General features: G+C 40.5%; 1 protein-coding gene across 7 annotated transcripts; it reads left to right on the top strand.

Annotated features, from left to right (window-relative positions):
• The first annotated feature begins 27985 nt into the window (after nucleotides 1-27985).
• Nucleotides 27986-126702, top strand: SVIL (supervillin). Of its 7 annotated transcripts, XM_057374156.1 has the most exons (38): nucleotides 27995-28074; nucleotides 62873-62939; nucleotides 67982-68073; nucleotides 72632-72689; nucleotides 72813-72964; nucleotides 73382-74051; nucleotides 78718-78801; nucleotides 80763-81629; nucleotides 81963-82133; nucleotides 82761-82795; nucleotides 83892-83953; nucleotides 84322-84461; nucleotides 85204-85299; nucleotides 86581-86833; nucleotides 89368-89839; nucleotides 91395-91614; nucleotides 96948-97077; nucleotides 107213-107363; nucleotides 110034-110117; nucleotides 110200-110286; nucleotides 111307-111484; nucleotides 111715-111887; nucleotides 113128-113283; nucleotides 114050-114186; nucleotides 114695-114842; nucleotides 114965-115110; nucleotides 115933-116108; nucleotides 116209-116353; nucleotides 116803-117079; nucleotides 118784-118935; nucleotides 120116-120221; nucleotides 121009-121216; nucleotides 122007-122140; nucleotides 122801-122956; nucleotides 123358-123501; nucleotides 124188-124309; nucleotides 125128-125283; nucleotides 125410-126702. In XM_057374156.1, the coding sequence occupies exons 1-38, from the start codon at nucleotides 28011-28013 to the stop codon at nucleotides 125494-125496; spliced, it is 6756 nt and encodes a 2251-aa protein (XP_057230139.1). In that variant the 5' UTR covers nucleotides 27995-28010; the 3' UTR covers nucleotides 125497-126702. The 7 variants fall into 7 exon arrangements, with proteins under 7 accessions (XP_057230133.1, XP_057230134.1, XP_057230135.1 ...); XM_057374150.1 differs by lacking the exon at nucleotides 85204-85299 and having other exon boundaries at nucleotides 27986-28074; nucleotides 89368-89923; XM_057374151.1 differs by lacking the exon at nucleotides 85204-85299 and having other exon boundaries at nucleotides 27987-28074.
• Nucleotides 126703-144179: the final 17477 nt, after the last annotated feature.

Raw genomic sequence — 144179 nt, 5'->3', positions numbered from 1 at the left:
ATTCCCCAGCTGTTCTGCAACTTTTCCATCTCTGAGCTTGCCAGCTGCTTAATACAGGCAACTGTAGCTGCATTTGTTTCTCTGGTGTTAAGTATTAGTGGAGATAAAATTGACTTGTTAAATGTTAGGTGCTGTGAGCTCCTCTCCTGCTTGGAAAGAACTTAAAACCAAAGTAGACTGTTTCTACTATATCAAAGTTRTWTGAAGTTTTCTTTGTCACTAGTTGRATAGATTGCATAAAAATCTTTGTTTTGTAGATTTGAAACCAATATGAAATACACTTGTGTTTWCRTATASGTATATACATRTCTATWTACACATCCACAGATTGAAGTAGTAACTAATCCGAAAGAACTGGGTTACAAAAAGGTGTGYCTTAAAGCTATGCCAGCGGCTCATTTGTTTAACCACTTCTCTGAACAATKTTCTGTTTAACAGGGCATCCTGTGCTCTCTTGTCAGCCAACCCTTTTGTTTAGTGGATCTGGGAACCTTTGTTTCAGAGGCAGCACTGCTCACACTGGATGTCAAGGAAAGAACAGGGGCTCTGCAATATCTTGTGCCTGCAGTGAGTKCTCAGTCCCGGTGAGGAGCCACAGGCTGAGACCTGCCTTCTTCCAGCCTGCTGGCCCTGCCCTGGAAGTGATAGGAAATGGCTGGAAAATGTTCTGTGTGGCTGAACTCCTCTTTCCTGCAGCTTTGAATCCATAGCTACTTGCCTGGAGATACAGAAGTTAAAAGTCAGAGTAAATTCAAGCGCATTTGGRAAAATGAGATTATTCTGTTAATGACTAAAGTTACTGTTCTAACCACTTAACCTGTTCTGCAATGTCAGTTTAAAACTTTGGGTGAAGGGGAGTGTATCCTTTGTTGCTGCAAGAGATTGCTAAAKATAGTGATAAAGCAAAGTTTTTAGAGGCTTGAACTGGTTCCATTAATCCATTATTCTATACTCCTGTACAAGGGGATAAATCAGGTGTTTGCTTGAAATGATATCTAATGCAGTTTGTATTTGAAGAATGTAAATTTGATTTTTCATGGTTTTGCTGTTCATTTCATGGGGAAGGAGATGGAAGGGAATGACTTGTGCATTCTTGCTTCTCATAGCAGAAAAGGCTGCCTCTGCCCCAGGGTCCAAGTTACCCAYTGTAACTGGCCTGAATACCCTATTATTCAGAGAGGAAATTTCCAGGTGGTTGTAAACACATTTCTTTTTTCCTTCCCCTTCCTCCCTCCACCCCCTCTTTCACCAGGCCTGCTTTATCCCTGCCGGTTGTAGCTTTCATGCTGATGTTAAGCATCAGCATTACCTAAATTATGCTAGGATTACTCTGGCTTCATAATAGAACCTTGACCAGTAAAAACAAAAGCAAAACCATTAAAAAGTCTYTTGGTTTAAGGTAGCATGTTTCAGGATCTGTTTTTCATATCTCCAAATAGMTGTGAGTTTGAACTTTTCCATTCTAATGCTAGTGCCTTAAAAGAAGTTGGAACAGTGTTTGGCTAGATGCTTGCACTTGTCTTCTGGAAAGCTAATTTTTTAAGTCAGTGTTGGAGCACTAAATTATTATTTGTCTGAAATCATAGGAGAAATATAGGCTTATAGTTTGAAGTGATCCTGCTAGATACATAGTTATGTTGGCTGAGCAGAGCCATGGATATTAGACTAAAATGTGTAGTTAACAGAGAAAATCTAGAAATGAATGTGTGTTCTGGATTTAATAACTGCATATATGAACAGTCCTTTAGAAAAGAGGTAACAGGGGTTCTCTTTCAGAACAGCAGACTGACCAGRCTTCAAAAATTGAGGAAGACAACTGAGGGCATGGGGAATGGAGGAGAAACTTCTGTCCTACAGAAGGTTAGGGAGAGCACCTTAGTATTTTTTTTTTTAAGTGCAGCTGATTAATTCATAAATCCCTTTGGAATGAGTTGAGGGAATGGACATAGAAAAGATTGGGAGAAGTAGATTTTGAGAAGTAAGAAAGTAAAGAAGTGTTGGTTTGTCCTCAGYTGAACAGAGAAGGAAAATCATATCTGATTAATAAGCAGTGTTCAATTATTGAGGGCCTTGGGATAAATATTTCTTTCACATAGAAGGTGATGAGAAATGAAGTGAATAGATTGCAAATGGCCCTAAATTGCTTAAATATGTTTAAAATAATAGAGGGGAAGAAAGAAGGGGTTTCCCTCTCACCCACCTTCAAAGAYTTTTTAATGAAGTTGGTGGAATTCTTGGGAAAACATAAAAATAGATAATTTGAGAAAGCTTTTTRTTAGGTATTTTTCTTTCTTTCTTTCTTTCAAATGAAAGCTTCTGCCAGTGTTTTTAACTTGGCTTAAATTTGCTCCATCCTCTACAGGGGAAAATATTTATTTTAAAGTTTCCTCTAAACTTAAATTGGCTTCCTAGCCAATTTAAAGACAYGTCTGTCTATGTAATACCTTCCAACTCCAGGAAAGCTGACAACTGTAAGGCTCAGTGGAGGAGGAGACTTTGCTGATTGCAGAGCAGAGCAGCATTTCCAGCAGCAGAAAAATGGCTGTTCTGAAAATGTAGCTTGAATTAATCCCTTCCACCTTTGTTTTCCTTTCGCTGTTGTTAATGATTTCCTCTGCACAGCCAGTGGTAAGTGCTGTTGTGCCTCCCTCACTCCWCTGATTCTTGCAATCCTCTGGGACTAAAAATTACACCATGTGTCAATTTAAAGATAGAGCAGTGGCAGATAAAGCTTCTTCACTAAGCTGCAAGTTTATGAGAGTTATGATCTTTAACTTTGGCACTTGAAGTTATTTCTCTCCAGGGGGGTCACTGCAGCTCGGAATGTGGGATGTCCTGCACAGTGGTGAKTTTGGGTGCCTCTTATCTCACAGGTGTGTGGCTCAAACCTCTGCCCTATGTGTAACTTACCAACCACCTGCACGGCTCCCCACAGAGCACTTACACAACATTGTCACTATCACTGGAAAGATTCAAGGCTTTGCTTAAATATGAACCTTGCTTAAGCAAAAGCTTCAATAATGCCCGCAATTATGAGAAGAAAACAATGTATTTACTGAGGTAACAATGTATGTCAGTAAGGACCTTAGGCTCTGTAGTTAGGGCTGCCTGGTACAGCTGTTGTGTTCGGGTTGCTTTGCCTTGTTTGTGTGTTGCACCTGAGGCTGTGCTCTCCTCTGTACTCAGCATTTAGGTGCTAACTGCTAAAAAACACCAGTATTCCTGCTTCTCCCACCTTAGTCCACAAAACTTAGCTTAGCTGAGGTATTCCTGTTTAGATCACAGCCTAAAGCTGTTTGCTTTGGGCTTAAACTGCTTTAGTCAGACTATCCTGTCATTTGTGGTTTAAAGTATCTGCTGTGACAAATATTACTTCAAAGGAGTTTGTACAAAACTTGACCCTTGCAAAGCTCAGAGAGTAAAGACTCTCCAGAACTCWATAAACACCCTGACCGTGGGATTGCACCAAACCTCTACTGGATGCTCTCCCTTGTGCCTGYCCTCTTCCTTCCTGTTGTATKGYAGAGTGCCAGTAGTTGACAGGCAAKGGATTTGTTTTTCCTGAAATACACTTGTTTGTCTTGTTCCATAATATTTGTTGCATGCCTGACTTTACAACTTGCATGCAAATGCCTATTTTTGTRCTGTTTTTGTGGGTTGGCAACAAAGTAATTGTGGCTTCCTRCTGGGAGCAAAAGCTTGGTGTATGGGACTGGGTTGTTTATATGGGTTCCTGGTATGGAATGCAAGTTTAATTATTTTAGCTTGAAATTAACTTGTGTTGCATAAAATGAAGTTCGAATTCAAGTGGCACTGAACCCAGGTAAACAATTTTCTAGGGCTTACATTAATAAAAGCAAACTGTAGCACGGCTAACTGCTGCTAGGGATGCATTTCAGGTTCTTAAAAATTGTGGTTGAAGAGGGGAATGCTCAGCTWATGCTTCAGTAATGAACTTCATGCCTGAAATGCAGTGTGTGGTGTACCCTGCTGCAGTGGTGCAGTCACAGATAACTTGAAGGGATTTGTGTGGGCAGRGAGAAGGCTGATGAAACATTCCAGGTGAGAGATAAATTACCATGGCCTGGCTTGGGAACCTAACCTGCCTTACAGTACAGAGATAGAGAGCTGTGAAAAAGAAGTTACCAGTGATTGTGTTTCATCTGACCTACTGTTAGAGAACCTAGTAGCCTTTTAAAAGAAATCTTTAATGTTTGGTTAAACATGCTCTTTCTGGACTCACAGGAGGTGTTTGCCAGCAAGGAGCTGCTGACATCAAAAGCAAAACCCCAAAAGGCCCATATATTTGTGTGAAGTAAGGAAGCTGGGAGCCAGTTTTTTGCTGAACTTCAGCTGAAAGATCTTTCCAAAGGCAATAAAGAAAGGGAGCACCTTCATTMCTGCCTTCAAAAATTATGACGACTTGTGAGATTCCTAGAGTAACTAACATACGAATGAAAACAGTGTCCTTCCAATGAAACAAATGTTGCTTCATTGCTGTTTCTTATGCAAAGACCAACGTGAAAACTTGTAATCATGCCAGTCACCTCCTAAACAAAGCAAGTAATCTTGGTGTTACAGACGCTTGTTTCTTAAGGAAGCMCTGAAAAAAACTTTTTCCATGAACACGTTGGTATGAATTGGCATTCTTCCTTGCACAGGAAACCGCAAATTCTTACTGCAGAAAACTTCYAACTCTTGTAAAACAGTCATTAGTTTTGTGTATTAAACGTTCAGAATGTTCTAGGGTTTTTTTTTTTTTTTCATGTGGCCTCTAGAGAGCTGCTCTAAGAAATGCTTCTCCTTTGATAAACACAAGATCACTTGCTCAAATGTTTCCAGTCACTTGTAGTCACTGTGCACGCTCCTGGGGCTTGGATGCCTCTCAAATGCCTGCAAGCCTCAGACCGACCTTATTGCTCCATTATTTTTACCCCCTCGAGTCTGACAGTTGCAGCAATGAACGCGATTCCTGCGTTAAACACAGTGATGTGTTCTGGTGGGGGCTGTGAAACTGCAGCCCTGGAAATGGCCCTGGGTGTGGGCACAGACAGACACACAGACACGGACACACAGACACAGACAAACATACAGACACACACAAACACACAGACAGACACACTGTGCTTGTGTGCACTCCTTGTGTGCAATGTCAACTTGTACACCTCTATAGGTGTGCAATGTCAACTTGTACAACTCTGTAGTATGTGCTATATACTACAGGCTGAGATCTTCAGCTTCAGGTGACTGGAAAAATTCTGTGACTACTGCGCATCCCTCTTTTTCTTTATGCTAGTAATTTTCAGTCTTTGTTTATGATCTGGTCTTATCAGCCTCTTTTTTTCTTTCTTTTTTTTTTATTTTTTTTTAAATCCCTATTCTTTATTTGGTATGCCAGCTATGATCAAACTGCATGTGAAGTAAAACCCTTTCTTAACTAAGAACTGCATCCTTAGGTTTTGTTCCTTTTAAATACACTATCAGAAGTAGAACTCAAATCACACAGCACATTCTTTTTTTTAATCACAGAAGAAAGGACAATGACTAGGGATGTAGCAAATCACATGAGCTAGCTGTGATAGAAGTATTTTTTTTTTTATTTTTTTCTTTGCTTTGCAGGCTACTTGTTTGATTTATCATATCTTCATCAATGTTTTATAGTTCTACTATTTTGGAATGTTAGCTGGGTTCTCAAGTGCTGGAACGTTACTGCTGCTATTTAAGGCAGGACATCTGTCATGATGTGTCTAGAGTCTGATTTCCCCAAGCCTGAACAATTCTTGCCTTTAGGTTCTACCTATGTAGCCACGGCTCTTTCTACACCCTAAAAATAACAGAGGTTGAACAACTCATTTAAAGTCTGTGATTTCTGAGAGCAGCAACTTGCCAGTAGCTTGTCTTGTGTTGTCTGGGCAATGCTTTGACAGAGTTTTAAGAATCTGGTAAACTAAGCCAAATTAACTTTCCCTTTTGGTCAGGTATAACTTTCTGTACTGGAAGGATGTGCACAAAAGAAATGCACACATCTCACAAACAGTGTTAACACTGTCTCGTGCTGCACACACCAACATTCCTGGGACCCAGCTCTAGCAGCATCCTCCTTGTGTCCTACCCTCGGCTCCTCCCTTGTGTTCTGGAAATTGTGGCTTACATATCGACTTCCTTGTGCTTTGGGACYTTTCCCTTGCAGTAGCCTCAGTGTTAGCTGCCCTCTCAACTGTGGTTTATGTCCCAACAGCTGTTCAGTTTGCAGACTTGTATTATAAATGCTATTTACAGGATTATGACAGTATTATTAAGTATTCTATGCACAGGATAATGAGGTTACTCTGTGGAGCCTGAGAACTCTTCTGTAGAACGGGCAGACTCCTAATCTAGATAAATTATTCCCCTTCTCCCACTGAAACCCCACTCTGAAAACTTTGTTCTAGAGACAGTTTAAATGAGCTTTGAAACCTGTATCACAATTTTCAGAATAACTCCTTTATGTCTGAGGCCTTGCAATAATGCCATTTTTGGGGATGAAATTTTATGACTCCAACAACACTCTACTCCTCCCATTTCCCWCTTTCCTTCCTGCTCCCAGCTGAGTGCATGTGCTGATTATTCTGGGATGGCTCTAGTCCACTCCCTCAACTTTGTAMGTGGCTTTGTCTTGGGTTGCTGCTCAGCACATCAGTGTCTGCTGTTMGTGAACCAAGGAAGGTCTCAGACCCCCAATGCATGTGAGAGCTGGTGCAGYAGAGACAGCATCAGGCTGGAGAAAAAATACCTTCTCTGCACAGTTCCCTTTGCCCAACATGGATCCATGCACAAACATGAGGTTTCTGATTGGTTCTGATTTGACAAATTAAAAGCTTTAAAATGGAACACTGAAGCAGTGTTTATTTGAGGCTTAAAATGCTGGGATTGGATTTTTTTCTTCTGTGTTTGTAGCTCCTATACCACACTATGTTTTTACAAGTTGTTTGTTTAAAGGAAGCTTTACACTTCCCAGGGAAGGTYGTAGCTGGGAAAGGCCTGAAACGATTGCAGTTGCTTGGCTCTGCTGGATTGTAACTGTGTATGACTTACTAATCTAAAATTGCAGATGCTTTACTGTTCATCAGATGGTAACAATGCTATGAGAGCATCTGGCATGTTTTGCAGACAGCGTGGCTTACTGCATTTTGGAGTTAGAATAGCCATGGTGACAGCATGTCTCCTGTAGTGGAGGAGAAAATTCTAGAGGATGGAGAAGAAATGCTAAGGAATAAGGAGGTTTGAAATAGCTCTACATGGGTCAATGCAAACAACACAGGAAGTTTTGGGAAGCTTTGTTAAACTCAGGCTGGGTAYTTAAAGGTTTACTAGAGAGTAATACATGCTATTGAACCTGATGGCTGTGGCTTGTGATCATCAGTGAAAGCCTGCTTTTCCACCTGGTTTTGCAATTGGGGATTTACTTTGGCACTAGGAAGATAAGTTTCTTATCTGAGTTAGCAGAATGCAAGTGCCTGGTTGGAAACATTCCCAGCAATGCTCTGATTCCGAGCCTTTTCTGTAGCTGCTCAATAGTGCCACCAATGCATATTTGGCCRCAGAATGGTTATGACAACTTGCATAAACTCCAGCAWTTTTTAATGTCTCAAGAGCACTTTAACGTGGGGTAAAAGCTGGTCATTTATAAACACTGGCTTGAAACAAAGTGATTGGATTTAACAGAACAGCTCAGTGGATGGTCAGCTCCAAGGGCCCTGGCTCCCTAGGAAGTGCCRGCTGAGTTTATTGGAACTATCACTTCTGCCTGCTGACTTCATGGCATCCCTGGTGCAGCCTGGTAAACTGAGTGCCAACCACTGCTCCTGCACACCCACCTCRCAGCACAGGAGTCTTGTGTCCCAAGACATCATCTCCCACACCAAGATCTCCAGATTATTGCTGGGCTCTGTTTGGAAAGGACACCTGAGCTGGCTCYGTTGCTTGCTGCAGGTGTTGAATTCCTCCAGGGTTTCAGAAGGGGCCGTGCCGTACTATCAGTACATTCTCCAGCCTAATTCAAATGCACATTTTTGACCAAAACAAAAGAAAACCTTATCTTCTTTTGCATCTTGACAAAACTTTGGCTCATTATAAAGKATTGAAGTATTTGAGTTAAAGAAAGAAAACCCCAAAGAACAAACCACCAAAGCAATACGATCTGATTTCTCATTTCATTCTGGCAGTAGATGCACAGCCGGTGTGTGAAGTGGACTCATGACTGTGTTAAGCTCCAGATGTGAGAGGGTGTTCTGCATTAYAGGTAGATGAAATAAATTTCAGAGCCATCTGGCAATGAGCAGAGTGCAACTGTTTGACTGCCTTGAGCTTCACTTGTATAAATGAACCTCTTCACAGGTCTTTTGAGGAGTGTCTCAAAAAGATTCTCATTACATTTATTTTTTAAATTTTTTTTTACATTATTGTCTGGTGATCTTATTATCCAAAATACTGCATAATTCAGATCTGGGATTTAGATTCAAAGTTAATATATCTCCATAGCAAAGTCCATGTTGGTCAGAGATTTTGCCATGTTAATTGTTAACAGAGGTGCTCTCACTGCTCAGATGAGCTGCAGGGTTTGTTAGCTGAGCCCTGCTTACAGCACTCTGCTGTTTAAGGGCTATTTTTACTGTCTCACAGCACTGACACGTTTAACTTAATAGATGTGACACTGAAGAGCCTTATCCTGAAATATGCTTCTGGAATTCAGTTGGAACTGTTCAGATTACACTCAAAAAATACTACTTTATATTTTTTCCAGGGTYAACTGCACCATCTATTTGATTCATTCTATTTAAATAATTTAATTTAAATAATATACTKACTTTGATCTTTGAGCACAAGATCTGATTTTATTTGGTTGTTCATAGCACCCTTAGTATTGTGTTTTATGGGGTTTTTTTTTGGTTTAGTTTTTTAAAAATCCTCTTAATAGCTTCTATATTGAGTGCTGTTGTTTAGAGCAAGGATTTATTTGTGTGTGCACCTGATTTACAGGAATCACTGTTATGTTCCAGGTGTCTTGAGAGTCTTGCTTTATCTTTCTGCTGCCTTTGCTTTGTTTCTTTCTTGTGTGGTACCATCTATTTCCAACACCTTGGAACTACAGCTCTCACTCTCATTTATAGGCAAGCCTTCAGTCTTGTTCCATAATTGCTCAGTGAAGAGATCTCAGTTGTTGTTAAGGACATTTGAGATGCTTTGAGGTGCTGCAGATCAGAAGACCATTATAGTTCTGTAAGAGTTTCCCTGTTCTCCAGTGTGGTCACTAACAGAACATTTTTGAAAATTCACATGGGTGAGCAGAAGTGCAATGGGCTACATGAATCCAAAATGTTCCTCATTATGTTATTTTAGGAATGCTTACATTTATTGAATTTATTTTTAATGAAATGGATTTCATTAATAATGGAGTTRTTTTTGGTCATGCTGTCACAAGATGCTTGAGTCCAGGAGATAAATCTGAACATGGGGGATGTCAAATACATGGTAAAAAGATKATCTGGATGGACCAGTGCATGACCTGCTGGGTAAGGATCATGCATCATTAATCACRTCTTTCTGCCTTGTCCAATGAGCCAAATGTTTGATATTCCTTCCATTTCTRAATCTGRACTTTCTAGAGACTGTAGTCAGCAGTGACTGTTGTCTGTGGTAGGATATTCAACTGTTTGTATTTTGGATTCTATGGTCTTGTTTCTGTCATTAGTGGATTCTTGAGTACTTGGGGAGTAGCTTTGGGGTGTGTTCCTCCTTAACTTGCTCCAAAGACTTCATTGCTAGACACAGGCCACATCCAAAGATCCAAACAGTCCCAACAGCTGGGATAACKTGTTTGATGTGGGAGTTGGATGATGTGCTTGTGCATTTTAGGATGATGCATAATAATCTGACCAGGAGAGAGTGCCTGTGGAAAAAAGAAGAGGAAAACAAAATTCCTAATTATGTGACCTCTTATTAGCTTTAGGGAAAGGACTGATGGAAAGCAGGTATTTATTTTAAGAGAGTACATTTTTATTACGAGTCTGCACAGMTTAAATTCTAATTTAACTCTTTAGCCTTTGCCTGACCTCCACCRAATCTTCTCCTTTAGCTGTATTTGCAGTATCTTTSTTTTTTGACMAAAAAAAMCCCAAAAMCATGCACATTTCAATATGCCATTGTTTTGTTTGTGAACCACTCAGTAATTTTGYCAGAGTGGGGAAGTAATGTGAGGTTTGGAAGGAGAGCATGGGTTATGTGAATGATAGTGTCTTAACAAATTTTGTAGGTAAAGRCCAAATGAGGGTAAAAAAAAAATCMAAACTTTTGCAGACTAATTTGAAAYACTTGCTTTTCAAAATTGTTCAACTATTACATGTAGAACTGTCTTTTTAAAGATTTTTCYGCCTTGATTCTTGAACTGCAGAAATAGACAGACACCTGCCTCTGGTTGGATAAGTGCTGGCAAGTTCAAAAGTGTAAGTGGCTTTTGTGATGAACTGGAATTTTGGAGGTGACACTGCTATCAGCTCTGTCTCTGTCCTTGAATGCAGCCAGTCCATTCCTCTTGGTTCCACATTAAACACTTGAGATCACTCCATTTCCTGGCATGTTAGAAGTTCAGCATCTTTACAGCAATGAATACTTKATGCTCCTAATGGCTTTGGCCTAAGTAATTTAAATGGAAACTGAGCAGTCCCTCACTTAAAATGTGCTCCRGATCTTGTTTGTGAATATCACAAATGTTCACAAAGAGATCAACTGATGCATCTGATGCAGTGATGCATCTGATTTTCAATATCTCTCTTAAGGGAGACARTAAAGTATTAAAATTGATGGAACCAAGTGAAAGCTGAAGGGTTTTGAGAAAGAGAACACTCTGGTTTGAAGGACCTTAGAGCTTGGTATTACCATGGAAACTTACAYACCAGGAATGCCATAGACATAAATTACAATAAGGAGATAGCATGGAAAACAAAGAGTTGGAGAAGTGAGAGAATCYAAGAAAATCAACTTTGCAATAATGAATTCTTGAATATATGGAGTTTTTTGAAGAAGTGGTTAAAAACTGTAATCTGCATAATGGAATGTGTGTACTGGAGGAAAAAAGTCCTATTATTGTGAAGTCAGAGCATGCAAAWGTCTCTAAGTCTGAAGAAATAGTTCAAAAATTCATTTTGAGAACTTGGAAGACAATCTAATAAGTGTTTGTGGAAATGTGCTCCATAGTACTGTTAGGCTGTCAGAAGATATTGGTTTACATGCTAATAAAATACCTCTTTCAGAAGTGTTGCTACTCAACAAGAGTAAGAACATTTTACTTTGGTTTTGCAAGGCCCTTTTGGAAGATGTCCGACACAACTGATGCCCCTGCCAAAGGAGATAAGAGACACATTGTAATGGAACCATCTCTGATGTCACATTTTAGTTGTTAAGGAACTATTGAATAATGAAACCTTTAAATCTAAGGCCATATTTCATTTTGGCTGAAATTGGATTTATTTAATTACAGTTGTGCTCCATTTCTAGGGGGTTTATGGGACAATTTTGACAGTTGTAATTGTTCTTGCTCAGATAAGCAGTTGAGTGGGCTATTGAATGCAAGTTTCATTAGACATTGGTGTTTGCCTGTGTTAGGATATGATTTCAGGATGGATGACTGTGACTTGAATAATGGCAGCTGGTTCACAAATATTAAAGGTATCTTCTCTTTGCCAGATGTATCAGAATCAGCTTTGCTGGAATTATTTGAATGTAGAGTCAGTGAAACCTGTGTACAAGGATCTGAGCAAAATTTAGATTATTTGTCTCTGATATCCACACTCACATTGTCTACAACATGCAGCAATTGCAGCACTTTTTAAAATTTGAATTTGAGGGATGAGCTGGTTCATGCAGCTAGTGCTTGGCTTTTATTCTKGTATATCTAATTGATATGTGGAAGGAATTCAAGCTGCAGATTGAGGAGTGAGTGTGCCTGTGAGAGCTCAAGCAGTGTGATTTGCCCTCTGAACTCATGACTGAAGCTCTAACTATAGTCTGTGTTTCTGGCCACTGTTTCTGTCCCGGGGCATTCCGTCAGGAGAGATTCCTGCTGCTGTTCCTCGCACCCTGGCCCATGGCAGAGGTGACTCTCTCAGCAGGACTGCGCATTGCAAAAAGCACAGCCCCAATTTCTAACCATGGCCTGGCTGAGCAGAGCTGTGCAAGTGCAGGTCAGAAGTCACTGAGATAACCCAGCACACTTGGCCTGCGAGTGCTGATAGATGAAGTGGGTGTTTTACAGCACATACGCTCTAGACTGCAAGGAAGATGCTGAAGACAATAGTTGATTCTTAGAATTGCTGTAAACCCTGAAGTTTTCATCTGTTTGTGTTGTGAGGCTTGGTTCGGGGTTTCTTTTCCTTCTCTTTTTTCACCTGTAAATAGGAAAATTCATTTGAACTTAGATGAATTTCAGCAATGATGCAAATAGTTGCTTTTTGCGTTAGCACAGTATCTTCCCTGGCTGAGAGAGAATTGCCTTTCTACATCATTTCTAGCTTTTCAGTGGCTTATTATCATCCTTAAAAAAAAACCCACCTCACTCATTTTAAGTGAAACATGGTTGTTTAAAACTCAATTAAAAAGAGAAATAAAATGCACCCATTGGGTATATTTCAGAAAATGCACTTGCCTGCTGCTGGCTGTCTGGCAAACAGCATCTGCCCTAGACAGATTGGGAATTTCCATGGAGCTGGGCAAGAGCGAGAGGACAGCCCGTGTGCAGGGCAGGATGGGGCGATGTCTGTGCAGTTTCTCAGGCGCTCGGAGCAGGAGGGGCTGTCCCTGTTGCGATGCTTTCCCAGCTGTGCCGTGGGGGAGAGCAGAGCTGGCTCATTCTGCCAGCAGTGATAAGTCCTCCAGGTGGGGATCCCAGTAAACATGCTGTGGGAATCACAGCYCTGCTTTCCTGGGAGTTACACGAGGCAGAGATGTTCTTCTGGCACTTGTTCTGCTGGAAGCTTCTTGTCGCTAACAGCTAAATATGCAAAGCAATCAAACTGTGGTTCTTCCAGCCCTCCTGGTGTTCTGACTTATGGTACCTTCTTCTGTTTTCAGAACTGAATTTGTCAGCACAGACAGACTACTTCACTCTGAAAATGTAAAATCTTACCATAAGTGCTGCTTGTGCTGTAATAAACATAGATTCCTTCACAGGATCTGCATATCATGCTTGCTTTTTCTCCCCGCTGTTCATTCACTATCCTGCCAACAGCACAGATACCTTCTGAACAGGTTTGTGCAAATTGAGTGGTGGTGTAATTGCTTCCAGTAAATTCAGACTGTTGTATTCTACATCCAGTATTCACAGCTCCATTACTGACTAACAAGACTGTTCTTGGCCACAATGACGTGCACCTCAAAATTGCTCTGACCTAAGGCTTGAGTTATAATTTGAGACAGTTACCTTAAACCAAAATAACCGAAGTCCATAAATAAACTATTAAGCAAAGTAAACTTATTAATGGCAGAGACAGCAAGGAACTGTGCAAACCCCAAAGGCCAAGATTATCTCTACCATAATTATGTAGTCTACTAAGTAAGGAAAATTTCCAGAGCTTTGCATTTGTGATGTACTTCATAAAGCAAACAAAAAGACTAAAGGCTCCAGAGGCTTTTTGAGTTTTTGCAGAGGGTTAAATGTTAATATTTAATTGTTTTAAAGTATTTGCTAGGTGATATATGGCAAAGTTGTACCAGGTATGCCTTAAGAAATAAACTTATTTGTGCTGAATTTTGTGACCAATATAGCTGTATTTCCAACAGTAATCTGTTCAAAATAGCCTTTAAATGTTCAGTCAGGTTTTTGTTACTCACTCTGCTAGATGATATATATTGCTAAATGCTTTCTCTCTTCTCTATTCTAATTGTGGTAATGAAGTGAACATTGCTGTGACCTTTCTGTTTCTGCTTTGACACTATTAACACATCCCTGTTCTCATCCCATATATCCTCTCTAATTCTCCCACCTAAGACAGCTGTACCAACACAAGTACTAGGAAGAATACAACAATTGGCACTAGAAAAAAGTGCTGCCCAGAACATGGGTGTTGGAGGAGAGAGACAGCTGAGGTGTTCAGCCATTGAGCTGATGGACTTCATCCTAATGGATTGTCCTGTCTGGTCTTTGAGGTAGCCAGCCCCAAACAGTGACAGAGATCCATCCAGCCCTCTGGAGATCATAGGAAGCTGTAGCTTCCTTTTGGGGTSCTTTAAGAATGGATTGTGTCTCCAGCTTTTGAGAGAGGAGAAATGTGTCTCATYTTTTGGGGACACCTTATCTAGGGAACATCCTGAAGACTGTCTTGCCTTTTTTTGGTTGGGTGTTTTTTTTGTTTGGTTGTTTTGTTTTTTTTTTCTTAGATGTTGTCCAATTGAGATAAAGTGCCATGCATACCTCTGATACAGGAATGTGTACTTGTTCAGATAAATCTGTGTGATGCTCCACACCCAAATACAGAAGGAATCATGGAAAGAAACACCAGCACATGGTGATCTTGTAGAGGCCCCTTCTGTGCCTCTTCCCTTTTACATCCCTTCTACTGGTGCTTCCTGCAAAACAGAGACCTGTCCTAAGTGTCTGCATCAGCACAGATCCCTCTGTAAGCTCTATTTTACCTCACTAAGTCTCTGACTCAAAGTCCCTACAGAATTTGGAAATCTGAGTGATGGAAGCCAAAGACTTAGACTAAAATGGGTGTTCTGTAGAAAAAAAAATTCCCTTCCTTAGACAAATAATCTAAAAAATTGCTCCAGTGAGTTAATATGAATCTCAGTGCTTTTTTAACCTTTTGTTATTTATGTTCACCAGACCCCTGTGAAATTGAAGAGCTCCCTTTATCTCAAATGATGGACTGAGGGCTGGGTTATGGGGCTGCCTGCCATGTTTTCACCCACATGTACCAGCTTCCCCCTTTGCCCCGCTCTGCTCTCCTGACCCCGCACTGAGTCATCTGTGTTTAATATGGACAAGAGCAATTGAATTATTTTTATGGTGGCTGGTCTGAAACGAGTCAGGGTCAAACGTTGTGGAGCAGGGAAGGGAGAGGAGTGGGAATCTGGCAGCCAGCAGCTGAGATTGCCACGGAGCCACAGACCAAGCCCGGTGCCTTTGCCAAGGTCACACAAGCTTCTGTCAGCAAGAAACTGAAACCTCTCCTGTGTTACACAGGGTGCTGACCACAGCTCTGTCAAATRCAGTAACTGGTAGGAAGTGGCTTTAGATTTTTTCTGCTTGAGTTTATTGTTTGTTTGCAAATACTGATGTATGAATTAATAGATCCTTTCTAGTGTATGCTTTCTATTAATAGATGCTTTCTGGTTTATGCCAAAATCCAAATCCACTTCAAAAKGTACTGAACTGGTCATAACTGTAGATCTTCAGGTGTGAGCTGGGTGCATTCCATGAGGCATTCATAATTAACTYGAGTTAACTTGCCCTTAGAAATGGGAATTTTGGTTAGACAGTGTTCTATCAACTACAGTCCTTATGTATAAGGACTACTGGCCTTCAAAAAAGATAGCTCAGGAGTTAGTGCCTGAAATRAATCATTACATGGTATTGTATTGCATATTTGACAAAAAAATCAGTTGGTCTAAACTCTAATACAGATTTTAGAATGGAGCATTTCACCAGGACATGCAAATTGCTGGATGCACACAAATTTCTGGATGCACAGAATTCTGATCTATGTACATTATGAAAGCTATGCTGAAAGTAAGGGTCTGAGGGCTTAGGTCATATATTCTGGCATCWATTGCCATGCTCGATTTTTTTGTTGGAATTCATTTGGGAGGAAAGGAACTAGGAAACATTTTTGAGTGAAGATTWCGGAGCTCTGTGCTGGTTATGAAGCTGTGTGTGTCATTTCACTATTTTTAAAGTTTCTTTAGAAAGAGGGCTAGCCAAAAAATATTCTGGACATGACTGCAACATATGTACATTTTCTTTACCCAATACACTACAGTTAATTCAATTTGAAGTGTTTTCTCCTAGCTCTGACAAATTTTATTGAGCTACTAATTGCCAATTTCTGTGTCTGGTTGGGTTTTTTTTTGCTTTGTTTTGTTTTTGTTTTTTTTTTTTTTAACTTCTTGAAGTCGAAGGAAGCTTGTTGCAGGTGGGGTTTTTGTTTTTTTTTATTTTTTTAAACAAGGATAGTATTGGAGAAACCTGTCTCCAGCAATCTAATATATTGTCTGATGTTCTTCTAGGAACAAATATATCATGTGGATTTTTATGTAGGAGGCTTTTTAAACTTTTAAAGGTTGGGTGTTAGCCACACGGTTCATGTGACATGACAAATGTGGAACATCTGTGTACTGGTGCACATCACTGTTCTAAAAGTCATTCCCCTCACCACATGTGTTGAATTAAAGACAAGAATTTAGAGAAAAAAGTAGTTGGAAGGACACATTCTGTCAAATACAATGGGAAGGATCTGTTGTGCAAGCTGTTGGAGCTCACTCACACACTTCTGCAGTCATTTATTCAGAGGTCTGGTGTGCTCTGTGCCTCGACTATTCCTCCCTGGGAGCCAGGAGAGCGGTATTGTGCTTTCCTAGCTGGTGGCAAACTGTTTTCTGGATGGAAATTAGGAGTTTAGCAGAAGGCTAAACTCTTAAGGAATTTCTAATAAACTAAAGGGATTTCTCAGTGTAGTTTCTTGTTTGAGTGATGTTTGGGCTGTGGGTGGCTGAGCTGGCTTCCTTGTGCTGGAAATAAAGTGTGGCCCAGTGGCTTAAACCAGGATCTCTCATATTAAAACATGAATCTTATTCATAATTCTGCCTGAAAGGATCTTGCTTGGTGACCAATATCCTTGTAAATCCTGAGTGCTGCTGTTTGTCTCCACACTGCAGCTGCAGTAAGARTTCTTGGCTATAAAACAACTGTGATACAGAAAAGCAAACAAAAGCAATTCTTATGGGTAAGATTTGACCTGAAGCATTCTRGGCCAGAAGCTCCAAGTCCTCGTTCTTCTGGAGGGATTCCCAAACTGCAGGAAGGGTGCTGTACTTCATTACAGCCTGTGCACGTGGGGCTGTCACCTTGGTCCAACAGGAGGRGCTGCCAGTGTTGGATTGCAGGGTACAGTAGATCCAAAAATCAGAGTTGAGTGCAGGTCACAACTTAGGCTGAGGTGAAACTCAAGTGCTGGGCTGGTAAAAAGCTCACAGCTGTGCARAAGGCAAGCAGCAGATATTAATGGACAGTTGTCTTCCTAGTGACTTGGAAGTATTTGAGAAGCGGTCTGAAACTGTGTGGGTTTGAACACATCATTAAGTAGTGGTTTTTTAAGTAATTTAAAGCTCTCATTCAGATATTGCCATTACAGTTAAACATTTGTTGAGTTCTGGTACTCACTTTGGTAGCAATCAGTATTAAAAACTCACTGCTCACTTTCTAGTTTATCTTCATAGACTCAAATCTGGGACTGCAAATATAAGGCTCTTTTAGTTGATCTGAACTTAGTTTCAAACATCTGCCTCTGACCTGATTTCTGAATACTTTTTTCAAACCTTTTAGCTGTTTTCATGCTGTGCTTAACTCTTTCTGAATTTGATATTTCTGAGGCTTTTAAAACCTTTTCAAAAGGTAGTTTATAGGAGCTTCTACTCTAGAGTGGATGCAAAAAGCTCTTGTTCCAACCTAGCCATGTATGCCTGCTTTTCAGAGCTGGGAAAGATTTCTCACATTGAAAATATCATTTCACTTGGAAACAGCTTCTGAATATTCCCTGTTTTTAGAGGAGGTGTGAGAAATGGTCTGAAGCAAAGGGAGCATCTTCTGGGATTTGTTGTGCAAAGGCAGGTGAATAGGGAGTGGACAGARGTGGCAGAGAAGACCTAAATAATTTGGGCATCCATTTCAATTGTTCTGTTCTGTTGGAATTTGCTGTGCTCTAAGTAAGTAATTCTTACAATAAAACTCCAGTTAGCCCATAACAAAAGGTAGATTCTTTAACATTAAAAGCTGTGGGGAAACCACTTTTGTGTGAATTCTAAGGTGACAGTTTTTGAAGCTAACTTAATTTTTTTTGTTTGTGTTTTTTGGTTGAGGGGTTGGTTGCTTGGTTGGGTTTTTACCCTTTCTGAAAGCTGCTAATCCAAACTGAGCAGCCCAGTCCTCTGTGAGCCCTGTGTCTCCAGGGAGTGAGGACTTGTGCAAAGTTTTCTATTGCATTTCCAGCAAACTTTGTGTCCTCAGTGGCTACAGGAAGTACATCTGAGTCACCAGCTCTGTCCAGAGGCACTTTGAAAGTCTGATGCAGAATCTGGGGTGATCTTATTGTAATTTGTCTGGTACAGGATTTGCCCGAGCCCAGTGTTTCTATTTTGAATGTTTTTTAATTTAGCATTGTAAAACTGTAGTTAGGAAACAAATCTGTCCATTCAGAATGTGTGGGTGTTGAATTCAGCTCGTTTCAAAGTAGTTAAATGTGGCTTTGATGTAAATTACTTTATGTAAACACAGCAGTAACTTCACATCCTTAGAACAATTGAAGTTCTGTAGCTTCTTTAACCCATGCTCCAGTTTTGTTAAACAATTGAGAGTAATCCTGAGAGGCCCTTCTGACTTCAGTCTGTTTCATTGCATGAAAATCTTCTTCAGAGTGCTGGGAAAAAAAAAAAAAACTGATAATTTTTCTAAGTCTTCGAAGCGACTTCTGATGTTTTGAGTCTTTGTTACACTAGAGGTCAGTGTATGATGGGAGCTTCTGTGCTGTGGTGTAGAGTTTCTTGCAGAATCCTATTTCATCAACTTTGAAACCAGATTCTAAGAGAAACTGTAGCCTGTTACTATGGAAAAAAACTTAACATTAAAGTGTCTTGTGACTTTCTTGGCTGAAGGACTTTTTTGAGCTTCCTATTATTAATTCTCCTTGCCTAATGAATATTAGGCAAGTGTCAGTGAGAGTTCTTTGATGTGGTAAGTATGAAAGTGCACAGTCAATTGCTCCAGCGTGCACCTCAAACRTTTATCTTTCACTGCAATACCATCATTTTTTTGTTTAAATATATTTCTTTATCTCAGTGTATTTACTGGAGTCGTCCTTAGCTTGTGCACGGTASCTGTTAAGGGCATGGTGGGAGAATTGCACATGCATCTATTATTTTTAGAGTAGGTGTCTGCTTCCTGAGCACTGAGCTGGTGACTTCCAGGTGGGTGTTGAGGGAAGCACAGTCAGGATTCTCTCCTGATACTTGCAGAGATTCTTTCCTCAGCGGGTCTTCTTCAACTCTCTGGAAAAGGAGTTTCTTTAAACATCTGGAATGGGCGAAAGCAGATTGTTCCTGCAGCCATCATTGAGCAGGGGCACTAGAGGAGCTGGTAAAACTGCAGCAGGGTGATGGGAGGTGAAATGGGAGAGAAATGCACGGAGGGAGAGTCCTGCTGACTGGGACAGATTACATCACTAATGACAATTCAAGTAAGATGGTGAAAAAAAACAACCTGGTAGGGTGGATTAGAGCTCTCGAATGTTTTCTGACGACAAACAAGAGTGCCTGAATCCTGTTACTGTTGTGTAGAGTTCTTCTGAAATGCCTCAGAAAAATGAAAGAACATGGGATGTTAAGAGTTTACAGTCTTGCACCAACACCGAGGGTAAGGGCAGGCATAAAGCTGAATTTTGCTGTTCTGAGTGTTCAAGAGACCTGAACTTGTACAGATTAACATCTTTGTGGCCTTTCTTTTGGGTGAAGTGGGAGTGGGAGGTGACATAGTGGAAGGAAAAGCTGCAGTCAGAAAATCTCCTTTGCACTTGGCTGCTGCCCAGGATGTTTTGTTACATGCCTCTGGAGCATTAGGAAGGGTAACACTTCAGCTGAGATAGTGTGAAGGAGCTGCTAGRCTGGTTTAATTGAACTCTCTGTGAGGGTTCCTGGCTTCGCAGGAAAGACACTGCATTCCTCTGCATCTTCCCTAGGTTTTGCCAGGCTTTTTTTTTTTTTTTTTCCTCCTGTAAAAAAATGAGAAGGTACCAAGGCTTTGCAGAATGGGGCTTTATCAAAACATCTCTGTGGTGTTAGGCTTCCTTTGGTTAGGCAAGAGCTTGAGAAGGTGAGGGCTTTGCAAATCTGATGTGATGTAAGTCATTAGGCAACAAATAAAACATCTCAAAAATTTCRTTCCTTTTCCTGTCCTTTTYTGACTGGAGTGACACAACCTTAAYTTGYTTCAGTGAAACTCTTCAAAATCTGTTCTGYATGTAAGAGCTCAGGAACTAGGAGGTTTGTCTTGAAATAAAGAAGGCAGTGTACATGTCCTGTAGTGAACAGCCTGATGGATCACTGCAGATCCTTGCAGAGCAGCTGAATGTCTGTGCACGTAGTGACAGTCTTTCTTGGATCAGCTGTCAAGTGGATCAGTCCAAATGTTGATGGTATCTGCACCTAGAAGAATATTTGTCTAGAAGAAATGTAAGTTTGATTATTCTCCTGGATGAAAAATGGTGGATCTTTGTGGCTAAGCAGAGATTGTTACTCACTCACCCTCTTTCTAGTTRATCATATCAAGTATCTAAATGATATTTTCGTGTCTGTCTTTCCTTCATGATATACTGACTAATTCCAGAATCTGTCGGTTGTGTAATAAAGCAGAGTCCATCAAAAGGGCAAAAATTAGTATTTGGAGTGCCTCTTCCTGCTTTTGTTCTAAACTCTCAAAATGCAGGGGTTATCGACATGCAGTTCAAGTGGCTTGCCAGGCATTTGTCAGATGAACTGTAGAGAGAGCACAGAAAGTTGCAGCCAAGGTCAGTCTTGAAAAGATTAGAATTCAATTGCCAGCCCTCACATTTTGATTTCAATCTCAGTGTTTCCTGGTAGGTACTCTGTGTTTCTTAGGTCGTACACTGTCAAAGATCTGTAGAATATAGTGGCATAGGCAAATATATATATATATGTAAAATTTAAAAAAACAAACCCTCTGTCAAGATATTTCAACTTATACCAGTTATTCAGGTTCCTTTGAAAGGGTAGGCTTTGACAGGCTTCARAGCTGCAGGCCTTCAAAACTGCAGCACCCCAGTCTTCTCTCTCTTGTACCAATACACAAATGTAGCATTTGCCTAAAAAAGGAAGAMTTAATAAAATGTACTAGTGAGACAGTGGCAGTGTGCACCAGGTTTAACGTGTTTTGTGCATTTTAAATGTCCCCTCTTCTCACTTCACAATTGCTTCCAAGAAATCTGTGAAGTAGTTGACCAAAACTGTAGMTGGATTTCAAATCCTTTCTTTTCTGTTTTTTTAAAAAATACTGATCCATAAATAGGAAGAAAATAAGAACAGCAGAAGTAATCAAGCCACCCTACAGTTGAGTAGAAAGAAGGAAATTAGAACCAAGAACTATGTGATGGTGGAGTAATCAGTTTATCTTYCTTCCAGCTATCCATTGTTGACCATCATTTTTCTTCACCTTTCCTACCAGACTTAAGTGAATGCCCACTCATTTACTCTTCTAAAGTGCAGGAATTCTCATTTGAGGGGAATGGAGTTGGAATGTGAAAACAATGGTACGTGGTTTACCATACTCGTGGAACTTTAGGCCAGTTTCCTCCCTGAAATACAAAGATAAATGTGGGTAGATTTAAAAAACTGGCTTAGTTCAGTTGTAGTGAGCAGCTACACAACATTAGGGAGAAGATTGGTTTGCTGCCTTACTTCATGACTACCTAAGGTGATCTGTGTTTGGAGGTCTGCTTGTCTTTCAAAATCAGAATCTTTCCCAAATCAGGAAAATTTTCTGTCTTATCTGTCTTTTCAATGAATTATTTTTGTTTTGACCTCTTCTCTAGATGCTGTTATTAGAGTCTGACGCGTTCAGCAGCTGCAGGAAGCAGAGCAGTGACCTGACTGCTCTTGAAAGTTGTTGCTCTGGTCACATAGGGTATCATGACTTCATTTTGTACCTTGTAATAGATTAAAAAAAAACCCAAGTTGAATAAAGCAGTTGTGGAAGTGAAAGCAATATATTTGGCACCTAAAGATACACAGGCGAGCTGAGCCTGACCTGAGCAGGAGTAAAAAATGTTATTTCACTTACCAGCTGTAAGGGGAAGGAGACAATAATCTGCAGTAGCACAGACTGCTTCAGGTAGTTCAGATCTGCCCTGGAGAGCTCTTCACTGCTCTGTGGAAAGGAACAACTGCCTAAGGTGCAGAATAGACTAAGAAGCCTGGARAAGTTGGTTATTTTAAGTTTTTATGAGTTCAGGGAATTGACATCTCTAAGGACAGTGTGGTGCAGGGATAATTCAGCTAGTTTGAACAATCTAACATGGACACTTGATTAACATGAGCATTCATGTGGGCTCAATCACCCTGCAAATAATGTTACAGGTACAGCTAGAGGTGTTTTGTATTAGCCAAAGAAGAAAATAAAACCAGTTGTGGTTCAAGGTGTGGGGATCCGAATTCAGGCCATGTGCCAGTGGTGTTTGCAGAACTGCTGGATAGGTCAAGTACTCTACACTAGGAGAAGTCTTGGGTCTGTCTCCTGATTGCTGTGGTTCTAGAAAGAGAATTGGCTTCTTTGGTTGCATCCAGTGGTGCTTTAAATTAAAGATTTTGAGGGTAATAGTATTTTGCTAGATGCTGCTGGTTTCATTATTGTCTCTGGTGCTGCTCGACCTTATTGGAAAACTGATACAGACTTCCTGTGGGGTGACTAAGAAAAAGCTGAGAGTTTCTAGAGAAACTGGTAGYTCAAGAATGTCTCCTGTTGAAGGGTCAGACTAGTAACTGTGGAGGGTCAAGTTCCTTGGGGTTCCCAGAAACCTGCAAGCACTCCCTTTCTCTGAGTGTGGCTGCAGTGCCATAGCTGAGCTCTGAAGAGGGCTGTTGCTTGTGCAGATAAGCTTGGGCAAGGTAGCAATAAGCTCTAAACTGTTTCATCCCCTGCAGTCATCCAGTTCATCCCCTCAGTGCATCTGCCTGCTGGTTCTGAAATGGTTGTCACACCCTGGCATGCMCTGTGGATCTCACCCTTTCCCTGCTGTGTTTGTTTCTTGTAGGAGGAGGAGGACTGCCTTTGGATTGTGAGCTGCTTGGACAAGGTGATGCAGATGTACCTGGAGGGTCAGGCCTGGAGGGCTGGGATTTAAGGTAAGCCTTTGCTGAAAAAGAGATGCAGATGTGAACCRAGAATTGTGGATTGTTGTTTTTCTTCCCTTTTTTTTTTCCCTGGAGTTGTTTGTATCAAACGTGTAAAGGAGCCATGTGTGCTTCCTAGTGCATATGTACTTTAATAAAATGCAGTGGTATAATATTTAAGATACTAGAGTAGCCCTTAGGACCTTCAGAAAATCTAATTGGCATTTAAATACCTAGGAGAGGCTAATGCTACCTTAAGAAGAAATGTTATTCAATAATAAAGTTAYAGTAGGACTTCTTGAAACTTCATCTCAGTATTCACTGAGAGGCAACAGGCAGCTAAGATGGACCTCCTGTTCCAGCCTTTCTATTATTTGTTCTTCTAAATATTGTGTAATAAAACACTTTCAACCGTTCAATTSCTTCAAATGTAACATTTTAAATAATTACAGGTTTGTACTTTCTTTCATGTTACTCACTGTACATGTTGCAGACTTTTGATTAAATCTTTGCAGTTTCGGTTTGATTCAGGTTTTTCTCAGTTCTTGGCTGTGGAAAAGCATTTCCCTATGTGAACACAAACCAAGAACAAAAGGGACCTTTTTGTGTGTGTAAGTGCACAGCAAGTTCTGWTGGTCCCACAAAGGCAGAGCTTGCATAATTTCTGTAATGCATGGGACTAATCTTGCTCTTGGACAATTGTGTCATTTTTGTTACTGGAAAGATGTGATTTTAGGATGTGATCAGGAATGTCTCATGGTTTACATCAGCAAAATTATTATATAGATGATCTATATTTTTACCTTCCTAAAAGAGAATTGATGTCTAATATGCCAGGCAAGGGCTGTCCTCCTATGAGTTCTCTTGCCACCTGTAGTCTGTGTTTTCTCTCAGAGATGTGGAAGGCACCATTTCAGTTGTTACTCCAGAACTRTGTGAGAGCTGTTTTCCTTGCAGCTTATCATAGCTTCTGAAGTTTGGGAGAACTAGGTGTAAAGAGTGGAAGCTTGAATTAATTCTTCTGCTGGTTTTAAAATGTTACTTAAAAAGAAGAAAAGCGAGGGACTACCCTTACATGCTCTAGAAAGATTGAGAAGTTGAAAGGCTTGGCAGTAGAAAAGCAAAACCTAACCTTGATTCCTSAAGACTGAGCTTGGAGCATGATCATGGAAAACATGAACTGAATCTTGACAGCWCAGGATTAAAGCATATGAATAAAGTCTCCCCCAAAAATGTTAGAGCAGGCACATCACATCACAGTTCTTAGCTGCATACTTTCTGTGCAGTGAATAATTTAATGAAGGTGAGCAGAAGTGGCGTGTTCTTGCAAGACTAATACAGGTGCTGAAAATTATGTGAACAGTCATGGGAATTTAGTTTTTTAAGGGTAATGTGTACTTAACTTCTTTCAACAAAAACTCAAGTAAGTCAAGCCTTCAGAGAATTTCTTGCTGAACTTGTTTCTTAGTATATACTATCATAAAATGGTTGTAACCTTCAGAAGATGATGCTATTAGACCATGAGTATCCTGATGTATTTTAAAAAGTCAGCAACTAAAATAATGTTTGTTTTAGTAGGGAATTTACATAACTGGAGTTTGCTAACAGTATGCAATTTACACACTTGATGTGACAAATCTGGCCATTGATAACTGAGCCTCGGGCTATTTGGATATACAGTGTTCAGGTGAACATGTTCAAGTGTTTCAYAGCATCTTGCAATACTATGCAGTATTTACTGTACCTGTTACTGCCTTATAATATCATACATTAGGCAACTACTGGACTTCAGATTATCAGACTGAAAAATAAGGGAAAAGCATTGGTGATTTCTGGAGGCCATGACCCAGCTTTCTGCTTTGTTGCTGGAGTTGCATCTGARTAAGACCAACCAGTTAACTTTAGAGGCTGGGAAATGTGCAGGGCACAGTCAGATGAGTCACACTCTCTTTTCATATCATTACAGTCGAGACAGTTTATGGACAGGTATTTTGTTTTTTTAATTTATAGTGTGTTAGCTTTGCTAGCAGCATATAATTTATCATAACTTCCACAAAGTCAACAAAGCCAAGGCTTCATGTGCAAATTCGTGTTCTGTCTTGCTGGACACTTTAGCAGTCTTGCTGATATGTGAAGAAACATACAGTGTTCCTTCTGATACTGGGGTATTTTTAATTACATACATTTCAGCCAATTCTTGCTGGCTAGTGTAGTTTGAAAAACAGTGAACTGTTTCTGCCAGCTGGTATAGAACTGGAACATTTGGGATGCCCAGTTTTTATAAATCTCATGTCTGTGAGGCATTCTCCTTCASGTTAATGTTCTTGCTAGCCTAGCTGAAAACATCATCCTCTCTCTTCTGAGGATAAAGGCAAATAGATGTATTTCCTATTTATTTCCTCAGATATGTGAGATTTTTCCTCTCTACTAGGGTTTCAATTCAGCTGCTTTTCCAAATATCTGTAAGCTGAATTATTAATGCTTGCACCATTTTAAAAAATAATGCATGCAGTACCTCACCATCCCCTGGTCAGGTCCCCCTGACCCAGCAGCTGGGGTTATTTTTTCGCTGTTTTGAGAACAGTTTGCTTGAACTTCCGCATTTTACTGTTCCAGGACAGTGGTACTTGCATAAGACAAGCTTAAAGGAAATGTCATCCCGTCAAAAAAATGTCGAAAGTAGTTTGCTCTTACACAGCTATGACAATGCTTTTCTTAAAATGTGTTTGTTTGGCATAGTATGTGTTGTCCCTGTGTTCTCTGGTAGCGTTTCTCACACTCAGTTTACCTGAGGATGGGARTGTTAATGTTGGATTAGCCTGGTGTCTTGTGCATAGAGTCAAGGTCTTCAGTTGTGTTTAAAATTCTCCAGCTCTTCCCCTTCTACCTTGTTGGTAAACACGAGTGTTGTGCTGTTTTCTCTMTAAGGTTTCCCCCAGGTTTTGGGATTGCCTTCCTTGATTTTTATTGTCATGAATTTAGTTTAGAGCATTGGAAATTTTTAATGAAGATGTCAAGTGAAAAAGAGTGGAATAAGACAAGTGCAAAAGCTTCTTTCTTACTGCTGCATTTTTCTTCAGATTAATAATTGTTGATAAGAAAGAAGCTATGCCTGATAATAATTCCTGAAGTTTGACATGTATCTCTGCACATGGGCTGTTGCCAAATGTCCTTAGCTATTTATTATGGTCAAAACAGTGTCCTGACTCTTTGAAAATTGTGAGCTTTGGATGAAACCACAAATCCATTCAGCTCTGACACTGTACTTTCTGTAGTATTGCGTTTGAGAAGCAGCTGTCCACCTGGGTCATTTTTCCCAAATTTCCATCCACTGAAAAATTTCAGTTTTGTTTCTAGGATCTAAATTACTCATGCCTCCTCCCAAAACCTTTATTGCAGTCCCCCCCTGAAAACATAAGAAATTTTCAACTTTAGGAATATGTTTCCCCTCAAATTGTAGTGACCCAGGTGTGTTGTTGTAAAGCCCACTGCAAAGGGAGAGAGGGTCAAGAAATCTGAGAAGCAATCATTCAATTGTGCTGCTTTTGCTAATTTCTCAGAATTGTGGATTCTGACTTTATTAGTGGCTTCCACAAACCTTGGTGTTAGYGACTTGCAACTGATACCTTTTCTAAAAACAGAAGGAGGGAGAAGAGGGAGTACTCTGTTTATTTCAACAACCACAAGCAACACTTCCAAAATACACTTGTGGTTGTATCGCAGAGTTATGAATCTTAGGTTATCTAGTGGTGAGTAATGTGGTGAGGCAGTAGCCTAATATGTCCATGCTTTATTTAGAAAAGGTAGTTCTTATCAGAGGCAAGGAGCACCGGTGTTTCATTCTCTGTGCTCGCCGGATCCCTAAGCACAGATACCGAGTCTGTTGACAGTTCATGGTGCCAAGATACAKCAGCTCCCTTTCAGGGTCTGACTGCAATACAGAAAGGATCTTGCAATACAGAAAGAAACAAAATCCCTTCCCCTCCAGCTGCTCACCCAAATGCACTTTTTAGGCTGTCTTGTGGTTTGGTCAAAGTAAACAATGGGTTGTGATATCTCTTGACCAGATAGATTTTTAATTTTTTTTAAACACTATTATCTCACCAGAGAGGAGGCTCACAAATAGATTGTAATAGCTTCCAAATTCATCAGGCAGAGCCTATATGATACCAATTATTACACTTAGAGAATCCTGGAGGTTAAGAAAAAAACAGAGTTAAGCCTATAGAGTCTGTGKGTGTGTCTTCAGTAAGACAGCAATCTTTTACTGTTCTGCCTATTTAAAAATAAAATGGGGGAGGAAATCCTCCCAGGCAAGCCAGGGAATCCTCAGTTTTGGGATTATATACAGTTTGCATTGAAGATAAGCTGGGTTGGAGGGCATAGGCTTTGACACAAAACATGTGGCTTTATTCCCATGGACAGACAATGCAACTGAGCACTGTGGGACTGTCCTCCCTGACTCGCCACCTTCTCCTCGATTCAGAGCRCAGGGAATTGTTTATCCCTGTAGCAATAACATCACTGTACTATGTGTCTGATAAAGAAAGAATGAATCATTTCTTCTCTCAGAAAGACAGAAAGTGTTTGTGTTGGGGTTTGGGGATTTTTTTAATGTTGTTGGTGTTTAGTGTTTTGTTTTTTTTGTTTTTTTTGTAAGAAAATAAAAAATCTTCTGTGAGTCATTTTAGGCTGTTACAGAAACTTGAATGTGCTAAATGAGTAGGTTCCCCTAGCTGAGCCAATAGGAATGGYCAGGCACAGGCAACACTTTTATCCCACAAAAGGGAGGAGGGGTGAATGAGCCAGAAGATATAAGCTGAAACAAAGCCATGCTGTCCTTCTGAGTCATTCGCATACACTGGATGGGTAAGGCTTCCTGCTTCCTGGGACACAGAAGTGGGGTCATGATTCTAACAATGGATGCTGGTAAGCCGCTTTTTATTAAATTTGTCTGGGGTTYTGGKTTTTTTTCTGGGAAGTCTCTCCTTCCCCTCCCCTCCCTAGCTGAAAAGAAGATATCTGTAAACTGGGAAGCTGAATTGTTAAATGAGAGAATGCTTTAATCCAGACTGTGTGCACTTCACTGTGTGTTACCCTGGTGTTATTTCTTGACTGTTACTCATTGAAGTTCAAATCCTGTCTTGCAAAGCAAGACCTTGGTATCAGAARCATATTTGTTAATTTGCACTTCTGTCTTCATTGGGACAGAGCCTGTGGCCTGAGAAGTCTTACTCTCTTTTTGATGACAGAGTTGATAGTGTCTGGAAGATACATTCTAGATCTTAGGTTTGTTGTAAAGGGATAGTGGTTAACTAATGTATTGTCTGTGGCTTCCTCTACTCCCTGTTTACAGAAGTTTTGTATTGGGGAGAAAGAGGAAGAAACTGCTGTATTTCTGTGGTAGGCAGCTCTGCTTTTTGTGCTTATGGTCAAGGAAGCTTATGTTCTGTGAAAAAGCACATGCGGGATTTGTATTTTTTTTTTTAGATTAGGTACAAACATGAAATCTTAAACATAGTTTCTTGTGTGATATGGAGAATGAATGTAGAGTGGTTTCTATAAAAGAAACAAGCAATCCCTGTCTTGCTTCTAGAGAGGGGGTGTGTTTCCATGTCATAACTTGCATCCTTCAAATTCCACAGTAATAAAAGACCTTGGATTTTAATGGTTATGGATAGGGCATAAAGCACCAGTGGCTGTGCTGTGGCAGAGTGCTCTCTCTCTATACCAGCTGCAAGCATGCCTGCTGCATTTTTAAGAGCTCTGTTGAACTTTTGTCAGCAGTTGGTTCAGCTACTTTTTTTTTCAACCACAATGCAGAAGCATAATGTGACATGTTGTACAAGCTCTATTCAAAGTGATAAACTTACTCAGGCAGATCTTGCTGGTCTGTTTAATCTACTTGTCACATGCTGAGTTTACTCCACGCTAATGAAAAGCTCACTGTCCCCCATCTATCTGAATTGATTCAGTTGGGCATTTGCTAGGTTTTAAAGAGAAAACTGTCTGTGCCTTCTCACAGCTCTTTGACTTTACTGAGATTTTTGGAAGGTGACCCAGCTGGGTTCACCATGAACAATTTACAGGAGACAGCAAAYCAGTACATTTCACCCACCCACACTTAATTGAAGTTATTTTGTTATTGTCTTTCTAGGCAATTAGTGACTCTTTTTGTGTTCAAGGTACATTACATGCTTTACAAATCAGTTAAAACCCAGGCCCTTTAACTGAGATGATAAAATTTAACACAAGCATGAAAACGAGTAAGGTGGTGTATGGCTGACAGTTTTCTATTAAGTGGAAGATTATGATTTTTATTTTATTTTGGCCATTCCATTAGAGTTGCTTTTAGAAGCTCTTAAAGGAGTTTGCATACCAGGAATTGGCAATCCTTTTCTACCCTTGCTTGAATAAGGATTGATGGATGCCTAGATGTAGATGTCCTGCCCAATACTTCAGGAGGATGCCCTGGCAATGTTCAGAATTTATGTGCTTGTGGGAGACACAGATACAGACCTTGCCCACAAGACACTTCTTCCCCTTTGACGTGCCTGCATTACCGAGGTCTTTTGCTGCACTGGAGTAATTGATGTTTTGGGATGTATTGTTTTGGAAAGACTGGTGGGATGTTAATAATATATGGTTGGAAAAATACCTATTATTTGCATACAGTTACATACTTGAATTGTGCACTGTTTCTTTGCACTGTGAGGTGAACATGAAGATAATGCTCATCTGTGTTTCCTTGGATTCAAACCTGATTTTGTTTTCAGAACAATGCCACTGCACTGGTTTCTCAGTAATTACTATGCTCTTGTATTCCTWGTGGTAATTTTCAGCTATACCAACTTATATGGTTAGTAAACATGTATTTTGGAAGCTTTTAATTCTGTAAGAATTCTTAAATTATAGTTCTCAACTTCATTGTGGGAAAATGATTCTAAGTACCTGAAAGGAAACATTGTAATTCAAGGATTTCTAACAGGGTATTCTAGTACTTCTCAAGTGTATTTAGGTTACAGAAAAAAATATGCAAGCAATTCAGTGCCTTATGCCTTAACCTGAAACATGGATAGTGCTCCGTGAAGTTTATCTGCTTAGTATCACCCACCTTTTAAAGCTGTGCTTCTGCTCTTGGAACTGTTTGCTTATTTCAAATTATGTGTTTGCATTATAAGTCAGGGCTGATAATTTCTTTTTTTACGGGCATCAAGTACTTAAGCTGTTTTTTAAGAGAATAAAACTTGTCTTCCTTAAGGTGATTGTAAGAACACTTGTGCATTTGTTTCAAATTTTTGTTTAATGGGCTTGAGTCTGCTGTGTTTGCCATAGCAGCTGATTTCTGGCAGGAGGAGAACTAAAAATGTTTTGGACAGGGGAAATAAAAAGGAGAGCAGCAAGACAGAGTTGACAGTATAATTGGATTTGAAGCAGCTACAGGCTGGGACTGTTGCAACAGCTGATTTGATCCTTCTGAGTTTCAAGAGCTATTTATGGTAGATTAGCTGTATCAAAGCTCTACTGTTCCAACCATAAAAGGCTGGTCCTATGTGAAGTTGCCACACTGCATTTGGCTTAGTCCTCYGAGGTTGGAGAGCCTATAGCTTTTTATGTGGATAAATCCAGTGATGGATGGAAATACTAAAGGCAGATCAAGGAATAACACTGTTGAGGACTTCAGATGGCAGCGAACTCTTAAAAGGAGATTTTCACTAATAAATTTTTTGCTCTGATGTTTGGAATCAGCACTTGGATATAGCTCCTGCATATTTACTGCATTTGGTGAACGCATGCTTTTAGGAAAGCGCTGTTCTAAATTTATCTGACTTATCTGAATCATCTTGACTGCACATGTTCTTGCCAGCCATGCATGTTGATATTTGGTAACTTTTGTGAAGTCACTTTTCTGTTTTCTAAGCGGGTGAGTGTTAGTTCCTTGGGAAAAGAATCCTAGCTGACGCGAGAAACTTCTTTAAAACAAGAATTATGAAGTACTTGGCCAAAGAGAGCTTCAGGCGTTATCAGTAACTATTTTGAGAAGACTTTGACCCCTTTTGCTGCATCTCTACCTTCTTTCTGTCCTCTTTGTGTAAAGGCAGACAAGAGGATTTTTTACAGGATTCTGAAGTAAGTAGCACCTCACTCGGGGAGCTTGCACGCAGTTGCTCGAGCCAGTTGTTTGAGAATATTCACAGCATTGTCAGGTTGAAATGCGAGTGTGTTTATTCCAGCCTGTGCATGCCAGTCCTTCAGCCTTCCTTAAGGCATTTTGTGTTTTTATTCTCGTGGTTTTGCTTAGAAGATGAGTTAATTYTGCTATGAATGGAAAGTCCTGTCGCTGGTTGGTTTGTGTGATGTGTTTTTCAGTTTTATTGTGTTAACCTCAGCCACAATACCAGAAACACTGTAAGAACAGTTCTGTAATAACAAAGTTTTTCAGTGGTAATTTTCTCTTGTACTAAAGTTCTATAAATACATGTGAGTACTGCTGCATTGGATTGCTGTGCTGTATTTTAAGACTTGGAGCGTTCTGAGGAAAACTTCCTCCAACTTTCCATTCTCTTACGTTTAAATGTTACCAGGACAGTGCAGGTGGAAGTTRCTGGCACCGTTTTACCCTCCTCTCCTGCAGCAATATCTTTGCACACAGTTGCTYGAGCCATTTGTTTGAGAAAATCTGCAGGGTTGTCAGGCTGAAATGTGAGTGKGTTTATTCCAGCCTGTTAAAAGGGAGAAGCATGAGGGACAGGGGGATTGAAAGGGGAGTTTCCTTGCTTCAAGGATATTCCAGGTGCTGTATTTTAATCACCAGAAACACAAGAATAGTGTCCTTGACAAAAAAAAAAAAAAATCCTGCTTCTCAATTTCCCTTTCAGGAACTTGCAATTTAAGGCCACCTTCCATTTTCTTTGGATTATRGATCCAGAGGCAAATGGATCTGGAATTTTTATTCTGAATTATATAAACCTTTGTTTTAGCCCTGGAAATACCAGAAGACAGAACATGTCTGGAGCATTACTGTTTTAAACCACTTTATGAGTTTAGGGATAGGAATATTGTATTGGAATAAACTCCCTCGGATAGTGATTCCTTCTCACATGGACTATGTTAAATATRTATTTAAATAATCACCTCTATCTGTATATTTTATGTGAGATTGAATCCTTCTACCTACAGAAGCAGTGAGGGTTAGGAAGAAACTGCCTGATCAATGTACACCTTCAGACAGCTTCTTAATTTTTGAATTGTATAACAGATGTGTACTTCAGTCTGATACCTGACTTTTAAATTGCTTAATTGATTTTCCATTGCTTCCAATAAAATTAGTGTTTTTAATAAGCATCCTTTTTTATATGATCTGATTTTCTTTTCCCTTGACAATTATATTTTTAAAAGCAAATTGCTATAAATTGTTCCACCATTTTAACATGCCTGTTGTGTTCCTGTCAACCTGCTAGAAGGTGTCAATGCCTTAAAGCCTTAAAACAGACCACGGAGACATCAGATATGAAAGTTAGATATCCCAGAGCGTGCAGAAGCTCTTAACTTGAATTTCAGACTCAARTGTACTAATGGTGCAATGCAGGAARCATKTTRATTGATGGAAAGTAACAATATCAGCTCCTCTTGGTGCAGCAGATGTTAAAACTTTTTAGAACAGTTAAATTTTCTTCCTCATCTCAATTTAAGAGTTAATTCTACCTCTCCCATGTTGTTTTGTCTTGATTGCATTGCTAAATGATGCTTGCCAAAAATTTCCAGTAGGAAGGAGGATTTCAGATTTCTCTGAGCTTTATTCATCAGGACTGTAGCTTTGCATTTGGCATTTCTTTGCTAAGTTTGTTGTATTTTATAGTTTATATGGGATAAAGGTAGTGGGGACATWAAGCAGTTTTAATGTCTTTAAACTATGCCATGTTTACTTTTTATACAGAGAAGAGAGATTATAATTATACACAAAAACCCCCAAAACTATCTAGTAGAGGAAGAGTAAAATGTTGGTTCACATTTCGCCTTCACAGTGAGTCCAAGTAGACTTGGAGATGGTGGAGTTGAGCCATTTGTCACCAAGACATTCAGACAGGTTGTTGGAGACTTTTGCAAATTTTCTCTTCGGAAAATGTCTGTCTTATGAGCCAAGGTTTCTCTTGTCTAGGCTTATGTTGATGAAGTGGTTTGAAAGCTGTTTAGTACATTTGTTTATGCAAAAGGTGATTAAGAATGTGTGGAATTTGTGGTTTGTGGTTTTGGGGTTTTTTAAGTGCAGCACTGTCATTTTACTTTCTTAGAACACAATCACAAGATCAGCTCTTGTCTGTGAAACCTTTRATATAATGAACAGAGGAGAAAATTGCACAAGCTTTTTTAGTTTAAATTGCCATTGTTTGAGTTCATGTTTCTTCCCCAATGTGTTGGCTGTTGTGGATGGAAATTCCACTGTAATTTTCAGGAGGCAAAAGCTGTGGAATAGTTTGCAGTGACAGGGTGGCTGAGATTRCTCACTTTGCAGAGGCCTTGCAGTCCACAGTGTGTTTTTCTTGCTGAATGCAAAAGCTTCTGGCTTCTCTTTTTCCATGGAGAAGCCTCCATTTGGCTACTGGAGGAGAATGGTGGGCTTGCAATGGAATTAATGTGCACAATGGTCCCACCTTATTAACTCCCTGGTTTTGCTGTATTCCCAAGTAGACACTCTGGAGTTAATGGACACATTGGAAGGTCATGATTTTTAATGAGCAAAACATGTCCTACTTGGAGTCTGCCTTAAGCAGATAAGAATGCATTGGGTAACTTGTGATAAAAATGCTTCTGATGTCACTGATTCACGTGGTGGTGTGTTGAAGGGAGTCTTTCAGTAGAGAGGGTACAGCAATTATGCATTAACTCTTTGTTGATTTATTTGGATTTAGTTGATTAAATGGTCTCTGTTCTATTATGCCAGTTTCCACAATATTAAAATAAAAATCTGTAAAGTCAATTTTCAAAGACCCAGATGAAAATAATTTRGCTTTCCAGGCATGTCTCCATGTAWACAAAAAAGCATCACGAGGAACTTGGACATCAAGCATCCTGTGTCATAATATTTAAGGCCAGATGCATTTTTAAAGCAACTTGAGGCTCCATTATGAAGGATGTGTGCAATTTCCTGACAGAACTGAGCTGTTCAACACCAAAACTGTTACCAGTGTCTGTTACAAAGGGACTGCATTCAGGTGTTTGCCCAGAGATTGTGTGCCAAAGTACTGTGAGAAGTAAATAATATTTCCRTGGAGTTAACGACTGCCAAATGTGCTCCTTGTGGCTTATACCTGTAAAACTCYTGGCAGTCAGCAAAGATGTGCAGGATTTCATTCTTGCTCTGTTATATCAGCCATAGATTTAGACAGAATTACTGTCCATTCCCTAAAATAAAACAAAGGTAGCACTGTCTCCTGTTAGCTCTCTGCGGAAGGATAAAGGAGTGTGGATTAATGTTTCAAAACAGTTGCAGCAAATGATCTACAGAACATGCAAGTCATATGTGCTTCACATGTGACTTTTTCAATCTTGCCCTTTCTGATGAGAAACCCAGTTAAGCCTCAGAGACAGCTAGAATAACCCTTTAACTCTGAGAAAATAATTGCCCCAGCTGTTTATATTASAGTGAAAAATGGACGGTATTTCAATGTCATTTTCCATTAAGTGGCAAGTGGCCCTGAAAACAAGGTGAAATCCTACTGAAAGCCCCATTTCAGGCAGCTGCTGGCATTCCAGCGGTGTCTAGGGCTTGSTAAGGCTAACCCTGCAGCCACAAGTTAGGTCTGGGACTTGAGACCTGAGTTCACTTGGCTTTGGTGTCAGTCACTGCAACACCTGCCGGCCTTCAGTTCCAATAAAAAAAAATTGCCAGATGTTTTAGCACAGACAACAGAAGCTGAACAGTGGACACAGTTGTTGCACGAGTAGCATGGATTTCACTTTTTTACYTCTTCATTGTGAGGAGAAGTAACTATTTTTGCAGTGAGTAAAGCTAACCTTGAATGATATATTTCTTATTGTAGTCAAACATCCAGAGTATAAAATTCATTTGAAAAGCAGACTCAAAGCTTCAGTGTTGGTAATTCTAAGCAACCTGAAGCTGGGGCAATAAAGCCTACTGCATCCCTTAGAGTTAGTTTTTACTAAYCTGTTTCAAACAAAAAACATATGCTAACTCCCTGAGTTGCASTCAGCAAAAGCTGTGTGAATTGTACACAGTTGTACACTTTGAAAAYAGCTCAATTCCCACCCTTTCATTCTGAGAGGATAGTGAGGGTTGGCTTGGCTGGTAAGGAAACTGCATTTATAGATGGAGGTTGAGTTTTAGAATGGGAAACTTCATATGTGTAAAATTAACTCAGGTCTTTAAAGGCTGCATTACAGATTTAAATGCCAGATTCTCAGGTTGAAATTTCCCATCTTTTCTTACTTCCATTCTTGTAACTATACTTCAAAAAAATAGCATGGAATGTTTTGGTTATAGGGCTCTACATACTGAAATACTCTGTATATACTCTGTATATACACAGATATATAAAGGTATGCTACAAATGTAATTGTGACAGATGTGGTTTCACTGTTGTCAAAATGCATAGTCACTTTATATGTGGGATTACCAAAACTGTAGCTCTGCAACAAATCAACATTGCTCTTTCCGTCAACCAACTGTACTGAAAATGAAGAAAACCACTTGAAGTTTTCTTGTGGTCAGTTCTGCTTATGTAGCAATCATCTAGAATTGTGTTTCAACTGACTAGAGCGGTTTTGTACCCAAAACATTAATCAGTCAGAACACTTGTGGAAGAAACATCTTTTTACCAAAGCAGTTTGATTTTGATGTGTGGACAACTTTGATTTTTTTTTTCCTGCCCTTGTTGACAGGATAAGGRTCTTTTGGCTTATTCAGAGCAATAAGGACTAACTGAACTAACCACAYAGGCTGACAAAGGTAAATTTTATGAAATACCATGTAAATCTACYCCTGACATCTCCCGAGGATTTTGGAAGATTTGGAGGCAGGTAGATATGTGTGTGTACACGTGTCTGTGAAGAGCAGACACTCACACAAACTCCAAGTTGCCACTTGAAGCAGCTGTGAGTCGTGCAGTGGGGGGCCAGGCAGGCTCAGTGCTGGTGCCAKCAGGGTTGGAATGTAGGAATTCATACCAAGCCTTCATCAGGGCTCCCGATTGCTGTGGGTACCTGAAGAGTGGCCTGTCCAGATGGAGATCTTGCAGAGGTGGGAATGGCATGTTTAAGCCGTAGAAAACCTGGCTAGGTTAAGTTCTTTGAACAAGCAGCAAAGAASTGGTTGTCTTGAAGTACATCAGAGCTCAGATGGACAGATTGGATGTTTGCATGCTCATTTACAGTGTAGTGTGCCAGATAAGAGATAAGTGTTTGGATCAGAGGAACTCTGAAAGGAACTGGAAGAGTTATGAAGTTAAAAAAAAGCTCCTGTATTTGCAAATGGTTGGCATTTCTCTTCTGATCAGAGGCTGGAAGCCTTTGCTGTTCGTTCATTAGATGAAGTCACAACCCTCCATGTGTAAGAGCTATGTTTAGGTGGGCAACGAAAAATGATCCATCCTGGCACTTGCTCAGAGTGAGTCATAGAGGCTTACATTTTCTGGTATTAATTGTGTTTCTGGYTATTTGGATTATGAGTATTTGCTGGCTATAAGGATTTGTAAGGGTTAAGTCTAAGGAGAAAACATCGTGTGGACACCTCTGTCCAATATTCTGTTCTCTGAGCAAGTAATGTGTTCCAGACATATTAGCTGGGATTCATAGCAATTACTAAGTGCTGAAAAAAAAACCCCATAAAATCATGGATGAGACTTTGTGCTCTTCGTAGCTGCCCTACTTTAAACAAGAGGGTCCAAGAGCAGCTTTGCTATTCATTTGCTTGTGTTTGGGGCTGTCTTGGAGTGGATTCAGGCTTCAGGGCGTTAAGTTTCAAAATAAGATCTCCTCATTTTTTTGTTACTAACAGTGAATTGGATACAGTCTGGCGAGGCCAGTCCCATCCTTTCCTACTATTGTCAGGAATGATGGTTGCTGTCCACCTCTGTTAGACACTCCARAACACCTATGGATTGTGTTCCTGGAAATGTTTAAGGACAGGGTTACCAGGCTTCTACTTGTGACTGCTTTAGGCAGCTGATGGTTTGGATTGGCAGATAGGAATAGTGCAAGTGGCAACTCCTGCTTTAAAATACCACTTAAAAGCACTTGAGGACTCACAGAATATGCTGAGTTCAAGGGATCTGCAAGGATCATTGAGTTCAGCTCCTGACCCTGCACAGCACAACCCCAAGAGTCACAAAAGAAGCTCTCTCATGTTTTTGTTTCTATTGTCTTGGTTGGATAAATGAGCTGGTTTAAAGAGGATCTTCAGTCAGCTCTGCTGGGAGCAGACAGGGCTGATATGCTGGGGTAATAGTCTCAGATTTAATCTGAGTATTACATCATGGAATTGCAGCCTAGGAGGCGTCAATGGCTCATTCTCAACATGACTTCACTTACATGACCTGTACCCTGACAATGCCTCATCCATACCTGGGGCTGTTTTACTTGTTCATATCCTTGACTGAGTCTGTGAAACACAACCTGCTGCCCAACTTCAGAGTCTAATGAAGAGTTTGAGTTGGAATGAGCTCCAGGCTGATTAACACTTCTGAATTGCTTCTCTCTTGTGACATGTAACAATTATTTGAATTGCCATGAAGTTTTCTGGTGTCTGTGTTGCTTCCACAAACACAGATTTTTGTGTGAAACACTTCCACTGTTAGCAGGGGAGCAAAGCAGCAGTGTGGCCCCTGCATTTTGCTAAACTGGTGAGTGAAACCCAACCATGAGAGCTGAGATGTGCCCTTCTGCCTGCAAAAGGATGCCTGACTGCAGCTCCCGCTGGGCAGACATGTGTGGATCTTCCTCCACAGAGGAATAATTTTGTCAGTTCACTGGAGGTTAAGTGTATTCARTACAGTTCAGTAAAAAACAATGTCGTTGGTGGTACTGTTCCCATGGCCATCAAGCTGTACTCCCTGTGGGTGGTCCAGCAAGGCAGACAGGCTCAAAATGTTTGGAAATATTTACATAATTCAGGACCTTGAAGCTGGCCAACATGGCTATATATTCTACAAGAGTATTGGGTGCCAAAAAAAATTGGGCATTCAGCTTTATCCAGCATATCACGTTTTTCTTTGTAGCTAAAATTCTTTCTTAAAACTACCTGCCAAGTGTTGTAGCTGTTTAGCTTTAAGAGTTGACAGCTTCCCAAACCTGGTTTTGTTTTAGGCTAGAGATTTAACTGGCAAGCCACTAAAATTAAATAAATAAAGGGAGGTGRTGGTGGTAGTTTTGCTGGCCATACTCAGTTTGGATTTTTTCTACCTACTTTTGGAGCTCTTAGCAAAGCACCAATCAAGCTTTTGGCTCAGAAGTTCTTGAAGTAAATTATTTTAAACTTCTGTTGCTTWAAAAAATAATCACAATAATTAAGAAAACCACATTCTGCCTCTAAAGGAGATCCCATACAAGTGAAAGGTTCCCCTTCCSCCTCTGCCACAAAGGGTCTTTCCCAGTTAGGGCAAACAGGCAGCTTGTGACTGTGACAATAGCTCTTTGTGTTCTGAAGACATGGCATAAATTATTCCCTTCCCAAAGAAGGCTAGGAAGCTAAAAAACAAGGCCAAATAAGCTGGTTTCTCTGCAGAAGCAAACAGAAAACTGTAATTCAACCACAGTGATGTGTGCTTGCTGTACCCTGAGCAGTATCCAGGGTTGCCTGTAGTGCAAAGCTTTTGCCCAGGTTTTGGTAAGAATTTGCAACAGTCTTCCCAAACACCAGTCTCTGGCCAGAGCTATTACCTGGGAGCTAGAGGAAGCATCAAGTGAAAAATTGCAAGTGATGATGTTCTGTAAAGCCATTTTATTTGTGGTACTTCAGACTTTCTGGATTGGCCCATAGGCCATTGTATCAGTTGCAATTTYAGCCTTTCCCTTTTTAAAATGGGATCATGATTGCATCCTTCAGGACTTCTGACCTTTTTTCTTCACTGTTTGAGTTGCTGATCTCTAATTTCTCCTCCTTTCCCTTCAAGGATTTTATYCTTTTTTAATTACTTGTAATTCTTTATTTACATTTCTCTTTCCTTTTCTCCTGCTGAGTAGTCTGCAGGTTCTCTTTGGAGATGCCTTTGAATAYTGCATTTGCCAAATGGTGCTGCTGGAAATTACTCTTCCAAACTGAGAGCTTTTCATTGTTCTGTAAATATTTGGAGCAGAAACAGAAACCAGAAGCTTGGAATGCTCATTTATGACAGATCAAACCTCTTACTTTATTTGTTCTGAACCAGTGGTGGTGGGGGGAAAATCACGTAATTGAGTCAATTGTTCTAAGATAAGGTTTGACAATAACTTCAGAAAGTTCTAACTAAATTAATTTTGCCAGGAAATGACAAAAGTAGTTCTGAGCTTTGTTGAGCTGCCTCTCTGCTGACAAAGGAGAAACACAGCTAAGGCATATGTAGGAGAAATTTTATGTTATTTGGCTTTCTAGTTTTGTTTTACAGTTTGCATTATTATTAGGAGGAAGCTTCTGGCCTAATAYACACCTGGCTTAATCCATTAAATGTAGCCTTGAATTTCACATTGCTTACAAGCTGTKCTCTAAATATTTGTTGCCCTGTTAAATTCATAAGAGCTTTTGTACTGCCTGCATTATGAACTTTTATTGAGCTCTCCTTTGAGAACTGGAGATGCTTCACCTCTGGGGTGGTGGGGTCACGTGTCTGTGACATACAGCAATGTCCAAAACTTCAGCACTGTCACAATTTGGAAAACATGAGAAACTGTCAAGCAAATGATCCATGTTGATACAGAAGAGCTGTTTATGTCTCTTGGTAATGGCCCAAAGTGTCACAAAGTTTATTTAGCTGCTGCAGTGTGCTGGTTCCATCTGCCTTGTTGCACTTGCTGCAACAAGCTGACTGTGGGGAATAATTGCCTGTACACATCTGATAAACTCTGTTGTTTGGGAAACTGCTCTCTTGCACAGGAGCAGCCTTTGAAGGGCTGGCTGTTGTGTGCTTGGCTTGTAATTGCAGTGGCATTTGGGAGAAAAACAGGAGGAGATAAGGGAGAAGCAGGTTTTATAGCCTAGAACCGATGGGGCCTGTGAAGAAGCATCACRTCCACCGGAGGGATTAATGGGCACCCAGAGCAGCAGCACTTGGTGTCTGCTGTGCCAGTTAATGTCTGTAAAACGACCCAGATGGTTGGACCAACTGCAGGCTTGATGCACTTCCTGACTTGTAATAAATGYGCTAAGGAAGAAGCAGAAATAATAGAACCTCTTTGAGCACTGACATGCCATTGGGTTTTCATAAATCTCTGGAAGTATAATGCTGGCAAATAAATATTCATAAACCAGGCTATTAAAATTTTAAGAGAACCTTGAGGGGATGATGATGTCAGATTCCAGAGTTAATTATAGAGGTGKTAAAGTTTTTGGCTAACGAGGCTGAATGTACTCTCACAACAGTTTTGACACAATACAACAATCAGAGGGAGCCACAGTGTTGGAGGTAGGTTCTYAATCTCTTAATATATTCCTTGAACTGGAAGTCTAGCAGTGCAGGGAAGAGGAAGTGTTTACATCGAGCTACTGTGGAAATAAATCAGCTTCTAGTAGCTGAGTTGCTGTTCATGTCTTTTGAGCTTATTTTTGTYACTGAATTGATTACAGTTTCTGGCTCACTCATCACAAAGTGCCCTGCAGGGCTGGGCTGCCCTGCTGTGGTGGCTCTCTTGAAAATTGCCAATTGTTAAATGCAATCTGTGGTGTTCACTAGCCTTATTACAGGGCATACTAATACTTCACTAACGTCACTTATTCAAGGTAGCAATCAGTTGCTGTTGCATTTTTTGACAGCACTGATTAAAACTTTAGGAGAAATGCCAGTGCCAATCCCTCATATTTATTAGCTCAGGTGGTGAGAGCATGGTACTAAAACACCAAGGCTGTGGGTTCATACCCCATCTGGGCCATTCACTTTAGGAGATGSACTCAGTGATACYTGTGGGTCCCTTCCAACCCAGAATATTCTGTGATTCTTCCTATGTTCTTGCAATAGTGCAATGGGCAAAACTACKGCACATGATTATAGCTACCCTGAAATCAGGGCGTTAAAGTTCTAAATTGCAGGATCTTACTGAAATTGCTGTTACTGTTCCACTTCTAATAATACTTCCTTTCCTAAATAGAAAGGGTGAAAAGGAAGAATACATTATTGTGTTCCTCAAAATTTGATTAATGATTTGATTCAAAATTTGTTAATGGCACAAACCATAGGAGGAAGAGGARCAAAATAATATTTGAAATGTTTTTTTAGATATTAGATAAGTTAAAAATCTAAACCAAACTAGTTATTTTCTTGGTCAAGAAACAGTGGAAAGAAACACTGTTAACATAGATKAAGCAGTTCTTAAATCCAAGCAAAAGACCTGAAAATAACTGTGAATCTCTAAACATGTTACATAGTTTCTGAACGTTTAGAATTATTCAGGTAATCATTCCAACTTGCTTTGAAATGGAAATCTTTCTTCCTAAAGGGCAACTCTTCAGCAGCCAGTCAGTCTAACAGAGATGCTTTGYGACCACGAATATGCAAAAAGTCTTAAACTTTGAAATACACTTTATCAGAAATAAGAGCTCTCATCAGTTCAGGGAGTGCAASAGGGAAATGGTAATGTCTAGAGAGATGTGATGCAATTTTGAGAGAAGGAAAATCCTTTATTAACCTCAGCTTTCAGCTGCCCATGTTGTAGGGTGGCCAAAGAGGCAGTGSCTGCTTTTGGGTGTAAAACACAGTCTTTTTGACAGAGGCCTTCAGACCTTGAGAGAGGAAAGCATATTTATCACTTGCCTAATCCTGCAGTTTGCATAATTAAGTAAGCATGAGTTGTTCCACACTGCTCAGCCTTGAGCCCTTTTCCTACAAGAGGGATTTGTGCCACAGAAGCTCTTTCTCCTCCCCACCTTCTCCCACTTATTAAAGATGCTTTAACAGGCTGGCATCTATACATGATATCAGGCAGAAAAATAAAAATATTCATCTTCAAGRTGTATTTCATGATGGAAAACAAAGTTCAAGACTGTTGTGGATGAGAGGATTTTGAATGTCACGTGCAGGCAGCCGAAGTTGGGCTGATGCATCCATGCAGGAGACAGCAAAGTTAYTTGCCACAGAGGAAGAACTGAACACATGCCAAACCTTCATCACAAATCTGTCCCCTGGAAAGAAAAATCTTGTTAGTTGGAAATCTAGGCTTTTCCTTAGCAAAATAATACTTTAATAAGTATTTCCCCTTCTTTCTCATATCAACCGTCCATCAGAGGWTTGGTATGAAGGGTTCCTATCACAGAAGCCAGGTTTTTTCTATGCACACTGTGGTCTAGAAAGGTTACAAGTGAGAGCCTGGCTTAGTGGTGGTGGTCCACCCAGTACCAGTGGATCAGCAGTGGAGTGGGTTTTTTTTTCTCAGTTCAACAGCACTGAGCCAATGCTTCAGGAGCATAGGGAATATCACTAGGCTAAAGATTGTGCAGAATGTGAACTTTAACTTCTGGAACAAAAAGGYTTTTTTTCTGAAGAGGATGAAAGTACCTTTAAATAGATACCTCTTGTTTCTGTTTTGCTTTCATGCCTTTTTGTATGGTTCCTGTATCTGACCTTGGCAATACTAAAGAGGAAGAAGGTAGGGAAGCAAACCTGAATGGAAGAGACTTCATGGAGTCTCTTTTTCCAAAAGAAAAAGGAAAAATTTCTGAAGATCTGTCAGCTTTTCTAGCTGAGAGTGTTTCTTGGTGTGAGAGAAAGCACGTTAGGGAAAGAAAATGCAGGCAGATCCTGATCTTTCACTTGAGGTCAGGTTATTATTTCAAATTCTCAGGGTCTGCTCTTCTCACTTGGTCTCCTCTGCTGCTGTGTTCCCAAAGCCCCTGGCAGACAGAACTATCAGGAGGATGACTGGCCTCAAGTTTTACTTCCATTTATTTTTGTCAAAGTGGTCAGCGGCTGTGTAAAAATAGTCTCTTCCCCATGTCTGTGGGAAGAAGGGGGATGTGATCCCAAGGAGCCATCTTGCAGGAATCGTTGGCAACAGCCGTGCACTAATGCCAGTGTGGGAGCTGTGCCCAATTCCCATGTTTTGGTGCATTAATGGTGTGCGGTTTGAGTTTTACATGGAGTTTTACATTTCATTTGTCAGCTCCTGTTCATGGCCAGTGCTGCCTGTGCCTTGCAGGTGGCAGTGCCCTTTCCTGGAGCTGGTGCTCGCAGAGCAGTCCTGCAGACAGCCAGTGTGTCCCARAGAGTGCAGCTGTGTGAGCCTCAAGCTTTGCAGGATTTGTTTGGAGCCCTGCTTTTCGCTCTTCCCTTCAATGATTAACAAGCAATTACAAAGGGTTTTTTGTTTGTTTGCTTTTTTGAGCCATAAACTCCACACTTGTTTTTTTTGTCATTCAAGGAGCATATGGCTGTATTGATTGYGCAGAGCTGCCACTCATTTTGCCAAGTTGTTGTGAGCTTGCATGTGGCCAGGCAGCATCTATGAAAAAGCCCTGCCCTGCCCTGCCTKCTCCCGCATTGTTTCCAAATAAAGGCATGTCTGGAAGGGGAGCTAAGCCTCCAACTGCTGGACCTTAAAGAAAGGACCTTTCAGCCATGGATTGAAAAGAAGTGATTTTTCTGCAACAAACTGCTCCTTCTGCACCCCCTTCCCTTTCTCAAATTAGGTGGAAAAGTTGCTTTAAAATTTAAATCACGCAAACTGCGTGTTTTACACTCATGGTCTCAAGCAGACAGTTTGGGGCCATCGGGCCTGGAGTGACTTCAAACTTTCAAACTTATTAAATTGTSCAGTCGATATATTTTATTATACCTTGAGAGCAGGTTAAACAGAAAATGCTCATGTGCCTGACAGCTGTTTAAAAAGTGATATTTTCTTCGCATATAAACCCTCATTTATGTGATGCGTGGGGAAGGTGAATGGCCACCTGTAATGCAAGGTAGTAGTTTGGGTGACTTTGGTTTTTTTATTATTTCTGAAGCCAGCAGCACTCTTTATCACGTTTTAATACAAGTCTGAAGGGGCATAATAGTGTTGAGCTGTGTATGATCTAAGGACATAGCTAACATGAGGTTGTTAGGAAGAGGTAATTTATTAGACCAGCTGGTATGGGGGGAAAAAATGAGCCAAGCTTGCAGGCACACCAGAGCTTCATCAGGTCTGAAATAGAAGCAGCAGATTTCAAGGTTAAACAGAAGTTATGAAAAACTGCTCTGTTTAATCAGACATGCGTTGAACTGCCAAAGAGGAGCTTGCTGGTTTGATATTCATTCAGTGGAGGGGGGAGGGTGAGAAGATGATGGTTATACTGGGGAAAGAAATACGGACTACACAGCCTGCTAAAAACAGGGCGAGGCTAGAAAACCAGTACCTGATGAGCTCCTGGCTGTTCTCAGTATATTGGGGATAGGAAATATTAGTTCTTTGTCCTCTCCTTGTAAGGTTTTGGTTGTGTAGGATTTTTGAGTATCATGATTGCTTCCTCAGTAATTTGTAGATAAATAGTTGATTTTATCTAAGGAACTTTACCAAATGTAGTTTCAGGCATTCTTTGTCCATTGGTTGCCATCCTTAACCTACACTTCTAACTTAAGAAGTTACTTAACATCCAGTTAATATTTGTAAAGATAATGACAAAAAGGAAAAAAAAAAATCAAACCCTAAACCTCTATTGTTTCTTGGTTTTTTTAAGCACAAAGTACTTACTTCTAAAATCTGATCAAATCTATTCTCACAAGAAGTTCTGAATGTGAGTGGGATTTATTTAAATCTATTATTTTTCTCAAGCAGAAGCCAAAATCAGAGTTGAAATATTTTTTAAAAAAAAGTTTCAAGGCTGTGTAGAATAACAGATGTTTTACTTGTGCTGCTGTCAGAGTTGGCAATGTGCTGTATTTAAGATTTGAATTAGGTTGTGTTTTCAATGTGATTTCAATGCAGATCTGATGATGCACTCRCTATCTGTATATATTGGACTGTACCCTGTGGAGAGCAGAGAACTATAAGATACTCTTTAGAAAAAGCTTTTCAGTATTTTTCTGTAGTGCTGTATCCTAAATTGTTAAATATTATATTTAAAGCAATGTTAGATTAAACATATTAAAGTAGAAGTCACAATCTTCTCGCTTGCTCATCTGACTCCTGTTTGATGGGCTGTCTGTACAAATGCCCTCTAAATTAACCTCTSTGTGTGTTTTAAAGTTATGCTATCTGCCTTTATCATGCAAGACTGCCTTYCAGTATCAGTTATAATGGTCAAAGCGATTGATGTTGTTGGAGTGGTGTCAGCAGTCCCAGGAACCAGCCTGTTCATTTTCCGATCCCACTGCTGTGTGTTAGGAGGGCAGAGCTGTTTACTCAGCTGTGTCCCGTTAGTACAGCAGGGGCTGGATAGGTAACCCTGGAATTTAACCCCAGCCCTGGGTCGGTGGAKGAGGTCAGAAAAGCCTAATCTAATTCAGATAAATTACTTGCCAGGAAGGGGTGTAGCTGTGCTAGCATTTGTCTTTCTCTGCCAGAAGACAGCTTCCTCCAACCTGCTGAAACAACAATTTGAAAAATGTTGTCAGGTATTGGGAGCAGTTACACAGCAAGTGGGATGTACTGAGGGAGAGACTGCAGCATCTTCTGTGATCCTTGATCTTGTAGGATATGGCATAGCTGTGTCTTGGCTTACTTGAAGGTAGTTCTATAGAAACTTTTAAAGTGTGTTAAAATATCCCTTCCATGGGGTACTTGAGTAATGGAAGTCTTCCATCTCATGGCTAACATTGAAGCTTAGGTTTTTGTGGTTTGCTCTCAAATTTGTCAAGAATTTACCTGTAATTAGTTGYGAATGCCCTCCACTACTACCACTTKAGCAGCRTTACCTTTAGTAAYCTGTCTTATGAGTCCCAGGAAACATCCTGAAAACCTAAGCTGGACACCAGACCACCCTAAGACTGGTCTCAAGAGATCAGCAGCATTGACTATGGCCTCTCTGTAGCAAGTTCATAGGCAAGGTAATRTCAGAGGCTAAAACCTATGTGTTGTTTTAATACTTGACCAAAAAGAAGAAGCAGTATTAGACTGTTATGTGGTTACAAGTTATGTGGGCTGTTATGTGGGAACAAGTTACAAACTGATCTAATTGGAGCTTGATGGAGTGTGATGGTTCGGTTCTAACAGGTAAGGGCTTTGTACATTGGCTGCACGTTGTGTAAGTAACTTTTATTTATGGCAGAGGTAGCCAACATGCTTTATAAAGTTGAAATAAGAGTATTTATAGGACACCTATACTATAGGATTAATTAGTAATAGGATACTAAACTATAGGATTAATTAATAATACCAGTGCTTGGGAAGAGAGAGAATTAACTGGTGTAACACTTGATGAGATTGAAAATGGGAAAGGGGAAAAAAGTTATTTGTAGTAATTTCAGTAGATGGAAATGGGTTAACTATATACTCTTCCAACAAAATTGGACCCCAAATCTGTTCTGAGTTCTTCTTTTCCAACCCGTCTCTTAGTAAGGGAAACTCAAAGGAAGCAAAAGGCCTTTTGCAGTCTTCAAACTTAAAAACTGAAAAATTCTGTATTGAACCCACATGTTTTATTTTTCTGACAATATAAGRTATTAAAGGGGAAAAAAGAATCTATGAACAGAAGCAGTTAAGCCCTGTAGATAAAGAAATAGAAACAAAATGTTAGTTTAATCTTTCTGTATTGAGGGATAAATTTGTTACAGTATTTAACAGTGTTTGTTATTGGATTTTCCGTTATTTTCCATGAAGTGGAACACYCTCAGTGGTTTGTCTCAGCCTCCCCCATTTAAAAAAGAAACACAACTAACAGTATGACTTCCACAGAGAAACGTTTGAAACAAAACAAGAGAGCAGTCCACACTAAATGTAGATTTCTGGCATTCCTAGAGTTGATTCACCTTGGCTTCCCTCAGTTGACTCCTTTGTCTCCTCCCTGCCTTTCTGTTTTTGGAATTTTTCAAGATYACTCAACAAGTTGCCTGACTTCTGCTTTTCTCTGTGTCGTGATTGCAAGACAAAAAGAYAGGATAAGTGAGTTGTGTGGTTATTCTGACATAAAATTTTGTTACAGTGAGTAGATGGAAAAAAAATCTAAAAAACCCCATCTGAACCAACAAAACATTTCTTCCTGTAAAACCCAGTTTCTCTGCAGGTGTGTTTTACACACCCACAGACCCTTGAAATACTAGAAACTGGATGCTCTCACACTGTACCTCATAATGACTTGTAAGAAATTATGACAATACTTCGCAAAAAAAAGCTCTCAAAAAGGAAACTATTTGAGAGCTTACACATGCCMAATTGTTTAATAGGATACTTTCACAAATATGCACACATAGTCTTGAGGGAAAAAGGTGAGAATTCGACTGTAAAAATTAAATTATGCTTTCCATGTAAAATCCCTACATAGTGTCCTCACTAGAGCAGTCCTCTRGTTTTATTCAGCCTTCATTAAATAGCTTTCTAGTGCTCTGGATCTCCTTGGAKAGGATTTTGTTCTTTTCCTGCATACTGTGAACTAATGCAACTCCTGGACTCACTCCAGTCTGTGCTGACTTTACATGTAGACTTTGGGTATAAGCTGCTGCTTATGGTTTCAAACTTCTCAGGAAACAAAAATAAAGAGCTCGAGAAAATGCTGCAGCWTTTCACAGTGATCTCATGCATGGCCACATGCTGTCAGGAATTTAAAGTTTCTTGTTCTGGGTTTCAATGCAGGCATACTTTCCATGGCAGTCTSAAATACTGCTGCAGTCTGACTTACAGCCACTGGCAAACAGCATATTTACAAGATAGTCCGAGTGTCCTAAAATGTAGCCTTCACTGAGCCTTTTTTTTCTGTTTGCTTGACTATTTATGAACTTGATTTTTTTAAGTCAAAGCAATCTATGTATATGCTCAACTGCAATACAAATTGTTAAATCATTTAGAGAATCTACTGCATTACTTAACTCCTCTACTGCTGTATTTTATTCAGTTTTTCCATTAACACTTAAAAATYAGGCCAGGTATAGAAAAGCAACGAGGAAAACAAGCATCTTGCTTGGACTTTAAAAGCCTTTGGAATGTAGATATAGAACTTAAAAGTAAATATGCCAGTAGTGCTGGTGGGCTGAAATGAAGTCCCCAAGTGGGTCCCAGAGGCTCTCTGCTGTGGGAAGGAGGACTGTCTTCATGCCATAAGAATACTTTTCTGTAGACTCTGTGGGCAGGACACTGTGCTGACAATAAACTTGGTGCATGAATTTCCTTGTGTGTCTGTCAAGCTCATGCTCTGTCAAGGTGCTGAAGCTCATGAACAGCTGCCTTTCATTGCTTGAATCACAAATGGGGCTCCAGCCTTTATGGTGCCTGTGAGGATGATGGGGCATTTAAYAATGAAAYTTCTTAGCATCTCTGTACCCCAAAATTCCCCAAGGCTCRMAACATCWCATTTCTCCTGAGAACTGCAAGGTCCTGGGTTTRGRGACARTGTGGTRTGGGTGGCASAGAGAATACTTGCTGCAGAACTTCCCCCATTTCCCTGCTGGGTTTTGCAGCCCCTCCTGAGCTCTGTGCTGCTGTGGCAGCTGAGCATCAGCTGAGCACTGGGCTGTCTTCACACGTGACAGGGCCCTGGGGACTGAGCATTCTGCAGCATCACCTGGCCCAGGGCTGTGTGTCACTGTGCTAGGAAGCACTGTACTGTGCATATGTGTGATTTTGATGGTTATCCACTGTTCCTCAGCATTGGTTTTGCCTCAATTTTAGACAAACACCTTGCAAGGCAAGGTATTTTCCTTTTGCCTTGCAAGGACCTAGTCCAGCACCCTTTCTGTGACTGGYTGCTGGTGTATTACTGTAATAACCAATGGCCATCCAGACATCGAGGGAGTCCATTCTTTCCARCTCTTAATTTGTTCAAGCTGCCTGTCTTTTCTCTCTTTTAAGGGATGTCTCTTTCCATTACACATGCTTAGTGCCTTTTCTTCAAACAGCCCAGCATTCCTTTGATGCTATTCATGGGACAAACAAGTTGACTGATGAAGGGAATTCACCTGCAAGAAAAAAAAAATGCCCAAGAGTATCAGCATGCTTACACTATGACCTTCTGGTTGTTGGCCCGCCCCATAGTGTGCTGCTGAAGTTAAACTTTGCGCACTGAGTTGGCTCAGCTCCCACTAATAGACCCCCTTAGTTTCCCATGATCAGTTTTCTCCTAATAAAGTGTGTTAGATTGGACAGATCTTTACTGAAATCTCCTGAAGAAGGAAAAAAAAAAACCACCCTTCTCAGAAAGGTGGCCAGATTTGTGGAGAGATGGAGTGAAATGGGTTAAGAGAGCCAGTGAGGAGACTGGTTCTCTAATGGGAGAAACTGCAGTTGGAGCTGMAGAAGAGTCAGGGGAGAAGTGGAAATACATTTGGAAACAGAAGAATAGAATAGAAATGCAGCGGGATTACTCATAGGATGGGATACGGGAGTAGGGTGGAAATACCCAAAAGGCAGCAGAAATAAAATCAGAARTGAGGGCTTGGCAAGGATGAGAGCTGGGGGACTAGAAGGAGTAGAGCTGGGAATGGTRGTTCTGGTCTTGGGAAGATGAATTTTGGGACAAACACAGCTGAGCTCCTCCATGTGTCAGTAAAAGCTGTGGTGTGGCTGAGTGCTCCTTCCCAGCTGTCAAATGGGCATCAATACTGCACCAGCCTTGGGGGCTGTTCTCTCTGTGTTCATCAGGTGTCTCTGGGAAGCTGGACTATAACAAACCTCTTAGCTCCTCAAGCAATTACCCTTGTTCTTTCATTTGCTGGCTGTTTTCTCTGCTCCCTTCATTTCATTTCAACAAAGTCTTGATGCTTTACTTTTGAGCTTGACCTGACCATCTGTATGGTGAGAGGGAACAACTCCCGGTTACCTCACTGAAACCCCATCTGTGCTCTCAGTGAGTGTGTGCCTGCAGCACATAGCTGGTGATTACATGGTGGATGTGTTTCCTCTCTTGTGACTGAAGGCTGGGGTGGCAGTTGATTCCTGTAAGGTCACTGGAGGAGGTGCCCTGCTTGGGGGATTGAGTGTGGAAAATATTCTTCAGCCTTGATTTAAGCAGAGGTCTTATGTGAGCCATTATTCTGTTCCTTCAGCATCACCTTTGATATGCATAGATTTTGCTGAAATTGCTTTTCTAACCTGTTYTTGAAGAATTCAATGAGAACTTTACTCTCGAGCTCTGTACCAGTCAGGTTTAACTGAGTACAGTAACTGTGCTTTGTCCTGAGCAGGCTTCTTCAGGAGGGCGACTTTCCTACCACTTAGGTGTCCTTTTGCATTTAAAATATTCAGAATACAGGTTTTTTAAAAATAATAATTCTACTTTCCCCCCATCTTTAGCATGGGGAAGGAGTTACTGCTGTATTTCCAAAATTCCTTCCTGAAGCCTGTCTTGGAATTCATGAYGTCTGTGAGCAAAGATGGAAAATGGGAGTTTTAAAATGGAGAAAAGTCAGCTGTAACATTATATCCCATTTAAAATTAAAACTGTGAAAGCATAAAAGCATTTGAAAGCCTTTGCTCGTGTGCAGTTACACAAACAGTCCTGAATTAACTGGTGTCAAATAAGCAGTCACCTGTGAGGGTGTCAGACTGCTCTCCTCCGGATGTGCCTAAGTTTATTGAGATTCTCCTTTTTAGCCAAGAGAAGTAGTGTTCCCCTGGGTYTGGATTTGTCAGTGTGTATTCTGAGAGACTTGAAACAAACAAGTAAACCCATTTCCTCTAGCAAGTAGTGCAAGTCCAATAGCTTTTTCTTTTGTCCCAGTCTATGAAATGTCTGTGAAGTGTGACTGACTTTCATAGTTCAGGGCTATCTTGATTTATTCCTAAAAGGAACAGGTCTAATGCACACACAGCAGTTCTCCTCATTCCGTGTGTGTTGTTTTGTTTCCTCCAGCATTCATTATTGATATTCATGAGAGCATCCTGTGCTGCTGATCTAAGCAAATTGGACACAAAGTGAGTTAGCTTATTTTGGGACTTACCTTTGTGTAATCACGTCTGACTGGCCTTCTTTGTGTAAGTGAAGCATATTTTGGGTGAGAATAGACTTTGAGCAGAAAGTCAGCAATTTGGAGTCAGGATCTGTGTGAGCATCTGGGCACAGCTTCAGCCCAAAATGATAATGGCTAAGCTCAAAAAGTGTCAGCTGCTTTTTAACATGCACTATTTTACGAGTGAATGGGCCATATATTCTCTTTTAATTATACTAGTGTGAAGCTCAGGTTCATAGCAGGAGCAGGACGTAATTGTGGTAGTTTGGTTACTTCAGTGGGGTGATAATCATAGCTTAGTTACTCCCTGTGCTCGAGTTTTCCAGCTGGATCGTGTGATAAATGCATCATTAGATCTGGTAGTATTAGGTGGTATTAAACCTTACAAGGTGGTTTTGATGAAGGATGGAAATGCACTGTCTGGACTGACCTGAAGGGACAAGCCACTGTGAGTGGCCCCTCGCTGGAGTGTGGTGGCAGTGCTGTGGCAGGAGGTGACCCGTGTGCTCTCCTCTGCCAGCTTTAACTGCACAGCGGGCTCCTGGCTTTCCTCACAGACTGCTGGGAATGAGAATAGGACAGTATCCAAATTCAGCGTCTTGAAGTTGCCTTAGGAGAGCTGTAAAGGAGAAAATAGACTGAATCACAAGGGAAGCAGCATAGAAGAAGCATTTTTTAATTTGGCCAGATAACTATTTTTGGGGAGGGTAAATCATTACTTTTGAAGCCATCTGTCTGAATTGCAGTGAATCTCGCCGTAACTGATCAAGAGCAATAAATAATTAAATAGTAGTGCTCAAATGAGTATCTCTAGCTTGCTTTCATCTAGTTCCCTTGGTTCAGGTGTTTGACAAGTACCTGTCTGCTGCCTTGGAGCTGCGCAGGTGGCTGTTCGTACCCACACCGCTGCCCTACTTTCGAGCAATCCACGCTGTGAGAAACCTGATTATTTTCTCAGTCTAGTGGTCCCACAATGTGCCGCGGCGGCACCTGTACCTGAACTCCGGCATTTTGGCGCTGCCCGTGGTGAAAGCAAAGCGTGTCCCTGAGCTGTGAGCGGCTGTAAGCCGCGCTCTGAGCCGGGAGCGGGGCTGGAGCGGAGCGGAGCGGAGGAGGGCCGGGAGCTGCGGCTGCTGCCGGCCGCAAGGTAAACACGGGCTGACCTATGAGCCAGCCAGTCAACTCACACGTGGCCTTATTAGGCAAGCTGTGCGGCCGTGCTGGGGAYGGAACATGCTGCGGGAGCCGCGCAGCACAGAACGGATCCAGCGCACACCCCGGGAGATGCGACCCAGCACAGCGGCGCTGGGAGCGGCTGCGGCTGCTGAGGCGGCTCACACACCGCGCCCTGCCTGGCGAACAGCACGGGTATGCCAGAGATGGCTTTAAAAAGGGAAATCCTTTTGTCTTCATGTTAGTACTCTTTTGATGTGCTGGGTTATAACCTTARGGCGCCAGTTCACGCTGTCAGTCCATATAGTGAAACACTTTCTGGGGGCCTTTGCTGGGAAATGTTTTCACTCCTTGTGCTGCCTGCTTTCAGAGAAATACCACAGAGTAAGACGAACTAATTTTTTTTTTTTTTTTTTTACTTTGGGGCTTGTTTCTCCTCTCTTACTATGCAGTTTTATGCCCTTTATTGGAAAACTGATTTTTACCAGCTAAAGCAATTCTCTTCCTCCCAGAAGAAGGGGAATATTGGCACCCACTGGTTGTATACGGACCAAGACTAAGCTAGGTTGCTTCATACCCACCTCATAAAAACTGACTTTCACATGGAAGAAGCCKTAAAAAAAGTATTTATGTTTTTCCTTTAGTATAATCTCCATAGATTTAGACAAGAAGATGCTATGCAAACTTTCCTAGGCAGCTCTGAGATGGCTCTTCAGATCTGATTTGTGATTAACTTCCTATTAGTAAGTGGTACCCCTTTAGCATTAGGAACATTGGTCATTTTTGCAGGGGCCTTGGGAGGGAATGAGGGCAGTAAAGAGAAAAAAAAAAACAAACATAGCTGCCATGAATTTAAACCTGCTCTCTAGAGAACAGACTCCAGAACTGCAGCATCACTGGGTCAGAYTTTCTTTCCTCATTAATTTTTGCTTAGCCATGCTGGTTGCAAATTAAGCCTGGTACACGTGCTTTTTTCATAGTGACACTATTTTCAGTGACAATACTTGTAGTTGAGCTGTCCTACCTTGACCATCAGCTCTTGAATAAAGCACACATTTTTTCTTTATTTCTTTTAATAAATATTTAATATTCTGAGAAAGTGCTGCAACATGCCATAAACTGGACGAGAGCTGTTCCATGGGGTCATGGATTTCTTGTCTGCAAGGTTGCTGTGTGCCTGAGGCTTGAAAAGTTTTATTTCAGGTAAGTATGCAGGGATAGGATGTGGCCTGTTAAATGTCACTTCACAGTGGTAAACAAAATTGGTATTTTCCTTAGATGACTATCATGGAGAGCTGAAGAACTTTGTTATAAATTCTTCCCTGGGGTATGCATGCCTCTCTCTGCTCCCTTATTGGGCTTTTACACGCATGCAGAGGTAGCAGTGCAGAGGTTTTCAAGAGCAGCYGGGAGAACACTCAGTAGTGTGGCAGGGATTTTTGTGTCACTTAACTTCATGGGGCCACTTTCTGCTCCAGGCAAGGACACAGCCTCGTACTGCCTGCAGACACCAGAGGCCAGAAGATGGGGAGACCCATCCTGGAAACCCTGGCTGCTGGTTTGAAGGACACAAGTTTTACAGACAGACTCCTACCAGCAGTTTAAGCCCTCCCAGCAGCAAAGCTCACGTTCCCTGCAGCAGCAAAGGAGGACCTGATGCTTCATGACTCTGGTAAAGGATGTCCACAGAGCTGTGACAACCCCTGTGCCCTCATGGTCTGAGCTGTAGCAGCTTCACAGAGAGCTGTGRTGAGAAATGCTCTCCAGTGTTGGTTTCCTGGGTAAAAACCCCATGTCTCCCCAAAGTCCTTGGGCTGTTCAATGATTTAGATGGTGTGTATGGCTGGGAAATGAGTTCCTGCCATATCCTCCTTTCCAACCATTGGCTCAGTCCACAGATGGCCATGTTCACACCGGACATCTTCTGTTAGYGCTTCAGGAGGTCTGATTGAATCTGTGTAATGTGCCCCACTGATACATCTGATTACCACTTGAGAAAAGGGCGTGTGGCCTTTGAACTTCCTTGAAGGAGCTCCCCTAGACCCATCCTACTCATAAAGAGGAAAACCTTGGACATCTTTTATTATGCTACAGCCTTGCCATACAATTTTGCAAATGGTGATATGAGATGTAGGGATGTTAGGGGGCATGATTCATGTTCTTTTTCTGAAAATGCGCTGCAAAATTGAAAGGTACCAAAATCTCCTTTTAGGAGTAATTAATTGCCGAAATTAATGAGTTGAGTGAAATCTGAAATATTAATCTGGAGATTGGAAGGGGAATTATAGTGTGGATACAAAAATACCTGTTGTTTTTCCTTTTCCCAGAGCACATTTCTAAATAGCTAGTACAGAAAGACCATCCATATTCTTTCAACACATTTTGTACTATAAACCTGAGTCTCTTTTATAAATCTCACTAATCAGCTTTTTTCATCTCTTTGTATATGACCTGTTTTAAAGTACACTATAAAAACAACACAGTGCTGAAGTTTAACTGAAGACTTGTCCAAAACGCAATCACTGTCTAAACATAAATCTTTTTCCATTATTTGGAAAGGATACATTTGTTTTCTGCTGGAGTGATGACACCACGTCAGGAAACTCTATCCTATTTTTAAAGTTCATACAAATGGCCTCCATTTAAAAAATGAGAAATTACCACTTACCCACATGCATGGGATTTGGATGGAGAAGACAAACCTGACTGCCATGGCCAACCCTGAATCTGTACTTGGACATGACTTGAGATGTTAAGTGATTGCACTACTGAAGTACTGAATTACTGATTACTGAAGTAATCTTCTGGGAGATTTTCAACCTGTCYTTCAGCTTTGGGCTRACTTATTTCTTTGAACAACTTGAYAGAAATCACTGGAGAGTGGGAGGAAGGGGAAATAAGAAAAGGGAGTGCTTTTCCACTTTTGCTTGGAAAGCTATGACTGAGTGCCAGGAGCTGACAGGGTGGTGTGGGGTKGGCAAGAAACCTGCAGCCTGGGAGGGGAGGTCAGGTGGGCTGATGGAAAAGAGTGGTYTGCTTTAGCCCAGTGTGCTGACCCTCATGTCATTCCTGCAGTCATACACAGCATCTCCCATCCTGGCACAGCTCATTTTGAGCTGTGATCATCTCTCATCCTGGCACTAGCTATTCCAAGGGTGCTCACCTTGGCCAGAAGAGCAGTTGAATAAAATTCACTAGCTCCTTTAGATCTCTACCCATGAAGAATGGATGAAATTATGATTTCATCATTTCATTTATACAGATCATCTCAGTTTTCTGTGGTCCTCAGATTACTGTTTACCTAACGAGCATATTTGCAGACAGTTTCACTGCAGTCACTGTGGGTTTTCTTTCCTCTGCATTGTTGATTTCTTCAATATTTTATTTTATTTTTAGGTTTTCTTCAAACAGCYGTCATGGGCTTCTTTGATTTTTGCTTTTATGATAACTGCAAGTCACAACAAAGTATCTAYTTCTCCTTATCAYAGAGGAACACTTCTAAATATAAATYTGTAAGTGATCAAAATTCAGAAGGAAAAAAGGCCTGGTTTTAGTGGGACCCGGTTCATAACTCCTCAGTGCTTTGGGGCCGGCAGCCCTTTAAGTTGGGAACYGTTTTGCAAGTCGTTTAAACTCCAGCTTTGATTAGAGCTATTAGTTCTGCCAGACAAAAGGAAGATATTTTCCTCCTCTTCCTGTGGGAAGCTTCAGAGCAACGTTCAACTGCCAGCTGGTCTTTCATGAGCAGTCTCAGATTTGAAATGTATACATGCTTAACCTCGAGCTCCCAGCCCAGATGACTGCAAACTTAGCTTCCCACTGGGCYGCCCCCCTTTCTGACGGCTGAACTGTTGTTCTCTCTTTGTTTGCTTATGTTGGAGGCTGCTAATGCTCAAGAATTAATGATGGCAGAGTGGGACAAGAACATTACTACCGATTTGTAACACAGCCTTGATAACATWGTTTGGCTGAGCACACTTGTAGGTCCTGGAGACTGGGTCGTTTTTGAAGGACAAACTGCTCTTCCTCTTTTCTTCATCAGGTATTTGGAGATGCGTTTCTCTTCTTCTGAAGAAAATTGGTCTTAAACCTGCTGTTTTCAAACAAGCAGCAAAATGCTAAATCYAAGACTTCTTTTCTTTAACCATTGCTTGGCTCTGCTGATTTACTGTGTTTGCACCCTGTTTTTGTCCCCTTCCAAAGCTGTGGACAGCACACAGACTTCTCTTGAAATCTTTTTGCTGGAAAGGAGGGACAGAAGCGGTCAGTTACCTACAGTTAAATATTCACAATGATCTGTGTGAAGTGCATACCATTGGTGTAACACCCTAAGGCTCCAGAATCTCAACTTTAGGAGTTTTAATATTGAAAGCAGTGCTGGCACATAGCCTTGATCTTGAATCGATGTTGGATGAACTCTGAGATCAGAGATTCTGCACAGCAGCACAGTTTCAATATTAACAGCAGCGACATTAATGTTACATCATAGCTACTGTGCACAGAACAATGGCTGGTGATCACCTTCCAACTTAAGGGATCTTGAAGCCAAGCTCTAGGTGTTTTTGTGGAGAACTTGATAGACATGTTTTTATTGAATATTTTACTTCCCTCCATAAAAATTCTCAGTAGTCCCATGAGGTAGCCCCTGGGTTCTTGACCTGCCAGCTGTATATAATAGGAAAAGGAGTCCTGTTTGCATCAAAGCCTATCACAGATATTTCTTCCCTGGACATTGCCAGGCAGGTGGGTGGCATTTGAGCTGGACTCACCTCTTTTGTTAGCCAGAAGGGTTGATCTCTTTCCTGATCATAAGATCTGTGCCTTTTTCTTTCTTCTAGCACCTCCTGAAAAGCATACCCAGTAAAAATAAAAGGGAATGTTTRCTACCAGTTCAGCCATCAGGCTGGGTCACTGGGGGAGCAGGACCTAGCAGAGGTCCTGCAGCAGAGGGAACCACAGGTGGGACTGTCTTTCTTGGCAGCCTTGAGTTATTGTGTCAGCTCAGCTGTCAAGTCTAACTTCTCCTTCAGCCTTGCTAAARATTGCAGACACCAAATTTATCAAATGAATGGTGTTTACCTGCACTTTATGACAAACTTCCCTTAGTGTGTACCAGAGGGGTTACAGGTGCCTAAAAATGCTCCAAATAATAATACCTCTATTCACAAGATCAAGTAAAGTCTTCACACAAGCAGGGTGGAGAAAGAAGGGTTTTTTTTTTCAGAATGTGGTGTCTCTTGTTGCTGCASCAACTCATATACTGGCCCAGGATTTCCCCATTAGCTGTTACCAGCAGCTGCTTCGTCAGTTCTGCCCCATCTTGTTTTTGTGTTTTAAGCACACCTGCACTTATGCCTAGGCTATAAAGCACTAGATTTTTGGGTTAATTGCAAATCTGGGCTAGCATCAACAGATTACATTTTTTTGTGTATATTAGGCTCAAGTACATGGAGGCCTTCACAGCTGGTCAAGAGTGCACAGCAGTGTTGATTTGTGTTTGTTGGTAGTGCTGGGAGTGGTTGGAATTAAACATGAGAGGTATCAAGGTTACAGGCAAAGAAAAAAATACTGCTGAACAGAGACTGTTGCTTGGTGAGTCAAAAGCATCAAGGCCTTGTTTCTTGTGTTGGGTGACTTTTGTTCCGGAGAGTTCTGGACTGTTGAAAGATCAGCTAAGGAAAGGTGCTTTGATTAGGGTGACCTCAATATTATTTATGTTTTTTAAAATAAATAGATTAAAACAAATACCAGGTGCATTAGACAAGATGAAATGCATGTTCTTCTGTCCATTGCAATAACTTGTTAGTATGAAAAACAGTGTTTTGATGACCTGGATAGGCTAAATACAAYTTCATGATGAGCCAACAGCCATTAACAGGTTTTTGTTGGAGTGTATTTTTCACTTGTGGTTAAGCAGTCTCTTCCACAGCGTCATTGCTCATATCTTGTCTGTACACTGAGGTTCCCAGCACAGATCAGGGTTCTTTTGTACYAGGCATCACAAAAACAGGTGAGAGCAGTCAAGAGCTTCAGCTTCTTGTGTTTCTAGCCCACCTTTTCATGGTCCTGACAACCCCAGTCCTGTGCTGAGTTTTCTATTCATAGAATGGTTTGGAATGRAAGGGACCTTAAARATCATCTYATTCTAACCCCCCTGCCAGGGACACCCTGCACCAGACCAGCTTCCACCCTGGCTTTAAACACTTCCAGGGATGRGGCATCYACAACCTCTTTGGGCAGCCCATTCCAGGGCCTCATCACTCTCACAGTAAAGAATTTTTTCCTAATATCTAAACCTACCCCTCTTCAGCTTGAAGCCRTTACCCCTTGTCCTATCTACARGTCCTTGCAAAGTCCTTTTCCTGATTTGTAGCCCACTTTAGCTACTGGAAGGTGCTTTAAGGTCTCCTTGGAGCCTTCTCCAGGCTAAACCACCCCAACTCTCTCAGCCTGTAATACTGATAATAGTTGAAATCTTTGGGAAGAGAAGACATCTGTTGGAGAGAAGCTGATAGACTTCCCTGTTTGTTGGGGTGGGGTTAAGTGCATGGACCTGGTTCASTCACGTATTTAATGCTTCTTTGTGTCTGTGTTAGACCGTCAGGTAGTTCAGTGTGGGCGGCTGAGCAGGGGTTATTGCACCATTGCGAACAAATATTTCCAGACATTCAAAGTTAACTAAAAGGGTTCCAACTCTTCAATCCAAAATCCATCAAATCTTAATGGGGAAAAAAAAAAAAAAAGGTAGCTAGACAGTACTTTTGTGCAACTTTTCACCTTCTGTCTCGAATTAAAATATTTGGAGCTGTGGTGTCTGTTCTAAAATCCCTACCCCCACCAGTAATTTTGCTCATATGTTATCCATAAATCTTGTCTGTTTTAAATGTTCCAACTAATAGTTAGGCAAAAAATTAAGCATAATGCTATGATTATCAGAGTCCATTTTTTGGCAGCCTGGGTGATGTTTTTCTTAAATAAGCACTGCAGTTTATCCTGATTAGAGATATGAAGGAATTATTCCTCTTCTTGGCGTTTTTTCTTTTGTTGTTGTTTTTTKGGTTTTGTTTCTTAATATGAGGATTTAGGAGTTCTGCACTCGTTTTGCAGGAATATAATGTGTGATTTGGCTGGATCTTTGAAGTGGTAATATTATAAATCTCCCAATCACCATTGCCCAGTCTGTTTTAGCATTCATGTGCCTAATTTCTGTTTGTAATCTGATTACTGGCTTGAGCTGCTCCGGCTTGCAGCCTATTGCTATGCATTTACTGTACTCCCTGGGACGCGATAGCCTGACAGCTCCAGTCCTGTGCTATGAAAAATCTCTACACGATATTGCYAAGACAGGCCTAAGGGCTGTGGCTGCTTGAGAATTAGCTGCTATTGTAGTTTCTCTTTGCCGAATCCTTTGTTTTGTGCAACCATGTTCAGAAATCCTTGGATCTCCAGCTATTTGGGAAATGTTAAATTCTCTGAGGAGCAAGGTAAGAGTTCCAGGCAGATAAAGGAAAATGCAGTTTGTGTGTGTTTAATCTCTTGTATATATGTGTGCATGTGTAAATATTGTTTGACTGGCTCTCCTGCAGCTGCATTAGGCACTTTAGCAATCAGTATGCAGTTAGTCACCTAGGCTATTTTGTTATTTCCTAAAGGACACTTTTGAGAGATCCGATTAGATGGATCTTTTAATTAGCTTAGCATGCCACCGACTTAGGGCCTTTAAATATACTAAGTAACACTGGAAGGTTGCATCTACTTTTTCCTTTTAGATTCTGCATTTTAAATTTCCTGTATATTAAATTATGGTTAGTGGTTTTATCGGGTAGTTTGTACCTAAGAGGGAGGGGAACTTGACTGAACAAATGGTTAAACTTGTGAGCAAGTCTGATTTACACTTCAATAAATATACTTTTAATTTAAAATAAAAATATTTAAAATTGCTACAATATGATGTTTAGAATTCTTCAGTAAAAAAACAGAACAAAATGCTGTTGCARTTATTTTCCTTCTGTCTATTAAGTACTGTGAGGGTAGGTTTTTTTGTCTTTAAATTAACCATTGAATAAGACTCTGCTAAACTGATGTTTCTTTTGTGGCATATTTATTGTTTTAGATGCAGAGTTGTTTTACTTTTCCTCCTGTGTATTTAAGACTTCCATATTGTGGCAAGTTAGTTTTATTGGACTTTAATCCCCCCGCATGGTGTTTGATTTGAACAGGAGGAMATGCATAAAATATCAAAACCGTGTAATGGAATTTAATTATCTGCTAAGTTTTTCTGTGTTTGGGGTGTGGGGGAAGATTGGAGCTCRCCCCTGTGAAGCACAGCAGAGTTTTAAGATGATTTTGAGGCATTATAGATGTGGTATGTGTGAATGTTGCTGGGTGTGTTTAAGGGGTGGCAGCAGCCAAAGGGGCTGATGTGCCCCCTCAGCAGCYCTTCTCCCTCCCTGCTCCCAGRGAAGCAGTGCAGGCTGCTTTCTTCCGTTCTCACATTCCCTCCCCGCTTTTGGCCGGGCTAGGCAGAATTTCCCTGTGGTCTGCTTGTGGTTTTCATGGTGGACAGCTGTTCCAGCGCCAAAAATTCTAGGATGGGTTGTATCCTGTTAGAACAGCTATAAATCTAAGATGTGCCTGGTTCTGATTAGCTAAGCTGATACTGAGCTGGGCTTTGGAAGTTAGTGCAGAGTCTTCTCAAAGTAAATCTGGCCTTTTTAGAGGATCTGTATGGCTCAGAGTATTCTTTTTAATGTTGTAGTATAAAATATAATGGTTTATATACCATTCACTCTGTTTTCCTTATAATATTCTGTTTTGATCTAACAAGATGTTTCTGTGTAATCTGTGTGGGTTAATCTCCATTTAATGGAAAGAGAAAATGAATGTTAACAAAAACAGGAAAAAGTTGTCTATTAAAGTTGAAGAATGCTGTTAGCAAAGCTGCTTGAAATCTGCAYTGACTTTTGGCAGATGCCTAAAAATGCCTTTTTGCACATTTTAAGCTTCTTTATCAAGTGTTAAAATCATCTTTCTTTCTGTTACTTTTTTTTTACCTTTTTTCAATCTTTATACCTGTAGAGGTGGCAGAAGAAATTGAAGAGGATAAAAAGCTTTGAAGGGCATAGGTAAAATGTACATTCTCGAAATTAAGAGCCATATTGTCAGCTATAATAAGTTTCATTAAACCTTTTCTGCAAAAATACATTCTACCTGGACTTAAAACACTGTGCAAAAGGAAAAAAAAAAATTTTTGCAGTTAGATCTTCTTTGAATAGTTAAATCTGAGCTCTGAGGTAGTGTAAGAGGAGTAAAGCTGCATTTGAATTGTAAGTCTGGGTCTGTCTTTGAAAAATAAAATTATTGCCATATCAGAGACCAGCTGTTTATTAATTTAGGGTCTTGGGTAGTAGATTTAATACAGATGGGGATGGAAGGCAGTTTTTCATTGGGAGTAAGGCATCAGTAGCTCCATGTGTTTTGCACAGCAGTCACAGAGCAGGACCTGCTCCCTGGCTGGCAGTGCTCTGAGTTCTCCTGATTGCATCCCAGGAGATGGAGGGGGAGGGTGCTTGGAGCACTGCTCTCCCTTCCACTGGTCATCATTAAACCCTCTGGTGATGCACTTGATTGCAGAAATGGAAAAGTTTGGTCAGGGAGAGGGTGAGGAGATTGCCCATTGCTTGTTGTGGTTCACAGTTTTGGGAACCTGGAAGCTTTGCAGTGCMTGCTTTCTGAACATAAGGCTGCATCTGACACAGTTTTGCTCTCAGTGTAAACATGTTCCTCTGTGAAATGCATGTTGTAAGGCTATTCACAAAAAAATGGGAGCTTCCAAACAGTAGGCAATCTTCAGAAATATTTCTGTCATGGATGGTGTAATACTGTTCCAACAGATCCTCAGCTGGACAACTCTTGGCTTCTGCAGTGAATATGCAGTTTTTATAGCATTGCCAGGCTGCAGCCAAGAAGCCTCTTGCTGCTTGCAGCAATTCTCATTTGCAGAGTGCTTCATAAACATGTCCCCTGCCCATTTTACAAGTTGTCAAACAGTGAGTTTAAATGATCAGCCCAGGCTGCAATGCTACACCCCAAATATTATTAGAACATGGCATTTCCATGAAGTGTTGATGCTTTTGGMATGTCTTCTGTCAGTACTCATTTTTGCAAGGCTTTGGTTTATCACCAWCTTGGACATGGTGCTCCTTTGCCTAGAAAGAAGGCCTCTGCACAGTCTTTTGCAGGGGAAAAAGGCTGTGATTGGAAACTATAACCTAGTTTACCAAAAGTTCCCCATTTATTCCAGCATTCTCACAATTGTGTGGTTTTTTTTTTTTTCTCTTTCACAGATTTTGCCAAAGGAAACTCAATCAGATTTAAGCCTTCACGATTGATTCTAAGGAAGAGAGCATTAAGGTAAGGTCCGGGTTTTCTTGCTCAGTGAAGATGACTGGTTGGAGTAACTTCCCATCACTGTTTGAATCCACATTTATTCTTTAGTCAGGAAATGTGATTATTTGTCCTCTCACAGGACCAAGCTTTTGCTTAGAGCAGATGCTCTGAAGTGTTGAAAACACCAACTGCCTCTTAAATAATGTTAAAATTTATAGCTGACGTTGCTAAAGGAAAAGTCCCACAGTGCCCTGAGCCTCCTGCTGTTGCAGTGCCCCTTTTTCCTTGCATGGCATGGACAGAGTACAGACAATCAGTGTGAGCAGCCTGGAACACTTACCTGTCTGTAAAAGCAGGAGGCTGCAGTGGAGGAGTTAATTGCACATCCTTGCAGGGAGCAATCTGGGGCACAGAGAAAAGGGGGACACTGCAGAGGAATGGGCAGGTGGTGTTGCTTCTGTACAGGGCTGTGCTGCCTCCTTGTCTGCACTCTTAGGGCACAGCAGTGAGGAGATGCAATTAAACAGTTAAGCAAGATGACAGGTCACATTCCTTCTCTCTTCCCATCCTTTCTCCAGCTGCTTTTTGTTATTTTTTGTGCCTGCTGGCCTCATTCATAACAGCACAGAGAGGTCAGGAGATGGGGACAGACCCTTGCCCCAGCAGCCAGAGGTTCCATTGGCTCAGGAATTCACCTGCCACAGGTGCTGTAGGAGCACAGGCTCATGTTTGAAAGCTTCTTTCCAGTCAGTGCACCCTCCTACAGCTCACCTGGCTCCCTGCTGTGGTGTTTCTCAGGTCCTGCAGAGAGGTGCATATGTGTGCAGGACACGTTGTGCTGTGAAAGCAGCCAGGGGAAAGTGGCAGTGAAAGTAGTAGGGAAGGGCGTGAGTGTAAAATGGACCTTTTGCATGAGAGTCAGGGAAGGAAATGCTCCTGCAGGTAAAGGAAGAGAAAGTGAATACCAAGCACGCAGCTGGCAGGTGTACAAGTAGATTTTGTATTTCAATCATAAAACCTCAGTATAGGCCATAGCTTTAATTGGGATGGCAGGTCAGTGTTACCAGTGGCATTTGGATCAAACTTCTGGTTGCTTTTGGGCATGTAACTAGGTTAGTGGGACAGCTATTTAGAAACCGTATGCTGCTGCTGCAGCAGTTGAAGTTTTCAGCCTGGAATCCCTGATGTACAGAGTGCAGCTCACACTTATTTTGGAGGTTGCCAGAACAGTGTAACTACTGAGATTGTCAAGTACTCTGCTAATGCTACATTATACATTGTTTTTTAAAAAAAAAACTATTGACATTGTGAAACATTGTCGCCTGTCTTTTAGCAGGAATCATCTGGATTCCTGAACTTTGGAGAGTATAATGAGTTTTTTGGGAACCTGAGGCCAAGCCACAAACAAATCCTGTATGAAACAAACTGGTGGGGCTTCATGCTTTTGATTGCATTTCATGAACCATGATCACAGTCTATATTTCAGACAAGGAAAGGACAAGAACTTCCTCTTTCAGTGTCTAGATTTAACAGGGACTTTGAGAAAAATTTCTTGCAAACTTCTTTTTTTTTCATTTAGTTAGAGAAACCCATGTATTCCCTAATTATTTTAATAATAAGTGTGCATAGCCTAGCTCTTAAGTGCAGAAATTCATTGTGCTGCTGCAAACAATCTGCACCTAAATTTACAGCATGACTAGATGTAGTTGTGGTATTTCTAGAAGAGGGTTTTGGATGAGTTTGAAGGTACAATACAYTTGGCAATCCAAGTCTGTCTGACTCTGCTTAAGCAACTGAATTGATGCTTCGACTGCTCTTCCAACAGAGAAGCTAATAAAGCAGGGAAATGTCTGGATAAATCCCTTTGAGGAAAAAGGGATGTCTTGTTAGGGAATTACTTAMAAGTTTATTTTTTAAAAYRTTTAAAAGYGGTGATGAGTAGCCTCCTGATTTTTTTTTTCCTATTTGGAAGTGCTGTAACATCATTTCAACTCAATTTAGATTCCTAATGAATGTTCTTATTGAACACTGTGRCATGTCCTAAATATGCCTGCTTTCATTTTTAGAACTAATTTGATGTATGTGTCTATAAATACTCAATTGTTTGGCTTGACTCTGTCATCTTCAGAGCAGTGGTGTCTGAGTCCTCTGTGCATGGGAAAGCAATGTAATTACACATTGGATCAAAATACTTTGTTTTTCCCATGTCCAAATATTTAAAACAAGCAAGTCCACCTACAGCTTAGCAAAAGAGAGCAAAAAAAGCCTCTGAAGAGATAAAACTCTAGACTTTGGATAAAATAGTATATGAAAATGGTTACTCTTTTAAAAATAAGCAGTAAAGGTTGACAGTCTGTCCAGAAGGAAATGGAAAATGAGAGCATAAGGGAAACCATGAAGGAAATTTCACAAAGCAGATAACCTGTGATTCTGTGTAGTGCAGCGAGGGTTAAGCTTAGGAAGTTTGTGGTTATTTAAGGAATTTTAATGAAAACTGCCAGTGAGCAAAGGTTGCAAGCCACCCTCTGTACAAAGCAGGAGGGARCTCACATACAGGAAGAACTGGATGACCTTGAGGAGTAATAGAAAAAGGATGTAATGTAATAATACTAAGTGCACAGTTGGGCATTGGGGGCTGATAAATTTTTCTGTCACTTGCAGCTGATGAAAGCAAAGCCTTTGCATATTAAGTTTCTCATGCAGGATTGAGCAACCAATATAATGTATCTGTAAAAAGCCAAATGTGTTGTAGATCCCAGCATTCAGTGAGCTAGTCACATAATAATGCTTTCTCTATTAAAAATCCTATTTTCRTAAGATACTGATAATACTCAAATCTGGAATCAAGACTACCCAGTTCTGGTCACCATACACAAAAAAAAGATTCCTTAAGGCTGGAATAAGCAGAGATCATTTTAGCAGATGATCAATGAGATGCAGAGCCTGTCTTGAAGAAGCTGAGTACATATAGATAACCTCTSTTAAGAAAAATAAGTAAGGTAAATGACAACACTGGCAGGAGAACAAATGGATASAAACCCAGTGAAAGACATTTAAACAGGTTTAAAGGACCTGTGCCTTCAAAGTCCCTGGAACTCCCTGGGGGGAGGAGCAGGAGAATGTAACTAGTTTACAAGCAATCCAATAATACAGTTGTTTTTAGAACCAGCAGGCTGGTGCCAGTCCTGATTCCATGATTTTACCCTTGGAAATTTATGTAGGAATTAGGCATTATGGTGGTGTTTATGCMCAGTTAATTGAAACAAGGATTTTGCTGTTTGAGTGAAAGCTTTTCTGTACCAAGTCCCTTGTTTAAGGAGACTTAAGGTGCTGCACTGTCCCAGGCATTATGGAAGCAAGTGGAGATACTGCTAAATAAAGCCCAGGTATCCAAAAGTCATGAGCTGGATCCTTCAGCACTTTTATCTTAGGTAATTAAGTTCATTTGGCAGAATAGTTTGRGGTTGGTCTATAGCTTTAGGCCAATATTATTTGTGTTTTTCAAACTCATCCTCATCTAAAAGGAGTAGAAACTGCTTTCAAATGGGAACTGRGTGTCCCTCCATCCGTGGTTCTCCAGAAGGTGTGTCTATAAGAAAATAACATGTTGTGAGACAGTAGGAATTACAAGTGTTGGCAGTGTGGGATTAGGCACAGAGAAACACGTGGTTGGCTGTCTGAGGCTCTGCCCAGTCTCAGATGACACATGGATCCATTTGCTTGTGGCTGCTGTGTGCTATTTTTTCATTGTGTTTTGATCTTTGTTCAGTTCAATTACAGTGTGTTTGCCCTGTAAGGATACATAGTTCTCTCTAATGGACAGCTTATTGCAGCTCTTCATCTTCTATTTGCTATTTTTTGTAGTGGCTAACACTGCTTTTCTTGGCAGTACCTGGAATAATTTCTCTAAGTGCAGTTGTTGGAGACAATTTGCAGCAGGTGGCATTTTGCCTGGTTGTGGCACAGCCCAGTTTCTTCATTGTCATTTCAAGGGTTTTATTCTTCCCCTCAATATCTTAAAAAGGAATKTTATTTATAGACAATAAAGAAGCAAATACTTATGAAAAATGTTATTATTCAATATATGCTAAAACTCTTTCCGATGAGAATTGTTCTTTGGAAGTAGTGAGTACAGAATTCATACACTTGAGAAAAAAAAAAGCCATTTAAAGTCCGTCCTAAGGAAGGATTTTCCAACAGTAGGACTGTGTGGTTTTTCTTATSAGAATGATGTTAAATCAARTGACRCATCACAACAGTGACAAAATKAAGAACCTGGGAYCACTGTGAGGATTTGTATCTGCTAYRCCTGTCTACACAGTTTTTTAAAGGTTTTAGGACCATTGTAAGTTTTCTTAGGMCCAGCTGGGATAGTTTAGAAGTCATAATGGCAGAATACAGTACTCAGCTCTGTATTTTTAAAAATTGAAGACAAAAAGCCTTGCGTACAAGGAGGAACACCTCCTCCAAAAAAGTCTCTGTAAAGAGTTAATATTACTTTAGACCATGATGACATCTGCATTTTGCAGTTAAATTTTGTATATTTAATGARGATATTTAAAGAAATATTTTATTTCATCTAAATGGGCATTTTTCCTGTTTTGAAAAGACATGGTATAAAATTCATGGCCTGACACTCATATTAGCTTATTATAAACTGTGTRAGATCCAGAGAACAGTGCAGTAACRACAATAGGGTAGTCGTGCAGAAAGCTTTTAGGTGGCGTGTACATGCCGTACTGCATTTGATGACATATGTTTTAATATTTATGAAGAACCATTCAATATAGATTATTTTAAATGTAATTGCTTAGTTGAGCATTTTGAAGGCTGTCTCCAGTCAGTAATTTAATGCAAAAATGTGCCACTGTCAGTTCCAAACAAGTTTCAAATTATGTTAGGTTTGGCTTTCTGAGTTTCTTGGGGTATTTCTTAGCTCATTCTTATGGAAAATATTTACTTTGGTATCTCTGTTAAACTATCCTGCAGTAAATTGGTTGTGTCTTGGGTTTATTTGATTTGTAGCAGAGACACCCACAGTTCTGTAAAACAGATGTTGCTTTTAGTTTTCAGAAGGAGTTCTCGTTTGAAGATAAGGAAGAACTTGCGAACAGCACAAAGGATATTGATGCTAATCTCTTAGCAGTACTTCCAAAAGGTAGGTAAGGGAGACACTGCACGAACACAAGTGGTAATTTAACAGCAYGGGAAGTTTAGTCTACACAAGCACAAGGCACAGTTAAAATCACTTAGGCACAGATGTTTTGTAAATGAGTTTTCTTTTCCCTGTGAAGTATGCATGAAGGATGAAAGGGATGAACCACAACGCTCTTTTACATGGCCTTGCTGCATCCCTGCTTTATAAAGTTCAGCTTTGTTTGCCTGGTTTCAATATGTTAGTAGTTCAAAATCAAAATTCAGGAGTTTCTTTGTACAATTAGATTAATCCTGCATTCAAAAGTATTTACTTGACTTGTTAAAAGTCTTAACTCTTTCAAGACCCCCTTTGCTGGTTGGTAGAGTCACTGTTCTTGCATGACCGACTGCTCTTTAATTTTTGTCTTGCATGCTAAAGGGCTTGCAGTACAYATGGGGTTCAGTTTGGGGTGTTTTTTGTTCTAAACTTCTATCTTAGTCTGAATAACTTCTGAAAAAAACAGCAGTTCCATCTTTATCATTTGACACAGTTGAGGTAGAGGCAAGAATTCAATTCTCTTGAATTATTTAGAGAAAATCACAATGTGCTTGACCTGTAAAGGGTGACATTTGACTGAAGGACTATGTACAACTGGTACAAAGATGTTCCCTTCAGTCAAGGATGTTGTSGACCTCAGAACTTTGATTAAAATTGTGTCTGTGTATGTTCTGATGATTTCATTTTCAGACAAGCTACAAGGTTAAATTAACTAATCCCAAATGTGAAGGAACTGGCTTGCTCTTTTAATACTATTTGTTAAAGAGTTCCTCTAGAAAGAAGCACTTGTTCCAGTATAATATTTAAATGCTTGCTTTTAAATATAATCATTACAGATGTTCAGAAGGAGGCTTTGTTGGCAAATTGATGGAATAGAGTGATATGCATTTATACAATGCAGACTTTCTGAGAGCACCAGACAGTAATAATGCATTACTGTCCCTCATTATTCCTTACACTTAGCCTTACAATCAGGTGGCCAGCAAGTTAATTTGAGCCTTCACTTGAGAAACCTTATCTGTAAATCGCCTCTCGGTGAACTGATTTCTATTCCAGGATGTTTCTATTAAAAAAAAAAAAAAAATTCTCATAATAAAGGCATCGTATTTGGTGTGTACTGGACTTAAGAAACAGCAGTTGGAGCTTTTGGTTTCATTCTGAGGGCACTACTTGAAGTCAAGAGCTTTTTGAAAATCCAGGTTATTTGTCCTTTCTAGAGTCTAACTTTGATCCAGATTTGTATATGTTGAGAGATTGAAAGAATGTGTTTATTTTTCAACTGATACAGACTGAAATGAGGCCTGCAGTGAACTGCAGTGAACTGACTGAACATGTCAATACACCTTTGCTGGCATAAACAGAAGAGAAATGCTTCTCCAGCCTAGTTTTAAGGCCATCACATTTCCAGTTGTGGAGAGGAGGAAGTGGGAATGAGGCTGGTAGACTTTGCTATTGTGTTAAATTTTCCTCTAAATGAAAATGTATGTACCTGTGTTGCAATGGTTATTTTACCATCTCTGAGAAATTAATCCTCTGGTAGGGAACCTTTTCATCCATGTCTATCCAGGCTTCACAAATGTACATTCTCACTCCTTTAGTATGAACTTTTGGAAGGCTGGTTTGAGTTTTTACAGCTTCTGCACTGTGAAAAGAAAACTGCTGTCACATGGCTGCCACTTCATTCCCASGTCCCCTCTGCAGGGGCTTTCAGCATAAACACATTTATACTCTGTAGCAGGTTTCTGAAAGATTTCTAGGAGTATATATTTCTATAAGAAGTATAAGGAGTTTTATTAATTTAAGGGGTTTTTAAAAAATATATATGGCTGTTCTTTCTCTTGCCCTCAACTGACCAACAGTGCTTAATAAGTGTGTTGCCATGAAGTAATCTAGATAAGGAGCTTTTACTGTGAAATTAATTATTTTAAGCTTCTTAGTCTTTTCTTGTGTGCTGAGTGAGATCTTTGTGCTACCTTTTAGATAGAAGTGTTGCTGTTCTTTAGCAACATGGTGTTGTTTGTGATGGTCACATGGGAAAACATCCCGTGAACAGATGGGAAGTGGCACCAACATATTCAAATTGCAAGCTTAAAAAATGAGAAACCTGATCACCTAAGTTTGCAAGGGCCAGYCAGTATCCTTGGGAGTGAAATGTCTCCAACTGGTTTTCATGTATTGAAGTAAAATATTTAATTCATCAAAAAGAAACCACTAAAGTAGAATATTTCCAGCATTTTATCTTMTTTTGATTTTATTTTACTTGTGCTTCTTTTTCCCACCTCACCAAAAGAAGAATATTGCTGTAACTGCTTTCACAAAAAAACTGCAGAAGTTCAGACCTAGCTGAAATTACTTCTGTAATCTCAAGCTTGGAAAAAGTGTAAGGCAGCATAGAGTAGTCCCATGCTATTTTTGTCCCATGTTGTTTGGGAAGGTGTTGGAGACATTTTTCATGAGACCAGTGCTCTTTTTAGGTCTGYGAAGTGGTGGTAGACTCTCTGGAACTTCAGCTAGCATATAGCAAGAGGGTGTTGARCTAATGCTTTGGGAGTTCTTTGGATGTTCCACATTTGTTTTGTGTGGAAAAATTAAAGTCAAGTTTCCTTTTCTGGGGGTGGGGGGAAAGAAGACTTTTGCTAATAAACAAAGGTATGCTTTAGAGCTTTACTGAAGCTGTGTAAAAGACCTGTTCCCTGATGATGGTTTTGGTGACTGTATAAATAGGTGACTAGGGATGAAAAAGGATCARGATTTGGGTAGAATATGGTTTTACTGACTGTGAGCTCTGAGCCTTTGACTTTTCTGAAGACAGACAAGGATTTTGTTTTGACCATGTTGTGTACACACAGCCAACAGATGGAACAGAAAAACTGAAAAACAATAGTTGATGGAACATAATTAAACAGAAGCAGATTTGAGGAGGTGAGAGCAAAGTATTTATGAGAAACCATTTCCTTTGTTGTGGATCTGAAATGAAGGCTGSTTTCAGTTGKGTGAGTTCTTTGCTTAATACAGTTCCACTCCCAGTACAGCTYRAGTAGGCAGGGCTGCAGTGGAAACWGTTCAYGCATTGAGAGGAAAGTCTGTGAAAACACAACATCAGGGCTCATCTTTGCGTTGGTGTTGGTTCAGGATCAGAATGTGTTCATTCTTGCTGACCCTACACATTTTATCTGTTGTCCTACTTTCTGGCTTTTCAGCATGTGAGGTTGAAATGACAGTCARTGTCAATAGTATCTGTGAGGTGTGAGGGTTGGTATTGACTGCAGCAAACTTCCTGGATGAGTCAGCTGAGCTGGAACCCTGACCAAGCCATGTGTGAATGTTCTTGCAGGAGAGGGAAGGGAGAAAAGGTGCATCTGACCTTTAAAAGGGYGGTGTTTCAATAATGTTTATCTTCTAAGTATCTAGAGCAATGAAGTCTGGTATCAAGAAAAAAAAAAGCTGATATATTTACCTGTGCAGTGGAACAATGTCTACTAGACACTCCTGACTCATCAGGTGTTTCTGATGGCAATCTCTGGCCAATTTGGCAAGTGCAGACTTTGGCTTGCTTTAACTTTTGATCCCTGGGTCAATAGGGTTAGAACCCCAGAGGTGCATTGGCTCAGAATAGGCACACACAGCTTTCAGCACCACATGTTTGCCAAGGCAGCAGTACGGGGGGTTTGTGGATGTGCATGTCTGTGTGATAGGCACAYCCCCAGCCCAGCCCACTGCTCCCCTTGACAGCTTGGACTGTTTCTCTTCCTGCTGGTAAGAAGTCACTCCACACCTATTTGTGCAGTGCTCACTGCTCCACTGGTTTGCATGTGCACATGTGTGTGTGTAAAATTAGGGATTGCTTCATCCATCGTGCATCCTCTCAGCTCACTACTGCCTCATGGGCTGTGGCACTGGACACCAGCAGAGAGTGCAGGGGAAGGGACAGAAACTGTCCTGTTGAAACTGGAAGGGAAAGCTAGCAAAGTAGAAAGTGATTAACCATGCAGGAATATCATGATGGTGCACGGTAATTTTCACTTCAGCAGTGAGTCACTGGGATTCTTGGGATTTGATCAATATAAGGGTGTGAAGGAAAGTAAGGAATAGGGGTCACTGCTTCCCTTTTAACATAGTCAGTCCCTGACCTTTGAGCAGACATATATGCAGAATTTCCATACTGCTTGGCTTTGAAATGGGTTACTAGAGTATGTAAGCTTGACCTCAGCTAATCAAAATACAACTTGTCCTGGATATACTAGATCCTGAAAACTGCTAGGATGGATGGCATAGCAGATTTGAGATCATCCTGGAAAAACCTGGAGGGGAGGACTGCTTGGTGATCACACCTATGTGCCTAATGCACTTTTGACAACACAACCTTAATAAACTAGGAAAACAAGAGGAAAATGCTCATTTCCTGACAAAAGCTATTTCAAACCTCTGAACTTTATTTGACTGTTCCTTTTGATGCTAAAGCATTTTAACAAGTTTCTGTAACTTACTYTTTCATTAATTACATAATCTTTTGTTGTCTCAGTTTCAGAATTAAGAAAACTCTTTGAACCCAACAACCGAGATTTTTTGGAAATGAAAAGGTAAAAGGAAAAGATCTTTGGCCTGTAAAACAAAACACACAGCTTGTTTTGTTACCTCCTCATAGAAACTCTCCCCTCGAATCTTCAAGCTGCCTGTTTTCACATTTTTCACATATTTTTCAGAAAAGAAAGAATAGCTAGGCGCTTAGAGGGAATTGAAAATGATACACAACCTATGCTTCTACAAAACTGCCCAGGATCAGTCACACACCGTTTACTAGAGGAAGATACACCAAGATACATGCGTGCAACTGACCCATACAGTCCCCACTTAGGTAAGTAGCACCTGTCAGTCAGTCTGGCACTGCTGAATTGCTTCATGTTTGCCACACGATCAGTTACGCTGTGCCTGGAGAAGAATTCTACAGAATAACTCTGTCAGGTTGCTTCGTTTTTTAAAGTTTTCCTTTTAAGTCTGGAGTTGTCTTATTTGAAAAAGGTTGATTACCTTCATTGCTTTAAAATAACAATTTGATTTGAGAACTGTTACTTATTAAATGATTGTTACTAATACACTTTTCTTAATTGTTTCTATGTGCTTCTGGAGACAAAAATGCAAAAATATCATGTGTCTGTGCAGTCACTTTGATTTGTAAGAAAATGCGAACCTCTTAGTTCACTCAGTTTGAGTGGTGGGTGGAGGGCTTGGAGTTTTGGGAAGAACTTGCTCATAYATGTTGTGCTTTTGACAGGAAGATCAAATGAAGAGGAGGAAACTTCAGATTCTTCTGTAGAGAAACAGCCCCGGTCATCCAGATACCGGTCAGAAACCACAGGAGGTAATACAGAGCCCTTGTACAGTACAGCAAACATGGATGCCCAGGAACTAGAGTCAAAAGCAGAGAGAATAGCTAGGTACAAGGCCGAGAGGCGACGGCAGCTGGCAGAAAAGTATGGATTATCTCTTGATTCTGATTTGGATTCTGACTACTCATCCAGATATACGCGGGCAAGGAAAGATCCCGACAGCGTGGAAAGAAAGGGAGTGAAAAGTGAAAGGCAAAATGATGAAAACAAGGACTATGGCACCCTCTATTTGTCCAGGACTGAGGCAAAGGCATCAAAGAGCATGGTTTCTGATTCCAAAGAGTACTCCAGCCATGAAGATAAAGGTGACCTCTCAAATGAAAAGAGTTTTAGAAAAGCAGATGATGACAGTGCCATTAGACAGGCTTCTGACCCTTCAGCAACTTTGGATAGTTCTGTCTCCCTTTCAATTTCTGAACGAGAATCTTCCTGCTATAATGAAGTGCCAATATCACCAAAGCAAACCCCCCGAGAGTCCCTCTCTTCACCAAAGCGGGCAGCCTCACCGACCCACCTGCAGAATGACCAGCCCTTGCACAGTAACAGCAGACAAAGGTAAGCATGATTTGTATTTTTTGTTTTGCTGTAGATTGATTCCTTYATCTTAATCACCTCCTGCATCAGTATCTGCAGTATTCATGAGAATGTATTTATTACCCTTGAAGAATGTGTTTAGCTGCTTTGGATGTCTCAAGCTGGATTAGTTGGGCTTATTGTATCTCAGTGTGATTCTGATACAGGGAAGTGTCTATATATTTCTCTAATTAGCCATGTCCCTGGTTTCACTTTATATTTATAGAATTTTTGCTAAATTAGGCCCTTTGAGTGGAGAACAAAAAAATAGAAATTGAAGGAGTTATTGAAGGAGGTCCTAAATCTGCTTGGGTTTGGGTTTTTTTTTTTTGCTTTTTTTAATAACCTGTTAGAGCAAGTCTTTAACTTTTTCTCTTCTGTGTCTTGTAATTGTTTGCTGGGAGCTTCCAAGTAGAGGCAAGCTGTTTCTCAATGAAGAATGGAATATCTTTATGATGACTTCTGCCAAAATAAAATTGTTTTCAGACTTAAAAGCTGAAGAGTGTCTTGGGTCAGTTGAAATAATAGTTGATTTGTTTTCCTGATGTGAAAGTGTAAAAACCCTTTTGACCTATGATAGTCAATCTTTCAGATAATATCAGGCAGAAATGTGCATGGAGGGGCAGAGGAGAGAGTTGAAATTCYATGCTGGATTGCTTCAGATTTGACAAATTTGCTACAGTAAAATGGTAACCAGATTGTTCCAAAAGGGAAAAAAAATAGTGTTCATTAATTTTACATTATAATTTCACAATGTAGTGTAGAAATGCTTTTTAATTCTTATAGTGACTAAGGATTTTTTAAAAGTGTGGTTTTCTCGAAGTGTAGGTCTTTCATTTCTAGGTAGGTGGATAAATAGAAAATAATAACTGTAAAAACTTAAAATGTTGCAACTAAAAATGATGTAAATTAAAATGAGGACTTAATTTCAAGCTTACATGCATAATTCTGAGCAGTGTTGACTGTGTCTAAGAAACTGAGGTAACTGGTATAAACTCAACCATTTATGCTTTCCATTAAGCACAAGAGCTCTCAATCCCCAGATGTATGAAAGTGAGAAAATAAGGAAATACATCAATATGGCYTATTGAAGGGAAGAAGCAAAGTCCCTCCCACTGTAAGAAAAGATCRTGTTCATGAGTACCTGAGGAAACTAAACAAAAATAAATCTATGGGACCCAGTGAGATTTATCCCAGAGTCCTGAGGGAATTGGCTGATACATCTCCATGATATTTGAGCAGTCAGGTGAAGTCCCAAGTGAYTGGAAAAAGGGAAACATTGCACCCATCTTCAAAAAGGGTGGAAAGGAGGATGCTGGAAACTACTTTGTATGRTTGAGTGACATCACTGGGCAATGGAAAGGCTACAGATGTCTCTGTCTGTGCTCCTGCAAGGCCTTCTAGACTGTCCCCCTTTCTAGACATCCTTCTGTGTCAGTTGAAAGATATGGATAGACTGGTAGAGGAGGAATTGGTTGGACAGTTGCATCCAGAGAGTYGTGGTCAACAGCMCAGAGTCCTGMTGGACATCAGTGACARGTGGTGTCCYTTAAGGGTCCWTRTGGGGACCAGTGTGGTTTAATGTGTTCCTCAGTGACAGAAGGGGGTTGAGTGCACCTTCTGCAGCTTTGCAGATGTCACCAAGCCGAGTGGTGTGGTTGACATCCTGAAGGATGGGATAACATCCAAAGGGACATGGACAAGCTTGAGGAGTGGGCTCATGGGAGCCTCGTGAGGGGTTTGGTAAGGCCARGTGCCAAGTCCTGCACCAAGCCCCAGTACCAGTGCAGGCTGGGGGATGAAAGGATTGAGAGCAGCTCTGCCATGAATTTTGGGGAGCTGGTGTGTGAGGAACTGACATGAGCTGGCAATATACACCTGCAGCCCAGAAAGCCAAATGTGTCCTGGGCCACATCAAAAGGGTCATGGTCAGCAGGTCAAGAGAGGTGATTTTGCCCCTCTCTGCTCTCATGAGATCCCTCCTGGGATACTGCATCTCTAGCTCTGTACCCCTCAGCACAGCAAAGACATGGACCTGTTGCAGCAAATCCAGAGAAGAGTCACAAAAATAATCAGAGGGATGGAGCACCTCTCCTGTGAGGAAAGGCTGAGAGTTGGGGTTGTTCAGCTTGGAAAAGAGAAGGCTCCAGGGAGATCTGCTTTCAGCCTTTCAGTGCTGCAGAAGGTGATTGTAAGATTGGGACAGAGTTTTTAACAGGGACATTCCTCCTTTCCAACAGGACAAGGGGGAATGGTTTTAAACTAAAAGAGGGTAGATTATTAGTTATAAGGAAAAAATCTTTTACAAGAAGAATGGTAAAACACTGGCACAGGTTGTCCAGACAAGAGGTAGGTGTCCCATCCCTGGAAGCATTCAGGGTGATGTTGGATGGGACTCTGAGCAACCAGATCCAGTTGAAGATGTCCCTGCTCATTGCAGGGGCTTTGGACTAAATGGCCTTTCAAGGTCCCATCCAACTCAAACTATTCTGTGATTCTATGAACAAGTAATAATACAATTGCTGACTGCATTATCTCTAGTTTCAGATTCTTTCTGACTCTCTTTCTGATGAGTCTTGGGTCAGTATTTACATAAAACCTATTTCCTGTACTTGCTGTCTATCTTTTGCAAGGAAACCATCTGCACTCACCAAGATGGGGTGTACTTCTTAAAGCAGCCAAGAGTTTAAATTTAGGATTTGGTCTCTTGTTTCGATACACATGCAGGCASTAGGTGGTATTTTAAAGACCAAGTGACCAAGAGCCCATTCTTTAATACCTCTGACACCTTCAGTGATAGTGTCTACTCACTGATATGATATTCAGAGATGTAAAAATAACTTCTCTGTAACTTTTTCCCTGATTTTGAGTGGTGAAGAAGTCATGGTGTCCATGTAGTCTGTTTAAAGCTACTCTGTGGTAGTCTCCTATAAGGCTGTTTGCACAAGAGAAATAAAGGCTAACTCCAGGTGGCTGCTGTTCTGAAGTCAGTTCCACATTATACTGGCTATAAAATTGTTTTTGTTAAATTTAAATTTCCTGAGTTTAAATTGGAGAATAAATGCAGCTCGCTTTGGAATATATCTGGAAGCTATTGTGTACCTTCAGTTCAAAGAAGATTTAATAATTAATCCAGTTACCCATCGCTGAGAAGGTATCATTTGACATTTCCCTCATTTGGGTACTGAAATGGCTGATTAAACTCCAAACGTGGTTTACGTTCTTCTGATTGCACTCTTCAAAGGATGAATGATCAAGTACAAATAATTGCTGCTTGGGCCATGCCCACTATAAAAATGTGCCAAAGTACACATCAAGAGAGAAGGAAGTTCCCGTGCTTCAAAGCAATTCCAGTTAGCAGTTCCTAGTCAGCTTCTGTGAAAGGGCTTTGCCTCCTGTTTGGTCAGTTCTGTTAGGGATTCAAAAACATTTGGAAAAGCAGAAGATGTTCCAACAGTTGGTGTTTGTTGTTCTGAGATAGAGTTGGATTCAATGACAACAGTAGGTGAGTTCTCAAATTTAAACTTACTTGCATCAAATACACTGTTACCTTAAGAATAGTTGTTGATTTGACCTTTTCCAACTATTTTTATTGAAAGACTAGCTAAGAGAAATTGAAGTATATGACCTGGAGCTTAATTTGGGATTTTTATCCCCAATGGCTCTTCTGCAATGGAAAGAGTTCTTTCAGATGTAGCTATAAGTAATGTAAAGCATCCTGGAAGCTTGTGACCTGCAGGGAATGAGTTTAAGTGAGTTCATGTGGCAGGACAGCCTGCACTTGCAAGGTTAAAAGTATTTGGTGTGTTCTGCTGAGGGATTGTAGGTGAAGGTGAGCATTAGGAAAGTATTTGAGAAAATGTATGTGGGAAGTCTGCAAACACCCTTTCCTGTGCTCCAGGGCTATTAAAAGCTCTTTTTTTTTTTTTTTTTTTTTTTTTTTTTTGTTTGTTTTTTTTTTTTTGTTTTTAACTCCAAAATGTAAACAGAGTAAGGTCAAGGCGAGAATAAATAGAATAAATTAGGGATCACTTTTTTTTCCTTAAGTTTTTCCTTTGCTGAGTCACCCAATGACTCAGCGTGTTTTTATTTGTGCTAACCAGGTGGGCATTTCCTAAGCTTTGTGACACAGGGCTACAAGAGGAGAGAGGGGTTCCAGATGCTCCTGAGAATTTCTGAGGAAGTATGATGTAGCCATGTGAATTTTCCACTTAATTAAATTCTGTTACTACTTTGTTTTGGTCGTAGCTGGCTTTACTGCTTTAAATCGCAATTTAAAGGAATGGTTTCAAGAACTTTTACAGATGTCCCTACACAAACTGACCTGTGATGGCAAATGCAAAAATAAGGTTGTGTAATTGCTTTCACTTCTCAGTTTTTGGACAATGTACMCTTGGTAAGGTTATCTCTGCAGAATCTGTACCATTTAGAACACTTTGTACATGTTTGTGGGATTATRTAATAGTTTCTTTCACAGTTTCTTTATCACCTTTGAATTTGGCTAGCATGCATTGCTTTAGTTTTCTAGAACAATCCTCTGCAACTTAGTAATCAGAAATAAAAAGCAGTGGGGAGGGAAGATTGGGAGAAATAATGGGAGGTTATGTGTTGAGATCTCAGAAATTACCTGAAGTTCTGTTTTCTGTAGTAGTGCAGGGAAAGCAAAACCTGAATGGTTCCTTCAGAAAGATTCGGAAGGGGACACACCTTCACTTATCAGCTGGCCCTCCAGGTATCATAAAACAGCTGTGTGCCTAACAACCAGACTACAAACCTCCCCTCTTTCCCTCTACTGCCTTCATTTAACACTTGCCCTTGATTTTCCTTTAACAGCAGCAAGTAARAAAGTGTTGAAACTTTTTTTAAGCATCTGCTTTTATTCTAACTTACAACCAATTGGTATTTTGATGAAGCACAAATGCCCCAAGCTTCTTCCACAGCTACTGTCATTCTGGCTTCCAATAGATTTTATAATTTCTTATTGTATCTCACTTTGTGCTCTGCAAACCAGCATATTTTTGTACTGTACACCATTCCATCTTAGAATTCCCTACTGTTAACTTGTTGAATTTCAAAGGAGATGGTACAAGAGAAGTAAAAAAAATTATATGGAAAAGTAAAACAAGATCTTGGTCAGAGCTACAGGCGGACGCTTTCTCCTGGTTTGGTAACACATACAGTGAGCCCACCATGGAAAGCATTTCAGGAAGACCTTTTCCATGTTCCTGATTGAAGTAATTYTTATAACCCAGTACTAACATCAGTGTGGATGTTCTGGAGAATGTTTGGTACATGTAGTTCAAGGAATGCTTGTTCAGACTGACCACACTGTCTGTTCTTAAGTAACTTTGAGGAGTTTCCCTGATAAGTGCATCAATCTTCAAAGGTAAGAAGCACCAAAATGTTAGAAAGATTGGTGTTTCAGATGAATATGGATTTCCTGAATTACTCTCTCAGATAATTTGCCTTCTTTTTTCCTAAATCTTACTTCTTTTTTTTTTTTTTCTTAATGTAAACTCCAAGAAGTCTGTTGGTGGCAAGCCTGGAATTGCACATACTTTGAGTTGGATTGCTTAATTTCAGAGAGCTAGTTTCCTAGCTTGAATTTTCTCTTTTTCCTCTGAATTAAAATGATTTTTTATACTCGTTTGGGAGGGGAGGAAGTTCAGGGCTTTCGTTTTTGATACTGTGTGCGTTATCTACAGACGCTGGCCCTGTAAGCTGTCTGAGCCTCGGCGAGGCTCTTAAAGCGCTGGCGAGCTTTACCTGCAGCAAAAGCCCCGGAGCAAAGCACGTGCTTGCCTTCCTTTGTGCTGCTGTATTCAGTTCATAAAGGATAAATATGACTCTGTGTTGCATGGATGCTGCACAAGTCCAGAGGTGTTTCTAGAAAACACACCAAAGTAAGGTACCTTTTAGGAGCATTTTAAAAAACATGCAAGTTTTGCATGTTAGAATGTAATGAAACATTCTAAAACAGAATGCCTGTTTCACTTTTTAAATGCCTTTTTATCCTGCAAGCTCTCTGAAGAGCAACAGCCATGCCATAGTTTCGCTTTCAGATTTAGGACTTGCTCTTTCAACATTTTCTCTCACTTWCTGAAACACATTAYACTACATGTGACATTTCAGATGTCTTCARTGACACAAAAGYACAAGTAAATCAGTCTCTGGCAAAAAATCTGAAAGGCTAGGTGGAGATAACATGTTTTTTCCCCAATGCAATAACATCTTGGTCTGACATAAACTGCCAGTGTTTAGACATCTTCAAACATCTGACTGCATGCACAACTGCCGGTAGAATTTGCAATTTCAGGCTGAACCCAACACTTTGATAGTATAAAAAGCAAAAAGCAGTTTTGGTCACCTTGTTTGTTTGTGACTATGGATATGTGCTGTTTGACAAACGCAGTTGTGGTCTCATGAGAACATGCTGTATGTTCTCAGAGCTTGCCCAGTTACCTTCTCAGGAGTCCTGCATGTCCAAGGGCCTGTGAATCACTTGAGTGTTTTTGAGCAATCTTACTGCTAAGATTCGGAGGGAGGAAGGGGTTGCATCGTAAGATTTGCTTATTTTTGTGTATTGTTTTTTATTTTCTGCAATGTTGCTGTCTGTACCCACAGTAGGTGTCTGTGTTCCTTTCCAGATTGGGTATTGCTCTTCACAGCTTTAATCCTTTTTCTTTCTTAAAGAGTAAAAGTTAGAGAGAAATTGGTGAAAGAGGAAAGTGCTCGTGGAAGCCCTGAACTTGTCACAGACACAGTATCTCAGAGAAAATCCCATCCAGTGCCAGCCCACTACATGYCTCCTSTTCAGACAGAAACGTCTGCCTTTGATAGGGTCATAAATCAGCCCGTCAGTTCGGTGCGCCAGCCGATCCATGGCTATATCCAGCCTGCTGGCATTGCTCACWCCGCTCAGCTGATGGCAGCAGAAGACCCAGCAAACACCACCCCTGGCAGCCTCCTAACAAAATCCTCAGCAGCCGCTGCATCGGAGAGTGAAAAGAAAGAAGCAYCCGGTTATGGAGCAAAACCTGATGAAGAATATTCCTTGGAGGGTGAACAGGCTTCCAAAGGCAGAAGACCAATTCTGCCATCTGAGATYCGCAAGCAAGGGAAGAGCCATGAARGCCTCTTTGGAGGAGGAGAATTGGAGACCCCTGTGGGGAGTTCCTCCTTCGCAAGCAAGCCAAAAGTGAACTCGGAAGTGCAGAGGGAGCTGGAAWGCAATAAGAGGCAGGCCCCCGAGCAGCAGTTTAAGGCCCCTGAGAACATAGAAAGGAGTGAAGCTGTTATGTACATACAGAGCGGATCTGTGTTGCAGCCTGACAAGGCAAAGGCTCCCGTTTGGAAAGTGTCAACGACAAAGCATAAGGTCCTGACTCGCTCCATGTCTGACTATACTGTGACTGCTAAGCTAGAACCCTTTAGAAKTAAGGAGAGCATGGAAGCAAATCCACCAAACGGTGAGATTGGCATGGTTGACACAAAAGTCTCTGTTGCCCAGCTCCGTAATGTCTTTCTGGAGACTGCTAATGCCAACAAGAAAGCGGAACTGTAGGTGACATTTCACTCATATTTTCGTGTGAAACTTGCACGTCCTTGGCAAAATTACACCCACTCAACAGCAGTTGTTGTTCGGCACTTAAAGCACACGGCTTAGCTCTCACCAGTGTGTACTGGAGGCTGAGATGGTTTGAATCCYGCTTTTGTGCTTCTGCTTGCTGGTGCAAGTTGTGATGTGGGGTAGCTGGAATGCGTTCGTCTGCGCATGGTACCTGAAGGAGCATGCAGAGTGGTCTCTGGGGAGTTGTTGAGATGCTTACATCTATGCTTTACTTCTCTCTCCTATTTTCTTTCCTATGCGCTCTCTATYGTGCGATTTGAAAGTGAATCTCGGTTTGAGATGGCAACGGCAGGCAGTACTGTGTCTGCCAATGGGGACCGCGAAAGAGGGCCGCGGAAGGCCAGGCGCTATTTTACTCCTGGTGAAAATAGAAAGACTTCTGAGAGATTTAAAACTCAACCTATAACATCAGCAGAACGAAAGGAGACGGATAGGTAGGCACGTACGTAGCTCTGTGTAGCGTTCTGGTACAGGTAGACATGAATGAGCTTGTGAAAAGATTTGTTCATTTATTAGAGGAAAYAYTTTGCAAGGTTATTGTTTCTCTTTRAAAACAWTCGAGTATTYRTTATAGCTTCTTCTAAAATGGAAACCAAAACACCCCTCAATAAAACCAATTTGTTGCAAATTCCTCCAATTTGAACTATTGAACAGTGAATCATCATAAAGTACTGTAGCTGTCTCATTCTAATGTTAAATGCTTTTGGTTTTATATAAAGCGTTTCCTTTCCATCTACTCTGCTTTATCATTTACTCTCTTTGTAAACCACCAAAGCTACCTATTTTATGTTAAAAGAGCTGGCAGCAAATCTTAGACTTTTATTTTCTGCAAGATGAACTAGAAATAATTTTCCTTTACTGTATTTAAGTTTGGCTGCAATTGCTTGCCTTTATGCTTTATTAAAGGATGTTCCCAAGTGGACTCTGCTGAAATTTGAAAAAATAGATGAACTCTCCCGCTTTTAAGACTTTGAGGTCCTGCTACTTCAGATTGAATTTGAATTTCATTTTTGATGTCTTGCTTCCAGCTGACTTGTTTCTGTTTGATAATTTTTCACCAGGTCAATTTTGTGTGCAGAAATACCAACTGCTGACGGTATGTTGCTGTACTGTTTTCTAATGAAGATATGGTATCTAACATGTTGTATTTTGTTTTGACTGAGAAACTGTTTGAAAATGCAAACAAAATCCACCTGAAAATATCTTTACCTATGATGTAGTTGAAGTACCCCTTTGTACGCCTTTTCCTTGGGCCATGTCTACTACAAACTTGATTTCAAACTCATTTAAGTCCAAAAGTCTGTCTGTGAATACCAAACTTCAAATGGGAGTCAAGAGGAGAATTGCTTGAAACTTTTCACTAGAGTTGGGGTTGKTTTTTTTTCTGATTTAGACAATAAATAAGTTAGTTGTTGGGGGGAAAAAGTAATTATTGGTCAGTTTTAATCAGTGGTCTAGGGACTTAYAATTTAAAAAATGCCTTTATATAATCTGAACCTGATGTTGCTCACTTGTTTTCTGGCTGAGGAAGTTGCAACATGTAGGTTATGAATTACAGAATTCAGTCTGCCATCTTGCTTCTCTTTCCCTCTTGTCACCCTTGGCAAGTCTGGCACAAATTAAGTASGTAATCTCATGGGTAGCTATATTTAGATTTAATGCCTTATGCTATTTGAAAGCTGATATTCCTTGCAGCTCTGAGATGCTGGYTCTTGGATCTGGAGGATGCTGATTTCAGCTCCTGAGGATACCAGTTGAGCCTCTGAGAAATGGGGACTCAARGTGGTAATCAGAATGGTCAGCTAGTAGAAAATAGATGTTCAATACYGTTCACTGAGCCTTAAGACAGAATTTCAGTGAAATTATTTTCTTAGTCCATGTGTTATCATAGACTGATGCAATAGGTTTGATTATTCATAGAAGATTGTTTAGATAGCTTGAAAGGACATGAACTGTCCTGAAGACAAGTCTTTTGTTTGCAAATCATGTCAAGAATTTTCATTTGATGTAATACATGTAAAAACAGGTAAAGTTTACACAACTGGGTTCACRATAAGTTTTTTGTTAAATGGGAGAAACAGCCAGCTATTTGCTGGTTTGTAATCATTCATTTAAAAAAAAAAAAAACAACATTGCACTTAATATGAGCTTSATTTATTATGTTCAGCCTCCTTTTTTTTCCCTTTGTGTAGATGAAGAAAAATTGGATGACCGAGCCAAACTAAGCGTAGCTGCAAAGAGACTGCTTTTTAGAGTGAGTATTTCATTTTCTGAATAGGCGGGTGAATTAAATATTTCATATACAAGATACTGAAGAAACCCAGAGTGTGTTAGAATGAAGTATGAAGCAGTTAACCAAGTCCAAGCTTCATAACTTTTTGTTTTTTACTTCATTCCCTACCTACACAARAGACCTGTTGCTCTAAAGCCTCCCTTAAAATGTCATTTAGAGAGGAGTGTGTGGTTGGTTTTAATTCCATGGTGCATAGTGTGCAATTGCATCCTTCTTCTCATTCTGAGATGGGCATTTGGGAACTTCACTGCTCTGCATGCAGAAAGCTAAGAAATTACTGTTTCAGAATTTGCCTTCCATGGTTCTAATTGTGACATATGTCCTCTTAGGAAATGGAAAAATCWTTTGAAATGAAAAATATTCCCAAACCACCTACAAGAAGCTCAGCAGTGGAGAGAAGGCTGCGGCGTTTGCAGGACAGATCTCACACGCAGCCCATTACCAGCGAGGAGGTGGTCATTGCAGCTACGTAAGTCTTGTACATGTGTTGGCTCTGACTCCAACTCCTGCTTTCAAATTTGGGAATAAGTTCCATATCTCTGGTGCTTATAACTCTGTAGTGAGGAAAACATTTATGAGCAAGGGCCCTGAGAACCACAGGGGAAACTRTATTGAAATTCCTTTTGAAATGTAGAGGCGCTAGTAAAGCATAACTTGTATGCACTGTAATTTGGCAGAAAGTTTAGGAACCTGTGGATTAGGTAAACGAGATTAATCATAGCAGCATTGTTTCATAACTCAAATGAAAAAGATAGTTTGCACTGAGGGAAATCTGCACAATTTCATATGGAATGTATATGTAGAGGGGAAAACCTTTTACACTCTGAAATCTCAAAGGTGCTTTTTGGAAATGCTTTTCTTGCACTCTGGTCATATATCATGATRTTTTCCTGAAAAAGGGAAAATCATTTTGGGGGAGAATTAAACAAAGGTGAATGGATGTTCACCTACTTACTTCATGGGTTATGAATAACTTCAAGAAACAGCCTGTTTGCTCCTCTAGGTTTTTTAATTCTTTCAGAGTATTTGTAATTATTTTGCAAACATCACAGCAGATAATTCAGTTAATTAAAATTCATTGCTGTTTGGTTTTTTTCCTGTTTTGTTTTGTTTTGGTCTTTTCTGTAGTTAACACTTAATGTATTGCTTTTCTTAATGCTTTTTTCTTCTCTCTCCCTGTGAATTTTCCCTCCTTGGCAATTCTTTTAAAGTGAAACTGCCCCTGCTTCACGTTCTGTGAATACCCACTCAGTAGTGACAAGAGTACCTAGTCCCACTGTAGTTAAGAGCACTGTACAACCTACCAGGTACTGGGGGGGCAAACATGCATGTTACATGGAGCACAAGATTCCTCAATAGCAGATGCATCTTTAAAGTCTTGAATGCCTTTTCAATGTGTCGAGTCAATACTTGTTTCAAGAATATTTAAAGCATTTGTCAACTTCATTTATGTTTGCATGATAAAGCAATGTCACTTTTTTTTTTTTTTTTTGGTTAAGCATCTGTTTTCAGGACCCTTCTAACCACACTTACCTGTTCTAGAAGCGTATCCTTCTTAAGAAATTAATTTGCACGTGAGCAAACCTAGCAGAAGTCTCTTTGCTCTTGTAATTTTTTTTATATAGTAATGTCATCCTGAGATGAAAATAACAAAGCTGAGTGCCTAATTTCACAAGGAGTACWTGTCCTTTGTCTGTCTCTACATGTATTGTTTTAGCTTGCAAAATKAAAGGAAATATAAGAAATTGCACCACCTATAGGTAAAGTTGCAGAATACTATTTGCTTGTTCTGCATGAGAGAACTTTAGCAGAGACTATGACAGAAAAAAATGTAATTAGAAAATACTACAAATTCCATAAACGTSGAAGAAGTTAAACAACAAAACCTTTTATTGTTAAGGTGAATAAAATACATTATTGTAGAGACAAATGCAGTTACAGCTTTTATGAATGAATATGTCTGCCTTCAGCATTGGTCACACAATCTTTAAAATCAATGGACTATGTTTCAAAACGATTTTTTGTTTGATTTATCCCAACTATTTGTTGGTTTATCCCAAATAAGTCAAAACAAAGGACAGTCTGAATTCTGTTCCTCTTCAGATTATAAGAGGCATTGCAATTTATTCTAACTTAAAAGCAGCACTAACTTGGAGTTTAAGTCTGTTTTTTAAATGTTTTTATCATATATGGTCCACAAATTGCTTTCAATAAAATTGAAATTTATATAAATTGCACTCTAGGGCCTGTGTTTGGTTACAGCAGGCATGTTAAATGTCTCTCCAAAGCTGTGTAGTCTGGATTAAGAGATTGTCTGTAAAATCTCTCTTCAGTCTTGAGTTCCCTTTTAAAAAAAATGTTGTGTCCTAATCAAAGGAATTTGTGAATGAAAATTTAACTTTCTTTTAARTCTTCAGCTATTGAATTAGAATTCCTCATGCCAATGTTGAACCACTGCATACCCACTTAGGCTGCTATATTACATTGGCTATTGTGCTTCACGTGCAGATCTTCTGCTTCTGTCAGGTTGAGATTTTAAAGCTGCACAATGGCTTCTTCGATACTAATTTCCAGTTCTGCCTCTTCAGCTTGCAGGCATCAGCACACCAAAAAATTTTAGCTAAAGAGGAGATAAGAGCAGCCAAAGAGGCGATGGGGCAAGATCAGTCTGATGAACCAGATTCTTCCACCTTAAGCTTGGCAGAAAAGATGGCTTTGTTTAACAAACTGTCTCAGCCAGTGTCCAAGGCCATCTCCACAAGGAATCGGGGAGATCTGAGGCACAGGAGAATGAATGCTCGTTACCAGACTCAGCCAGTCACCCTTGGAGAAGTTGAGCAGGTAAGTGCCATCGTAGCTCTTTCACATTTCTTTTTATCAACGTAAACAGCCTCAGTGTAAGATACCGTAAAGGTTGGCTTTTCCTTTGCTCTGACCTGCACCAGAGGAAAAGGTTTGTCAGGAAGCAGCCTTCTGGTATTGAGGAAAAGCATCCCCTAAAGTGCTCAAAACTTTTGATATGGTTTTCTTCTTTTTTTGAGGTAATTTGAGAGTATATCAACTTCTCCTGCCTAGTGCAAGTTTTACCTTTCGCAGTGTGTGTCATTTCCACTGGGTATTACATGACTTCTAAAAGTAAATTCCTGATCAAAGGGGTAAAAACTATGACATGCATCATTTTGCTTTAGGTGTGTTTTCAGGGAATTTTGGAGCTTCGTCATGTGCAATTTTCACGCTCTTTCCTGAAAGTGAAATATATTTCCATTATTAATGAGGGCGTATTTTGTCATTTTCCTCTGGGAAGAGGCATTAATTTTTATCTGGGTTTTTTTTTTCCCTAAAAGCAGAATACTTTTGAAATTCAGGAAGTCAAAGAGAAATTATTTAATGTGTACAGTGAAATTTGGCTTCCTGTTCTGGAATACTTCATCTAATTGGAACTGCAAAGGAATGCCTTTTAGTGAAGGCTGAGCATAAGGTGGCCCAGGAGTGGGCTTTCAGAGCTGTCCACAATAGCAGAAACAGCAGTCTGTTAGCATTACTGCTTTAAAAGAAATCACTTTAACAGTGAAGCACAACTGCTATGCATGTCATATTTCTAGGAATTTGGATAAATCTGAATGTTAGAAAGTTCTTACCCTTTTCTTTCTGTATGCTTCATTCATGATTATACATTTTCTGTATCATAATTATRGAATAATGTGAAGGCAGGATTTCTCTAAACATCTTGGTGCAAAGCTGTACAGATTACAATTGTAATTTATGCCTATTTCGTTTGCACATGAAGAAGTAATAAATGCTTGGCAGATTTATTTAAGCAAGATTTCCAGACCTTACATAGTCCTTTTTCCATTCACTTTTCACATGCCAATCACTGTCACAGCCTGGCTTCTTTAATGATTGTGTCACTAACTTGTTTGGGGGCCAGGAAGGTGATGAACAGAAAAGGGCTGAAGCAGATGGGGCAGGAAGTGAGAGTCACATTACTTTGTCAGATTTACAGAGCAAACATGCTTTCCAAACAAGGAAAAACAGAGGAAGCATGTTTTGTCATCTCTTTCTGAACCTAGCAAAAGAAATCAGAGTTGACTCCAAAACAAGTTCAATGGGAGCATATTTTCAAACAGGCTTTCTGTAGTGAACTGTTCATTTGTAGTGTTGGGGAGTTTTGAGATGCAGGTATGTTTTTTCTAGGGAAAAGCAAAAGACAACCATCAAAATACATAATTAGAGGTTATACTCCCAAACTGCATATTTGAAAATGTAAATATTTTAAGGCACTCTTCTGATCTCCTCTAAATTTCTAATTCTGATAGATGCAATGGAAAAAAAATAAACTGGTAACTATTTTCTTACTCTTGCTTTGGAATCTTTGAGCTAACATAGTAGACTTTGCTCTGCTTTCCAGTTTGCTTAATGAATGACTGTGTTGTCCATGTTTTATGGAATCTGCATGCGCATTTTAAGTTCTGAGCTGATTTCCTCTTACTGRTGTGATCTTGTCTGTCCTTCTGCACACTGTTCACTAGCTCTGCAGTTTAAGAAAACAACCAAAAAAAAAAACCCTCTCCAAATGTGTATGAGGCATGTTTGTCACTCTCTTTCATAACTTTTCTCTCCTGTGGGGAAGATAAAGCAAAGCTCTGCATTTCAGAAAAAAAAATGCCTCCTAACTGTATCTAGGAAAATTGTACAAAATTATTATGTTAGAAGAGTAGAAAAGATAACTGTTCCCCTGCAGGGGCTGGAAAAACAAATTTGGAAGYATTTTTAATATTCTTCTTAAGTTCAAATAATTTGCTCATGACAGCCAATGTTTATATTTGAGCAAGTCCTGCATGACGGTGATTTATGTAGCAGGAGCATCAGGAATGTCTGTCCTGGGTTAGGACAGCATGGAACAGTCTCTGCCTGGTACTGAGAGGGCGCCAGAGCTGGGAGCTGCAGAACTGTGCAAGAGCAGAGCTGTGCCAGAGCTAATGAGTCCTGCAGAGACGCAGCATTGATCAGCCTGGGCACATGGCATGTCATCCAAAATCTGCAACCTGAACTAATCCCTTCCCCCAGTGCTGCAGCTCCTGGGCCCTGACACGATGTTGTGTTGCATGTTCCACACTCATCCCTTGTTACTAAAGATGTTGCTGTTCACATGCAGTGGTTTTTACCTTGGGTAGAATAACACATCTGCAGACAAATTTTGAGGGCAYTGTTGCTTTCCTTACCTGTTTGTAGTTCATACTGATAGAGTACAATAATTATATGAAAACATACCTTTAAAGAACTGACATTTGGAATTGATAATTTACAAAGAGCTTGGAAGTCCTATTTGGGTTTTTTTGGGCATTGTTTGTTTGGTATTTCTTCTTTCTTCATAGGTACAAAATGAAAGTGGAAGGATTGCTCCCCTGTCAAGCGCGGTCGCAACATCGGTGTCAGCGATGGCCTCAGCCCTCACTCCGCTATTTGGGGACCTTCCTGGGAAACCAGGGACTGATGGAAGTGTGAGTGCAGCCACCAGGTTCCATCCTGCAGCAGAAAACTCGGAGTCGGCAGCGAAACGCACGCAGAAGTCAGAGCAGTGGCAGCCCTCAGTGGAAGCACTAGAAAGCAGAAGAGCATCAAAGAAACATGAAGAAGAAAGAAAGAGGTTTCTAGCACATGAAGCTAATGAACTTAAAAAGTACAGCTCCTTTGAGGAAGAAACCACACATCCTGTTCCTGAAAAAACAGGAGACCACCATAAAGAGACAGCATACAGCTTCCTGAGGAAGGGCAGCGTGGAACTCTTTGGTTCACAAGCACTTTTTCAGCCTCTTGAACAGAAGGAAACCGATACTGGCATGCAAGGTAAATGGGAAGTCAAAAAAGGCCAGTCCTTTGAAGAAAAGATGGATTTGGAGAGTGTTATGAAAAGCAAGACTTGGCAAAGAGGTGTGGTAATTATTTGCTGTTGGTGTAGTCTCGTTCAGCAAATGGTGTTTCAAGCTTTGTCAAGGCTGGTTATGTTTCATTTTTCTAGCACTGCTTAGAAGTAGAGAAATATCTGTGAAKTCTTAAGTTTTACAAATAGAGGGTTTTTATTTTTTATTCYTTCAATTTTTCAGTCTTTAAAGATGGCTCAGTTTTATTCAGATTTATTTAATTGGAAAGAAGTGGTACTGTATGCTGAAGCTAAGATTTATTCTTTCTTTTTTTGCCCTTGCCCTCCAAAATTCTGAACAAACTTAACTAGCTGCCCTGGGTTGAGTATCTGCCCCTAATTTTTCCCTTATTGTGCATRTATAGTTAGGAATAACTTACATATGTGCATGCATAAGTAATAGTGGATAATTTTCACATAATTAATTTTGCAAAACCAATATTACTTTCTCTTTAATGTGGTGAGGAAATACAAACCRAGAAATTTCTCAGAGTAATTATGTTTTTATAAGCACAGCATAATTTAAACTTAAAAAATAAACTTGCCCATCTTTAAATAAAGTACTTCACCAATTAAAAGTGGATTTGGTCATTGCATAAGTCCTTCTATTCTGTTGAATTTAGAAGTATGTTGTATTACTTTCCTCTGTTATTATGATGGGCGGCAGTATCACAGTATCCTGTAGCACTAAAAGCATTTTAGTGTTCATCCTGTGAAGTTAATTTATTTTTAATTTAATGGTCTTCACACAGGCACAGAGAGGAAGGCACAGTTCTGCCTGTATTCCTCCAGAGCAGTATCCATTCTATCCAATTAGCTTTTGATGACTGCAGGGGAGATGGAGACTGGGATTTAATAGGATCAGTCATGTATCAGAGGGGTGTTGTGCTTATACCATTTCAAAAAGAAAAATGAAGATCACTTTTATTTCTTTAAGGACAACTGTAATGGTGCATTTATCTTTCATCAAGGCAGTTTTTCCTGTGTTTAGTTGCTGCTTGAAACAACAAACSCAAAAAAGCCCCCAACATGCTCTTAGAAAACAGTACCTCTATTAAGCTATTAAACATCCTCCTAGTATGCTACTGGAGCATTAAACTGCTTTACCAAATAGTTGATTTCTTGTTTAARTTTTGTCTGCTTCTCTTCCCCTGCTCTTTGTTCCCTCTCACTTTCATCTGTCCATTTTCCTTGTTGTGATGATGGGAGCAGCAGTTTGTGCCTCATCCATGTGAAGTTCAGAATTGTGTCTTGAACGTGATATTTTGTGGCTTCATGTGAACATCAGTCACAAATGGCTACTCCCTGCAGCAAATAATACTGCACAATTAATCTTTGTACTCCAGCTCAGCCAGAAGGTTTTCCCTGTTAGAATTGTATGTGATGTGAATGTTTAAAATACAGATTTGCTTCTTTAGTGTTAGCAATGTGAAGTGTCTTTGAGAATAGAACTAATTCAGCACTTCTCTTTTGAATGGGCAGAGCACGCTGAGCCTTCTTCTGAACTCACCAGCACATCAGCCATGAGGACGGTTTCACAAACTGCAACTGCGGCGTCCTGTAGACTGCAGGAGCTCTCTGAACAATTGGAAGGCAAATTTTATAAGAATTCCTGTGAGATKTATTCCATGGGAGAGAGCAAAGCACAAACAGCTGAGGATGCCCTTGATAATTCCAGCAAAACCATGTCAATTAAGGAAAGGTACTTAAATTTCTCATTCAATTTTTTAATGATCCCGATAAAGACAGTTATTATATTGATGAGGATATTAAAAAAAAGCTTTAAAACTGCTTCTAAAAAAGCTAAGTAGTGGTTATTAGGCTTTATTATTACTAACAGCAGAAACATGCAGCTAATCTGCCTGACATGCTTATGAAGGATATGATGGTGAGTGAGGATTACCATTMAAGAGAACATAATAACCTGATTTTGAAAGAGCCACCTGAATAATCAATGGGTACTTCAGAAAATTAAAGTTATAAAAAGTACATGTTCTAATTACATTTATACTCATATACTCAATATATTTCTCCAGGTTCTGCTTTCAGTTACAACAGCTATAACATGATTTTTGTTTATTTTAGTAACCATTTCTTGTTGGTCTGTGGGAGTCTCTTAGCCAAGATAAATAGAGGGAGTCACAGACTCTCTGATATTGCCCCCTCTACTTCAGAAATMCATGGTTGTCACTTCGACTTCTCAGAACTTACTAGGGGTTTTAAAAGTATTAGGTGTGTAGGGGTACTAGAAATACTTTTTCCAACCCAAGATCATTTTGATCTGCAACAAAATGTTAAGTCGCACACTTGTGCATAGAGTAGGAGTTCAAGGCTAAATCTCCAATAGTAATATCTGTAGTACCTGTAAAGTTTTTTTCTAAGATAGTTAAAGCTTTGAGAGTATAAACTCAGTCCCAAACAGGTAGCAATCCRGTGAAAAGAGCTACAATTATTTGCTTCAGGTTGACAAATAGGCCTGTTTTTACTKCAGTTTTTCTGCAGTGAAAGCAGAAGCAGTAAATGAAAATAGTTGCCTGATTAAACTTTTGCCATGTGAAAGTATTCCCTCACTTGGTGAGGTGGGTGTGGTATTAGGCATTCTGGACCTTTTCTTTTAAACATGATTCCAAAGAGTGTTTCCTAAATTCATGTGTTTCTAGGAGGTATGTGAGTCATTCCCATTCACAGATCACACTCCCTGTCATCCCCTTTACACGAGGAGGTGCAGGGGCAGCTGCAGCAGCTGTGCAGCCTTAGTGCCCCTTCTGAAGGATGTACTTAACCTTTTYCAGTTTGCTATTGTTGTTTTGTTCAGAGCAACTTTCATCCCCCTCCTATAACTATGTTAGTTGTCTCAGCAGATAAGGTTTAAGACCAGTAACTTTTGTTTTATGGGTGGTAAATGATCTACCATATTAATCCTGGTGGGGAGAAGGAGGTTGGAGAGCAGGGAAGATCCAAGCATTAGCAGCTGTTTCAGTCCTAACTTTAATGCCTCTTGAGGCACTGAAGGCTGTCAGTCACACAATCAGGGATCATTTTTGTTAGGACTCCAAAACAGTCTACTCAGTCCCAGAGCTGACCAAAACAAAATACCTGTTCTCTTGTCAAGAATTTGTATACCCTGATTCCACAAACATCTGTAAATGGCTGAGCTGGTATCAAAATRTTTTAGCCTTCCAAAATGCCACAGTAGTCTACTTCTTGTCCCAGAATTAAAAGACTTCAACCAATAAGTTTATTTTGCTTGGCTGTAGTTGATGCCAAGTATTCATAAACATCAAAGAACATTTCTACTAAAGATTAACTATTAAACTTTGATTTTTTTTTTCCTTTTACATTCACTAACTTCATCTTCCCATCCAGTGGATTTTTCTGGCTGTGTCAGACATTCTTTCACCTTATGGCAGAACAACTTTTCCACACATGCAATGGTATTTGAGCAGGATGCATGAATGCTGGTCTGGATGAAAGTGATTTTCCACAAAGACTTGCTTCACTGAGCTAATATTATCCTTGCAGAATGAGGACATTTTTGGAATTACCTATATTATATGGAAGAATGAAAATCATGTTTTTTCAAGGAGGAAAGACACCAATACTCTCTTCTCCTGTCTTTGTGTATTTGTGGAGACCAAAGGCCATCCTGTCAGCTCCRCTGYGGAAGTCAGCATGCCATGATCACCATTCTAAAAARCKACAGATGATTAATCTCTGGTGAACYTCTTACCATAAGTCTCACTTTCTAAGAATCTAGSCTAAACTTAGTTTTCAACCTTTTTTGATGTAAGGATGCTTGAGCAATACTTTCTTATGCAGACTGGTCACCACTGTGTTGAATTTCCGCACTCATTTAGCAGTCAGTTTTGGTTCCGTAGTTATGTATTTCCTATTGSCCTCCAGGATATATGATTTATCTAAAAAGAACTGGTCGAGTGCAGCCAACAGAGTACATGTGAAAATCAAGCCTATGTCCAGTTTATTCTGTCTCAGGGAGAAGACTAGCAACTAAGATACTAAAATATTGCCACAGAAGAAAATGTGTCATTTGGGATATTTTTTGCAAGGATCTTTGCCAAGGCCTTTCATGCAGTTCTCTTTGTTTAGGAAGAACCATTGTTCAGATCTTGTTTCTGTTTSCCTTCAGCATTCACCATCCAACATTTTTCCTTCAGCTCTGAAAGCTTTTGCTTTGAGGCCACCCTGACACCTCTGGGATGAGGATCATTCTGTCTTGATATCACATACTCTTATCTCAGTAGCAGGTGAAAGAAGAATGCAGAGCAAGYTGTCAAAGATGGGCAGACATATTAAAAGCTTTTTACTTTGAAGAAATTGGTAAAACTTGCTTTCTTTAAATTGAAAAAGGAACTTTTGGAGGCAAAAGCAGTKCGACTAAACTGTGAAAGTCAATAATGAATGACTTTCATTATTTGTCAGAAACAGAAAACTAGAGGTGTGCAATGAAACTAGTAAGCAGGCCTTAAATGAATCTGATGGTTAGACCTAATATTTGCCTTATTTTCTGAGACTTTCCAGAGGATCAGTTGCTGTCTATTCTGAGTTAAGCTGCTGAGCTTAACTGGTGGGTTTGCTTTTAGAAAACAATTGGRTAGTTCTTGCATCTTTATTCATTCAGAAGGGTTCCCTCTATTCAATTGTTGCTGAGTCAGGGCAGTCTGGCTTTATTGCCATGTCCATTGTTCGAAAGAAATGCATGGCTTTAGGTTTTACACAGCAGTGAAGTTTTTATTGGCATACAGAGCATACATGTTTCTTTTAAGTGGTGATTTCATTGCTCAAAACAGACAAATGTGTATTCTCACTTGTAGGAATGAGTCGTTTCATTGCACATACCAGTGAAGAATGGAGGGCTGGTATGAATCCATCATTATGGCAGAGAAGAAAGCAAAGTCTCCAGAGACACAAAAGTGTTCTTAGAATTACAGATKTTTCTCTCCCTGATCAAGGAGGCTGTTTGGGTCAAAGGTCTACAGCAAATACCCTGCAGTAATGATAGCTCAAAAAAAAAAAAAAAAAAAATCCAACCAACTTTTTTTTTCCCCTGCCTGCTATGCTGAGCACCTGTAGACATTTTTAAAAACAAACCCAGCTTAGACCAAAGCTGACCAATGTGCCTTGCAGCTTCAATTATCACAGCTCATTTCTAGGCAAAACTGACATGAGAGAACAGAGCTRCTGAAGATAATTCATTGCATGGTGGCAATTCAGTCCCATCTTGATCTCCTCCACAGTTTCACACATGCATGGATGCACTCCAGAAGATTAGTTYTGGGCAGTGAAATCTCATGTCCTTTCTGGAAACAATGACCATGACCTCAGCTCCTYATTGTGAGTCCTTCTCACCCCTACTCACCCCGTGCTGTGAGGTATGAAGCAGCCAGGCAATGTGAAGCCTRCCAGCACTGCCTGCCTGGGCAGGGAGAGAGGAAATAATTGCTTTCTTGGATACTAACGTTCTTACTGCCATTGTATTCTGTGGATTTGCTGTTTTCTGCATTCTTAGTTTTCTCAAATTACTTCCTTAAGCCCAGCTGATCCCCAAATAGATCAGTAGCTTGGTGGTACCCCTTGGATTTTTGCAGGAAGCAGCTGCCTGAAACTTGGTTTATGACTAGAGCTCTTTGGTTCTACCCTTCTCCTCAGTTTCCAGACAAGATTTGCTATGAGGATAACACTAATTGCATCTCTAAAAAAAGAATTGCCATATCTTGTGGTCAGAATAGGTTTAACTACTGAACCTGTTTAGAATTATTATATTAATAGGGGTAAGGGTTTTGTTTAATTCTTCCTGAAATGCCCTAGATTAAAAAATCTAAAAAATCTAAAAAATTTACTAATTAAAAAATTAGTAAAACCTAATTCAACTAAAAGTTACTTAGTGGACTGATGCAACTGTTAGCACAAGTGCTGCAGATACACATTTTATGAATTACTAAGAATGATTTCTGAAAGGTAGAAAATTCATACAAATGGTAATTTCTGAGGAAGATAAACTGAAGATCATAATTCCTTTGTAGACTTCGTATTCCTGACTGACTTCCCTTATCCCCGAAACTAGTCACCTCAGGGTTTGTATGGATAAATATAATTCTAGGAAAATAAATCTCCATGTTGTCCCCACTACAGCCAGTCAGTGTCCCTTTGTGCTTTATTCACATTTGTGCTCAAGGTTAGGAAAAAGCAGTGCTTGGAGAAGATTGCTTTGCCCACTTACTGAGATTAATGGTAATCCACATTATAAATATAAGACCTCCTTCAAACGATTTGAATCTTGCTGATAGATTTCACAGCTGTAGGGTAGTTAGCACCRAGTTCTTAGTGTGCTGCTGATTTGTGTCACAGCAATACCTGAGCTCAGCAAGGACATACTGAGTGATCTCAGGGAGTCTGATAAGGAACCTCAGTCCCTGGAGCTGTAGTGAAAGMAGTGACTTCAGAGGGGTCCTTTGATGTGCCTGATGAGACCTAATTGGAGTGTGCCTGCTGAACAGATCTCTTTCTTTCCTGGGCTTTAAAAAAAATTATTTTGAAAGTATTTTTTTAATGAGTGCAATGAAGACCAAAGGTAGGATATACAGATTCTTAATTTTGGACATCTGCAGGATAAGTATCCATAGCCAAGCTAGTCATTCACTGTGCCTTGGTGACAGAATGGAGGCAAAAAGCAGTTACTGATCTAACCTTTTTATGCATCTACTTTAGGACACTCTGCRTTGTACCAGGGTCTCCCTTGGCTGTACTGGTAGTTGCACCGAATATAGAAATTAACTGGAGTGTCTGTCTCAGGTCTAGATGTCTGTGTTTTGACAGATGGTTCCCATTCAACATGCACAGTTAAGGCTTGGTGTTCATTTGTGARCCTTGTATATGTGTATGAAATGTTMGTTAATGCTAGAAAACCTAATTCCAAATTACCTTGGATGCAGCATTAGTGAAACAATAAGGTTTTCTTTYGAGGATAATGGGAAGTACAATGTTTGAAGTTACCTCTTGACATGCTTTTCCCTCTAGGTTGGCATTGCTGAAGAAGAGTGGTGAAGAAGATTGGAAGAGCAGGCTCAGCAAAAAGCAGGAGTATGCAAAAGTGCCCGTCGCTGATCGCAGTGCGCAGGTGCAAGAAGTTGAGCAGCTGTTGAAGAAGGTAACTCTGCCCCTGTTTGGGAAAAACATCTTGCTTGAAATGCTTTTGCTTTTTTGAAGATGCATCCAGCTAGGCAGGCATGCCTTATACTAGCTGCCAGCTCCTGCTGCTCCTCTTGTTGTCAGGCCTGTTTAAAAAACAATTCTTCCAATGTGAGAGATTATTTAACAGGGATGTCTTCACTATCTTGGGACCTATAATATGGTTGYAGTATTCACAGAGTATTCACATAGGAGATCACGAACTAGTAGTGGGTCTGTAAGGCCTCTGCAGCATGTACAGGTATAATGATTAAGCCCTTTCTCCCACCTCTCTTCTCTCTCCCCACCTTCCATGCCCCCACACTGAAATTGCCTTTAGACTTAGCTCAGATGTTTTCTTATGTATGGGTGAGTTTGTAACAATGTCACATTCCTAACACTGTGTTATCTCTGTGCATACACTAGGGTTTTGACAGTAATTTTGGATCCTGAGAGATGCAGATATTAGAGCATTCATCAGCCATTTGGCTTTTGGTTATCGTGCATGATCTTTGCTGTTTGTGAATAGCCAAAATCGTCAGACCAAGATTTTATCTGTCTTATAATGGTGAATAGAGAGAGAGAGTAGAGGGTGTAGATACAGAAAGGGATAGAGGAAAGGGAGATCTGCATTTTTAGCACCCTCTGGTTATGTCTATATATGAGTACCTTATGTTGCTCTGCAGAATTGGGTCTGTAAATCGGAATGGTTACTGCTGAGGACCTGCTTATCACATAAAACTTATTTTGGTTCAATGAAATTTTGCTTCAGGCTGTATTAAGCTTGGTCCTGCGGCCTGATTGCCTTGAGCAGCAGCRGTGCTGCATGGGAATCTTGGAGTGCACTTCAGGGCTCTGTTTCATCCCAAAGTCTGTGCATTCTGCTGTGTGAACCAAAGTGCAGAAAGTGAGGATGACTGGGAGATTTGCTTTGAAAAGTACAGGACCAGGGTAGATTTGTTTCCCTTCTCAGTCAGGTAAAACAGGCTGTCTCAAAAACCTTTAATTTCTGGAGTACTTCACTGAGGACAAGTGGAAATAAAATTTGTGTTACAAATTCTACTAATGGGGATGTTAATCTTTGGATCCAATTATTTGGTTTTGAAAATGCTGCTTCTATTAAATAGTGTAAGCAAACAGTAACAAAAAGTCTCCTGTTCCATCAGTATGTTACAAGTAAGGATACAGTCTGTCATTGCTGAGGTTAAATCTGTGCCTGAACATGTGAGTCATCAATCGTTGTGTTAACTGGACAGAAAAGAATAAAACTGATTTTTGCAGTTTGGTTTATGAGGTTTGTTTTAGTTTTGCCCTGTGGATTTGCTCAAAAATCCAGCTGCTAGTTTGAAAGACGTCCTAATGCAAAAATAGTTTCAGGGAGGAAAGCAAGATTGTGGTCACATTTTTAGCAGGCTAGTCTCCAAAATGACAACTGTTAAGATCAGATAACAAATGTACTCCAGCTAAAGACAATGGGGTTGAGAAAAAGCTTTAAAAAGCTGCCAAGACTTAGGCAGAAACAAACCCTTTGTTCTCTCTTCTCACCCCTCAGCACCCATATCCTCCCTGCTGCGTTGCCATGTGCAGCAGTTTCTCTCAGCACTGCAGAGTCAGGCTTTTAAAGCGAATAAGGGAGCATAAAGTGCTTGAAGGATAAAAGCTTTGAAGTGACAGTGCTGGCAGTGGGAGTTTCTGTGACACTGGGTCACCCATTCTGATAGTTCATATTATATCTTGGCTATTTTCAGCCTAAGTCAAAGGATTTGCATGTCTGCCCATGGATGAGATCTTGGGTAAGATAAATGTGACTCCATGAACTACACTGATATTTGGGATGCTGATTCATTATGTGATACATGAGAAATAATGCAAACCTTTACTAAGGTGACCATACTATTTACCAAACACCATGGCAGCTGCCCTTAAATCTAGAAATATTGGTTTTGATAATTAATCAGTGCAATGGCTGTTATCCTTTGAGGACCATGAAGCACTGTGCTATTGAAATCTGCTTTTAAAACTTTGAGACGATGGTGCACTTGAGAATCTTAGAGTTGTCTGTTGCTGGATTGCAGCAAAAATGCAGGAATTGTATTGATTACTGCATTTTGAGCTAGTTAGACAATTTCCTCACATGGCAGTCATGCATCACCATCAAAGGTGYGTAAACTTCTGTCATGCCCTGCTGGTTCAAAGTAATGCCTGAAGTTTTTCAGTTGCAGTATGGGGCTCCTATTAATGTAGTGTGTGTATGTCTCTTTCTTAAAAGGTTATCTAACTTGTCCTGGAGATTTGATTATTGAGGCATAGCTGTATAAATTAAAAGTTATTGGAGTGCATTTAGATTTCATATAAACAAAAAAAAGCTGAAAGATTCATGCACTTGAAAAAATAGCCGCATTAAATAGTGCTGTTTGATCACTTCTAGTCAAAATGCTTCTGTATCGTGGCTGCATGGTGAGGTATTTTATCCAAATGTGTTCTATTCAATTTTGTAGACTAAACTGTAGAAAAACATCATAAAATTCATGGAAAAGCTGACAGAGCAACCTCAAACAGGAAAAAAAAAAGGATTGAGGAATTAACTCAAGGAGATASAGATGAAGGGGGAAGTTGAGATTTACTTGGAGGTCCAGCATCTGTTTTGATGATTGCTGCACACAGGAGGAAAATTTTTTGGAAGCTGTCAGACTTCTTAAATTATTTATATATATGGAAAAACATACTTGAACAATTCAAAGAATAGCTCTAACATCAGGGGAACAACTGTGCACTGATGAATGTCATACTGGAAAAAAAGATCCTTTTTATTTGGGAAAAATATTTTGGACTTAGTGTCTTTGTTTTCATCATCTTAGGCTGGATAGAAGACTTCCATTTTGTTGGATTTCTTCATGGGTAGAAAAACTAATTAACTTCAAAAACTTTCCTTAATATCAAAATAGGAAGATKTAGTGGAATAAAAATTTCTGGTTTGTAGTAAACCATTTTTAACAAGTCCCTGATTAATATGATTACCACTGCATTGCAGTTGCATTTAAGTAGTGACTGACATTTGAAACACTAAATTCTTACATCAAGTTTAAATTGCTGCTCAGCTCAGGTGTTAAACGCTACGGTTGAACGGACATTTCARAATTACTCAAAGGTGAACTGTGCAAAAATCTTAGAGAGGGTAAGCCCTTGAAAAGTKACTTTTAGGCAAAGTATTAGTCATTTGCTGTGGTAATAGTTTTATTCATTTCATATACGACATCCACCAAGTGCTTGTATCACATTCTCATCAACACTGTAGCTAATTATTAGGGTTCATTTCAAGCCACTCTAATAAGCTGCATTTATCCGTCCTCTGTGCCATGTTCCACATTTGCTTTGACCTACAGAAAGGGAGAGGAATTAAAGATGATCRAGCCATGTCTAATCAGCTTTGGGTAAGCCCAGCTCTGGGGCAGGGTTTATTTGTAGGCTGTGTTTGGAGTGGTGAGCTCACCTTCGCTGAGTGCTCTGGGCTTAGCAAATCCCTCCAGATGGTTTTTGAGTCTCCCAGTKTCAGCAAGCATTYTTTTATTTCATCCAGAAAACAGATCACTTGCTGTTTAGCAGGGTTTGATTAAACTTGCAGCAAAATTATTCACATTGTGGTTGACATGGTTCATCAATTTAATGGTGCATGAAAACAGAGACATATAAAAATTATCAGCATATGAAAAGTATATCTTCCAGCTGCGCTGTTTTGTTCTGTGTTGGGTTGTAGTGATATGGTTACTAACTTGGATAATTCCTGCATGGAATGGCTTTGGTAAACATGCTATTGTATTATGACAACATTTTTGATCTCTGCTTTCCAATGGGGAAAACATTTCTAGMAGATCAAAATATTTAGTAAGAAATAAGGGAAAGAGGAGTCATTTCTCCCTCATTTCTATTTCTGGTAGTCCAGTTCTTTTCTAATTCGTTTGCTTTGCTTCTGTCCTTGTCATAGGAACCTGTATATGCTTCCACTTACTCTCCTGTTATACCCGCTCTCCATAAATTTCATCCTTTTCTACCTATTAATCAGGTGAGCAAAAGTCTGTACAATTTAAATGCTCAGCAATTTCAAGTAAACACATTTTAACAGTGTTTTTTTACATAGGAAATTAACAATCCTCTTAACTGATTAACCAAGTTAATAAACGTATGTTTAAAGAAACATAATATGTYCCTATGCTATGTACTCTTCTCCAATGTACATTCTGCTACTGTTTCTCGTAAGGTTGCTTTTCTAAAAATTCTCTGTTTTAGACTGTGTAGGTGAGAAAGTAAACGAAAGAAACAGTATTGCATTCATTATARAACTGAAAACTTGTAAATTGTTAGAAGGGGTATATAAAAGGAGTAGTATGTAACTACACAGCATTTATTTTAGAATAAACTGCTGTGCACCCTGACCTCCCTGTAAGTAATGTGCATGTACCATGTAAAATATAACACAATCTGATTTATTTCCTGTAAAAAAAACAAGCTGCTTTTGTGCAGAGGTGACTTTCCCATAGTGCGTTTCCCTAGTCCCTGTGTAAAGGATTTTTGCTTTAGCATGTCCTGCTTCTGTTCTCTGACTGTCCCATCTTCCTGCTTCTCTCTCTTTCTTCCTTTAAGGTCTGTAGTACTAGTTTGAAAGAATCAAGCTCTCTGATTTCTGATGAACGTCATCCTTGGAGATGGAAGGTGAAATGCTRTATAAAATTCCTATTTAATTTTTGGAGGGAGGAGTGAGACAGATAATTATGCTCACATTGAAGATACACATGCCCAAAGCAACTTGTGGCAGTAGAGTTAAYTTKGTGTTTGCTTGGCAATAGAGTCCTGCTGGTGCTCCAATAAATGTTAGAGAAACTTCATGTGAAGTTCCTCAAAATCATGTCTGTACCTCTGCAATTCCATCATAGACAATTTAAAGAATTTAGGAAGAATTAATAGATAATGAGAAATATAAACTTTCTACAGCCATAGCAGCATAACAAAGTTGTCTTTSAGCAGTAGAATAGTAGACCTTGATCTGGGCAAACCATAACTGGTTCACATGGTCAGAGGTAAAAATTGCAAAGGCAGAAGTGGGCAAAGAAACAAGCTTCAGAAAACCAGGAGAAAACAAAGAGAGCTCACTCAACAGACCCATGCAAATCAAATTCTGCTATTCCACTCCTYGTCCCTTGCCTCCCAGCTCACACCTGTGGTTCTTGTACTACAAGGARTCCATTGGGCTCTTCATTCCCACACSATTCACTGTCTGTGTTGTTTGCAGGGAGCATTCTGACCAGCATGGGTAATGSCAGTGAATTCAAGGAGCAGATACTGCAGGGTTGAGGGTGATGAATACAGAAGAGGCTGCTGGAGATATTATAAACATTTAGGCAACTGATATTTACCATTTCCACATTCACTTTCATATCTGTTTTTGAAGATGATCTTTTACTATRAGTTTTTAATTAAACATTAAATTTTGACCTAATAATTGAAATGTGTTAGTGTTACCGTTTCTATATAAGCTCTGGATTAAATAGAGATTAATTTCTTCAGATCACCTATTAATTTTGTTGGGACAGCATTCACCAACTTTATATATATAGTAGATAACAATATAGTCTAACTTAATAATAAACCTCCAGTAATGACAGGAGGGCCTTTAATRAGCTGTTCATTCCATCTTAAAAGGAAAACAGCAAAAAAAGTGTTCATCTTTCCATTGACTGTGGTGAGCTACATCCTGCTCTCTTAGCAAGCTCCTTCATTCTAATACAGTGTCAAGGTACATGAGGACTTGTCTGTTTTGTTTTTTGTTTTTTTTTTTTTCTGGTGCACTTAATCATTTTCTTATTTGGACCAAACATGAGTTGAGGGTGTTCTGTTTTGTGAAACCACTTTGGAGCAGAAAGTCATGTTTGCGTTGGAGTTTTCTCTTATAACATATAAAGTTGCAGAGGAAAACAATGCAGAGACTTTTTACGATACTTGAACAGCTGGATTCTTCTTAYGCTTTTTTTGTCTTAGGAGCTTAAACTAGAGTAATTAATTGCATTATAAAAACAAATATATACTTTCTGAATTCTTCTTTTATGTAATTTATAGCATTGGTTTTAAATTGAACCCTCTTTTAAAAAATAGATTTTTTTTTTGTGTTCATTTTTGGTTCGGACTCCCCCAGGTAGGGGCAGTCTTGATCTTCTTTRTAGAAAACCATGAATTATCTTATTTCTTGTATTAAAAGAAATCAAAGCCAACAAAACCAGCCCATGAGCATGCTAACAGACCACTCTTTCTCAGTTCTTGTGACCTGAGAGGACGCTGCTTGGACTGGAAAATTGAAGGGTACAAGATGGAGCATTGCCTGGATGTGGCCCCTTCCTTAGCATGAGCAGGGGAGTGCCTGGCATACCCTCAAGAAATTGTTCTCAGACTAAAACAGGATCTTTTAGAAAAATATGCAGTCTTAATTCTAAACTGTCATCATACAGAAAATTTTCAGCAATATTAAGTAATTTTTCATATGTTATTATTCTTGCTGTGTAAAATGTAACTCTTAACCCTTTCTTCAGTGAAAATACGTTCTTATCTGATTAATCTGAGGTAGACTTTTTTTTTTTTAAGAATTTTAACCCTTTCCTGAAACCTTTCAAAACTGTCAGCATGCTGAATAGAACCATGGGGTCTGGAAATGGATGAGCTACTCCAGTGCAAATTATCTGTTCAGAACAASTTTTTATGGGAGTTTCTGTCTTCTTAATTGGCTGGGGTTTTTTGTTTTCCTTTTCAAATAACATTTCCCTTAAAAGCTTGGTTTACAAGATTTTTCTGATAGCTTTTTTCTTTRCAACCATCTATGTGATTATCTCTCCTTTATCTTCATCACTCTTCTGTATGTTGGTGTCATCATGAGACYCCTCTCAGGCAAACTATATCTTTTGTTTTCCATCTTCATGAAAACATTTTGATCAGATTTGGGATGAATCAGATCACTGTATGGCTCTTTTCAGTTTAGAAATATTATTTCAGTCTGTTAACTAGTTTACAGCCTGTAAGCTGCTCTGGTGGTTTTTTGTTGCTCAAAAAACCTGCCTCAGAATGTCATCTGTGATTAACTCAAATACATTAAAGAAATCAGAGGTAACTGTGTTAATATATTTAATCACACTTGAGCTCATCAAACTTACCATTTTGATTAAACCTGTTTTCCATAATGCCATRTGGAATGGCATTAATTATGTGTCTGTGATTTGATTCTTCATTGATTGTCTTTGCAGCAATCTTTCCATGGGTGTCTGGAACAACCCACAGATTGTGTGACCTGTGCCTCCATGCTTTAGTTTAATTTCTAAATATTGTCCACATCTGAGCTTTTATCCTATGCATTTTCCCATTTCCAAAGGTTTTTTAAAAATTCACTGCTTGTGTTTTGGGACATCTGCTTTTCCAGCTATTTTGTCTAAGGTATCACTGAACACATCTGTGTATTGTACACAATAAATTAGAATATTTCATTGAACGTAATCACCTTTTTAATAAAAAAATCACATTGGAGTTGTTTTATTCCTAAAGTTTTACTTATTATGTTTATTTATTCTTGGTTAGACTTTTTATAGTTGCTAATTTGAGATTCTTCATTCATATCATAATTTGGGGTTTTTTTTAACTTAGAAATAAACTTTGCAGTTAGAAGCTTCTTGAGTTTTAACTTTCTTGACATTTTCTCCCAACTAGAATGTTCTTTGATTAATTAATTCCTCCACAAATACTCCATGTGGCAATTCCAAACACTTTCTAATCTGTTCCCAACCAGCAGGTGGATTTTTTCTGAAATTTCTTTTGACAGTTTCACTGGCTCATGTTAGCTTTCTAGCTGTAGGAAATGATTCTTTATTTAATCATGGCATATACTTCTGGTTTTCAGCAAGACTATTAAGGGACATTAAATTGTTTGGAAATTGCTTGGTATGTGTTCAGTTTATAATTTTTTAGTTCATTTGTTCATTAATAGATTAAGTAGGAGTCTTCATGCATTAGGACAAGATCTAATATGGAATTACTCCAAATTGTGTAACATATGCACCCAATTTGATTATTTTCTTTTTGGTTAGGAATTCCAATGATGATTTGTCCAATGAAACAGCTTGAAATCTTCCATTATAAAAAAATAAAGCAAGTTTGTTTCTCTGTCAGACRGCTGTTTTCTTTTATCCTTTGACACAGTTCCAGAATTACTGACCATCTTTCTTGCAATTTGCATGGTTAGTGATTAACACACATAGTTTCCAGGTCTGCATCTTCAGAGTTTTCATTAGCTCTRTAGACTCTGAAGGTTCAGGTATTTGCTGGAGACAAAATCCAAAATTAAGCCCCCTGTAAGTTTAAAAACCCAAAACCAAATTCATATGATTCTACTTCCTTCTGCCTCTCCCTCATTCCCCTCATAGTTTAATGGAAGTCAGTATCCTTACTAAGTTAGAAATGTTTATTTTGTGTATGAAATTTAGTTATGGTTTCATTAGGTATTAATTAATTTCCTGCCCAGGTCTCCTTTAATTTATTGTTGTGGTTTTTTCTACCAACTTTTCATCCTAGAGATGGCTGTGCTGACACTGGAAGAAATTAAAGGGAATTCTTCAGTGTTTTCTTGAAAACATTCAGAGGCTTTGACAGATGAGGAAATGATACTGAATAGACTTGCATGTTGTTATTTCTATTGAACATTTCTGAGTTTTAGGGAAAAAATCAGAGTTTTTAATCTTGATTATCATGGCTTTCAGTCATACTGTCTGGCTGTCCAGCCCTCTTTCCTGATAAATTGAGAGGAAGTGTTATTGCAGAAGGTTGCAGAGATACATGGGGAGGAGTGGTGGGCTCTCATGATTCTAGTCCTCGTACAAACATTTCTTGGTTTATCTTCACTCTTCTTGCTGATGTCTACTGGTCCTGGTAAATGCTGAAAAGTATGAAGCCTTTCAGTTAGTGTGTCCCCTGCAGTCACAGTAGTTTTTATATAAAATGAACTATTTATTTGGTCTCTTTGGTTTTTAAGAAAATAAAAGATAAGAATATCTTCCTTGTAGCTGGAAAGGAGTACAATATTTATATTCACAAACTTTTGCATACTTTTGCATTTCCCCACTGTGGTTCTATGAGCTAGAGCTGTGTTATAGCTTGAGATTTTCATTGTTTCTTCAATTGTAGCAGCTAGGTTGTGAACAAAAATGATGAAAAGCATGCAGCTTGGAATTCTAGTGCTGACAGTCCCATGCATTAAAAATACTTTTATGTTTGATTTCTGTGCAGTATAATCCCTGAAAGGCTGATGCTTTTTAAAGATAAGTATATCAAAGCAATAGTCCTTTGGCCTGACCTAGCTACAGCAGAGTATGTAAATTCAGTTTCTTTCCTACTTAATGTAACAACATCAATCTTTCTGTGTGAGGAGGGCACTAAGACAGTGCACCTTCTGCATCTAATCTTTCCAGCTGTTGGCTGCCAACCTCTAAAGCAAGAAAGGAAAGCTGAAGGTGACTTAGGGGAAAAAAAATGCGGGGGGAGTGGTAGAGRTGATCACAGTCATTGGAAAAATACTCAATAGAGCAAGCTGACTTAAGAACTAAAGGGAGCAGCCTCTGGAGAGGCTGCTAGTCCTGCCTGCAGAACTGAGTTACGGTAACAGTCTGATAAGGAATCACCCACTGAAGTTGTACCATTTCATTGTTGTTCCCTGTGCCACCTRCAGATTTGCACACTTGAAAACATCTGTTCATAGTCAATAGTGATCTCACTTGTGTAGCAAGTCACACTTCAGAAAAGCAAGGTTCAGAAAATGGTGTCATGTGCCGAGTGAATGGTTTGCTTTGGGTAGGGGGGTGCCATCTGCCCTGGCTGATAGGAGCACAGACCAAAACCTTGTACTCACAGTGTAATGGGGCAGCAAGACAGTGAAGCATCTCAGGGTCACTAAGCTGTGTCTGTGACTTCAGTAGCTTGTTCTCCTGCTCCCCTCCCTCTGCATCTGGCACTTGAAATGTTCAGCCAGTCTTTAGTTGTGTCCTTTTTTTAAGCAATTTTTTTTAAGCATCTCTTTCTCTTTTTCCTCAAAAAAGCAAAGAATGGCAGATAACCAGGAGAGTCAAATGACCATTGAGGAGAGGAAACATCTGATTACAGCTCGAGAAGAAGCCTGGAAATCCAAGGGTAAAGGAGCAGCCAATGACTCCACACAGTTCACTGTAGCTGGACGAATGGTAAAAAAAGGTCAGTGACTAAATGGTCCCAATATAAATAAGACACCTCTTATGTGTCTAGTCAAAATAAAGTCAAACTAAAGTTATGCAGAAACAGCATCTGTATTWAGCGAGAGGAGGACTGTTTATCTCCAGCTGAATATCATGTCATGAGGCCGTTCTCTTTAGTTTCTTGTGGGCATGGTATTGATCCATTTTGTTCTGCACTGTTGCATTGCCATCCACTTATTACTGGGCTCTGACTGGTGGAAATCTATCACTTGAACAGGGATGTATGTTTTGTTTTTCCTTCTACTACAACCCACAGGGCATAGTTGAATTATTCTTTCTTAKTTATTCTTCCTTTACAAATGCAGCTGCACTGTCTAGAGAATAGTTGTGAAATGTCGTTTCTGTTGCTGGCATTTCCCCCACTCCTAGGATCACTGGGAATACTTAGCAAACAAGTATTGGTTTTATGGATGCTGTCTTGGACAACAGCTTGAAGTGTTATGTTTGGCTGAAGATTCCCTGGTTCTGCATAGAACTACAGAGTAGAAATGACAAGGGAGCAATGCTGACTTTTTTGGGATCTCTTGAATTCAGCCACTGTCTCCATATCTAATCATTCCTCTGAAGTGGACAGGAGTCTCTGAAGGCTGTCCATGGTAGAAGTGCAGCTGKTCATGCAGCATGCCTGGGAAGATGATAACTTTGGGAAGAAGGCACCTAAACTGATCTCTTGTGCTTGATGAATACTGGATTTTGGCTTGTTACAAGAACTTGGCTATTAAACACAACAGCAGTGAACCTTGAGTTAAATGACAACCATTAAAAACACATCATTGGAGGGTGAGGGCAATGTTGCCAACAGAGTAATAATTGTTTGTAGTCCAAGCCAGTCTGTTGGCTGGTGAACAGATAAATGGTGTAAGGATATACATCTATTAGTAACATATTTTAACTGCTGCTTACATTTTTCATTGTTTTGCTGCTAGAAATACCAGCAGCCACTATTTAAAGAGGAACCTATTTTGGAGGGTCACCAAGAAAAACTGTTTAGTTTTCCACAGATGTCCTTTTCGAGTCTTTGTGTTTTGTTTTATTTATGAATAGATTGATCTTTGGAAAGGAAAAGAAGGTGGTAGCATTTACTCTTTTTAATGAAAAAAACTTTTCAGGATCTCTTTAGGTGCTATGATCATTCTTTTGAAGAAGCAAGGTAATGCAATTACAGTAAAAGYAATAAAAGTAGCCCAAGTGGGATTTTAGTTATATGTGTACTGGTTTTATACCCTGAAAGAATAAATTATCATGATGAGTTTTTAATTAAAAAGATTATGAGAAAGCAATGCAAAATAATATTTTTGCTATACRCACAGATGCTGTATTTTAATTGCATCTTATGGCTGAAAATTTTTCAGTCCTAATTGGAAGGTAATCCTTTCCTAAGCAGTTCTCAGTGTGGTCTTGTGGATTATGTCCTGGTAGAGCTTCTTAAGAGCTGTGTCCTCTTGAGTGTGTCTTGAAGAAGGCTTTACCCATTGACTTAAAACCTGCTGGAATTTTGAGTCTCTTAAGTGACAGAAGGAAAAATTGTTTGTGGAAAAGCTACCTAGTTATATTCCAAATCTGTCTTGGTGTTTGACAATTATGACAATTATGTTGCAGTAAAGATAGTGGAAGCATGGTTAGTATATGTTCTCCCAGCACAATACAGCTTTAATCTGATCAAAATAACTGAAGSCTTAAACTTACATGGATCAGTAATTAGTAAACTATGGCTAAGTGGARAACAGATAATAGGGAAAAGTGTAAATGTCTGTTTCCCCATTTACTGAAAGTCTAGGCAACAAAAGTTAATAGGTGCATTCTTCACTTCAGTACGCTTTTCATAATAGAACCCACCTACCTTTTACCTGATACAACCCACGACTCCTATTGAGTGCATTTCTCTTACTAGAGCTGTGTAGATTCACATGAAAAGAACTAAACAAAAAACATCTTTATTTTATCCACTGGGTCCAGAATTAATTGCTTTATGACAGTTAATGAAAAGGATGGAGGAGGGTAGAAGAAAAGGAGGGAGTAGTGCTTGATATGGTGGGGACTGCCATTTGTTCTTCAATTTTCATGTGTTCTGAAAAACTCAGCAGGGCTCAAGAATTACTGCAAAATCCAGGGACAGCATTCACAAGTCAGATGCATTCTGTTGTGTGTCTTAATAGAGCTGTGCTTAAATTTAAAAAAGATGATGGATGGTGATGGGGATGAAGGTGCCAAGCAAGACCTTGGTGGCTTCCCTGCTAACTTTATCTTTTTGTTCAGACCGCTTCTATGTTTTTCAAATTCAGCTTCAGGTACAGTTGAAGCCCAAAATGTAGACCATGTGAGCTGYTGCTATTTTGAAAATGAGCAGAATTACTGTGTTCCAGAGAAAGCCTTTATCTTATGTTAGCTTGCTTAGTAACACTTGGAAATGGAGCTTTGTTCTTGTGGCCGGGGTGGTTTCAGAGGGTGCTGTTGATTAAAGGAGCAGGCAGGGCACTCTGCCACCTCCAACACGATGCTTGGGGAGGTGTGCCGGCCTGTATGAAGTAGCCAGGCTCATCTGCTTTCCCCAAACAGCTTCCCTGTCATCACTGTTGGAAACTCAGGGTGTCTCATGGCTGCATTTCCTCTGTTCTGTGTCCCTGTGCAGGCCTGGCTGCTCCAAGTGCTCTGACTCCAGTAGCATCCCCTTTCCGGCAGAAGTCAAACGCTCCAGTTACAAAGCCCTTGGAAGGTAAGGAATAAAAATGGCTGAAATATGTTCAGGCTTATTTACTTCTTGTCAATTAATGGGTTYTACTTTCTGGTTTGCTTAGAAATTGAAGCCAGGCCTGATATGCAATTGGAATCAGATATGAAGCTTGACAAGTTGGAGTCGTTCTTGGGAAGGCTGAATAACAAAGGTTKGTAGAGTTACCAGTGTATCCACTCTTCTACTTCAGTAAATTGATTAAAGCACCTCTTAGTTACAATATCTGGTATCAGAAACTGAATATTTCTTTACTCAGACTGCATTCACTGATGGCTTTATTTTGGTGATTTAGTCTTGGCTAAATTTTAAGAAGAAAAGCCTTTTGCTATTGTATTACAAATGTACRGTAGAATAAATCATAGATGCCAAAATAACTTTCTTAGTTCTCTAAAAACAATGTACACATCCTTCTGGAGGGCAAAATTTCTTAARAGCATACAGCCAGTCTGAACCATATTGCCATATTCAGTGAAACCGCTTTAAATGTAGTTTACTCCTATTAAAATCAAAATAGGATAAGCTGCTAAGCTGCTCCCAAGCACAATTCATTCACTTTCCTGCTTTTTTGAAAACTRATTCTGTAGCAACTCCCTTGTACAGCCTGTTGGCTATTTATGAAGCTCTGCAGAGTTTCTGTCTCATATGTCTGTCCTCCATTTGTAAGACAGAACTCCTTATGTAATTTGTAGTGTATCAGATACCATAAAAAATGTATTCCCATTTCAGCACAGGAGGCACTAACATAGGATAATGACCATGAGACTCTCACTAGTCTGAAGTGAGACTTTTCCCCTTGTGAATCTAAATCCTTTCAAAAGAAGAAATTCCATAGTTGGACCCAAGGTGGAATACACAAGACCCTAAAATGCTTATATAAWCATACTAGAACAACTCATTTATAGTGTCTAAGTTTTCATTTAGCCATACTTCCCAAACCATTTTGCATAATGATTATTGCATATGCATAGCAGTTGCACTGTTTTAATATTCTTTATTGACCCACTTTTCTACCATCTATTAAAAAAAATCAACACAAAAAAGCCCCAAAAACCAAAATATCACCACCACCCCAAAAAAAAATTACCCAGACAACTACCAAACAAGTCATGTTTACCTTTTCTAGAGTTAGAAATTCTGGTTATTTACTRGGTGAGGTGTTTTTTTCCTGCAGTTGCTGGGATGCAAGAGACARTGCTGACAGTTACAGGAAGATCTGTGAAAGAAGTGATGAAGCTGGATGATGATGAAACGTTTTCCAAATTTTATCGCCATGTGGATTTCCCTTCRTCCTCAGTGCCTTTGGACCTTGATGAGGATTTCGATGCCATCTTTGATCCTTATGCACCAAAGTAAGAATTACTTTTCCCCCATTGTTTTGAGTGCAGACACAAAGGCAGTGTTCAAAATGTTAACTCTAAGTCATCTTGTAGGTGTCTTAGTACTGGGCACGTCCATTTCTTCTGCAGATTTTTGAAATCATGCTCCTGCTTGAATTGAGGAGCTGATCCTGATTTCTTGTCATTAGATGATTCTGACTAGAAAAGCTCACTGATGGTTACAAACACTGCTTGTTTTTCAGGTTGACATCTTCTGTAGCAGAGCACAAACGTGCAGTTAGGCCCACGCGCAGAGTCCAGTCCTCGAGAAACCCCCTGAAAATGCTGGCAGCAAGGCAAGATATTCTTCATGAATACACTGAACAAAGACTGAATGTTGCCTTCATGGAGTCAAAGCGAATGAAAGTAGAAAAAAGTAAGCTGGCAGGATGACTTGTACAAGATGCCATTCTTGCCTTTTTAATTAAAAACAAAAAAAATCCTAATGCAAAAACTGCAAGTGAAGGAATGGAACATATTCTCTGAGTGGTAATAAATGGATTGAGGTAAAAGATGGAATGTAGACTGTYTGGGAGCCTGGAGAGAAGGGCATGTATGGCTTACAGGGAAAGCCATCACCTGTAYATAGGCTTAATTATTTATTTTTTGCACAGTCACCTTGTGCAGAGAAACAATGCCTGTGGGGTGTGCAGGGTGAGGACAGGAGATCAAGGAAAGCAGATCYAACTTTGTCATGCTGGGGTGAGAGCTGGCAAGAATAGATGAACTTTTGTTCAGGTACACTGGCCTCAATTTTGGATCCTAATTTTCTCTCAGATACTGGAATTAGCCTTCTTGCGTCCTAACGATTCAGTTCCATAAAGGATCAGTGCTTTGTGGCATGGTTTATACAAGGTGTTTTACTTGTGACATTGCTTTCTCCTAACAACATAACTGTAAAATTTATTCAAAGGTTTGTCGAGGTACTTTTACAGTTTGGGGGTACAAGTTTTCCTTATTACATTTGAAGAAAGAAAGTTCATCATTAAATATTGACTGTCTTGATGAAAACACTAATTATATGTGTAATACTTTGTTGCCATCTCATGAGAAGGATTTCACTGAGTTATAAGTTCATAAAGTGGATGAGTTATAAATTCATAAAGTCAACTGTTTGGTTGAGCAATAAACAAAAGTAGCCAAGAATTTGGGCTGTACGTTTACAGTAAAACATGACTAAGACTTYAAAATGTAAATGGGTGTTGCATCACACTGTCTCAGACAAATTTTAAGGGAATTACAGTTAATTAGCCTTGTCTCTGTGCTGTCTTTTATTATTAATGACTTATAAGGCATTGAAGATCTACACAGTACTTCACAAAACATTGAGTAAGGCATTTCCTAGTAAAGTTGGCATTTCTGCCAAATAGCATAATTCTGACACTGACAGTTTACTCTTAGATGTTATCTAGAAATTTAGGTAATCCTAAAGCCACAAATCTTTTGGGCTAGTGGTTAATCTGAGTTCAACCTGGCTTTGCTGTTTCTATGGAAAAGAGGAAAAACTGGAAATAATGGGCAGAAATAATTTTCTTATTGCAACAACCAATTTTTTTAAATAATTTTGTAATTTTTGGGTCTGTCTGTCTTTCCTCCAACTTCTTTTTATGTACAAGTGTCTACAAACTCAAATTTCTCAGAGGTAGCACTTGCTGGCCTGGCAAGCAAAGAGAACTTCAGCAACATTAGCCTGAGGAGTGTTAATCTAACAGAGCAAAACTCTAACAACAGTGCTGTGCCATACAAGAAGCTAATGCTCCTGCAAATTAAAGGTATGCTGGAATTGCTTTTCCTTTCTATAAATAAGAGGCTGAATGTAACATATGGGAGTTGYTAACACATTTAGATACTTAGCTTGTTCTAGATCTTCAGATCAAGATCTGTGTCCAAAATCCAAAAACATTAGTGATAATTGTGTAAYGAGAGTTAAACCTTACAAATAGGTTTGCACTGGGCCACTGGTGTGTGTTTCCCAAGGAGAAAACAGAGTTTTTCAGAAATTCTGGYCATGTCCTATAAAAATTTTTTAACTGTCCCATTCTTCCAGTCCTCAGTATAACTTGAAAATGACGTGACAGTGTTCTTGCTCCACTTCCCTTTGCAGTGCGTAGTAACATATCTGATTCTCCAAATASCAAGGTTTTGGAAAGCAAAATTCTTAAAATTTCTACATTATTTAAACTTTTTACTGCSTACAGAAATCGTGCCGTAACTTCACTTAGCCAAATGTAAAAGGTTCTGGAATTTTGCTGCTGTCTGCCATTTACTTAATTCATTTCTTTCTAGAAGGACACAGAGTTGTTAAARCAAGAACAGGAAATAATACAAATATTAGTTGATAGGAGTCAACATGTATTTTGTTTCCTGTGAGTAATCTCTTTTTCCACAGTAGTAGTCCTTTAATTTTTCTCAAACAGTCTGTTTCCACATATTTTGCTAAATGTGCTGGGATTGTTTGTATTTTGTTCAAAACAAATTAGATCGTGGCATTTGATAGTAGTAGTTGAAGGAACATAATTAGCTTTGTTTTCTCTCTAGGAAGAAGACATGTTCAAACAAGATTAGTTGAACCAAGAGCCTCATCACTGAACAGTGGAGACTGTTTCCTGTTGTTRACTCCACATTTATGTTTCTTGTGGGTGGGAGAGTTTGCAAATGTCATAGAAAAAGCAAAGGTCAGTACTATTGGGGGGTTTCATCTTGTTTCTTTTTAGAACCGTTGCAGTATATGTCTCTGATGAAACTGAGCCTTGGTGCCAGTTCTCTCAAAAAATGGCATATAACTGAGTCTGTGACAGRGAGATATGCAAGATTCCTGAAAATATGTTTTAAGTTATGCACTGAATGAAAGCTGACATAGGAGTGTGTAGTGTGTGAAGCTGCTAGAGAAAAAAGGATATCCTCAGGATACAGAGTAGACTCAAAAAAAAATAGTCTGAATTGCAGGATGTCCTTTTTATTCCCATGTCCACTGAGACCAGCWTTGCTTTAAGGCAAATGAAAGAATGAATGCATTTCTGTAACATTTTTTTCTAATGTCTGTTTATTTAGTGCAATAAATAATAACCATTTCTTCTGCTTTTTGCTGTATTATATCGCATTTGCCTTCTCCCTGAACTAGAATRTTGCACAAGTATTCCAAAGACTTAAGCAATCCTGTTCAGATAACTGTTAATTTCTTAGGCTTCAGAACTTGCAACTTTAATTCAGACAAAGAGGGAACTTGGCTGTAGAGCTTCTTATATTCAGACCATAGAAGAAGGAATAAATACCCACACCCACGCAGCCAAAGACTTCTGGAAACTCCTTGGTGGACAGTCAAATTACCAGTGTAAGCATTGTTACAGCTGCAATATCTGTTACTCTATCACAATAAAATAGTAAATCAGTTCTCTTTAGTAAAGACAGTTGGATGTTAATTTTTCTATTATTTTTGACAATCTTTTCCTTMAGCTGCTGGAAGTCCTGAAGAAGACGAAATGTATGAAGCCGCAATAATAGAAACAAATTGCATTTACCGCCTTGTAGAAGATAAACTCATTCCYGAGGATGACTACTGGGGAAAGGTGCCAAAATGTACCCTGTTACAACCAAAAGAGGTATAGTGCCACTTACTGCTCCTTCGGAAGTGCAGGAACAYGCAACTGATAATGACTTTCAGTTACTGCAAATGCTTGTGGAGAGGATTGCTGAAAGCTGSGTCCTCTGTGTTCCTGAAAGGCTTCTGCACACTTTGCTGTCTAGAGTGTGCTGTAGGTCTCAAGAAATTAGTTCACATTACTTTTAAAGTAAAAATACCATTTTAGAAACTGTAAATCTTTTTGTCAACAGTGTCATACTCTGGAATCATGAAGTACAAAACAAGTAGTGCTTCAGAAAAATAAAACAAAAGTAAAACTTGCTTTTATTTCTATTCCTAGCAGACTTTTCCTCCTCAAACAACCATTTCACTCATCTAAGTCAGAATGAGAGCAGGTTTCTAAAATGAAGACAAGATGTATTTTATTGAAAGTATTGAAGTCACTGCCTTTTTGTCTTTGTTGTGTGTTCTTGTCCCTGACTGCGGGACAAAGCCTAGGGCTAAATGTCAGAGAAAGCTACTGAAACTGGACAGCAATCAGTCATGCAACAGAAGCAGATTTTTAGCTATAAGAGCCCTCTAATCTGCTAGTGCTTTTAGCCACCTAAAGATACATCTCACAGCATTCCCCATACTTGCTTCCAGTCATCCTCAACAATTACACATCACAGTGCAGACCAGTGCTCTGTCCTTACTTGCATTGTAGTGCTACTTGTTAGTGCCATTGAAGAAAYGCAGATATTTGGAGGGGTTTCTGTTTAGCACAAGGAAACTGGAGGATCGGGGTATCACCTAACTTGATAGTGGCTTGATTTTTTTTGTTGTTTGGTTTTGRTTTTAGGTGCTGGTGTTTGATTTTGGTAGTGAAGTATATGTATGGCATGGAAAGGAAGTCACTTTAGCACAAAGAAAAGTGGCATTCCAGCTGGCAAAACACTTGTGGAATGGCACCTTTGACTACTCCAATTGTGATATAAATCCTCTGGACCCAGGAGAATGCAATCCCCTTATACCCAGGTATCGTAACTTGAATTTAGTCTCATTGCAGATACTTATTTTTCTTGCTCTCTTTTCACAGTGTTTAATTTGATTCTATATCTTTTGTTCCCTTGCACAGAAAGGGACAAGGACGCCCAGACTGGGCTGTATTTGGCAGACTCACAGAACATAATGAGACAATATTGTTCAAAGAAAAATTTCTTGATTGGACAGAACTGAAGAAACTCAATGAGAAGAATTCTAGTGAATCCCTTCACCAGAAGGTGCATATAATAAGCATGCTAGGTATTTCAAACTAGATGATCTAGTTGGGATAACATCCAGGGAAGCTTGTGCTCAAGGATCAGAGCATTTTCTTTATCTTGTGGGCTTTGATCTAGGGATCAGAGCATCACCTCCTACAGCAAACCCACAGGGTTGTTTTATATTATCATTATTTTGGTATTATATGATTATATGATTATAAATACATTTGTGTGTATTATTTATAAATTATGTATTAATATATTGTATATTATGTATTACTATTATTATTTATCTATGAGCCAGGCAGCTCAATGAACACTGACCAGGTGGCTTTGACAAGGCACCAAATGATGACAAGATACTCAAGTATTGAAATATGCAGGAGTCAGAATGTTTGACTGCAACTGTGGGACAGGAAGACAAAAAGCTATGCTCAAAGAAATCTCTTCTCTGTGTTTTCTGACAGGAAGAATCCAGATCTGACTCTAAACCATATGATGTCATGCTCATGGTTGCTGTGCCTCAAACAACTGTAGGCACAGTCTTGGATGGAATGAATATTGGCCGGGGCTATGGACTTGTGGAGGGAGAAGATGGGAGGCAGTTTGAAATTATCACTGCCTCTGTGGATGTCTGGCACATCCTGGAATTCGATTATAGTCGACTGCCTAAGCAAAGCATAGGGCAGTTCCATGAGGGAGACACTTACGTGGTGAAGTGGAAGTACATGGTGAGCACTACAGGTTAGTGAACAATTCCATTTTAATTCTGCTGAAACATGGCAGAAGTGCAGCTAAAACTCCTACTCTTAGTGCTGAGGACCAGACCTAGTTTTCCATGGATATGAGATGGTTTGAAAGGTTAGGGATGCTAATTTAGCCTTCCTGGGTCATTAAAAAGTMATTTTTAATTATTCTTACTTAGTTATTAGAATAACAAATTCTTACTTTGTTTAAAAGTAGTAGAAAATAAAAAGGTTGTAGTTACTTTTGATGCACCAAATGTAATGATGTCGATTAATGTAATGATGTACCAGCATTGGTACATGTTCACAGGACAATTCATTAAGACAGAATTATGCCCACAGCTTAACACCAAAGTAATTAGGCAGCTGAATTGATGGCAGTGGTCTGAATGTCTTGCAAGAGAGGTAGGCTTAGCAACAAGAAAAACRTTTGCTGGGTAATGGAGATCAGTAACAATGACAGGAAAAGCCCTTGCCAACTCATTGCCCTTGCTGTCCCCTCCGCTGTTGCTGGAAACCCTTTGATGTGGATTTCAGGCTCAGCAGTGTTCTGACAAAGAGCCTGAGAGCAGCAGGTAAAGTCTGACAACCAGCTTCATAATTCCACTGGAACTCTCCCTTCTGGCACTAAACTAAGAATAGGTGGCTTTTGTGGTAAGTTAAAGACAAATAGTCTAAAACGGATTGTTCCAAATAGCAGTRTATTAAAATCGGTTGAAAACAGCGTAACAGTTATACAGCTTCAGGCTTTTAGCCAAAAAAGTGTAGGTAAGTCTTAGTCAGGATCATTGAGATCAGATACTGGCAAATCCAAGAAAAATAAAAAAGCTTGTAAGTCTTAGGAGAAGTGGGTAACACTAGTACTGAACTGTAAACAGACTTCTAATCCAAATGGATGAAAACATATTCCATCACTCCAAAACAGAATAAATTTTTATGTAGAAGACAGTACTTTTATGGGATGAATGTAGAGATAAGAATGAAAACCATAAATTTTAGAAGTGAGTAGTGGTTTGAGTATTCTCAACTTGAAAAAAACAGGATGCTTTCTCCTAAGTGTTTCAGTTGGTTGCTGCTCAAGACAGCTGGAATCTAGGCAGAACATTTTATTTTTTTTTTAAAATCTGTTTGAAAACTCTGGGGTTTTTTTTAAATCTTTGATTTAATTATACCTGTTTATTCTCTATTTGCTGGAAAGAGTGAAATAGTCTGTAACTGGTTATGTTGTTGAATTTCACTTGCTGTAAACATTATTTGCTTAACATAACAACTAAATACCGATTCTTTAAAAAAATAAATAAATAAAAAAAAAAAGGCAGCTGCTCTCCTGCTGCCAGAGAACAGTAATGTGGAAAATGAGCCACAATGCACTCTTCTGGTAACAAAACTGGACATGCCATTTCACATGCAAATTGGCTCAAGTGCTGTCAGTTATTTTTCTCCAGATAGTACCAGTTCTTTCTATGCCTCTTTCTCCAGCCAGCACAGTCATCTCTGCCTGTGGGCTTACATCCACCTGAGGAGACAATGCCAACTCTGCACGGGGACGCACTGGCTTGGAGAGCAAATGTTCCTCCAATTGCACATTTTTTCCTTCCTGTTCTGGATAGGATAGTGCTGAGCTGGCAGATGAGGTTAAACTATGTGCTGTTTAAACCTATAGCCAGAGTACTTTCTTCAGCATGTGCTCTCTGTTTCGCAGTTGGAAGCAGACAAAAAGGAGAGCAACAAGTACGGGCTGTTGGAAAAGAGAAATGTGTGTATTTCTTTTGGCAAGGAAGGCACTCCACAGTGAGTGAGAAAGGAACATCAGCACTCATGACAGTGGAGCTTGATGAAGAGAGAGGAGCACAGGTGAGCTTCCTAGGTGGCAGACCTGGTAAGATTTGCCTGCCTGGCTTGCCACCAGTGGTAAACAGAAATTATCTTTTTTGCCTCCTCCCTTTCTGTACAMACGTTCTTGCCATTACAAATAGTCAGACCTCAGAATTACTTTTGACATTATTCCAATTGCCAGAGACACGTAAGCTCCTTTATGGATTGTTATTCCCAAATCCTGTTTCTAAGGATATTTCTGAAAAAGGCTGAAGGAGGTCTTACCTCCCTTCGCTGCAGGAATAGGTGAGACAGTTCCACAGATTCATGCCTTCTGATCGAGAACATGTTCAGATAGCAGGACTGTCTTCCTAGTGCTGAGGAGAAGCACTTTCTGCAGGCCAAGGCAAAAAAATATATTTGCAATTTTCAGTTCGTTTACTCTGTAATTACATATTAATTGCATTGTTTGCAGGCATCCTAGCCAATGCAGATGCAGCTAGTTTGAAGCTGAGAGGACAGGCTAGTTTGCTTTGTCTTTAGGCAGACTTGGGCTTTGCTGTGGCCTCACAGCATACAAGGTGGGAAATTTAAAGTTAGTTTCTGTACCTTGATCGTGCTTTAATTAGTTTTTTRACAGCAGCATTGAAATGACCAGCAAGACAGGAGTTCATAGAGGAGAAATATAAGGGCCCTTGATCAAGAGTGTGAGAGTCTCTACAACATACTTGATTTAGGAATTAGCCATTTCAGTTTCATACTCCAAATGCAATGCTTAGTGAGCAAAGAACATGTATGTTATMATAGAAACCAGTTTTTCAGCAAATTTTGAACTTACTGCCATTCCTATGTTATCTCCATAATGGTTTCAGTGAACATCAGTCAGGCTGGTCAGGTTCTGTAAAAATTCATAAAATTCAGAAAATGGTTAGTTTAAACCAATTYAAATTAAAGTTCATTTGGTATTCCATTATCCTCTGGAACTCAACTGTTGGGTTCCAGCTAGAGGTTTCTTTTAATATGCAGGTCACATATGGAACCCATTGCATGCTGATATATGATAATTTAAACAATACTCAGCAGTTGTAAAGTAGAAGGAAAGCCATCTTCGTGGGTGGCCATAACTATATAATTTTTAATAATCCGTAGAGACCAGTTTTCCTGAGTCTGTATACTTGCTTCATTTTTTTTAACGAAGAGTGGTGGTTTCAATTTCCAGGTACAAGTGCTTCAAGGGAAAGAACCACCATGCTTCTTGCAGTGTTTCCAAGGAGGGATGATTGTGCATGCTGGAAGAAGGGAAGAGGAAGAAGAAAATGCACAAAGTAAATGATTGGTAGTTAAGAGTTTCTGCCCCAAAATGCTTTTTTAGCTGTTGTGGAGGGCTTTGTATTCAATCTCAACTACCATACTGTATAGAAAGGAAAAATGAATGCCGTGAAACTCGAGACAGCTTTGCAATGCTTTGTTTCAAGGTAGTCTTTTTCCTCTTTGAGCGTAGAATGGATTTTGCCACCCTAGAGCATGCTGGCTTGATTGTATTAATGCACATATAAATTGTTTTAGTTTGGTTTAAACTATGTTCTTTTCTACACAATGTGGGGAAGAAAAGTGTTTTTATGAGCAGTTCTTCTGCTCCAAAGAAAACTCTAAGCTTTTATTACCCAATCATTGCTTTTTGTAACATACTCCTTGAAAGCAGTAGTTGAGATAGGAGAATTTCAGTGGAAGTGTAGCTTGGAGATGTTCCAGTTTTCACTTGACTGTGACCTTATGTTCCTAAGGTGCAGAGGGAAAGAGGAGCTGAATAGGAGGAATACTGTGTTTGTTTCCCTTTTTTCACCACACAAAGCAGCAGAACTTGACTCTTCTGCTCTGTTAAGCTCTTCAGCTCTCAATACTTGTACTCTTGTAGCAAGCAATCTTTTCTGCACAGGGTTTCTCAAGTAGTGTTRGCCAAACCTGGTGCTTAGATAGTTTATTCTGTGACAATGTAAGCATGCAGTAGATGGAATTCATCCAGTATGAGAACAGCTGTTCCAGAGCAGAGGTTTTCAATTTTCAGTGCCATATGATTTTATAACACTGCTGCACTGTTCCTGTCTGCTCCAGGTGATTGGAGGCTTTATTGTGTGCGAGGAGAAGTTCCCAATGAAGGAAACTTACTTGAGGTAGCGTGTCACTGCAGCAGCTTGCGTTCCCGGACATCCATGATTGTCCTCAATATCAACAAAGCTCTGATCTACCTGTGGCATGGCTGCAAAGCACAGTCTCACACCAAGGATGTAGGAAGAACAGCAGCCAATAAAATAAAAGAACAGTGAGTGTCTGACTTATATTTTGGAGATGTTTATATAGTCTACCAATTTACTTAAAATAGTCTGACTCAAGGAAAATTTGAGATAAATAAAGTTGTCYCCTGAGTACAAATGCACCACATGCATGTTTGGTCAGGAGGAGGAATGAAAGTTGGTTGGTTTAGTAGAGTGGAGAGAACTCATGTTCTGGAGGTGAAATGCATTTATTTACAGACCCATATAATGGTTTGTATTGGGAGGGACCTTAAAGATCATCGAACTCCAAAACCCCTGCCAAGGGCAGAGATACCTTCCTCTAGGCCAGGTTGTTCAAATCGCCAGCCTGGCCTTGAACCCTTCCAGGGATGAGACATCCACATTCTTCCTAATGTGCTAATTACAGTTGAAAACAAACGAGTCACTTTCCATTTGGAGTGAAATGCTAAGTATCTGAATAGCAAATTAAATTGAATAGCAAATTTAATGGGAGGATTAGAATCCAGCTTTGTGAATTTGGAAGAGGATATTAATTTGGGAAAGCATGTWAGGAGGACAGTAGCAGTTACAAAAGCAGGCAGTGAGAATCCTACTGAGAGCTCCCTTCACTCTGGGAATGGGATCCAAATGCTTCGAGAATAGCTGTTGAAATTCCCTCTCTTGTTTCTGACAATTTTTCAAAGTGCCTGTGTTGATGTGAAGTGCAACAAGCCTATAGGGTACKTTTGGGTTCCGCTAATGTGAGTGGCCAGCAGGTTTGTGTTGGCTGTGTTTGGGGCAGGCACGCCGAGTTCACTCTCTCTCTGTGTTTTGTAGGTGTCCGCTGGAGGCAGGGCTGCACAGCAGCAGCAAGGTGACAATTCATGAATGTGATGAAGGGTCAGAGCCCCTGGGATTCTGGGACGCATTGGGGAGGAGAGATCGGAAGGCCTATGACTGCATGTTGCAAGGTACACCTGCCTTCCTGGATTTGGCACTCGCATTTTACTTTACTGGTCTACGTGTTGTTAGATTTAATGTAAAGTTTTTGAGGAATTTTTTGGTAGTTGAGTTGATCCCTTCAGAGAAATGTTTCCAAAAATCTTACTGAGGTAAGCAATACTGTTATAGAAGGAAAGTGCTGGAAAACCGAGTGTTTAATTTTGTTCTCCCCCGCTTCTGCTGCCCCTCTGTATTCAGGCAGCACAGAGCAATAGTYAACACTGTTACCAATATATTTTGCTTCTCTTCTGAAGGGATTTAAGAGGCAGTTCTGCRCACATTCCCATCCAGCCTTTGCTTTGAAACTGCCAACAAAGGTAGCAGGGGAATTGATTTACCAAGTGGAAAATTTGTCAGCTAACTCTGAGATGGGCTTGCTTCGCTTAAGCTGCAAAACAGCCTGTTATGAAACGGCTGATGGTTACTAACCAGGATCCGATTCAGACTGATGGCAGCCAGCCGCTCAGCTCAGCTTCTTACAGCTGTTTCTAGTCCCTCACGACATCTGGTTGTCTCTTCTGATTTTTTCAAAACCCAGAAATTTTACAGTCACTTTAAAAGTTTGTTAGTTTTTTCAATTAACTCTGACATTTKCAGTTGTGATTCTTCTTAATTTTTGTTCTTTAAAGATCCTGGAAAGTTTAATTTCACACCCCGCCTGTTCAGCCTCAGTAGTTCATCAGGAGAATTCTCAGCCACTGAGTATGTTTACCCTTCAAGAGACCCTGCAGTTGTCAATTCCATGCCATTCTTGCAAGAGGATCTTTACACTGCCCCACAGCCAGGTATGAGTTTTTAAATACTTAAGTAACAGGAAAACAGATGACTGTATCCTTCATTGGGTAGTATTTCAGTAATTGTAAGCATTTTTAACTTTATGTACCTAGGAAAATGTGTGCATTGATGCTTATACAGTATTCAGCAATAACAATAGTTTTTCCATTACAAAGATGCTGAGACATAATCAAGTGTATATGTATCCCAGAAGCTTGCTGTAAAAATGCACTGTTTATATCAGAGAATCCAAGTCCAGCTGAAGTCTAGCTGGATGATTAACAAAAGGGATTGGTAAACTGTGAAATGATCCTGTTGTGATGCTGACAAGCATGTAAGACTGGGATTTTTTAGGGGATTACAAGAACTAGTAAGTGGCTGATGATGGATTTGTTATTTTCTGACTGTGTAGCACTCTTCCTTGTTGACAATCACCATGAAGTGTATCTGTGGCAAGGCTGGTGGCCTGTGGAAAACAAAATCACTGGATCAGCTCGAATCAGGTGGGCTACAGACAGGAAATGTGCCATGGAGACGGTGCTCCGGTACTGCAAAGGTAACAGACTGCTGTGCCTGGCTGCTCTCAGTGTGTCGCTCCTGTCCATGCCTTCCTATCCTGGGCTGAAAGGTGTTATTAATTAACATCATTTTATTTGAAGATACATTCTCCACCCTTTCTTAAGCCATTTGTCTAGGAACAGCATTGCTCCCAAATTGCCAAGATACTCTGCTGACTCAGCTCTCAGTGGAAGGCTTCATTTATTGTGTTACACCTCAGAATCACAAATTAACAGTTTAAAAGTTCTCACTGAAGTGTCCAAGCTTAAGCTGAATTGGTTGCTGGCAGGACATTCTGCAGAGCATACCAAAAGGCTTCATTCACCTGAATTTGGCTAATTTCAGATCATCACACTCTGCTTACTCWATTCTAAGTCTGTTTTTGAAAGATAAGAAAGGCATTGGGTTAGGAATAGCTGTTGGGGATTTTCAGCATATATGTTTTAATTTTTGTAGTCAGGTACAATAAATGGCAGATGTGAGAATACTGAAAAACATGTTAGAAGATTCCATACTAATTTTAAAAAATACTGGAAAAATTTTTCTTTATGCCTTAAACTGCTTCAGTTTTTCAGAAAAAAATTAAATATTCTTAGGAGGTAGCTTTGGATATTTGGGTGACATTGCGAAATATTGTGCCATTTGTCATTTCTCTCTCTCTTTTTGTATTTTTTCTGTTTTTAGGAAAAAATGTAAAGAAGCCCCCAAAATCCTATTTAATTCATGCTGGCCTAGAGCCTCTGACATTCACTAATATGTTCCCAAGTTGGGAGCACAGGGAAGACATCGCAGAGATCACAGAAATGGTAAATCTTTTCATTGCACAGACTGTTTCCTATTGCTAGTAACTGTCTTGTGTTGTCAGTGACATTGGTTGTTTGCACTGTCCAGCCCTAAGATCCAGAGGATAAACTTAAAAAGCMCAGTTTAGGAATCTGCACAGGAAAATAAAACACTGCCACAGCTAAATTCTGTCTGGCAATGTGTATATCAGAAGCATTCCTGTTTGGTTTTTTCATGTAACTTCTTGTATTTTTTTTTGTTAAAAACAGGGGGAAATCTAAGAGACAATCCAAATTGTCTCTTAGAAAGCGATGTGCTRGAGTCTGAGCTTAATAGAACAGCTYGTTTTGATCATGCAGCAATGTGCAGGTCTGGTCTGTTCCTCGGATTCAAAGGACAGGGTAGAAAAACACCTTTCAAAGGATCAGCTGGCTCCAAGTGCCCTGGTACTGACTTCCTCACCTCTGGGATGCAGAGTCACAGCCAAATGACATGTGGCTGCTTTAAAAGCTATCAGTCAAGGGGTGTCTCAACACAAATGACATTTTCTGGTTTTTAAGTCTTCTGCAGCCATTGTTAGTAGAAAATGCTGGCTTCATGACTAAATAAAGATTTCAGCCTTAAACTGAGATTCTGGGAGCCCAGGATGTTCTGCTCAGTGCAGACCTGTTTTTAGCTGTGAAATTGTAGGGCAGGGCTGTTGGGCTGTGTGCACACCTGGGTGTACAGCTTTGTGTTCAGGCAGGGCACGTTGCCCCCATGCCATCTTCAGATGGCCATGGGCACAGTTGATGGTTTCAGCATTGTGATCCTGTTCTCTGTTTTCCTTTTCYCCTTCCAGGACGCAGACGTTTCTAATCAGATAATACTTGTGGAGGATGTGCTGGCYAAGCTGTGTAAAACAGTGTATCCATTAGCAGATCTCTTAGCTAGGCCTCTGCCTGAGGGAGTTGATCCACTGAAGCTTGAAATTTATCTTTCAGATGAGGACTTTGAGGTAAGGAGAGAAGAGGTGCACTGTTACTCTCTGCATCTGTGTCTAACCATGCGGGAAAGGAATTTGTTGGTTATGCCGCCTATCAGTTGTTTTTGCTAATTGCACATCCTCACCTTTTAAATGCAGGTTGCATTAGAGATGACAAGAGAGGAGTACAATGCACTGCCATCTTGGAAGCAGGTTAACCTGAAGAAGGCAAAAGGACTTTTCTAAGCTGTRTTTATGGGAGTGAGCACTAAAGGGATGTCCACTCTCACTTTCTATGTCCTTTAAAAGAAATGTACCCTACATTTACAAAACAAATAAAAATAAYCTGAACTTATTAGTGACTACCTATCTGGAGGTGTGTAATATTGTAAAAGGCCAAGAGAACTCTTTGAAAATGGAATTCAATTTTGACTCTAAAAGGTAATAATGTGTCTAAGCTCTGTTCTCCTATGCACTTAAACAGTCGTTCCTTGATCTACTGCTGCAGGTGTCCTTTGGCTATATACARTACTTGCCATTTTTGTTTTTAAAGAAGTTCTCTTTGTAAAGTGTTATTTTGTTAGTTTGTGGATTACAAAGAATTTATATTTATATAAACACRTAGAACAAGTATGTATTTAACAATGCAATATATATTCACTTTCAAGACTTTCATGTCAAAACTACAGAAAAGTAGCTGGATGGCAGTTGCTTGTACCGAATTAGCTATACCACCAATATGTATCTCCTTTGCATTCTGAAAAGTTTCTCTTTGCAATAGTTAATGAATTGTTCTCAGTGCTGCTTCAGGTGCTAAACCGAACAAAGCRTTTGTATTTATAGCATGGATTTCTTGAGAAACTATGCGAATCAACCTTTATACTTTATTATCCAAAAATGTATAGTGCCTTGTTTTTTTGTGTACAGTTTATATACAAAAAAAAAGATTAGTCTGCATTTTGAAGATGGCTTAGAAGGGTCTCCTATGTTACTTTTATAATAGTAGAAATAAAAACATCTCAGTTTCTAATACTTGTTGTAAACATTAAACATGTCCTTTGTGATATAAGAACCRAAAGTAAAAGCTTCTGAATAAACTTGTAGCGATGCTCTGGTTTGTCATTACTTTGTACTGTAATCTGTAMTAGATCATTGGAACCTTCCATAACATGGTATTTTCTCAAAATATTTTAACCTTAYGTTTCTGTGGGTACTGTACAGAGTTCTAATTTGAGAAGCAGATAATGTAGAAAATAATCATTGTATGAGATAAAATGAAGTTGGGCAACACTTTAATGCTGAATGTTGGAACAGTCACGACTCCTGTATTCTTTGGTTTTCCCTGTTTTGTATATGAAACCAAAATTATTATGCTGGTTTTCAAATCTGAAAATATATTTTCAACCTTTGTGCAATTGGGAGTAAAATTTGAACTGAAAATGAGCATTGTGTCCTTTCTTTCAATAAGCACTGATGCCAAAATTGCTATTACTCAGTTAACTAGGACATTGAATAGAATCATCGAGTAAATATTTGCTATTGTTTGGAATATTTTTAGGCATTTGGTATTTCTACAATAAGTTGTGTGGTTCTCCTCTGGCAGCCCAGTGGGTTTCACATGTTCATCTCTGGTCACATAATTTTCCCTCTGCCCTATAGCCATGCAGTGCTTCCTCTGGCTTGGGGTGGTGCCTGTTGCTGCTCTTGTCATTCTCCTGTGCTGAGGGAATTGAAGTGGGATTTTTGAATGTGTGAGGTGTGAATTTCTGCAAGATCTGCAGAAAGTACTGCTCCATAGTTAAAGAGAATCTTGTTTTGGTAGAAGGGTTGGTAGGTTGCAACCAAGCCTTTAAATAAATGAATTAAAAACTTATGTATACGCAAGTACTATTCACCTGACCTGTTACAGGTGAATTTTCAGCACTGGAATGTTTCCTTTCATGTACTGGTTTCTGTCAAGAACTGAAATGAAATAACCCAAGAAAATGTTAGGAGGAGTATTCAGAGCTGGAATGCTTCTTACACAGACTGCAGCAGAAAGCTGTTTAGATGYCAGTTCCTCAGATGTTCTCAGCTGCCTTCTGCATGGGATACCCTGTTAGTTTGAAAATCTCGGGCTTTATAGCTTCAAGTTTATTTTTCAAGCACTGAGAGGTTTCCAAAGTCACTGCTGTATTCATGTAAGTATTTTTACACCCATTTATTTTCCTCTTTCACACTCTCTGGTGATAAAATCAAGCAGGAATYAGGTTTTGATTATTCACGTTCTGTCTGTACCATGAGGATATCAGGTTCCTCTGTTTTGATTTTTCTCTCCAGCAGAGAGTTGATTTGCATAGCATGATTGACCTTGTTTTTCCCTCTGGCAGGGTAGTGTCATTTGCTTTTGTCTCTTGAAAACATTGTCAGTCCTTCAAGTGCTGCTGAAGGGCAACATTCACCCACCTCTAAAGCCTTTAGAATCTCAGCTGAAAGACAAGAAGAGCTGACAAGGGGGCTGCAGGCAGAGAAAAAATTCACTGTTGTCAGATCCCAGAGTTCCTGSAAATTTTACACAATTTTGTATCTAATGGCCCAGTTCCATGAACCAGAACACAGAAGCCAACTTTCTACTTGGGTGCTTTACTCATAACATTGCCTAGGAAAGCTTTAAGGTTTTGCAGAAAATACTTTATCATCCATTATATACTGTTTCTTATCAAAATGCTTTCCTGAAATGTAAAGCTGACAACAGAAAGCAAATCAGTGTAAGGCCTTACAGACCTGTCCATCATGCTTTAATTTTCTGCTACCATCCCTCTCCACTACAGGAATGTCATTTATGGTTGGAAGTTACAAAGGGCCATTAAAATATTTTTGAACAGGTTTTAGAGCCCTGCATGGGAAATAGAGCTGAAACMCACCTTGCCTGGGTAGGGTGAGAGGGTTTGTTTTGTTTGCCTGGGTTGCCAGGTGTTCTCTGCTTGTTTCAAGAACAAYCTCTAGGCAAAGTTTCTGGTATAGGGAGTCTGCATATGAAAAAGGAAGAACCTAGAAAATGGCATTCTGTGTTTTTTCTGTCAATCTCGTAGCTTTCAGGCATTGAACCATGATTATTATCTCCTTTGGTTTTAAACTGCCCCATCCTGACCCTTAAAAATATTGTTCTTTGATTATGCCGTTATTCCTGCACACATAAGGATTTGTTAGCAGTGAATTGGGCTGGAAACATAAATACCATGCCAAAACAGCAAATAAAACATTGTATCTGAAAAATCTGCTACCTGYATACTTCAGCCAGAAGAGGAGGGGAAATGGGAGTTAGGTAAAAATGGAAAAAAAAACCCCAAAACTAATCTTTAATCATTTGGGAGAACTTGCTTCTGTCCACCACTGTTCCACCAGTCTCCCAAATGCTTTGAGCAGGAGTTAACGACCCATGTGCACAACTGGTGAAAGCTGATTCTGAGGTTCTCTGAAAGACTGTGGTGCTTTTGTGGAAAAAGGGGCAGTGGCAGGTCGCTGTAGTGAGTCCCAGTGTTTGCATGGCCTTGCTGGRATGGAGGTTTGCCTGATGGGAAAGGCTCCCCACAGGAGCAACCCTGCTTGCCTGCACTATGGGGAAGAACAGTTTGCCCAGTCTCTGCTTGTAACTCCCAGTCTAGCTTCCCTTTTGAATCAGTCAAGTAGTAGATAAGAAGAAATAGTTCAATAATATTCTCCAAAGTGCCTGCTTTCCACTGAGGCCCYGGTTCACCTGATGCACTCTCTCAGTATGATGCTGGTAGCCAACAGCTGTTGCTACAGGGAATTCCCTTTTAGCCACAATACTTTCCTTCGCCCAGGGCAGGAGCAAGCAATTGATCATACAAGCCTGAGATGCTGCCCCAGGGAGCTGAATATTTAACTTTCCCCCCKAGATTGGATACGTGAATTGAAGGGAATGAAGGAGTTCCCTCCTCTGCTCTCATATGAATCTTACCCCGTAAKATTAATACTAATTTGTGTTGTTTTCATGCAGTTTGACTGGTGGAGTAAGAGGAACACTTGGAAGAACAGATAATCTGAGAGTAACAGCTAATTGTAACTCCTGCTGCTGTCCCAGTKAGGTCATATCTAAAACTGCCCAAAGAACAGCCTAGAGAGTCAGTGCAGTTTCCTCATTCATACTGSCTCTGTGGATAAGTTTTGTTGAAACCTGTGACTGTGGGATAGTGCTGTTACAGTGYTAGTTTTCCTCTATCTTATTCAACTATACTGCACCTGTAATAATAACAAAATACGTTAATAATACTTTTTCCTTCACATTGAGCTGTGTGTGTGCTGTACTGGCTTCTTGGTGGCAGTATTTTTCTGGGMACTGACTTCTGAACTTGGAGGTGAATAAATGCAAAACCTGTCCATGGACAAAGGCACAGCCCAAATAACCAAGTGGTAAGTACAACCAAACCCAGAAGGGAAGGGCTGAAGCCACTTTTTCTGATTCACAGGTGGTCTTAAACRTTGTTTGGCAGCCCCAAGATCTGCTCTGTATCAAGAATGTTTCATGTKGGATTTTCCAGTTTGTGGGACTGAGGGGTACATGTGGGGAATGCACAGCCATATGGCAGTATTTCACCAGCCAGTCAGCTGGCAGACCTTTCTCATGGATAGGACAATTCTCTTCCATGCGTCTCTGTGCTCTGGGGTTATAGACAGCAGTGTGGGCTGGGTGGAAGCTGTTCCAAGGGCTGGGAATCCACTGAAAAATAATCCCAAGCAGTGGTGGTGCTGCATACTTCAGAGCTGAAACTAAGTAAATCATAATCTCTCTTTGTGCATCTCCTGAAGCACAGCATATTTCAAAGGAATGGTGAAAAAAAGAAAGTGCCATGTCTTTCCTGCACCTGGGATACTTTTGCCTTTGGGTTCTCCCTGCCCTCTATTCCTTAGAGAGTTGGTGCACTGTGCCCAAGTGCCATGGCAGCAGGCACATGAGATCAGCACCAGGGACTGTCTCTTCCCACTTGCATGTCAAATCTGGTGTTCTTCACAAGGATGTACAATCCAAGAGGCAAAGATGGCCCCATCCTTTTCTCCAGCCACAGTTACAAGGGCAACCTCATGACACATCCACATGCAGTCCTCATCCACTCACAGTTGCCCTCTTGGCAACAGAGTGCCACTTTTATAAAGCTTTGTAAATCGCTCCTGCTCAGTGTAGYCTCTTGGACTTACACAGAATATATTTTCACAGCAAGGTCCCRACTCTGGGCAAATTACTTACATTCTGTTGCTAAAAGATATGATATTTATGTAAAAGAAACAGATTCATTTTCTGCTGTCTCATTGCAATACGGAACTGGGGTATGGAAAAAAAACTCTCCTTTATCTATTCAAACAGTAGAGTCAGCTGTAGAGATTCAGGGTAAAAGGTAGTGCTTGTGCACCTGAGGTCCTTGGCTCTGTTTCATGTGTCTGCACACACACAGTCCAGGCCCTGTGCTGACAAACCATGGCAGTCCTGCATTTCTGTGCTTCTGGCTCTACCAAGCCAGCCAAGCTGGAAGGGACCTTGATGGGCTGMCTGCACCACGGCTGAAAATATTACCTAAACCACCCCAAACTTCTGCTCTCTCCTCTGCAAGGTCCTGCCCATGGAATKACCGAATTACTGAAACTGCAAAAAGTCCTAGAGAGCATGCAATGCTGAAAGAGCAAGCGAAGTCAGGAGAAAGCAATCTGTARTGACCCCATTTACTATTTTCCTACCTGATACTTGTTCAGCTTCAATTTTACATTCCCCTATCTCCTTCTGCAGCCTGTAAGTTCCAGGCTGTRCTAACCAGCACATTCGTTTTCCAGTGGCAATTGCTGAGCCATTTGTACTTGGTAGCAGAACACTGATATTTAATTCCTTTAATTTAGAAATGTGCTGTATAAACTTGTAACTGTTTACATGTGTGGTTATAAATTGTCTTTATGCAGCCAGTAAATATGTCATAACCTCAATACAGTCACTACTCTTGGTTATGGCAACTGCCTGTGAGGGGAGGCACCAGCTTCCTACTCCCAAAATTGGATGCTGTATATAATAATGTGGTTGAAGTGGTAACACTTTATTATTTAGTGCCTCTGTTTGCTCACTTTATACTTTATACTTTATAAAGTGGTCATGACTTATAGACAGAAAAGTAATTGATTTGGCTTGGTTTATCTACAGGGGCCCAGRCAATATTTTATCATTTCACTTCTAAAGCTGTTTTTGAACTTAACTCATTTATGTAAGTTGTTTCCAAGTAAAATCTCTGCTAGTTCTAATGCTTTTTCTTTTTCCAACGCTGACTGCCACCCTCATTTCACTGAAATTTTACAACTTAAATATGTCTGTRTGGTTTTTTAAACCCTTCTAACTTGTATATTTGAGGAATGTGATTACTGATGCCCTGCTGCAGTTGTAGAGGGTGTATTTGCCCATACACCCCATGCCCCCCCCCCCCACCCCAGTTCTTTCCAAGGGGTTTATTAGTGATCTGGGAAATGTGATTACTCTATTTCAGAAAATATTTTCAAAATTTGGCTGCAAACCAGAAGCAGAACTGTGCTGCATCTTGCCACATTGCACCAGTGCAATAAATACTAAAGAAGGTTGAACATTTCATAAAAGAAAAACTACGAAAAATAGTTTGAGGTTTTGGTTTTATACTCTGGTTTACTTTACTATTAAAATTTCCAGCAAAACTGAGTAAATTTTTGCAATGCTTTTTGTTTTAGATAGAGCCATACATTCTGCCAATACAYGGCTGCTGAATAAGCAAAGACTTCCAAGACAGACCCTGCAGTAACAGATACAGAACTGAAGGCTGGAAATGACATGAAGCATAGAAGGACCAACCAGTATTACACAGGGCAGCAACAGGAATCAGTATGGAGAATTCTGAGTYTGAGCAACACAGGGACAAGTTGGAGCACTTCAGGAATGACCTGTGAAGATGAGATCCTCTGGACCACACTAGTCTTGGTACCAGTTTGGACAGATACCCCGTAGAAGATCTACAGTTTGTCGTTAAAATATATGCAAAGACTCCGTAAGGTGAGGTTTATGAAGAGTAAGAGTCCATATTTGGACAATGCTAATGAGGAAACTGCCCTGGTAGATGGCATAATGATAGAGCCTTCTTAGGAGGGAAGAGACGAGGAAAAACCACTGGAAAAGTGCCAGAACAGAGTGATTTAAAAGTCCTTTCATTTTATACTACGAAGTGGCTGAAGGCTGCCAGCCTTTTTTGAATTTAATGASAGTTTGTCCTTGTCCCGTGTTCATGCTGTGTCACGAGTCACGGCCGTCGGATCTTGCGAGGGCAGATGCCTGGGCCGATGAGCGGCTGCTGCACTACAGCCAGCGCGCACACAGTGCCTCCTGTACCACAGGCACCCTGTGCCGCACGGGTAGCGCAGGTGAAGACGGGCAGGGCGCTGTGAAGACGGACAGGGCGCTGTGAAGACGGACAGGGCGCCGTGGTGCTGCCCCGTTCCCCCGTGTGCTCGCTCCGGCGTGCCCGGTGCCTTGGGAGCATCATCCCCGCCGAGGCTCTCCCCCTCCTCCGGCCGAACCTGAACTGCACGCCGGCTGTTGTGTTGCCGCGGGTCACTTCACCGCGTGCTCCCCATCTGGCCAAGCGTCCACAAGCCCCGGTGCAGGGTTGGGGCAGGGACACGCATCCTCCCGTCCCTTGGGGGGACCGAGCTCCTCTCGCCGCAGCGCAGAAGGTCCGTGCTTCAGGGCTGACCAACCCCTCTCTCGGGCTGAACTCCGCCGGGTGCCCTTTCCCCTCGTACCGCCTCACGGGCCCTGGAAGCAGCTTCTGGGCCAGCGTTAATCCCCGCGGGCCGCCTCAGCCCGGCCTCCGCTCTCCCTCGCTCCCKCTCCGCTCCCTTCCCTCCTCAGCGCCGCCGCCATGTGCCCCGTGGCCGGCAGGGGGCAGCGCGCCGCCGCCCGGCTGCCCTGGCTGTGCGCGGCGGGGCCCGGCGGGCCCGGGCATTGCCACACGGCCCCGGGAATCGCCCCATGGCCCCGGGCATTGCCACACGGCCCCGGGAATCGCCCCATGGCCCCGGGAATCGCCACACGGCCCCGGGAATCGCCACACGGCCCCGGGAATCGCCCCACGGCCCCGGGAATCGCCACACGGCCCCGGGAATCGCCACACGGCCCCAGGCGTCGCCGCACGGCCCCGGGCCAGCTTGGTGTGACCAGCCCCGGTCACTGCTCTGCCCTGCGGAGGGGCTCGTGGCAGCGGCGCAAACAGGGGCTACCGCCTTCCCGAGGGGTCTCTTCCCGTACCAGCTCACGACCCCAGGCCGGCGGGGTGGCAGAGCAGTCCCACAGCCCGACCCCGGCCGCCGTGTGACTGGCACTGCACTGTGAAAGGGCATCGTCCCGCAGCACGAACTCCTCACCAGCAGCCTTTAGGAGCCGCATTTGCCCGCCTGATATCCTGTCAGACCTGTCCAGTCCCAACCTTCTTCCCATGCAGGCTGATCCCAGCCTGGGGAGGAGAGTTGTGGTTGGCGCCAACCACATTCCTCCATCCAGAAGCTCATGGAAAGGGCAAAATTGTACTTTGGCCTTRGGGACCAGGGCACAAAGGAGAGGGAAGAGGACAGAGTCCATGCTGTTGCCAGCACTTCAGCAAGGGGCAGTTTTGGGGCCGAGCATTTTTCCTGACAGCTGATTATCGAGTAGCTGGTCTAAGCAAGCCAGTGCTGAGGTCCTGTTTCATGTGGCRGCTCTTGGAATTATGTCCCGGCACACCCAGGATTTTGTGGTACTCCCTGCTCTGGAGCAAGTGTGGAGAGCATGGCTGCCCTTTCCCTCTCCCTTAGGACCAGTAATTTGGGCCAGCCAGGCTATGGCTGTGCACGGAGGCACATCCCAAATGCCAGGTGCTAGGCAACTTGTGATGGCTGTGTGTCAATAAAGGAAGATCCATATCACCCTCCTCCAGCTCCACCAACCACAAACCCACACACACTTCCAGTGGTTCTTCCCTACTCCAGAAAAATAGTTGGCACATTGACTAGAGGAGCAGCARCTTGCAGCTGGCCTCAGTGGCTTCACTTTGAACTCACTCACTTGTCGCCTCTTCCTTCCCCCCTTTCCTAATAGAGCCACACAAAGAGGGTTGGCAGAGCTGCCCGCCAGCCCTGCGGGCACCGCTCACCTTTGCCAAGCAGGGCCCCCTCCGTTCCCCCTTCCTGCTGCCCCCCCAGCTGCTTCGCCCCGGTCACCATTGTATTCACTTGCTTTTGAAATTGGCAGGAGACATCAGCTATGGTCAGATGATGAAAAGAGAAGCACCTGCTCGTGTCTGGGGCTTGGGTTTAGAGCTGTGCTAGTGCTGAATACATACACCCTTATTTGGGTGCTCAGATGCAGAAGAGTTGGAGAGGAGCTTTTATTCAGCTGCTGAAATATTCAGCCAGATCACAGTGCAGCAGTTTGCAGAGAAACCACCTCTCTCCTCCTCCCCCTGCCACCACCCACCCCCCAAAAAACCCTGTTATTTTTAAGAGCACKTTATGTGCTGAATACTCAAGTGTTTTTTACTTTGCAATGGGAGCACRGTTAGGGTGGGCTAAATGGACTTACCAACAGCAGCCTTCTTGCTTCACTACACAATGACAGTGGGTGTTAGCTACCTGCACGTATGTCTCTTGAAAGCATCTTGAGCCCACACAATTCCAATTTATAAGACACATTTGGATACATAGGAGAAGTTGGGTAGTCTGTAGTATCAAGTGAGAAGGAAAGGACATTTTTCCAAGGCATGAGAACTAATAGAATGAGGGTGAACTGCTTGTGACAGATGGTTCTTGGCAGTTTCCTTGGTCACTTCCAAAGCATAGATCCAAATGGGTGACGAAAACGAGCTTGTACTTTCTTCTCTCTCAATTCTATGGTTTTTTCATGGGGAGGGAAGCAGGTCTAGAACATTTGGCCTGAAACAAGTGGTGGTCTGAGCCCTGCACACTCTGAGCCAGGCAGCAGCCCAGGGCTCCCAATGTGCAGAGAGCTGGTAACAGCCTGAGGTGCAGCCTGGTGTCACACAGATGCAGCAGTGGGTCTGATGGCAGTACTGACACATTCACCTGGCATTGCACCTGAGCTAATAAGCCTTTTTTCAAACCTGAGTTTGTTAGCTTGGGCAAAGCACTGCACTGACGTCAGGGGACCTGCGCTGGTTCCCAGCCCACCAACTGGGATGCCTCTGGGCTATTTTTCCTGATTGTGGTGCTGGATAAGCACAGACAATTTGAGGGCCAAGAAAGCTACATCGTTCAAAGTCCCCCTTCCTTACTTTTTGTGGCACTTACTAAGGCTCAAGCCCCAGTAATTCCTCAGCTTTTGCTCCTGCCTCCATCTCAAGAGGAGATGGCCAGGAATGGGCAAGCTAAGGGAGGGCTTGAGAACAGCTGTAAATGGCTTTGTCACAGTGCCCACTGCAGTGCCCTGCCTGCCTCTTCCTTTTATCTGTTTTCAGTCATCAGACTTGCAGAGCATCTTACACCTGAATGTACCTCATGGCTCCACATAGCAGCTAAGGGAAGATTTGTGAAATAAAACACCTCTGCTCAGATCTATGTTCAGCAGAACTCTATTAGTTTCAGCTGCTGATTTCTAGAATTGGAGTCACCTCATCCAAAAGACAGCAGGAAYATTGTTGGGTGAATTGTTTCCAAAAGGTTTTTCCTTTACACCACTGACGGTAAAGGAGCCCATCGCTCCACTAGAGACTGAGGAGAGAGGAATCCCACCATTGGAATCCAGAGGTAAGTTTTCCCAGTAACCCAGRGTTCTGCACTGGATGTCTGCCCTAAGCCCTTTCCATTGCAGCAGGACTCCTCAGATTCCTGCCTAGAGCTGTGCAGGATGACCTCCTCCCATCCCTGAGGACCCCAAGGCAGAGGGGTCTCCACTAACATCCTCTGCACACAAAACACCAGACCTGGCTGTGATTAGGCTGGTGGAGGCAGCACTCTCTTGCCTTTGCCCCGTAACACCGCTRAGGAGAGATCTGGGGGTGATGTCTGACCTGACAGGGTTCAGAATCATTACCTTCCAGCTCATCTTCCTGACCATTTGATGTCAGTCTGTTGGGTCAGGGGGAGAGTGGAGAACTGGGAACTGGGCTCATGCAGGGGAAGTTGGGCAGGTGATCCTGTGTCACTTACCTGGCACTTCAGTACTGAGCATTAGGGGTCTGTGGGCTGCACTCCATCAGCCATTCTATGGAGCTGACCTGCCTGCCCCATCAGGCAGCTGGGTTCCAGGAATGCTGCATGGATTGAGTCTGACTTAGTAAATATTAGTTTACAGAGACATTTGTGATCTAGTGAAATGTAAACCATTTCTTGCTAGAGACTCCCTTTTTCAAAAGCTGAGGTGATGAAGTTAGGAATACTCACTTTGCACTGGCAGACATGGTGCCTCAGTCATTGAGTGGGAAAAAGCCCCAAAGAATTTGAGCACTGTACTGATAAAAGGCCACAAACAACTGCTGAAAGGAGTAACTTTACATAAAGAACTAAAACGGAAGTCCAGTTTGATTAAATGGTTGGATTCAGGAAAGCAGGTCACCTGCTGGAAAGCAACTTATGTAGGTGTGAGATGATTCAGGCTATTTCTGAAGAGGGAAAATATACAACAACTTGCTGGCTAAAGCACAGGCCACCCCACTCCCAAGTAAGGCCACAGCTTTCAGTGAACCTTGTCATCACTCCTTCAGTCCCCATGCTCTCAGGGAATACCAATGTTCTTCTGCCTGATCTCTGCCTCCTTAAACTAAAACACACACACACACACACACACACACACACACACACACACACACACACGTACTTATGCATACAAACAATTCCCAAATTGCTAAGATTCTTTCACCTACATAAAAGCAATCTCAAAGGTGAAATTCAAAGGTGATGAACCTTTCTACTCTCAGTCAGATCATGCCCAAAACTTCATTTCTTAGGTAGCACAACTTCATTTCTTAGGCCACAAAATCCCTGATTGAAACTATAAGCACTTGGCATCTGAAAATCAGGACACGTCCATTTTTGTGTCTAACCTCAAATAATTGCTTGGAAATAATACCTGATGATCTCCCCTGAGGGCCTAAGGGCACTTTGCAAGTCACTGTAGGAGATGGAAACCTTCAAGCCCCTGTGACCACATGGGTCAGCTGCTGACCACTGCTGATCCTGCTCATGTAACCAGATGGGCTGGAAAAAGCAAAGCTATTTGCTAAATCACGATTTGTCACTATGGGGAGGTGGGATCTTGTGGTCTGAGTGATTTCTTTGCAAAATAGCTGTCAGAGAGCTTGGATACACATCCTGGATTATATCTGCTTTTGCTGTATTTTGGCCCAAGCAGTCAAAAGCAGGTAAAGGAGGATGTAGCAATAATATGGGGGAAGCTGGAGGGGTTGGAAATATATGCAGGAAATAACCAAATTATACTGTGCCTGGGAAAACCAAAGTCAATACATTTGGGRAAGATAGGCTGAAACACTGCTGCTCAATAGGACAGAGAAACCTGGAAATCAGGAGTATCAACCAGCAGCCACTGCTGCACCATGGGCCAGGACAGGCCCATGTGATTTGGGGCTGCCCACTGAGGTATCTTAGCACAGAGTGGGCTGTGCTGGAGCTGCAGCAGGACTGCTGCCATCGTTGCTGTGCACCCCAGGCCTGGAGTGATGCAGACAGGCTGAAGGGCTTTCAGAGAGCACCACATCAGATGAGAGGTGGGAGGGAACAGCTGGATGAGGAAAGCCTGAAAGAATTCAGCATAAACAACTTTTCCAAACAGTGACTAAAGGAGGAGGATATGATAACCCTCTGCAAGTATTTGAAGGCTATAAACACCAAGTGTGCCTCATGTGGGATAAGATTAGATGTAATGGGATAAATTTATGGATTTATGGATGTTTTATGAAGGGCACAGTGTACAAAGTAGTACAAGGTGGTAGAGTTTCCCAAAGGAAGGGTGGMAACCTGATTGGTGTACATAAAACTGCTCCAGGTAGAAAAAGAAAACAAGGCTATGTACTCTTGGAGCATTTCAGCAAATGGGAAGTGGATAAGGTMGGTCCTTTACCTTCAGGTCTTTTGCTGTGAGGCTTGTTCTGTAGAAAAGAAAAATTTATATTCATCACCTGACTTAAAATCTGCACCAGAAGCAAGCTGAGTACAAAAGCAGGTAACAAGACTCCTTTTCCAGAGTGGTGAGGAACAATGCTCATCATAGTCTGGAACTTTCCTTGTGTGTACGATGAAGGAGGTACAATGACATCTTGCTTTGTGTGGGTTCTGTGGAGGATGGCCCAGAGGACATAAAAAGGGAGAGTTAACTGCAGTCAGCTATCACCTATGTCACTGGCAGTGGTGAGGCGACTTCATCCCACAGTGAGTTCTTCGTGGAAATTAACATACTACATATTGGGAGTGTTTGTTGGCAGGTACCCGGTGACCAAGCTGTMATTAATTGCTGGGGTTGCAGTGACAACCAAATTGGGGTAAAAGGACACTCCTGTTCTATTGCTAATTTTTCTTCACAGTAGAAGTAAGGCACAGTTTTTCACCTCATGTTTATTCAGACCCTTTGCAGGCTCTTTCTTGTATGAGCATTTTCAAGGAAAAAAATCAGGACTTGGATGCAATCTTACCACCTGCCAATTGCTCTCTCCATTTCAGTCAATATAAAGCTAGGCAGAAAAGGCCTTTTTTTCCCACTCTGTCTCTTCCTCTCCCACTCCTCTAAATCTGTGTAATCTAGAGAGGCCAGGGTATTCAGTGCTGCTCAGATGCTGTATTTTGGCTCATTAAAATGTCAGACTTGCCACTGCACACCCAGGATTCTCATTTCTATTGACATCAATGGACAATGAAATTGGTGGGAGTTGGGCAAGTAGAAGCCAACAAYTTTCTTTATGATGAGATTAGTGATCAAAGTAGCTTTAAATTATGTTAAACTCCTCTCCTGTCATTAAGCAGAGTTGTCAGTCTGACAGTCAAACACAAGCACATGAACATTTCTTGTGTGACTGGGGAAGGAAATGTGTCTGACACTCACCTGGGCTCTGCTGAYGAGCTGTGCCAAGGCTTTTGTGTTTCTGGTGATTGGTAAAACATGAGGAAAATGGATTTTGCTGCTGAGTTTCCAGGTTTTACAATGCATCACACAAACCATTTAATAAATACACAGTAAAGTGGAAAATAAATTGTTCTGCGAGAAGCCTGAGGTGATCTGAAAGCCAAGAAAAACAAAGCTGTCACTCAGCATCTCTGGGACAAAACCCTCCCTTCCCTTATTTTCAGACTGCAGAATTGAATAAGCARCTACTACAAATCCAGTTGTTCTTTACCTATTTGCTTCCATACCTTATCTAAGATATTTCCTATAAGCAAGACTGCTCACAGAAATAATGCACAGTCTGAAAACAGCTTTGTTCAGAGCTATAATTACAATTTGGAAACCTCTACTATTAGTGTCTGTCACCTTCCTTACATTTAAAAGGATCTTTGTACATTTGAAAAAATAATTCCTTGCCCATAGATGAGACTTGCATGTCCCCAAATATGTCTAATAAAGTTTCTAGTTTAATCCTGGAAATTATTTTAATGAGGACTGTCTCTCTTCTAATAAACCGATATAATGGAAGCTCATAAAATATAATCAAAAGGTTTCTCATGTAATAAATCATTATAATATTTTATTATGTGTGAAAGAGCTAGTCAGCATTTCTAAGTATCCCATACACAAACTACTTTTCCATGATACTATMAAGGAAACACAAAATGTTATTGTTTCTACTTCAGTTTTCATTTTCTGCTGCACCAGATACATCTTAGGGAAGCTGAGGGGACTGTGACTGGGGTTCAGTGCTCATTGTCCTGAGGTTGGGCCCGGTGTGGGCAACGGTTCTGCTCCAATGCAGACACRGAACACCAGCTCCTTGGAGAGCTCTCAAATAAGTGCTAAAAGGGGGCAGAGTATGTGTGACACAAGGCATTTAATTAGCATGTTAAATACTCACATGTGCGTTTCAAAGCAGTGCCAGCTGAGCAGGAAAGCAGCCTAACACGCAGTTTGAAGGAAAATATCGTATTTGCAAACTCTTTTTTCCCCTTAAGCTGATTGTTGTTTTTTGGACAGTGAAGGGAAATCTGTTTTTTTTTGGAAGCAGAACATACATTGAAGTCCTTTATTAAATCAGCTGGCTGAACTGCAACTGCTGAAGGCTATGGGAAGCWCTCGCCAGCTTCTTTTGAAAAGCAGTGTCTTGTTCTGGGCATGGTTTAGGCTATACAAGTTTATTGCAGATGCTGAACTCAGCCTCAGAGGGTAGGGGCACGCACTTTAGCATACATCATTGCAGATTTCTGGGACACTGAAAGGCTGCCAGAACAAGTTATCTTGCCCCACCTGGACCCAAGTGAAAAGGAGATTTCTCTCTTTGATTCRTCAGCATCTCAGCCAGATGAACTTGGAAACGGAACTTGCCAAATTCACACAGTTTGAGAAGGTTCACATTAAATCTATGGGACGTGACTGGGCTTTCCAGAGCTTCTGGCATTATTCCTGTAGCAATCCTTTCCAGTTCCACTGGCCTGAAAGCCTGACAAAAAAAATTCTAAGGAAAGTGCCTCCTTAGAAAAGTTCCAGTCCCTTAGCTGTCACCTGGTGTGAAGCTGGCCTAGCACACACACACTCATTTCTCCATTTTTGTCCACTTTCACTTGCAGGCCAAGCARCAGTGTCTTGTGCAGGCAGCAGAGGGCAAGCAGGTGTCTACCTCACCTGATATTGGCTAGACACAGGCATGGCACCACTGCAGCCTCTGCTGCCCTGCAAACATTTGTACCTGGGACATAAAGGACTCACACTTAAAAAACAAACAAACAAACAAACAAACAAACAAACAAACAAACAAACAAACAAAACCCCAAAACAAAAAAAAAAAAAAAATACAAACCAACCCATCACCCCACTAAGTCTGGTTTTAGAGACACCAGAGTGTTTCAAATGTAGGTAGTAGGGTGTAGGAATTGTGAAGAATTTTTCCCCCAGCCCTCCTCAATCAGAGCATCACTGATTAGGGGATCAGGAATGTAGCCTTCTTGGTAGGTGCTCCAGAGGCCCAGGAGAAGGGAATTAATGCTCCTTTGGACATTATGTTCTGCCATGCTCCCTTTCCCAGTATTGTGGACAGGCAGCCAAAAGCAAAGCTGCTGCTACTGGACAAGAGGGACCAGTAGTGATTGCACAAGGGACAACAGTTTTGAACGGTAAGAGGGAGGATTTGGGAGGAACATCAGGATGAAACTTCTTATGATGAGGGTGGAACAGGTTGCCCAGAAAAGTTGTAGCTGTCCTGTCCTTAGAAGTGTACAAGGTCAGGTTGGATGAGGCTTTGAGCAACCTGATCCAGTGAAAGATATCCCTGCCTGTAGCTGGCAAGATGATCTCCAAAGATCAACTAAATGGACTAGTTGATCTCCAAWGGTCCTTCCAACCCAAACTGTGSTGTGCTTCTTAGAGCCACTGCAGCAGAGTGCCAGTGAGAGGGGAGCTGAGGGTGYTGGACATTGCAGGATTGGGCCAGGCACAGAGACAAACCMCTGCAAGGCAGTCGTGGTGAGGCATGTTTTGGTCATTTGAGTACTGGCCATTTGGTCTCAATGCACTCTCAAAACATATTAGATGTCAAGGTCCTGGCAGCTGGAAGCCGATGAAAATGAGAAGACACCTGGGGAAATCTGAGAGCAGCAAGAAAACAGGAGGCTGGAGACAAAACTGCAATTTTTAAATCCCTTTCTTCTCTAGAGTTTCACAGTCTGCTGGGTTTGGCCTAAGCTGACATGAAAGATCTGGTGTGTTTCCTGTTACACATGAAAAATGACATACACACCAGTTACATCAATATTATTATAATTTTTTTAATCGGACTTCACACATAATTTTTACTAAAAATATGTATTTTGAGATTTATAGTTCATCTTAGCCTGGTTTTTCTCATTGAGTGTGACCAGAGTTTTGGGAAGAGTGATGAGATACTGTGCCTCCAGGCAATGCTCATCACTGCCCAGACTTAAGTCAGTAGTGCCAGTGGGCCACCTGCATCTTTAATAATGTCAAGCAGCTTCAAAACACTGACATCTGTTTGTGAAGTTTGAAGTTTAAGCGATTTCTCAGATATGCAAGTGAACATTCTCTACCTGGAACCTTGCTTGGAAAATACTTGAAATTTCTATAGCAGGCATTTGCTCACTTAGGAAAAAATTATCCAGAGAAAATAAGGGCTTTGCTGTTCAGCCAACTCTTACACACACCACAAGTGAGCTTCCCTGTCCTCTCTATTCTCTAAATTGTCATGTTTTTAGAAGAGAGATACATACCACCACCATCAGTCTGCTTGTGGGCTTTTCCCTCCTGTAGGACCTCTGTTCCACTGCTCACACACTGGCATATTTTGTTTTATTTTTTCTTGACAACTCACTATCAAAACGGTAAAACTGGTGGTGGTGGGGGGGGGGAGTTGATTATTTGACTAAGGATACTTTTAATTGCTCAATAATGTAACAAATCTTGTGACAGGATTTGAATTTTTGCTCAAATAGCAAAATCTCTGGCAGAAGTTCAGTATTTCTTACAATTTAAGCAGGCATTTTTATAGTGTTTTACAATATTTTAAAGGGTCTCATCTTTATTTTTAATAGCTTTGTGGGAATTGGGTCATATGACCACATGAAGATTTGGATCAAATCCAATCCAGATCAGTTGCTGTTACAGAAACAAATCAAATAGGGTTGTTTTTATTTTTTTTTTCTCAAAATAAGAAACAGGGCTGGAGCTGCACTGGCTGCCAGTGAGTTGGAAGTTAACCCCAATATGCCAAATCTGCAACTGGGTTCATCCCTCCCCTCAAGGCCACGAGGGGCATGCATGTTGCAGTCAKGCCCACTCATCCATGCATGGAGAGAACATGATGGCCCTATATGGCTGTACAACAAAAACCCCAAACCTGCCCTGTACACCAGAGCAGGGCTGTTTGGTACCGAGCTGGTTATAAAGAAAGACAGTCTGGACTCAGTGCCCTGGTCTCTCCGCAGTTCCAGCACTCAGCAGCTCGTCAAATCAGACCCTCATGTTTAACTGAATCACAGCAGCAGCACCAGCAACCCCAGTGTAGATCTGGGGGAAGCTCCCATCCCTGCCATCCCCACCACAGCTTTTCCAGCTCCAGCCCTTCTTCAGCCCCCATGGATCAGCACTGGGGAGCAGAGCTTGATGACACAGCATGGTTCAAATGCGTATTTCTTTCTTATAAAACATAGAACAAGATATTTGGCTTCTGTTACCAGAGACTTGGGGTATAATTAATAGACCCTATCTTGCACTTTTAATTATGTCTGCACTGAAGTATCCAAGTCTTTCACAACCCCAATAATTTTAAGATTCAGGGAAAATATTACAGCCATTTTCACAGGGAGAGAGGCTGTGGCATAGAGCCTCTCGCTGAGTAACTAGGCCAAATTTCAGAGAAAACCTGGAGCATGACTGAGAACAGAACCCAGATGTACCCAGGCTCATGCTTCATTTTAATACGGCACTAGGATCCTCTCACTCATGATGCCAGTATAATGGTATTTCCTCTCCTGGAATGGTGTGTTCAGCTTTGGCTAGCACCTCTCTCTCTGAGAAGTCAGATAGAGAGAGGGAGAAAAAGACCAGAGAAGCACAAACAAGACAAGTTCCCTTGTGCAGAGGATCTCCATACAAGGCAAGGAAGAGGCACAGGAGCCTGCAGAGGACTGTGAGGTGCTCTGTGCCTGGTGGAGCAGCAGGCAGACCAGCAAGCTGGCAGCATGGCCTGGGTTTCACCCAGCCACAGGATAGGAGGGCT

Source organism: Malurus melanocephalus, unplaced genomic scaffold (assembly GCF_030028575.1).
Source record: "Malurus melanocephalus ecotype Western Australia unplaced genomic scaffold, MMel_1.1 scaffold_218, whole genome shotgun sequence".
Lineage (NCBI taxonomy): Eukaryota > Metazoa > Chordata > Aves > Passeriformes > Maluridae > Malurus > Malurus melanocephalus.
This window is presented reverse-complemented; position numbering and strand designations above follow the sequence as displayed.